Source organism: Ruditapes philippinarum, unplaced genomic scaffold, assembly GCF_026571515.1.
Source record: "Ruditapes philippinarum isolate M1 unplaced genomic scaffold, ASM2657151v2 ctg772_1_1_1_1, whole genome shotgun sequence".
Taxonomy (NCBI): domain Eukaryota; kingdom Metazoa; phylum Mollusca; class Bivalvia; order Venerida; family Veneridae; genus Ruditapes; species Ruditapes philippinarum.
The window spans coordinates 125,018-269,196 of record NW_026855572.1 but is presented as its reverse complement, the minus strand read 5'-3'; the positions used below and the strand labels follow the sequence as shown (position 1 = coordinate 269,196).

At 32.9% G+C, this 144,179-nt stretch overlaps 4 protein-coding genes and 1 long non-coding RNA gene across 6 annotated transcripts; 3 read left to right on the top strand and 2 right to left on the bottom strand.

The window, feature by feature from the left end:
- Nucleotides 1-7,418: 7,418 nt before the first annotated feature.
- LOC132743744 (cytochrome P450 2C3-like) lies at nucleotides 7,419-9,596 on the top strand. Its single transcript, XM_060732307.1, has one exon. It carries the CDS (start codon nucleotides 7,555-7,557, stop codon nucleotides 9,076-9,078), a length of 1,524 nt encoding a protein of 507 aa, XP_060588290.1. The 5' UTR covers nucleotides 7,419-7,554; the 3' UTR covers nucleotides 9,079-9,596.
- Nucleotides 9,597-28,109: 18,513 nt separating this feature from the next.
- Nucleotides 28,110-42,970, bottom strand: LOC132743742 (uncharacterized). Its single transcript, XM_060732306.1, has 11 exons — nucleotides 42,926-42,970; nucleotides 40,129-40,243; nucleotides 38,722-38,911; nucleotides 36,531-36,614; nucleotides 36,155-36,243; nucleotides 34,693-34,875; nucleotides 33,208-33,345; nucleotides 31,475-31,530; nucleotides 29,701-29,837; nucleotides 29,231-29,355; nucleotides 28,110-28,387 (listed from the first exon to the last, which is right to left on the bottom strand). Exons 2-11 carry the CDS (start codon nucleotides 40,231-40,233, stop codon nucleotides 28,226-28,228), a joined length of 1,269 nt encoding a protein of 422 aa, XP_060588289.1. The 5' UTR covers nucleotides 40,234-40,243; nucleotides 42,926-42,970; the 3' UTR covers nucleotides 28,110-28,225.
- Nucleotides 42,971-43,055: 85 nt separating this feature from the next.
- Nucleotides 43,056-117,867, top strand: LOC132743741 (protein CLEC16A-like). 2 transcript variants are annotated; one of them, XM_060732305.1, is made up of 22 exons: nucleotides 43,056-43,235; nucleotides 44,301-44,429; nucleotides 45,889-46,022; nucleotides 46,680-46,747; nucleotides 47,971-48,051; nucleotides 48,429-48,534; nucleotides 49,555-49,678; nucleotides 51,085-51,274; nucleotides 52,094-52,144; nucleotides 52,741-52,854; nucleotides 53,514-53,613; nucleotides 58,168-58,324; nucleotides 60,309-60,409; nucleotides 65,122-65,174; nucleotides 66,087-66,311; nucleotides 66,894-66,944; nucleotides 67,702-67,830; nucleotides 77,889-78,009; nucleotides 98,589-98,631; nucleotides 108,114-108,219; nucleotides 113,717-113,987; nucleotides 114,355-117,867. In XM_060732305.1, exons 1-22 carry the CDS (start codon nucleotides 43,159-43,161, stop codon nucleotides 115,554-115,556), a joined length of 3,633 nt encoding a protein of 1,210 aa, XP_060588288.1. In that variant the 5' UTR covers nucleotides 43,056-43,158; the 3' UTR covers nucleotides 115,557-117,867. The 2 variants fall into 2 exon arrangements, with proteins under 2 accessions (XP_060588288.1, XP_060588287.1); XM_060732304.1 differs by having other exon boundaries at nucleotides 53,514-53,664.
- Nucleotides 61,514-63,096, top strand: LOC132743743 (uncharacterized). The gene is made up of 2 exons (XR_009627612.1): nucleotides 61,514-62,119; nucleotides 62,949-63,096. It is a non-coding gene; the product is annotated as an uncharacterized LOC132743743 (long non-coding RNA).
- A 21,185-nt stretch (nucleotides 117,868-139,052) lies between the features above and the next one.
- LOC132743740 (suppressor of cytokine signaling 2-like) lies at nucleotides 139,053-140,919 on the bottom strand. The gene has a single exon (XM_060732303.1). It carries the CDS (start codon nucleotides 140,429-140,431, stop codon nucleotides 139,724-139,726), a length of 708 nt encoding a protein of 235 aa, XP_060588286.1. The 5' UTR covers nucleotides 140,432-140,919; the 3' UTR covers nucleotides 139,053-139,723.
- Between the last annotated feature and the right edge of the window lie 3,260 nt (nucleotides 140,920-144,179).

Genomic DNA, 144,179 nt, shown 5'->3' with positions numbered 1-144,179 from the left:
ACCTACCCAGCATTATTTTGCAGTTATTGCCCTTTGTTATTTTCAGCCATCAGTATTCACATTGGTTTCAAATCTGTAATCACTTCAGCCATCAGTTTTCATTACCAAAAGACCTCTTTCACTTGAACTATTCTGCTCTACTACAAATACATTCTTCCAATCAGCAAACACATTCGGCGGGGGATGGCACTGCTAACATGGCTCTTGTTATATACCAATAACCTAAACAGCTTACATAGTGCAAACGATATAATCATTTATGTTATAACTTAAATTTGAATACATGTAATACATAAGTTTTGATGGTGATTAATAGGAAACAGTTTAAAAGATACCATATTTTGCAGAAGCAGTTGTAAAGTCAAAAAGCCTACCTAAACAAAACTATAACTGTTGTTTGAACTTGTACCAAAGCATAACTTTTATTTTAACAGTTAGACAGGTAAATTAGTGAAAATATATGCTTTAAAAGTTGCTGTTTTGCATGTTTTATGCAAATCCAAATTTTTCATATGTTGTTTTTATTTTCAGGTTATCTTAGTGATACAACAGGGAGTTATGACGTCAGTTTTTTATGTGGCCGAGCTTGCATTTAAGCGCAGGTGTTCGTAGTTTTAATTTATCAAAGGTTGACTATTGACAAAAAAATAAAGAAACAAATGAAGATGTTGAAAATTTAGTTGTTTAAAATATTGTATTTGACTTTTGTTTTTTTTGATTGCTTGTAGTAATAACAAATTGTAGTCTAATATTTTTGGTGTCAGGTGAACTCAGGTTAGTCTACTCAATTTTTGGTATTCTGACACTGACTTCCCAGGACAACTACATAGCTTTTTAAGACAACTGGATAAATGTGAATGTTCAAAGCATTGAATAAGTGTTAAGACATGTATATTAAATCAGTAAGGTGAAAAATGTAAGTCAGTCTGTAGAATAGATCCTAAATACTGATAAGATAAGTTGATGTAATAAATACATAATAAATAGCATGTTCGAGTTAAAATCGTATCAAAATATATTTTATAATTCATAATGTATGCAATGAAATAGGTGCACATGTGTTAACTAATCCTGTGTTACTTCAAATGATTGTGCTTAGAGTATTTCTTTTATTTTTACCATGTTATGCAGCTTCTCAAATTCAAAGCTGCAAATTCAGCAGGGAAAAACTTCGACAAATACTTGTTAAGAACTGTCACTCAAGTTTATTTATTTTTATACATTATATATGTTTTATATACAAGATAATAAATTGACAAATATTAATTTTGTGTTGTTGTATCAAATCATTTCTTAACAGCTGTATAAATAATGTATGTAATAGTTCTAAAGTAGTATTGGCCGAGCACGAATGGTATTTGATTCAGATGAACTCTGAAGTTGCATTGCTTAAATTTAGATGACATTTGATTCAGCTCAAAAGTTATAATGTCCGAACTCGGTTGGCATTTTGTCTATCTATATTAAAGTTGTAATGCCCCAACTTGGCATAAACGTTTGGTCATGATATACCGGTATTACACTTGCTTTGAGCGAACTTGGCAGGCATCTGATCTAGCTATATTACTCTGGTATTGACCAAATTTGTTTGGCATCTTGTTAACTGTATTACACTTGTAATGCCTGTAATGTTATTTGGTCTAGTACGTTTACACTTGGATTGATCGAACTTGATTGGTATTCGGTCTAGTTTTATTATATTTGTATTGACCTTACTTGGTTGATATCTGGTTAAGCTATAATACAGTTGTAATGTCCGAACTTGGTTGGCATTTGATCTAGCTATATTACGCTTGTATTGACAAAACTTGGTTTGGCATCTGGTTTAACTATATGAGCCATGTATTAGTCAAACTTGGTTGGCATCTGGTTAAGCTATATAACACATGTATTGACCAAATTTGGTTGGCATCTGGTTAAGCTATATTACACTTGTATTGACCAAATTTGGTTGGCATCTGGTTAAACTATATTACACATGTATTGACCAAATTTGGTTGGCATCTGGTAAAGCTATATTACACTTGTATTGACCAAATTTGGTTTGCATCCGGTTAAGCTATATTACACTTGTATTGACCAAATTTGGTTTGCATCTGGTTAAGCTATATTACACTTGTATTGACCAAATTTGGTTGGCATCTGGTTAAGCTATATTACACTTGTATTGACAAAATTTGGTTGGCATCTGGTTAAGCTATATTACACTTGTATTGACAAAATTTGGTTGGCATCTGGTTAAGCTATATTACACTTGTATTGACAAAATTTGGTTGACATCTGGTTAAGCTATATTACACTTGTATTGACAAAATTTGGTTGGCATCTGGTTAAGCTATATTACACTTGTATTGACCAAATTTGGTTGGCATCCGGTTAAGCTATATTACACATGTATTGACCAAAATTTGGTTGGCATCCGCGGTTAAGCCTATATTACACTTGTATTGACCAAATTTGTTTGGCATCTGGTTTAAGCTATATTACACGGTCTATTGACCAAATTTTGGTTAGTATATGGTCAAGCTATATTACAACGTCTATTGACCAAATTTGGTTGGCATATGGTCAAGCTATATTACACGTCTATTGACCAAATTTGGTTGGTCATCTGGTTAAGCTATATTACACATGTATTGACCAAATTTGGTTGGCATCTGGCTAAGCTATATTACAACTTGTATTGGACCAAATTGGGTTGGCATCTGGTTTAAACTATATTACACTTGTATTGACAAATTTTGGTTGGCATCTGGTCAAGCTATATTACACACGTTCTATTGAACCAAATTTGGTTAGCATATGGTCAAGCTAATATTAACGTCTATTGACCAAATTTGGTTAGCATATGGTCAAGCTATATTACACGTCTATTGACCAAATTTGGTTGGCATATGGTCAAGCTATATTACACGTCTATTGACCAAATTTGGTTGGCATATGGTCAAGCTATATTACACGTCTATTGACCAAATTTGGTTGGCATATGGTCAAGCTATATTACACGTCTATTCACCAAATTTGGTTGGCATATGGTCAAGCTATATTACACGTCTATTGACCAAATTTGGTTGGCATATGGTCAAGCTATATTACACGTCTATTGACCAAATCTGGTTGGCATCCGGTTAAGCTATATTACACTTGTAATGCCTGTAATGCTATTTGTTCTAGTTATATTCAATTTGTATTGACCTTACTTGGTTGATATCTGGTTAAGCTATAATACAGTTGTAATGTCCGAACTTGGTTGGCATTTGATTTAGCTATATTACACTTGTATTGAATGAACTTGGTTGACATCTGGTTAAGTAATGCCCGAATTTGGTGTACATTTGGTCTAGCTATATTACCGTTGTAAGTCCCGAATTTGGTTTGCAATAGAAGCCATACTTTGCAAAGTGCATAAATATGATATCTAAAAATGAATGCTGGAAACCCACAGTCTCTGCATCAAGATGTTTTAATTATGATTTTCTTTAATTATGCAAAAGTTTCAGAAAGTTATCGATCTGTACTAGTTACAAATATGTCATTTCTTTGCCTATATAAAACGGTAGTACAGTAGGCTTTGTGTATTTTTTAAATTAGCGTGTGATTCTCTTTAGAATGATATCAATACCCAGGGTTAATTTAACCAACGTTTATACACTTTGATACTGTTGGGTTTCTGCACGGGCTTTGTCAATTCCGTGGTTTCTGTAACCAACTTATAAACTTATCATACTATCTATATAGCTACAAAATTAATTGACTTAGGTAATCTGTTAGGTAATCTGTTATTTTTATATATATATATATATATATTCGATGCTTTACTGAGAAAAAAAAATAAATAAATGAACGAATGAGAAATTTTACACAATGCACATACAAATAAAAGGGAGCTAATTGTGTGTCGGAGATTTATAAGTCAGGACGTAATAATTCCCCTTACTTCGACTTGATGTGAAGTTATTTGTAATATATATATATATGTGTGTGTTTGAAGGACTGGTTGTAAAAAAGGAGCTGCGTTAACTATCAAAATGAAATAGTCAGAAGGTACATAATATCAATAGGCATGAAACGAAAATATACAGGGGTTATTGACATAATGACGTATCTGTTGCAATTAAGAAAATGATTGATTCACTACACAGGATTTACAAGTGAGCAGTGGTTGTACATGCGATGCATGATCGCGATTCTCCCCAGGAAACCTCTAACAATTAAACAATTTCTCTGTATTACTTCTCTTCACCCATCTGCATCTGTTTGACACGTATCGCTGATGTATATAAACGCATAATGTATGTTAGGAATGTTGAAATCATTTTGAAAACATTTAAGCACATATGATAGATTTGAATGGGATATTTTATTTGTACCTCTAGAAAATTCATCTCCAATAGATATATGCAACACTTCAGCCTTTTGATGTTTTCTTTGAAAACATTTTCATTTTTTACTTAAGGAGCTATGTTAAAAAGATACGAGGTGTTTTGTTCTGAACAAAATTTCGTCTTGAAGGTTTATTTCTATAGCCTTGGGAACAAGATAAAGTCAAATGGTACAATATTAGGGGAATATGGAGCGTGGTTGGGTACAATATCCTGTTCCTGTATGTAACAGAGACTTTGTGTGACAAAGCATTGTCAAACAACAGCCAGACATTGTGCTATTTGTCAGAGTTTTAATCATACTTTTCCAAACAAAACACAGTCAAACAAATATAAACAATGTATTCAATAATTAATATAGGAAAGGTTTTCACAAATGTACTAATTAATGAATGAATGACTCGTTGTAAACAGACTTGAAATGGTTCAATGGATACTCGAATGATTGATTCGCCATAGTGACACGTCAACTTGATCTACATCTACTCATTTTGCTACATCACCTTTCATACTAATTATTTTTTTATGATTTATGGTTATAGACGATCAAACTAGGACGAACATTTAACATTGACAGAAAACAAAGCGTTTATTAAATTCAAATTTTTTTACGAGCGGTTGAGTAAAGTTCAATAGTCTGTTCATTCGTTCCGGTTCGTTGTTTTTTGGGTTTTTTTATAATTTTATTTTAAGTCCTTACGATACTGTATTAGTATTACTTCGTGGATATATTCTATTCGTCGCGAGGCCTGGATGGTCTGTCTAAAACATGCAATGCGCATAATGTGCGTCTAAATCAATACAAAGCAAAAACAATTTAAATAATTATTATGCCCCCATTTCGAAGAAAAGGGGGTATATTGCTTTGCACTTGTCGGTCCGTCGGTCCGTCGGTCCGTTGGTCCGTCGGTCCGTCGGTCCGTAGACCAAATGGTTTCCGAGTGATAACTAAAGAACCCTTAGGCCTAGGAACTTCAAACTTGGTATGGTGATTGGTCATGACCAGTAGATGACCCCTATTGATTTTGGGGTCAAGGGGTCAAAGGTCAAGGTCACATTGACCTTGTAAGCAAAAACGGTTTCCGATCAATAACTAAAGAACCTTAAGGCCTAGGAACTTCAAACTTGGTATGGTGATTGGTCATGATCAGTAGATGACCCCTATTGATTTTGGGGTCAATGGGTCAAAGGTCAAGGTCACATTGACCTTGTAAGCAAAAAACGGTTTTCCGATCAATAAACTAAAGAACCTAATAGCCTAGGAACTTCAAACTTGGTATGGTGATTGGTCATGATCAGTAGATGATCCCTATTGATTTTGGGGTCAAGGGGTCAAAGGTCAAGGCTACATTGACCTTGTAAGCAATAAAGGTTTCCAATCAATAACTAAAGAAGTTTAAGGCCTAGGAACTTCAAACTTGGTATGGTGATTGGTCATGATCAGTAGATGACCCCTATTGATTTTGGGGTCAAAGGTCAAGGTCACATTGACTTCTTGGGTAAAAACGGTTTCTGATCAATAACAAAAGAACCCTTAGGCCTAGGAACTTCAAACTTGGTATGGTGATTGGTCATGACCAGCAGATGACCCCTATTGATTTTGGGGTTAAGGGGTCAAAGGTCAAGGTCACATTGACCTTGTAGGTAAAAACGATTTCCGATCAATAACGAAAGAACCCTTAGGCGTAGGAACTTCAAACTTTGTATGGTGATTGGTCATGACCAGCAGATGACCCCTATTGATTTTGGGGTCAAGGGGTCAAAGGTCAAGGTCACATTGACTTTGTAGGTTAAAACGGTTTCTAATCAATAACAAAAGAACCCTTGATCTAAGGACTTCTAACTTGGTATGGTGATTGGTCATGGTCAGTAGATGACCCCTATTGATTTTGGGGTCAAGGGGTCAAAGGTCAAGGTCACATTGACCTCTTAGGTAAAAACGGTTTCCGATCAATAACTAAAGAACCCTTAGGCCTAGGAACTTCAAACTTGGTATGGTGATTTGTCATGACCAGTAGATGACCCCTATTGATATTGGGGTTAAGGGGTCAAAGGTCAAGGTCACATTGATCTTTTTAGGTAAAAACTCTTTCAAATCAATAACTAAAGAACCCTTGGGCCTAGGAACTTCAAACATGGTATGGTGATTTGGTCATGACCAGCAGATAACCTATTGATTTTGGGGTCAAGGGGTCAAGGTCACATTGACCTTGTATGTTAAAACGGTTTCCGATCAATTAACTAAAAACACTTAGGCCTAGGAACTTCAAACTTTGTATGATGATTGGTCGTGACCAGCAGATGACCCCTATTGAGTTTTGGGTCAAGGGGTCAAAGGTTAAGGTCATGACCAGTAGATACTTGATAACCCTTATTAATTGTATGATCACCTGGTCAGAAGTCATGCATAATAACCTTATCACATGACTAATTGGCTGCTGATAGGGGGCATACATGTTTTACAAACATATCTTGTTTAATTAAAACAGTCTGATGCATTATATCAGATATTACTATGATTAGTTTGTAATTATTTGATGATTACAGTTCAATAACCGGATTTTATAAATTTTATTTATGCAGTTTGTGTCTGTACGAGTTAGACAAAAGCAATCAGTTTTCTATATATTTGCGAAAAGAGTGTTTGTTTTTCGATTATGTCAATTTCTTGTAAGACTGATAGTTTATCTTGATGTTCATATCACTATTGAGACATGACAAAATATTCACAAATCAACATATTTGACCTACAAATTAACATATTTGACCTACATGTTAGCATAATTATTTGAACTTCAATAATTAATAGTTTTGTATTTTGGTTTGTTTGTTATATCAAGGTTAATAAAAAGAAACAGACCAACAAATATCAGTATCTGTCAAACGTCGGAGCTGACAATGTCACATGATATATATTGTAAAAAGATTTGACTTCGGCCTGTGTCGGCATTTTACGTATGTTTACATTCAATACTTACGCGAAAATAAAATTAGCATTTTTGGTAATGAACACTTCATAATACCGTTTGGGCAACCTTACAATGTCATTGGAGCGTGAGTAATGTATGTGACTCTCTATATATATTTAACGTGTAGTGATTTATTAAATAGTGTTTGGTAACTTTTGACGCGCTTTATTATGCAGTTACTCAATAATTGAAATAAAAAGAAAATGTTTCAGTATTTACTATACGAAGTTTTAAACATTGCATCTGGATTTTCTTTTACGCCTCTCTTGGTTTGTTTGTGCTTAGTTTTGTTAATAGTGATTAATTGTCGGAGACAGCCTGGGGTCCCGCCGGGTCCACCTTTACTTCCGGTTATCGGAAACATTCTGACATTTTCAGCTAAAGATTTACAAGGAACTTTGAACACTTTACGAGTGAAGTATGGGGACGTCTTTAGTTTGTATATAGGCAAAGAACTTGTGATTATTTTGAACGGATACGAGACTATCCATGACGCTTTAGTGAAGAGAGGTCGAATATTTTCTCACCGACCTGAATCAGCGTTCCAAAAGGTTGTTATGCCCTTTACAGGAATTTTGTTTAGTAACGGAAAGACATGGAAAGAACAGAGAACATTTGCTCAGAAAACAGTAAAAGAAATTTGTTTTGAGGACGGGAGTAAAAATATTGAAACAGTGCTTCGTGAAGAAGTTGAAAAAGTTTTACAAAAAATGGACGAATTTGGAACAGATCCATCAGAAATTCAGCGCCTGGTCCAAACTTACTCTCTGAACGTTATTATCAGGATAGTCTATGGAGACGGGTTCAAAGGTGAAAATGAAAACGCTTCGTATCTCATAGATGCGTATCACAACATAGGGATGGAAGTGGCAACAATGCAAGTAATGGTAAATTGTTTCCCATTCCTGCACAGTTTACCCGGTGATATTTTAGGTCTAAAGAAATTCGAGTTGAAACGGCAAAAACTGGAATCAGTCACTAAACAATTTATCCAGAATTCTTTAAACAATAACGAATCGTGCAACAAATCTTTTGTAGAAATGTATAATGAAGAACTGGAGAGGTGTAAGAGTGGAGATAAAGATACTGGTGACTCGTTCTCGGAACGGCGAATGATACATAGCTGTTCTGATCTTATAGGAGCAGGCAGTGATACAACGGCAAACGCTATTGTTTGGATTTTGCTACACTTGGTAAGGGAACCAGAAGTGCAGGAAAAAATGTTCCAGGAAATGACGCAACAACTTGGAGAAAAGACGGAACCTATGCTTTCTGACAGAAAAAGTCTACCGTATGCGCAAGCTGTGATTCTAGAGGGACTTAGAATATCTAATTCTACCCCACTGGCACTTCCACATTCAGTGTCGGAAAATCTATATTTCAAAAAGTATTTTTTTCCAAAGGATTGTACAGTGCTTGTAAATTTGGCATCTGTTCTGAAAGACCCTGAGTTTTTCAAAGATCCAAACATTTTTAAACCAGAGCGATTTCTTAGCAAGGACGGGAGTACGGTTATCGACGTTGATGGATTTGTTCCGTTTTCTGTAGGCCCAAGATCATGCCTTGGTGAGTCTTTAGCTAGAATGCAACTCTTCTTGGTAGTTTCTTCAATTGTGCGTAGATTTAAGCTACTACCAGAAATAGACGGACAACTTCCGGTTGCGCAAGGTCAGCTCAGCACGGTTTACAAGCCACTGCCATTTTTAATCAGATTGCTTAAACGTTAACTCTCTAAATTAAAAACTTATTCCACAAACCCGGTTATCGTAGTCGTAAATGTGTCCCAAATAATATACATTATATTTTCTTTTTACTCATTTTTTCAGTTATAATACCAATCTTATTTTATCGCCAGTCATTTATGACTGCGTCAGTTTTAATTATCTTTTAAAAGAGATGGAAAAAGCATAACTTTAGTGATTTTACGGTGTAAACGAGGCTTTTTAAAGTACCATAATAGAAAAACATTTACGATAATCGTTTGTTATATTTTTATTTTGCTGTGACAATCTTATTTGAATGATTGATGTTTCCCTCAAGGTTAACCTATTTTGTAACTTGAGAGGTGAGCCGAGTTTCGGCTTTATATACACATGTATAACAGAAATCCATTTCATAATTAATAACATTTTGTCATTTAATTTCACATTTTTCACATTTTACTGTTTTGTTAAAGTAGTTAAAGACTATTTATTTTATCTGTTTTTTTTTTTTTGTTTTTTTTTTTTTTTTTTTTTTTTTTTTTTTTTTTACACCAATTTTTTTTTCTTTTGTTCAGTTTACATTATCGTTATTAACGCATACGGTTTTTTTACTTTTTATTTTATTATCCTACAAAAAAGTTCACATGCACATGCATGTACTGGTAAAAAAGATGAATTGGCTGACGTTTATTTTATTTCATTAATTCATTTCATCTGTTGCATCATTTTCATTCTCGTGAAAATATGAAGCACAACTGTAAATTACATTATATTTTAATACATTATTACAATCAACATACATATCTCGTGGTTGAAACTTAACCACGCTTAATATCTTAAATAGACTTCGCCATCTTTCAATGTGAACAAAACCATTGTCTTCGGGATTTTTTTCAAAATATGTACTAATAAAATAGCGAACAGTGCAGACCATGATCAGATGGCAAGTATGTAATGGGTAAAAATTTATCATAGGAGGCATGATTACTTCATATTTTCACACGACGTAAAAAAGATATTTGTAATGATAAACTGCACGTATTTAATAGTTCTCATGTTTGTTATGTAATGAATGGTATATTTAAATTACTAACAATTAATATTTTATTTATATGGGTTGAAAAACATTTACGTTAAATAAATTGATTTAACGTTTAAAATCATTGTTGACTTATTTTTACATGATTTAAAATGCCTTGTTCTTCATTTCTGCGATCTTTAAATTTATCGAGTTACGTCGGTTTACAAAAAAAGTAGATCAGTATTGAATTTCGTGCAAAATAAATTACGCTGTCATTAAGTCAAATGTGAATAAACTTTGTGCTTGAATGCTTCAGATAACCCGATGTTATCGCAGCGATATACGATATCTTTTGGCTGGCTGTCACCCATTTTAAACGGCTATCATTGTAAGATACAATATACAGTTACTGAAGGAACAATAGATTAAAACCGTCGCATTTGTCATGAAATCTATTTGAGAAAAAATAAATGCAAATCTAGGAATAATTTATAAGAAAGACGATGACACATCGAGATGTCAATGCAGCACATATATATATATAGAGTATATTAATAAGTTCTTTAACCCAGTAAATCAGCCAATTAAGGCAATAAACTTATCGTGATTTCGTAAGTTTCTGGTTTGTTACGTTATTTTCCGTAATTAAAAAATTATAATAAAAAAATACCCATTATAAATAATATTCACACAGTCAAATCTGATCAAATCGTTTCTATGAAGAAAGAATTCTTTTTACGGCATTGAATGCTAGCAACGTACATTTTAATAAAAATGTTTAATTTATACGTTTGGTAGTAGTGTTCAATTTCTTGCAGAGCAAGTAATTGGGGGTAAAATACAAACATCAAGAACCATCATTCTGTGCAGGAAGCCCCCGAACATAATTTTGGTTGACGTAAACATGACTTCTGCATCATACATCAGTCGCGTACTTCATAGTCGAAATGTCTTCAATCTTTGCTAAACGTTGTTCAAAAGTTGGTTAATTGCGTTAGAAATGTTTATGTTTAACGTATGATAGTCATTAGACAAGTTTATATATTGTAAGCAGACGACAATTAACCTGCCACAAACAAATAAAGCACGCAAATGACCTACATCTGTTGCAGCACGTTAAACGTTCTGCATTTCCAGCTGCGCGAGCCGTCAAAACGTATAAGGCACTTGATACACGCGGGAACGCATACCAAACAAATCATGATTAAATCATTAACTTATTCTTTTATTTTGGTAACTTGCCTGTTCATGCACTGTAAGGTATCATTAACTTATATATCCTGACAGAGATTCAATTTTTTTAACGGCTTTAGGACCCCCCGCCTCCCCATATCAGATGCTCTCTGCTAATGTATTCCCTCACAACCCCATAAAGCACAACGGTCCTGGTACACACCGTACAATCAAATGGGCAGACAGCTGTTCCAGCGTCCACAGCTGTACCAGTATATACATGTCAGCGCGGGGAATACAATTGACGTACGATAAGTATTCATCTATTTTAACATATCCAAACTGTGTTCGAGTAAATCAGTGTTATAGATTCATAGTCCACATCCAAAGAAGCATCCTAACAAATTTCTGGCTTTGTGCAGGCTTTACTTCACATGAATTTTGACTGAAAATAATCACACTATCCGATGAGATGCGGTATTTTTCGTTTGAAATCACAAAAACATATATTTTCATAGATAATTAATCCTTTTTTTCATACGATTCGTAAACGTCAACATTTTGTCATTAAATATTCCAAACCATACCTTCAAAAAAGCTTTTCTGTTAAAGTTATAAGGTATTAAAGTTTGTGTGTCATCAAAATTTTAGTAACGTCATCAGCTGTTCGCCTCTTTTTAATGATAACATCGACAGCAATTCATCGGCAAGGATGAATAACGCTGAACGCTGTTCAAAGAAACAATTTTCAGCGCTTTTGTGCTACAGTAACTAGGAAAAAGTAAAACTTTTTTGTTCATTTAAAATATTACTCTATTCATGATACTTTCTAATTATATTATTTTTATTATTACTTTCTATCATTTGTTGCATCTTAGCTGAGAGGCCTATATCTCCATTTACCGCACTGTATTTCAATATTAATATTGTTCATATGAATGAATGAGTGAGTGAGTGAATGAATGAATGAATGAATGAATGAATGAATGAATGAATGAATGAATGAATTAATTAATTAATGAACGAACGAACGAACGAATGATGCAATATACATATTTGTTAAAACAAATTGTCGGTAGAAAGTATATGAGTTGTAATATTCTAAAAATTACATATTATACATTCATTTTTCTTCCTGTGCATGTCCTGTTGTTGTTGTTGTTGTTGTTTTCTATCTCAGAAGGCCACATTGGAAATAAGATATAGATGATTGTTATTGTATGTTATTAATGTATAACCTTCTTTAAATAAAGATATTATTATTTATTATTATTATTATTATTATATAAAAAGGTAGCAAGATCTATTAATATGTTTCTGAAATGTTAAATTCAAAGAATGTAAAGGCAAATTTAACGCTTAATACGAATACTCTGTATTATAACTAAATCAATCAAGTGTTATCATAAATAATGGCATATAGTAGACATGTCCTATGCAGTAAATGGATGTGTAACCCGAGATGTCTGCCATATAAAATGATTTATTTAAAAAATGAAAATTTAAATAAATTTTAAGAATGGTTATTATTTCTATTGCACTATACATTAAAGCAGATTTCTAGGATAAATAACAACATGTTTTTCCATGCACTTTCATATCTCGGGTTACACAGCCATTCACTGCATAGGACTTGTCCATTATATGCCTTTATTTATAATAACACTTGATGGTTGCCTTCATTTACAAGACTGAATATTCATATTAAGCGTTAAATTTGCCTTTGCCTTTTGACTTAAACATTTCATAAACCTATTACAGGAACTCCACTGAGGTTTATAAGCCTAAAAACATGAAATTTTATTTTTTCACATAAAAAAAACATGAGCACTAAAACATAAATATTAATAAAATATAACCAAGAAATATAGGAGAAATACATTGAAAATCATATGTTTTGTGCTATTCTCAGTCCGATTTGAGTGAAAAGCGTTTAAACTCTTTTCAATTTTGGGTCATTTTTTCACTATTATAATATTCTGGAAAAACGGAAAAAGCTAATGATCGGAAATTTTGCATATAAGTTATTAGTATAGATCTACATCAAATGGAGAAATAATCTCAAAAAATTATTTCCAGTCCCGTCATGTCAAAAAACCTTGGAGTCCCTTTAATAGGTTTTGCTACCTTTTTATATTGAAATACAGTGCGGTAAATAGAGATCAAGGTCTCTAACCTAAGATATAACAAAAAATAGAAAGTAATTATAAAAATAATATAATTAGAAAGTATCATGAATAAAGTTATATTCTAAATTAACAAAAAAGTTTTACTCTTTCCTAGTTACTGTAGGACAAAAGCGCTGTTGTTAATATATGTAATTGTTTCTTTGAACAGCTTTCAGCGTTATTCGTTCTTGCCGATGAATTGCTTTCGATGTTATCATTAAAAAGAGGCGAACAGCTGATGACGTTACTAAAATTTTGATGACACACAAACTTAAATACCTTATAACTTTAACAGAAAAGCTTTTTTGAAGGAATGGTTTGGAATGTTTAATGACGAAATGTTGACGTTTACGAATCGTATGAAAAAAGAATTAATTATCATGAGAAAATATAAGTTTTTGTGACTTCAAACTAAAAAATACCGCATCTCATAGGATAGTGTGATTATTTTCGGTCAGAATTCATGTGAAGTAAAGCTTGCACAGGGCCAGAAATTTGTTAGCATGCTCCTTTGGATGTTGACCATGAATCCATAACATTGATTTACTCGAATACAGTTGGGATATGTTAAAAATAGATGAATACTTACCGTACGTCAATTGTATTCCCCGCGCCGACATGTATATACTGGTACAGCTGTGGACGCTGGAACAGCTGTCTGCCCATTTGATTGTACGGTGTGTGGTAGGTTGTGAGCCTACAGTCTCATTCGGTAGCCTGTTGACACACTATTATTATTAAAACAAATCGTCACCGTGTCTTCTGAGGAAACTCAGAAAGCTTCTTTTCTGCATGTAAAACTAACACCCTCATGGGTGAATCTTAGTATTTAATGCTGTATAATATAAGATTTTATAAAAACTAGTTTTATTACATTTTTTTCAAGATTTTACTTCAGAATAAACCAAAAAATGATAAGGAATTTTTCCCCTTTATCTTTTAAAGATAAGTGTATTTTGTAATTAAGGATGTAACAATTTGTGTGTATTTGGATTTGTTTACCCTCACCACCGGAAATAGACCATGTGGGGAAACTTAAGTGAAATTTTATATATGCATATATAATTATTCTTCCAAAACAATTTCAAAACATCCAAGGGTATGTTTAAATATTACTGCAAATGTTTATACGCATTGTAAGTAATCTTTAAAATATATGCATTTATTTCTTTTTGAAAATTTGACTAGACTTTATCGAAAATAAATTTCTAATTACCTCTGTTTATTAACATGAAATGGAAATTCGGTAATATCTTAACAAATTATGCTTTTTTTTAACTTACAATATTGATAAATCTTCATTTGAGCATCAGATTTATGATATAAAATCATAAAAAATGAGTTGCAGCATTTTTAACAAGAAGTTATATTACGTAGTCAAAGTATTAAAGCATTAAGTAACTAACAGGGAAAGGATACTCTAAACCATTTGGAACTCTCGCCGATTATCAATAACCATTAATCAATACTTAAGGCATGTTTTTTCCATCTCTTTTAAAAAGGTGGTTAAGGTGTCTCAACTCAGGGATCATGGGTTCGAGCCCTACTTGGGTCAGGGTCATGTTTCCTGATACATGGCACCAGTACTGGTTAGTTCCGTGAAGCGGACTCGAAAGTAATTTATATAAGTTGCAAGAACCTGTTTCGACATCGGGCTAAAATAGATATGTTTAAACCAACCCGAAGTTTGACGGAAATGGGCGAAGCGACATAATTGGGGTTCTTTTTTGTCGGCATACTTACATAACTTGCGTTTTATTTCAATATTTCAGACAGTGTTAATAACCGCCATGGATTATTTCACAGGAATTTTCACAAAGTTGTATGTCAAGGTAGTAAGTACATCAAACATAACAGTTTCAAGTATGTTCACGTAACATGTCATTAAGAAAATGACAAAGTCACGATTGCACAATGAAATATGATACCTGTTCCAGATTTGGCGCAATGATAGTAGGCCTTTTGTGCGATTAAAGTTATACATTTCGTATCTCAAACGTTAAATATGTAACCCACTTTGAAAATACGGTCACAGGTCTGTCATAATTTGGAACAAGAGCGTATTTTGTCCGGATAAAGATATCTATGAATGCGACTTTATTACAGCAAGGGGTTTAAATAAATAATGGTTTTTATTATTTAACCTTGACGAAAATATTTTGCCAAAGTATGAGAATTTCACGTGCACATCTTTAGTAGCCGAGGACAACTGAGCGTTTCATGTGAACATCGAGTGCACAGAATACTTTATTTTGTACTCTTCATAAGTGCGTCTAATTTAAATCATTTTGTTTTATTTTCTCTTTTAATTGATATTTATTTGGCAGTTTTACAATGTTATTTCCTATAACAAAAAAGGTTTTACTTGATCACAGCGCTTTCACTGTTTGCTGGTGCTTGTTTAATTTAATTTCTTTTCTCAGTTCTCCGAAAATATTGCTAATATATACCACTTACGGTCTACGTTGATATGATGTGTGTAGATTTTGCTGAAATTAATTTATTTTGATAAAGATATTGTTTAAAATACATGAGTTATGCAAATGACACAATCACAAAAGTATATATGCAATGATATACAATAACAAATGTAAATTTTTGTGACAGGATGTTTCGTATTGTATTTTAGACCAAATTATTTATTCATAAACTTTTTTAGCTTTAAATGAAGACTTTAAAAGAAATTGGTCACTGTATTTCCGCTATTTTCTGTTTCTGTATGATGAACATGTCCGCCAAAAAATCGTTGGCAGCGTGAAAAATGCCGCCAAAAGTAAAGTTAGCACTTTAAGTTACAAGTACTTCTACATGGTACAATTAAGTTTAACTACAATAATCTAAAAGCAGACGACATTTGAAAATTTTCAAACGCAACAAAATATATTAAAAACACTTGCAAAACAAAACATTTAATCATCAGAAATGTAAAAGTCGTGACGATTTTAGAGCGTTTAGTGTCACGTTCACCGCATGTCACACAGCAGATAATGAGAACAATTACCCCACTTTACTGAACTAAAAGTACATTAGTCATATATTTAACTCACTGAACACGTCTTGTCTAAAAATACGTTAATCATTTATTTAACTCCCTCCCTGAACACTCACAGGTATCACGCTTGATTGCACAAATCAATTCGATTTTGTTGTCCCACCCTTGTGCACTTCTAATGCACTAGAGCTGAACTAGAAGTGCACACCGTGTAGTAGGGCGTCTCACCTACTTGTTGGGATTCTTAGGTCACATGTACTGACACCCTCACAATCGTATCTTCTCGGCCCTTTCCGTCAAATTTGGGATAAGATATTATGAATAACAGCCGAGATGTTCCGATTGAATTCGTGCCTTTGTACAGTCTGTAGCGGGCACCACCGAGTAGAACCCCCGACCTCAGTATGCTAGCCGGATTTTTCAGATGAAGGATTCCAACCAAATTCCCTTTCGGCATTCGAACACACGGAGGTGAGGGGCAAGTGATTTGCAGTCGGCGACCTTACCTATTAAGGCTACTGAAGCCGATATATTACTAGGAAACATAATCCACAAATTCAAGAAACTTTTATAAGTAGCTACAATATTTAAAATTGTTTTTATTATCATTATTTTTTTTCTTTTATTTTCATTTACTTATTTATTTATTTATTTATTTATTCATTTTTGGTGCTGCTTTTGAAGGGGGTTGAAAGGATTGTCTTCGCTAAAGATGGTAACAATCATTTATTCAGTAGAACGCTAAATACAGAAGCCATTTACGCAAAAGAAAACAACAAACAGACAATAAATAAACAATAAAATGAAAATAATTCATCAATTATATGTTGCCTTATATTTAAATCTTTCAATTCCTTTAATGAACGATCGACAGAGTCGAAGATGAACATATCGAGTCCATATACCTATAGCTAACCAATGATTAAAGTACAAGCCAATTATTATTTTACATCAACAAGACCTTTTAAAACGTGCATTTCGTAGATGTAAAGGGATTTTTTGTCAATATTTAGATGCTTACGGTAAAGTTCTTTCAAGTTTAAAACTAAAATAAAACAGACTATAATATTCAATGACTGCATGGACACTAAAGAAGTCATCAACTCGGCAACACATTACCGGCTGTGTCTGTTTGTGCATGTAGTTACACACTTGAACACATTGCATTTGTGAAATCAAAGCACAGAAGGCGCTGAATTTGTTTGGGTCTCAGAATGTCAGAAAGGTGAAGGTTGTGAGATTATAAACCAATTTGTACAGTGCCACCACTGATTTCCAGTGATTTAACTGTAGTAAATTTGCTTTAAGACTAATTACAATTTAAATGACTTAAACAATTTAAAAAAAAATGAGTTGCCTTAACTGGGATTTGAACTCCACACCTATCGATTCCTAAGCGAGCGTGCAAACCCATCGGGCACGGTGAAGTTATATGTTAACAGCCTGAAGAAAACCATATTATTCTAAATTAGGGTTTGTAACTCTTATTATTTTTACACTAAACCTGTTGTTTAAATCATGGAGCTTACTATAATCATGTATATTTATAAATAATAAAACTATATAAGAAATATTCGACCATTCGGGAACTATTTTGCTTGAAAATTAATGCGCCTGTCATTTGACAATCTTTACTCAGTGATCTCCCCTGAATCTTTCGGCGTAAGTGTACATATAAAGGGAAGTAACCCCTAAAAAGCGGATTACTTCGGCATTTGCAATTAACAGCATCAGGGTCTGAAATTTCGCTACCATTATTTGTTTGGTCTGACGACCCAAACAAATAAAAATGCTATGTCACCACATTATACAACATTAAATGGTAAAAGTACATTGTAGTTCATTTTTTGTTTGTAAACAATGAAACTTTGTGATAATGCAATAGAGTTTAGTGAATTTGGAGGTCAAGGTCATATTTCAAGATGTAATATCAATTAATGAGAATTAGCAATTGTAACTTACGTTTAAAATTACAGGCCATAGCAAAATAATTAAAGGAGTTAAAAAATAATTCAGGTAAAACCAGGTTTAAGGTTAAATTATCGGTGATCTATTTTTTATCTTAAACTATTCACATGGTCCAAATTTCATATCTGTATCGTTAAAAACAACAACAACAACAGAAAAATAGGTTACAAGGTCAAAATAAAAATCAGCTGATATATCAGAATTCAATTGTGTATCTGAAATCATGATTATGGTTCAAATTTTATAGCTCTATATGTCAAATACCAAAACCAAGTGCTATCTCATTACTAAAATTTGAACAACTTTTGAAGAAATCCGCTAAACAATGTCGCTAAATAAGCTCTAGTCCATGTGGTTTTAAACCACAAAAACTAGTTTAAGCATTTTCTTTATGTACATGTATATTAGGAAAATCCATCCAACCGCCATTTCACTGAGGCGGGGTAAATTTATAAACGAAAAAGAAATTGGTGATTGTCATTCAGACCAAATATCTAGACCCTAACCCATGCAGTATTGGGGGAAATTTAGGTTTTAAAATTATTTGCTATAAATGTCAGGAAAATCCATAATCCCCTAGACCAGGGCCAAATTTGATCCCAAAGCCTCTTTAAAATAACAGCCAGTATTCAAATACCGTATTGCTACTAACTTATTTTGATAAATTTAGCAATGAAACATGTAATTCTTCATGTTTGCCTGTATCTTGATGTTTTCACGCATGCATGATGGCCGGCATCATGCTTGGTAACGTCATTAATTACGTAAATTGGCTTCTTTGATCTCATGCAAATAGAAGAATGTCATTTCAGGTTCTGTCGAGCACTGGCGTAACATCTTTAAAAGAATACCATGTACTCGTACTAGTTATACAATATAAATATAGGAGATTTGACGACTGTAAAAAGAAGAATACTGGTTGCTGAAATAAATGCACAAAGGCAATAAATTGTTAAGCATATAATGGAATTATTTTTGTACAGAATAATATTTTAACGTAAGTTCATGGATAAATTGGATATATATACAGTTGCTGCCAAGATAGAAAGTACGTATCGGTAACAAAAAAGTACAATTTTTAAGGGAGGTATTGAGTAAAGTTTATGTGAAGCAATTTGAATTATCTATACTCTTTTTAAGGACAGGATGTCTCAATAATCCGTTTAATCCCGTGGCCGAGTGGTTAAGGTCGTTGACTTCAAACCACTTGCCCCTCACCGCTGCGGGTTCAAATCCCGACAGGGACTTTGGATTCTTTCACGTGAGGAAGCTATCCAGCTAGCTTACGTAACGTCGATGGTTCTACTCAGACTGAAATAATGTATGGAAGGGCACCTGAGGTATTCCTCCACCAGTAAAGCTGGAGCATCGCCATACGACCTGTGTCGGTGTGACGTAAAAACCCAATTAAACAAACAAATAATCGTTAAGCATATTTCTCCATTATAGGGTTTTATTTTATATTTCTTGGTTTTTATGATAGGTTTAAAAGAATCGCATATAAACGTGTAAGTCTTGTTTTGTTTCCGTTCAAGTTGAGAGTGTCGCTTATATTTGCTGTATTTTTCGGGTTATAATACAAGAGGTAGCTTCTAAGTCACCTCGAGTTAAGGTAGTTATGCTGCAGCACTTAATTAACATGTTTGAAGACAATCATGCACTCATAAAAAATTTCTTGCATCATAAATTAAAAGTATGCCATATATAAATTAGGATAAAGTCACAGATTTTTTCAACCTGAACATTTTCGTAATCAGACACAATTCAGACACATAACTTCCGTATACAAATGCAGTGCACGCTTTTGTCCGCTTATTGATTACAACCCGTCTCTTTTTTGTATTTCGTGCAATGAAAATCTTATTCAAACAGTCGAGGGTTTCTATTTTAAGACATTTACAGCTGATAAAGCATTTACTTGACAAAAGAATTAATCTTGTTCTTTAACCCTTTACCACATATATACGCGAAACAACGCACTTTCGACCCCCCCCCCCCTTTTTTTGGGCCTCAAATAGTGAAAAAATGTCCTATTTTGGCCCCAAACATAAGTTTTCGTTTGAGAAATGTTGCTAAAAAAATTGAGCACTTTCTCGGCGCCGCCCCCCATCCAAAAGATACATCAGGGGGTTGCCAGAAGGGGGATGGGCCCCCTTCTGTTAGGGGGGTTTGAAGGGGGGCGGAGTCCCCCTCATCGCCAGGAAAATTTTGGACTTGTGAGAGGCTAGAAATGACCCCAGGTCGATCATAATGTAACGTTTAACCAACGCTGAAAAGCCTTTGACTCTATCTCAATCCCTTGAGAAGTTGCAGCCCTTTGAAATAAATTTTGATGGAAAAAATCGAGGCAAAATAGTGATTTTTGGCAATTTTGAGATGTCCCCTCGTTGCCATGGTAACAGGAAATTTGAGACTGGGCATGTCGTTACAAAGGCAATGGTCCAGTCAACATTTGTGCCAAGTTTGATTAGTATTGAAGCATTTTTCATAGTTTCATAGCAGTTTGAACTTGTAACAGGAGGCTTTTCAGTGAAAACGGCCATTTTTCACAATATGCTCATGGGGGAAAGGGTTAAAGTGTGATGATGATGTGTTCACTTTGACAGATATACTTGAACATGTACTGTTACAATGGCCCTGCAAACACATCTTTTACTCTTCCAATGGTAAAAGATAACTTAAATTAACAAATTAAAGAAAACCTTTTTTTATGCTTTGATGAAATTCAATTTGCCGATCGTCTGGCCTTAACGTTACAATTGACTTGAGCATCAATAGACTATATAGACAAAATATTATAGCCCATCTTTTCCGGGGACATACCAAAGTAAACAAGGCTACACCCTGCCACACCAACATGAACCTCTGACCAACATTGAATTTGGGGCTAAAACCATGCAAAGTTATGAACCTCAATGCATAAAGACCTGCCCCATGTGTGTAACACTGTCTGATACAGGTGAATATTTGTTTTAAGTATTACGAAAATGCTCCATTGACATTAACCTTGCATAAATTATCCAGGAGCATGATTGTAAAAAACATTTTTGTATAATCCCTCAATTGAAGAAAACTAAATTATCCAAATAAACATTTTTCTGACTTTTGACCTCTATGCGTGACCTTGACCTTAATAAACAAGAGCTGTCGGTAGGACAGCAACGCTAGACTATTCTTAGTGCTTGATAGTAAAAAAAAATGCTTGATACAGTTACCATCTCCTGTTTACAGGTTGGGGTCATGATGGTGAACAAGTGTGCAAAGTTTCAAAGCCATATGTCAATGGACTTTGAAAATATTTGAATTATTACAAAAACTTTAACGTAAATTCTAAGTTGAAAAAGGGGCATAATTCTGTCAAAATGCTTGATAGAGTTACCTCCTCCTGTCTACAGGTTAGGGTCATGATGGTGAACAAGTGTGCAAAGTTTCAAAGCCATATGTCAATGGACTTTGAAAATATTTGAACTATTACAAAAACTTTAACGTAAATTCTAAGTCGAACAAGAGCTGTCAGTAGGACAGCAACGCTCGACTATTCTTAGTGCTTGATAGTAAAAAAAATGCTTGATACAGTTACCTCCTCCTGTTTACAGGTTGGGGTCATGATGGTGAACAAGTGTGCAAAGTTTCAAAGCCATATGTCAATGGACTTTGAAAATATTTGAACTATTACAAAAACTTTAACGTAAATTCTAAGTCGAAAAAGGGGCATAATTCTGTCAAAATGCTTGATAGAGTTACCTCCTCCTGTTTACAGGTTGGGGTCATGATGTTGAACAAGTGTGCAAAGTTTCAAAGCCATATGTCAATGGACTTTGAAAATATTTGAACTATTACAAAAACTTTAACGTAAATTCTAAGTCGAAAAAGGGGCATAATTCTGTCAAAATGCTTGATAGAGTTACCTCCTCCTGTTTACAGGTTGGGGTCATGATGGTGAACAAGTGTGCAAAGTTTCAAAGCCATATGTCTATGCACTTTGAAAATATTTGAACTATTACAAAAACTTAAACGTAAATTCTAAGTCGAAAAAGGGGCATAATTCTGTCAAAATGCTTGATAGAGTTACCTTCTCCTGTCTACAGGTTGGGGTCATGATGGTGAACAAGTGTGCAAAGTTTCAAAGCCATATGTCAATGGACTTTGAAAATATTTGAACTATTACAAAAACTTTAACATAAGTGGTTACGCCGACGCCAACGCTCGGGTGACTGCAATAGCTCTACTTATTCTTATCGAATAGTCGAGCTAAAAAGGAGCATAATTCTGTCAAAATGCTTGATAGAGTTACCTCCTCCTGTCTACAGGTTGGGGTCATGATGGTGAACAAGTGTGCAAAGTTTCAAAGCCATATGTCAATGGACTTTGAAAATATTTGAACTATTACAAAAACTTTAACATAAGTGGTTACGCCGACGCCGACGCTCGGGTGACTGCAATAGCTCTACTTATTCTTATCGAATAGTCGAGCTAAAAAGTACCTGAATTTCACGCATGAAACTCAATATCACAATGGTGAGCATTTGAAACTGCAAATTTTTCACTCTATAAAAGTCCCTTAATGCATCTAGATTGTTTGCTTTACGACAAGCGTTTAGACCCATAAAAGGCGATCTTAAATTATGACCCGTTTTTAAGTTATGCATAACAACATTTTCCCCCCTATTGGGACCTTGACCTTTGGGAAGTAACTTGATGTATAACTGGGCACATCGTGTAATGGTAATAATTTGTGCCAGGTAATTTTAAAACACCCCTATAGCCAATAAGTTTTGGAGCAGACAATAAATGTAATCTATTTGATTGACCTTGACAATTGGAGATAGAAATCTGGTTGTTTCTTTATGCCTACTTTATGCACATCCTGTTATTAGGATAATCATTTGTACTAAAACATATGAAAACAATTCTGCACTATGTTATTAAAGTGATCATTTGTGAAACGTTATTTTTAAAAAAAACAACATTTTTTAAAGTTTGAAAGTCATGGAGTGAATACAAAAAAATTACAGACAAAATGACAAAGCCATTCCAAAAATCCCCTCCGACTTTGTAGCAGTTAATTAATAAGCTGTATGAGACCTACATGACACATCATGAACTTACAGAAACGTTGGAAACCTATAAGAAACAAAAGGAATTTTATGCTTTAGTCATAGTCGAAGTGGAATATCCATGTATCTGCCTACACACCAATCTAAAATATAAGGACAATAAGGTGCTATGGGAAATGGTAAGTAAAAAGACAGGTAAAATATTGATCCAACGGATTTTTTTGTGTTTGTTTCTTGTGTCTGGGACAGAAAGATGCACTTACATTTTAGTCCCAGATTGGGTTTCAAAAATTGTGGCCCAGTTTTCTTAAATTCATACTGATGCAAGAGCATCTGTAACATTAACATTGTATTAAATGTCATAAGACATCCTTAAGTTTGTTTTGGTTTTTTTTCTCAACAAATTAATATACAAATAAAACAGTAGTACTGGTATATGCCTTTATCATTAATCAATCAATTACATTCATAAAAATAGACACATTTTGATAACAAATGGAAAATTTAAATCTGGAATTAAACTGTTTTTTTCAATAATCAATAGGTAAAATAAATGAAACTGTAAATTATGCATCCCTTTTACATCAAAGTTCATTGCCGTTTGCCTTATTTCAAACATAATGCATACTTTCAACCCATGTAATATTACATGTACTACATGGTATAATCTCACCAGAGTTGGTGTGCCCCTGACATGAAAACAAAACCTACTTTCACACATGTCTATTAATTCAGTAATCAATAAAATTAACATAATTAAAAGAATACTATTGAATCTCTTACAATGAGAAACAGATTTATCTTTATAGTTTTATCTGCAGGACAAAAGGGGTCCGAGATTTTGGACAATTTAATACACATCATTAACTGACTTACAAAATAATGATTTGTTTTAGAAAATGCTAAAAAAAATATATAATAATAGCAGACGAAGGACTACAAAAAATAAGGATGATTGTCAAATATTTAAATTAATTTTATTTATAATTTAGATAATAGTTATAAGATGTATTGTTATATTATATAAGATAATATAGTAAAATGACTATAATTAAGGAAATATTTCTTGTTATTCAGAAAACAAGTAATTTATGAAATGACTAAAAAATAGCTGTGCACACATTTAAAATTTAAAATAAAAGTAAAAATGAACAAAATTCTATCATTAAATGACCCTACACCCGTGTAAAATAGCATTTGCAGCATCACAAAGTTTTCAAAGTTTAAATTTTTCTTAAAGGAGCTCCACTAAGGTTGAAAAACATAAAATTTGATTTTTTACATAGATCAAGTGACGCAATTACCATTGAAATATCTGCAAAAGATAATAAAAAAAATATACTCAGGATTAAAAATTGCAAGTCCATAGTAAGTTCCATTCTTAGCACAATTGAGTGAAATGCATTGGAAATCTTTATTTTTAGATCATTTTGCACACAAAAATAATAATTCTAGGGAATGATCTGAAAATTTGTACAAAAGTTAATGATTCAGACCTTCTTCAAATGGTATAAAAAAAATCCCTGAATTAAAATATCCCGTCCCATCATGTCTAAAAATCTCAGTGGAGTGCCTTTAAAATAACAAGCTCAGTTTCTCAATATCTATTTTTAGCACAGTTATAAATATATCAAACGAGACACAATTTTTTAATACTTAAATTAATACTGATAATTTCAAAACATTTATTTTGTGTAAATCTTTGGTATGGAGTACATTAAAACACTTAAATATCTTACTACAGCAATGGTCAACAATGTAAAAAGTCAATAATACTTTAAGTAATACATTATTCATATTTAACAAACAAATAAATTAATCAAGACACACATTAATTTTATTAAGTGGATGCAGTATCAACAGTTTTATAACCATCAAGTTATATAGATATATGGATATAAATTGTCATCATTATTTAATGCTAAATTTATACTGAAACAAACCTTGTCACTGGAAACAGATAAATGTTTCCTAAGCTGGACCCCGTAAAAGAATCATGACCTTTGACATGCAACAAAAGCATGGCTACTATAAACAAGAGGGCCATGATGGCCCTTATATCGCACACCTGAATAGGAAGGTTCAATCCATTTTATTTGGGCTGTGTGACCTTGTTTTTGACCAGAGGTGACCCATATTCAAACTTGACCTAAAAATCACCAAACAACCTTTCTTATCAACTTCCTGGATATTGGGATCAAAACAAAAGACGCTAGAGTGTTAACAAGATTTTCTTATTTTTATTCATAAAGTAAGAGTGACCTTGACATTTAAACTGGAGGCCTAGTCCTTGCATTGCATATGACATGTCTCCTCATTTTGCATTACATTATTGCAAAATCTTTTTCAAATTTATCCATGACAAGACAGTTGACCGGACACAATCCTCATTGCACTTTAATGAAAAAATAGATTATCAATTCATGTGTGACCTTGACCTTTGAGCTACAAGTCTTGGTTTTATGAAAGATGCCACCGCTCATTGAGAGTAACATTTTTGTTTCATTATTATTTCAAAATCCAACAATAAATGATATAGTTATGGACTGGAAAAAAAGCAAAATATTAGACAGGCAAATTAAAAAATATATGCTCCCATTATACACACGTGTTATATGTACAAAATAATTTCGAAATTGATCCATGTTATGGACTAGACAAAAAGAAAACAGACAGATGGACTATTAAAAACTATATACTCTTAAAATATACAAAATTATTTAAAAATCCATCCATAAATAACAAAGTTATGGAAGGACTGATAGACCCTCGAAACCCTTCTAGGCATAAAAATGACAAAGAAACAATCAATCAAACTAATAATTGTTAAACTTCATAAAAGAAATTTCATAGAAAAATCTGAAAATCTTACCCTTTACTGAGACAATGTAACAAACAAAATTACAAGTGAGACAATAAAGCAAATATAATTTTTGTGAGGAAATTCAGCTAGAACAAGTTCAGTGAAAAAAAAAAAACAACTTAAAAATACATTTTGTAAAAATACATTTTGTAAAAATACATTTTGTAAAAGACAATCTAAAACACAATTCACTTGTAGTTACAAGTGGCCCCTTAACCCTTGAGGAATACCTGAGATTTTGTCTTGGTTTTCCAAAAACCAAGTTAAGGCACCACCCTGTAGTGACAGTCAAATAGTAAAATTCCTGCTTTAAAAAGCTTTTGCACTACGATTTAACAAAACCACTGCAATGACGTGGCCGAGTGGAAAACATAACTGGCTAAAGATTGGATTTGACATGACATGACAAATCATGCACAAAAACAAATGAGCCGCGTCACAACAAACCAACATAATGGGTTTGCGACCAGCATGGATCCAGACCAGACTGCGCATCTGCGCAGTCTGATCAGGATCCATGCTGTTCGCTATCAGTTTCTCTACTTGTTATAGGGTTTGTAAGCGAACAGCATGGATCCTGATCAGACTGCGCAGATGCGCAGGCTGGTCTGGATCCATGCTGGTCGCAAACCCATAATGTTGGTTTTGTCGTGACACGGCTCAAATTATTTACACGAAACAACAAAAAATAAATATGCTGTTTATTTTAATGCTTTTATGATTATAAAATCCCTGAATACAAAAAAAAAAATATACAAAGATCTTCAACTTAAATTTCTATAATATCATTTCAAAGTAAATGCCCTCATTTCGAACAACATTGGCCAAATAATTCATATTTACCCAGACAAATGGTAATACAGATATTTTTTAATACACATATATGGTGTGTTGTCTAATTGATTCATTACTTTACTCTCTCAAATGTACAAAACAACAACACCCGACCTCACACCTCCCCCCTCCCCACAAAAAAAAAAAAACAACAACCAAACAACAACAAAATACCAACAACAACTAACAGTACATGTACATTATTCTTGTTAATTACAGCATTCAGATCTAAATACATGAGATTAATTATAACACCAAATACAAATACTTACAATAGTAACATTATCATATAACATCACTTTCATATCAATTTGACATATACTTTGTATGAACTACCACCAAATATCATTAAATCAATCATTTACAAAAACATGATGAACAAAAGACATCATAGTAATTAATACCTGTTACCAAGTTTGTATTTTACCCTTTAACCTGCTAAATTTGTGTAATGGATGGGCCCTGCTGCACGTTTTCAACATTCAAAGCTTAAGGGACTACAATATCAAATACTAACAGTATAGAGCCTGGTCAGGTTGGCCCGATCTAGAACTTGGTCAGGATGGCCTTGCTCTAGAATCTGATCAGGCTGACCTGGCTCTAGAACCTGGTCAGGCTGACCTGGCTCTAGAACTTGGTCAGGTTGGCCTCACTCTAGAAACTGATCAGGTTGGCCTTGGTCTAGAGCCTGGTCAGGCCGGAATGGCTGTAGAACCTGGTCAGGCTGGCCTTGCTCTAGAACCTGGTCAGGCTGGCCTGGCTCTAGAATCTGATCAGGCTGACCTGGCTCTAGAATCTGATCAGGCTGGCCTGGCTCTAGAACCTGGTCAGGCTGGCCTTGCTCTAGAATCTGATCAGGCTGACCTGGCTCTAGAACCTGGTCAGGCTGGCCTGGCTCTAGAACTTGGTCAGGTTGGCCTCACTCTAGAAACTGATCAGGTTGGCCTTGGTCTAGAGCCTGGTCAGGCCGGAATGGCTGTAGAACCTGGTCAGGCTGGCCTTGCTCTAGAACCTGGTCAGGCTGGCCTGGCTCTAGAATGGTGACAAAGGCTTATCATTATCTGTTTCAGCAGGTACAAGGTTTAAGAAGCATATTTATTCTAATTCCTGGACAACATATCGCAGCTTTTTTATAGCCAGCACTATCATCTCTGAGTCAAGGTCGTTGTGGGTGACAATTCGGGTTATATGTGGGTATATTGGGACACTTCGTACAGTGATACTCTCCCCAAGTTCCTCTCTTTCTTTGTCTGTTACCTAAAATAGTAATATTATTATGAATAGAAACATTATTTTTTACTCCAATAATTTTTTATTTACATGACAAGCATGACCTTTAAAATTTTATCATTTTTCAAATGTTTCAATATTATATTTCAAAAAACGTTTGTGTTGGGATATAAAATTTTCTTTTAAAAATAAAGATATTTTTACCTACTTAAATAAACTTCTATGAAGTTTTTATTCTTTAGGGTTTTTTTTAAAAGACTTTTCCCTCATTTCATTAGCCAGAAATGATTAAATCACCAGTCCTATAAATGGTGTAAAATGCTGTTTTGTCTATAAAAATAGCAAATGAAAGTGAAACCAAATACATGTATATAAACTAATCTGGTGTTCATTTTCAAGCTATATTGGGGGACAGTCACTTGTTGTTTAAGGTGTCTGCTTTCCTGGCAAAGATATATTATCACCGCAAATAGGGCTGAGACTTTGTATGTAAAAAAATGATCAATCATAAATTTTAACAGATGATGATATAAGATTTATGTTATAATAAGTTAGCAGTAATCTAACAAGAGCTACTGGATTCTGTACATCAATTTCAAAGTAAATTCCATCTTTACATATACACAGTCTCTTCATTCAAAAGAAGATCATATGTTGATTACACAAATAGTGACATATAAAAATAAATATTCTACAACTAGAACACCTACTACAAAAATAGGGTCCTACAAATAAGATCCTAATTATCTGCCAATTAAGCTGTCAAATTTCTGTATGGACAAACATCCAATCTGCATGGACCAAAATGCAAGACTCTGAGTCAATATAATCAACATTTTAAATCTATAATTAAAACATTACAGTACAAACCTCCATTAATCGTTGAGAGAACTGAGCAGATTTTAGTCCTGGTTTTAACATCTCAAACATAACCATGTTTGTATCTAATCCAACATCCGTTATACCTATAGCTGTACTATTGACTTCCTTAATAGCTACATAAATATACATAATTATAAATTATCATACATAGTACAATCATACTAAAGAAAAACATTTTCTTCTTCGAAAAGCTAAGGATGAAAAAGAATTTTTTATAAATTGCCAAGTAAGTAATGTTTTCTTATACCTTATATACCTTTATGCAATATAAATAGACAAATTTTTCAAACTCTTTAAATGTACCACATTGATATTAAAAAAAACAACAATTGGTTGTTGGTTAAAAAGAGGAAAATTAGGATTCTTAAACCCGTGATAAAACCTCTGTTACTTTCTCTATTTATTCACATTAAAAGTAAATTTTTAAAATTTACAATTAAACAACTACAATCATGTACCTTTAGCTACTTGTGAAGCATTATTGTTATCAACATACAGTTTAGGAACAATGTTATCTAGGGAGTACAATGCTGCGGCTGCTACAACTCCAGCCTGTCTCATACCACCTCCCAAACCTTTACGCATCCTCTTGGCCCTATATATGTAAAATAATATAATTGAGCCGTGCTATGACAAAAGCAACATAGTGGGTTTGCCACCAGCATGAATCTAGACCAGCCTGCGCATCCGCGCAGTCTGATCAGGATCTATGCTGTTCGCTATCAGTTTCTCTACTTGTTATAAGGTTCGTAAGTGAACAGCATGGATCCTGATCACACTGTGCGGATGCGCAGGCTGGTCTGGATCCATGCTGGTCGCACACACATTATGTTGGTTTTGTCATAGCGCGGCTCATATGTACTTCTGTTACTATAAATACATTCTTAACCAGAAACATACTAAATTTCTCCAACTTTTTGGAGCTTTCCATGATTTTTGGGGATATCAAGACGAAAATCATTAAGTCAGCCAACAGTATAGAGACTGGTCAGATTACAACGATGTAGCAGGCTGGCCTGGTACTAGGCTGGTGCGGCGTGGTGCCAAAGACTAAGCACTTTAATGCCAGTTCAAGCAAGGTAAGAGTTAACAATGCATTAACAGAATGAGCGCAGAAAATGATAAAATATTTGATTAATTAATAAAATTTCCTTGATACTAGTAAGTACAAACATAAAAGTTAGTACAAACATATGATTACTGTAATTAATTCAGAAAATGCAAGTTAATAGATAGAATATACAGATTGAGACTTCTTGTCTATGAATTTGATCTATAGACTTATTTACTGGTTGAAAATCTTATTGAGGCTTTTATGGTAGCTCAATGCATATCTCTTCCCCCAGTTGCTATTTGAATTCACTGTTGGGAACCAGACTTCTGTTATGCAATGGGGCTTATGATGTACCTTATAGAAATAATGGACATAGTATCTTACCACATTAAATGGACTTGTCAATCTTTCAGTCTGGACAAAGCCCTTCATCATTTTAAGGGAAAACTTCAAAATTTATACTGAATGGATAACAGTGAATACCATGATCAGACTACTCTAAGTAAGGAAAATAAGTAAGAAAACAGGAATTGAGGTCACAATTATCTCCTAAAGATTATTCTGTTTATAAATGTTAAAAACAATGACACAAAGAAAGAGTTTAAATCCTCCAGAAGACTTCAGACCTTTAAACCATATTTATGAACACTCAAAACATCATAACTCCAAAACATTTTCATCCAATGAAACATGCAAACCATATGTAAAACTATGCTTGTTGAGAATCACTTCAGTGAACGTTTTATTAAAATGATTTTAAAATCAGGCTAGCGGTTTTAGAGATAAAGTTAGGACAAAATTGTACAAAATGGAGGTCAGACCGACGAATGATTGGACAGTGAAGTCAGTACATGCATCTCTTAGGGGGTATAAAAATAATCTCATTTAAGAACTGATTGCAGAAATGTCTTTTCTTAGTTACTTGTTGACTGAGTTATGTTGGTTAAGTTTGGCTTTCAAAACGCACTTGGTGCAAGGGGACATTATACAAAGTACACTTAGATATGATGCAGCTCAAGAGTTGTCCCCCTTATTTCATTTATTTTTTTATTGGCAGGATTCCAACTTAAGGCTGTGATTCAAGATGAAAGCCACTGTCAGGTGTTCATTTTTTTCTGATTTGAAAGACTATTTTGAGGTTAACACTGACTACATGTAGTAATAATAAGTGCACTTACATGTGTATAAAATCTTTGCTACCAGCTATTATAGAACCTATAGGTGCAGCCAGCCCCTGTGTGACAGTAATGTTATGAATGTTAGTGTTATAATATAAGAACAAAATTAAAATTAAATCAATAATAATAAAATTAAAATTCTAACATGACTTGCTATCAGTCGCAACAAACACACACTTTCAAGCAGCAAATATCTATATTTGAGCCGCGTCACGACAAAACCAACATAATGGGTTTGCGACCAGCATGGATCCAGACCAGCATCAGGATCCATGCTGTTCGCTTACCAACCCTTTTACAAATAGAGAAACTGATAATGAACAGCATGGATCCTGATCAGATTGCGTGGAGGCGCAGGCTGGTCTGGATCAATGCTGGTCGCAAACCCACTATGTTGGTTTTGTCGTGACGCGGCTCATTTGTGTTTAAAAACTTTATTGTAATTCTCAGTAGGGGTTAACAACACAACTATATGATAAATAATGTCATTCTACAGAAGTAAAATGTATAAAGCTATATATTTGTTGTCTGTTTATTGTAATTTACAATTGTAAAATTATTGTTTATTTTGTGATTAAAATTATCACAGAATATATAGAATGACAGAAATATGTCAGTATATTTAATCGAAAGTGAGTGGAGCATGCATCAAAAACTGCCAAACCTACTAATCTGCCTATAGATTATAAATTTATTGTTTAAATTTTGGAAAAAAAGAACCCTTCCAAAAGACCTGTATAAAAGAAATAATAAATTTGAGCCAAACCATGACAAAAATCAACATTGTGTGTTTGCGACCAGCATGGATCCAGGCCAGCCTGCGCATCCGCACACTATGATGGTTTTGTCATGGCGCAGCTCAATTATGTTTGTTAATTTTGTTTACAGCAAATGGCACATTCAGAAATTATTTGCTAAATTGTTAATTCCATATATAACTCCTGTAAAATTTATTGTTTGAATTTTAAAAAAGAATACTTCCAAAAAGCTTGTATGACATAAACATGGTAGATAATTGCCTTAAAAGCAAAGGACGCATGCACAAAATCATTGCTAGATGGATAAAACCCTAATAAAAATAGTAAATAATATTTTGTTCTGGAACATTTTATTTTGTTTACATAGTATGTAATTACAATATTCATGTGTGTTAATTAACAGAGACACATTCTATGTTAAAACATATTTGGGAATCTACCATATAATAATGGAACCAATATATTTTCACTGTTGATAAATTTTATAAAAAATATTTCATAAGATATAGATTTATACCCTTTAAAATAACAGCAAAACACTTTTTATTTCACAACATTTCATTCTTTTTATGCGAAACATTCATGTGTGTTACATATCAGAGAAATTCTATGTTGCAACTCTTTCAATACTCAACCAATTAAATTATAATAAAAACATAGTTTTACAATTTGCAAATTTTATTCAATAAAAAATCACTAGATACAACTTGATATCTTTTAAAACCAGATGTGCAAAACTTTCTAACGCTTCACCCAATGAAATTGTCATAGGTTAAAAATACCTATGAGATGAGTTAAGTCTTTTATATGAAAAACAAAATTAATATGGTCATGGAAATAAATCAATTTTAATGATATAGTTCATCTATTATACATGCAGTTAATTATTGTTAATATGATACAATGGTGAAAATTTCAATATTATCATTCATAAACAAGCATGCTGGGATTACTAAAATCTAAGCTGTTGTTTACCTTTGAAAAGCACATGTTTACACTGTCACTGTATTTCATGATCTCAGATACTGGTACCCCTTGTGCTGCAGCAGAGTTTAGAATCCGGGCACCATCTGTGTGCACCTTTATGTTGTTGTCTTTTGCTATTTGCCACACCTTAAAATTTCAACCTTAGATAATAGTAAAAATATCAAGATCCCCTTTCAGCAAAGATCATTCAGTTAGATTAACGTTCCTTCTTTTTTGTCACATTTTTCAGTCATGTCAATACTCTTAAGATCATAAGCAGGGTTTTCATCATTAACAGATTGGCAATCAATATCATCAGTTGAAATGCTGTTAAAATTGGTTGTATTTTTAGCTTGTAGATTAAAAAAATCCCCTTTACCCTTGGACAAATTGGTTGTTTTCGTGGGAAAACAACTGTTGCCTCAGATAAAAATAAAAACCCTGCATAAGACAACATTCTTGCTTTACTGGTACAGGAATAACTCAGATGACCTCTTGAAATTTTTGTCTAACATGAGCAGGCACCTTGTTAAATGATTCCCTATAAATGATTGTTATCTTATATAACCTAGCTCTCCCTTTGGGGAGCATAAAAATCATCTAACAAAATTGCAGTCTTTTCATAACCTACAAAGTAACGCTGCCTTTTCTGAATAACTAACTGTTCAAAAAGATTTTCAGCTAAAAATTGAGATTTTAAAACTTAAAGCTGCATGCCTCCAGATCAGCCAACATATTTCATTAAAATCAAACTTGAGAAAAATGTACTAAAATTTTAAAGAAAATACAACAACTTAAGTAATTAGTAACATGTGATGTGTGATTAATGACTGATTTGCAGTATTAATCACTATTTTTCCACGGCAATTTATGTCTAAGTTCCGTTTGCAATGTTTGAATTACTTTCTTTGTTCACTTCACAATATTTTTCTTTTTAATACATTTCCAAAACTGTCATGAAAATTGCCATGAATCTGGAGGCATGCTGCTTTAAGATAAAATCATTTTCTGCCTAAAATGTTTCAATCTAATCAACACATCTCTACAGTCTAATGCGAATTCACTTATATTCGTGGGCATTAAATTTCGTGGTTTTATCAAAACGGGCATATTTGTGGGTTTTCTTAAATTCGTGTATTTTCAATTTCTTGTAAAAAATAAAATAAATAACCTAATGCAAAGTAATCTTACACTTAATCGCCGCGCGTTTTACTTACCGCGCGTTTTACTTTAAGTTATTCACACAGCGCTTGCCAATTTTAATCCTTGCCTCTGGGCATTCATTACACAAAAATCGGCGGAAAAGCGCCGATGCATGTATGTAATGTATAGAATAGAGACATGGCAAGAAGTATTTGTTGGGATAAAATTTTGTCGGATCTTAAATTCGTGGATTTACCTACCCACGAAAATTCGTGCCCCACAAATAATGATGATTTTTCAGTATTAATTTACAATGATGTAATGCTGTAATGCATCATGGTATACTAGTACCTGTTTTAAGAAAGACAATGGTAAAGCTTTCCCACCACAGAAATTTTGAGAATTTTCCAGACATATAAGTTTGGTAATAGGTTGATGGACATCATTCACAGGTCGTATAACTCGACAAAGTTCATCAAGGTCAAAGGTTCCATCGTCATTGTTTTGTATTGTCCTTGCCATCACACCTGCAAACTGTAGACAAATATATGTCATATGCACCATATGGACCAGTACAACTATATTGTACTTATATAAAAGTGATATATTCTTAACTTTTTAGAATGACAAATAATATATATTCTTAAGATTTTAACACTAAAAATAATTACACAAGTTCTGTACAGTTGCCTTGCCAATAATTGTCAAATCATCATAAAATAATCTCCCATTGATCATCAAGAACAAAATAACTATCCAGCTACCGTAAACTTTTTTTTGTATATATAAAATATTGTATACAGGTGCTAGACAGTAATTTTGTTCTTGATGATCAAGGGGAGATTATTTTATGATAATTTGACAATTATTGGCAAGACAAGTGTGCCGAATGCCTGTGATAATAATTGATAAGAAATTTAAATAAATCTTTTATTATGAATAAAATTAATGTATGTAAAAAAATCTTGTGACAAAAAGTCACACTGGAGATCCATTGACTAAAAAAATAGCAAGATATATTTTATACAGAGAATAATTCAAATAAGGGCAAATAACTCAAAAACAATATTACTGACCAGCAGGCCTCCATCAATTCTTTTTTGCTTTAAAAGTTTTTGTTATCATATTCTAAAACAAAAAGTTTCTGTTCTGTTTTCATATTCTAAAACCAAAAGTTTTTATCAATTATTCTAAAACCAAATGTTTCTGTTAATTCATATTCTAAAACCAAAAGTTTCTGTTATCACATTCTAAAACATTTTCTGTAATCATATTCAAAAACCAAAAGTTTTTATTATTATATTGTAACACAAAAAGTTTCTGTTATCATGTTCCAAAACCAGCAAAGTTTAAACAAATCCAATGAAACATTTTTTTCCCTAGACAATTATGTACATTTTAAGCACTGTAAACAGCTAATGAGGAAGTCAATAATAATTAAAACAAATAAACTTATTGTCATTTATGACAACCAAATAAAGCAGAAAATTGGAGAAAAAAAAATACATAAAAGATTTAAAGATATAATAAAATTTCCAATCATCCTATACTAAACTATTATCTTACAATATACTTACACTTTAAGTGATGCTGACATTCCTTTTTTCAGATACAGGTATTTACTTTAAATTTACTTTATAGCATATAAGTATCAAAACTAGAATATCTCTGAGGGTCAGTGAAACAAAGTTTGGTTTTAAACAGGTTATTACTGTAAATGTGTGACACCCTGGCAAAGTTTACTTATCTAAGAATATTTACATAAAACCCATTATAACCACAATTTTACATTATGTTGTATCAAGTGATGTACCTGTGAAATACCGGCCTGCTCGTTTAGCAGTATATGAGATTTATGTCCTACTATAGCTTCCTGTCCACGTTCACGACAGTGTACCAAAACTGAAATACATGGTATCTGTATGAACAAGAGTTGTCTGTAAGACAGCGCAATCAACTATCTTTAGTGCTTGACAGAAAGAAAAGGGGCAAAACTCTGTAAAATGGTAACTCAAAGTTATATGACCTGTGCCCATCATGTCAGGTCATCACAGTGAAAAAGTGTGTGAAGTTTTAACCCCATTTCTTCAGTAGTTTTTGGAAATACCAACAATTAAATTTTGATCTAAACAAAAATTAAAACTACTAACGGTGTCTTTACTTTTTGATATATAAGCTTTCATACATACTTGAAATAAGATTTCCCATTGTACCAGTGGGTACTAGAAGGGAATCTTCAGTCCCAAACAACTCTGCACATCTTCTCTGTAACTCTGAAAATATTCATCCATACAAAATATCTTAAGTAATATTTTCACTACAAATACTACATTATATAAATATAACACAATATAACCCCAAAGAATGTTATAGAAACTAGAGGATGCTTTTGTAAAAAAGCGCATGTCTCCCCCACTGCTGAGAATAACTGTGAATGGAAACAGGAATGGAAATGGAGATAAAAGAACAGAGTATATAAAACCAGACAACTGATATATCACTGATATATCAATAATAGTTAAATGTCCTCACTGATAAGAACTCTAGTTATCATCCGGAAATGAGAAAATGACCAATGGTCACTGTGACCTTAACCTTTGACCTACTGACCCCATAAACAAGAGGGATCATCTGCTCAATAAGACCAATCATCCTATGAAGTTTGAGGGTTGTAGGTCTAAAGGAACTCTAGTTATCATCCGGAAAGGAGAAATTAACCAACGGTCGCTGTGACCTTGACCTTTGACCTACTGACCATTAAAACAATAGGGATCATTGATTAATAAGAATCCTATGAAGTTTGAGGGTTGTAGGTCAAAAGGAACTCTAGTTATCATCCGGAAATGAGAAATTGACCAACGGTCACTGTGACCTTGACCTTTGACCTACTGACCCCAAAAACAATAGGGATCATCTGCTCTATAAGACCAATCATCCTATGAAGTTTGAAGGCTGTAGGTCAAAAGGAACTCTAGTTATCATCCGGAAACGAGAAATTGACCAACGGTCACTGTGACCTTGACCTTTGAACTACTGACCCCAAAAACAATAGGGATCATCTGCTCAATAAGACCAATCATCCTATGAAGTTTGAGGTCTGTAGGTCTAAAGGAACTCTAGTTATCATCCGGAAACGAGAAATTGACCAACGGTCAGTGTGACCTTGACCTTTGACCTACTGACCCCAAAAACAATAGGGATCATCAGCTCTATAAGACCAATCATCCTATGAAGTTTGAGGGCTGTAGGTCAAAAGGAACTCTAGTTATCATCCGGAAACGAGAAATTGACCAACGGTCACTGTGACCTTGACCTTTGAACTACTGACCCCAAAAACAATAGGGATCATCTGCTCAATAAGACCATTCATCCTATGAAGTTTGAGAGCTGTAGGTCAAAAGGAACTCTAGTTATCGTCCGGAAACGAAGAATGGACGGACGGACTGACGGACGGACGGACTGACGGACGGACGGACAGGGCAAAGACAATATGTCTCCCCCCGAGGTGGGGGAGACATAAATATACATAATTGTATCATTCAGTAAAGTTTTAGTGAAATATATCAAGAAACAGAAAATGGACAATGTGCTTGTCTTTTTTTCAGTGCTTGATAGTTAGACAAGAGCCTGGATAATGTAGAAATTCAAAGTTCCAAAAGGGCCATAATTCCGTCACAATCTACATTAGAGTTATAGACTTTGAACAGTGAGCTTATATTATGCTCTAAATGTGTTTAGTTTCAACCCATTCCTTTCAGTAGTTTTGTAAATGCAAACTTGCATTTGAAAACTTAATCAAAGTGTGACGAGTATGGAGACGCCAACGCCTGGGTGAGTACAATAGCTCTCCCTATTCTTAAAATAGTCAAACTAAAAATGTAATCTTCTTTGCATTTTTTCAGGGAAATATGGGCAACTGGATAGAAGTACTGATCTTCAGTAATAAAACTTGCTTTGACACAATCATGTAAGAAATAAAATTCTCTAACTGACTTATGCTTACATATGCAGGGGACAAAATTTTAATGCTGTACAGCAAAAAATCATAGCCATGTACATTGTAAATAACCTCTTTTTGTGTTATACATCATAATTACATCCTAATTATCTAAGATGACAAAAATGAGCCAATTGTTATGACAAAACCAACATACACATGTAATGGGTTTGCGACCAGCATGGATCCAGACCAGCCTGCGGATCCGCGCAGTCTGATCAGGATTCATGCTGTTCGCTTACAAACACTATTACAAGTAGAGAAACTGATAGCGAACAGCATGGATCCTGATCAGACTGCGCTAATGCGCAGGCTGGTCTGGATACATGCTGGTCGCAAACGCACTATGTTGGTTTTGTCGTGACGCGGCTCAAATTTTTTACCATTAACAGTTGGATCCTCTCCATACACGTCATCTCCCACCTCAGCCTCGGCCATTGCCTGTCTCATAGCTGGACTTGGTTTGGTTATAGTGTCACTGCGTAAGTCCACATGTTTTATCTCCCCTGCCTGCTCTTGTGACATGGTTACAGTTGTACTTGGTTTCACACCTGAATGATACCTTGAAAATGCCTGTAAAAATAAACAATACTTTAATAATATAACATTTTTTATAAATGATCTATCATAAATTACATTTAAAGCAGCATTTCTGTACTTAGAAATGCAAGCCCCAACCTTCCTTACACTAATTATAATACATTCATCAGATTGATTTTTACCCATTATTTGAAAGTAACAAAACCAATTAAATTTTGATGATTACACCTAACATAATGTAGATGATTTTCATAATTCTTTAACAGAAGCAATATATGAAAATAATCTTTACAGAAAAATGCTTGAATTCTACTTTTCATATTATTCTTGTTTGATAAGTTTGAAAAGCATGATTATAAAATAGGTCAATAAAAACAGAAACAATCATGTATTGTACATAAAACTTCAGTCAATATTTATTTTGAAATTTCCCCTAAAAATGATGAATGGTTTAGTCTAGATTGTGAGATGGACAAGTCCATTTAAGATATTAAGCGCGGCTAATGAAATCAATCCTCAGATTCAATGTTTCAAGATTATAAGAAATATATGGCATAAATTAAACCTCTTGTTATAGCTTATAACTTCAAATAGTACTTTTGGTTTAAACATATTTATTTAAGCTTTATTGTGAAATAAGTTCTTGCAATTATATTAATCACTTTCGAGTCTGCTTCCTCGAACCAACCAGTACTGGTGTCATATGATGAAACAGGGTGGTGCCCCGATTTGGGCCTGAACCCATGATCCCTGGGTTGAGAGGCAGACACCTTAACCACTAGGCCACCGCTTCCTTTAAAAAAATACTTTTAATCTTTCATTTTTCAACCCTTTAATCATTATAAGACGTGAGTCAAAACATCTGAAAATATTTTACCTATACCTTTTACACAAGCTATTTTATTCAAAGTAATTCAGTGAGACAATAGTTAAGGACTATTGAAGAAACAAAGAATTCGCAAGAAAAAATCATGCAAACTTGCCAAATATTGAAATGTCAATAAGCAGTATGCAGTTAGACTGGATCAGATCAGAGCCTCTAAATATAGAACTATATACATGTACACAAATGTGGATAAACAAGCGTAACTTTGCTTGCAGTAATCCAAATTCCTCCAAAACTTTACCATAGAATTCAATGACACATTAAACTTGACCTGTTTTATCACTAAATTGCCATATAATGTACATCAATGACCTAGTTTACCTTCACTTTAATCTTTCACTTTTAATTTGACATTCATACTCACTGTGTGCTGACAACCACTGGATTTAAAATGCTGGGTACCAGTGACTACCAAAACTTTCCTTAATATATGCAGGGATCCAGGCAATCTTATACCAGCAAGGCTCATTTTGAAATATCTGTGTGGAAATAAAAAACAACAACATATACATGTAGTTAACTAACTAAGTTTTTACAAATTTGCTTTCTTATTATCACAGGTTTAATGTTTAACAGACAGTAACAGACAGAGACCATTTTAATACTGGCTACTTATTTCTTGACATACTTGGTTGACTGTAAACGTAGAAAAATATAAAAGTTGAATACAGTATATACATGTACATGTACTTTGACCAAACAGAATACAAAAAATAAAGATTAGGGTCTGAATATAATATTCATGACATACTAGCCTTTTTCCTATATTTTGGAAGGCCACCCATACTGTTTAAATCCAGAAAAAAAGTGTATGAAAAAAGTCAAAGATTTGTCATTTTGGTGTATTATGAAACACATACATTATAAAAGAACAGCTTCTATTTATAGTAGATTTTATTTTATATATCGTCTGAGCTGTTATATTATTGAAGGCCTGACTGCCTTGGAAAAAAACTATTGCGGCGGTGAAATGATCTGAGTGGAAACTTTGTGTAAATACATCCAACAGACATTGATTTGCATCATTCTTCATCAGTGCATAATCTACACAAATTTGGAAAAAATTAAATAGGTCCCTTCTGCAACTTATATTTATTTCTGTATTCACTTTTTGTTAGATTTCTGCAGAAAATTAAGTCTATTTTAAAATCTATTTTGCCATAATTCAGAGCCATAAAATTAATTCACACTTGTTTATGTCGAATTTTAGAAGCGATTTAATAACAATAAAATCAACAATATTTTTTGTATAAGTTGCAGACACCATTTTATTGCTGATTTCTATTATAATTAATATTATTACATGTAGGCCTATTCCTCATTGGCAATAAATAAATGTGCAGTCTTGCATACATGCATGTCTTTTTACACCCACAGCCAAAAAAATTACAACATTGTATTGTGCAACATTGTATCACAACATTGTATTACAACATTGTATTACAACATTGTATTACAACATTGTATTGTGCATGACTGAGAATATACTTACAAGGATCTAATAATGCATCTTTTCATCACGATAACAAACATATTGACCGTACTGACCCTACCACGTTAATATGAATAATAATATATATATGGTCGAGATGACTCGGATGCCAATTTGTTTCGAATGACAGACTATGCTCTCCCTTACCAGTTCCTCCACCCGATGGTTCTCCCCAAAACTGTTTCCTCCCCTGACGGTTCTCTCCCAAATTTGAAATATGCAAACAGTTCTCCCCATTTTTTTTAGTTATCATTTAGTTTTGTCTTAATCTAATAATGTTTCTTAATGAAGATTATTAAAAGAATGTTTTTATATTAAGTGCATTTTATGTTTATGTTTATCTGAAAAGTATTTGTAAATTTAACACCTTTTTTCGGCTATTTCAATCCTATCAACACCTTCATTGTGAGGGATCAAGATTATTGAACAGTGTAGTTATGTAATGGTCTAGTGATGTTCATTCATTTGTTAAATAGTGAATAAGGTGGTAACAAATATGTTCTAGAAAATAAATAAGCAACAATTAGTATACATGCAATCACATTTCACATTTACTATTTATTTAAAATTTATTAAAGATCTGGAGCATTTTATGTATGAATAAAATCTTTCAATTATGGAATATAACAGGCCTTTTGATTGGTTGTTTTGTTAGGTTATAGGTTAAACAATATTTTGACAGGTTAAAGGTCAAATTGTATTACTACGCTAGTGCTTATAAATACATGTAGATAGTTTTGGCGGCATTCTTATTACAGTTTTGTCAGACACGTTTGCGAATTGAGGCTTTTTTCAAATTTGCCACTCCCACTCACCCTAGTTTGGTTTTTAATTTTTGCTGTTTTGTAATTTTTTATTTGCGCTGTATGATGTTTTTGTGGTGGTGCGATAGCTTAGTTGAGTTGGTTAGACCACTGATTATCACTCCTGAGGTCCCGGGTTCGATCCTGGGTTATAACCTTGGGATTTTTCAGAGACACTTTCAGTGTTTCCCAGTTCCCACCTACCTAGAGGTGCACTGGTAAGAAATCAGGTAATCCTGGCATGTATCAGTGCTATACACTGAGCATGCAAAAGAACCAAGGGTTCTATTCAATAAGCTGATAAGAGCTAGGAACTGGTTCCCGGATTCCCTTGTATCTCATAGCTGTCTCTTAAAAATGTATACAATTTATACCTGCTTAGAGTGATGGTAAACAATTTTAAGCAGTATGTTAAACAGTAAACTTAATGCACATGTGTATTGAACTCCTTTCTTTATTATACAAAAGTATGAAATTCAGAAATTAAAATTCATAAATCATTTTTCTTATAGATTCTCTCTATATTTTATTTAAAAAACAAAAACAAAAAAAAAAAACGACACAATAATTAAGGGTTTTTTTATTATATGGAGGAGAAACCTCTTAACAGTGACATCTATGTAATATCAGACTGTAGAATCGGTCGGTCTTGCAGTCGAAAATTACATATTGAGACTTAATAAATAACAGCCAAGCTGACCAGCAGACCCCCGATTCGTCTGTGGAACTCCACCGTTAGTCACTTAATTTTTTAAATTGTTTATGCAAGTACAGAGATTTATCTGTATTATATTTAATGTTTAATTTTATTAACAATATAGATAATCGGATTAATCCACTAGCATCAGATACAATTTAAGACCTACCTGCACTACAAATGTCGAACAGTAACAAAAGGGGAATAACTGTAGATCTTAAGTAACCGATTTTTGTTAAAAGAATTTTGATTGGTGCAGAAGATGTATCTTAATCCAATGAAATTGTACCTTTTATTTCCACACCTTACAAATTATACAAGATGGCGACCAGACCGAAAAACAATAACAGTGTCTATATATAAAGTGAAATTTATATTGTTTATCTATTTAATATAGGTAAAATGTTCAACAGAGGGAAAGGGTGGCTGCCAAGCTTATTAGCAAAGCCGAAAAATCCGCATTCCTTAGAACATTTAAAGTAAGAAACAGAAAATTTAATTGACATTTTCATTGACAGGTGTCACCTGACAGCTTCTTTCTGAGTGACTAACATATTCGCAGTATCTATTCTAGGAGGGGGGATTGGTGATTCACTCATATTTTTGAGAAGTTCCCCCTATATTTTTCAGAGGCAGGGCCGCAGGGGGAAACTCTTACATAGAGAAAGAAAGTAAAAGATCAAGAAATGTATAATAAATTCTCACTTTTCGATAATTAACACTAAACCCCTGGCACCCACGTTCGGAATCCTAATATGAAACAAGGCAAAGCCTATGAACTAGGAAGTCTATCAAAAAATCGTTCATTTTTCCGGTTAAAGGTGTCATTCGGTATATTATACCCGTATATTATGCACCGCTTCCATTTTCATCCGGAATACCTGACGATTATTATTTATCCTTAAAGTTGAGATTGTTCGTTATCAGAATACCCACGTCTATTATCATTGAGTTACATTTAAAATGGTGGCGCCTGACTAGAACTGACACTGAAAATTTCATTGTTAGGTATAGAATTCTATATATTATTTAATTGTTTTTTATTTGATTTTATTTTAAATATACATGTGTAGTCTATAGTCGGGCAACGTAAATAACCAAGGTATATCGAGTGAAAAAATACATGTTGTTTCCCTTATCTTCGAGTAAAATCGATATCTCTTATGCTAAAACAATACAAATTAAGCCGTTTTTAAACTGCTATTTTGTTATGATTACATGTAAATGTCTGATTTTAAAATTCATTACACCAATGGAAAGCTATGGATCTTAGCTTCATCATTGTTTCACAGTATATACTTCAACACATCTTTTGACACAAAAGAATTTATATTAATCAACTGTTAAACCTACCATATATCAGATCATTTTAGATACGACGACCTTAACCACCCGGCCATGGACACCCCTACTCTTTCAGAACTATATAGTATATCGACTAGTCTTATAAACAAACGATGATTAAAACATCTGCATGATGCAATCTTTATTGTTATTCATTATATGTTTATATATACTAATTTTCAAAGTTTGTTATATTTCAGATATTTATACAACGTGTTATGTAAGAACCAGACTGTAACGGAGCAGAATCGTGTCCTGTTAGTGGAGACATTGCGATCTATATCGGAGATTCTGATTTGGGGAGACCAAAATGACAGCAGTGTGTTTGAGTATGTATAATTGTGTACTTTAAAAAGATAAGATGGTACAAATGAACATGAATTGTCTTTAAATTTTCAACGGAAAACTCCTGAATTTGTGAATGTTGGCAGGCAGCTGAGCATGAACAATTTATCCCTTGAGAAGTCTTCCGTAAATTTAAACTAAACTTTAAAAAAAAAAGATTGATATGATATGCCAATTCTCATATTATTGGGAATTTGTCATTTTTGGCAAGCAACTGCTTTTTGATGCTGTTTTTTCCCCCAAGCATATGTGTACAGTGATTTTTTTACCTTTGCATCCTGAGTCCAGAACTCAATGAATTTGCTATGGATGCAAAGTTTCAAATAATGTGCATCTTTTGGATGCATACTTTTTCTAAGTAGGGAGTCCTGTCTGACAGAAATTTGGTATTAAAATTAATACCAAATAGTGTTCAACTTATGTCAATCATATTCTAGGTCCAGCTAAGATATAATAATGTGCTATACTATAGGTAAGCTTAAAAATATTAAGGAAAATGAAGTTTTGATTAATATCAAACTAAATTAATGGAAATAAACATATTAAATTTATTTGACAGTTTTGAATAATTTCAGTATCAGAAGCATTGTAATTAATATAGAAATCAAATTCATTTTTTTCTCCATTCCATTGTTAATATACCTGTCATATCACTTAAGCAGTATTAAGATTTGTAACTTGGATTTGTCGGCTAAATTATGGGACTCATAGATTTATAGCCCAGCGAGTACTAAGGACCCACACTGATGAGTTTGTAAAAAAATCACTGGTGTATAATATGGCTGAAAATTTGGTTTTGTAATTATTTCCTATCACTTGTTGAAATTTGTTGCAATTAGAATAATGTGAGTCCATTTAGTATTTAGCATAATTTACTGTATGAAAATAATTTAATACTAAAATGTCCAAAAGATTAACTTGTATCCAAATCTTATAATAACACAGAAATAACCTAGATAGAACAACATTTGTTTAGTTATCCTAAACAGATTTCAATCATTATTTATTTGTTTTAAATGGTTGTAACTCTGTTACTCAAGCTATATAAGCTAGTTCCTTTGAAATTTTTTTCCAGGAGAATGAATGATGTCCCCTATGACATTTACCCTTATTATCTATAAAGATTTCATTCATTTATTCATTCATTCATTAATTCACTCATTTGTCATTCATTATGATGATTCATTTATCATTCATTCACTCATTTATCATTCATTCTCTCATTTATCATTCATTCTCATTTATCATTCATTCACTCATTTATCATTCATTCACTCATTTATCATTCATTAATTCATTTATTTATCATTCATCCATCCATTCATTCATTTATCATTCATTCATTCACTCATTTATTCATGGTCATTGCTGACGGGTTTTTTTGCTCACATCTCATGACAATGTATTGAAAGTTCAAAATATATTCTTCTTTTTTTTTGACAGCTTTTTCCTGGAGAAGAACATGTTGACATTCTTCTTGCGGTACATGAGACAGAAGTATGGACGTTTTATCTGTGTACAGTTACTACAGACATTGAATATACTATTTGAGAACATCAGTAATGAGACATCTCTGTGTAAGTTATCTCAAGGTTTCTGTAATATAAATCGCCACCAGTGCTGTTAGAGATAGAATATTATTACATAGTATAGACAAGAGGCAAAGTTGCTGTTGACTGCTTTGTTTCAGTAGTCTGATATTAAAATCTTTTAATTTTATAAAAGTTGTTGCAAAATCAAAGCAAGACAAGAAGTTTCCACAAGTTGATCTACCCGGTAGTCAGTGGATAAAGTTCTTGTGCAGTAAAGCTTTTCTGCTGTTACTTCTTTATTTTATCTACTTCAGTCTCAAAATATAAGTATGTTCTTTATCACCATTTTCATCTTATGTGATAAGTCTGAAAGCTCTTGCTCCAATATTTTCAGAATTGTCTCCCTGTAGTATGTGTACTTTGAATTTTCTTTAAAGACTGATATTTTCACTCATACTTAGAAATACTATGAAATACATGTTTCTTCTCATCAGAATATGTGAAAAAAGTTCATTAACTCTAGCTCCATTATTTTATACTATTCTCCACTTTGAACTTAGAATTTTCATTGAGAAGTGTTATTTTTCTCTAAGTTCTATATTCCATGAGGGATTGACTTTAATAAATAAAGAGTTATGAACAATCAAAAACATTTTTATTCCTTAAAAATGATTGTGTTATCTATGTTATTATATTTTACAGATTATCTTTTGTCCAATAACCACATCAACTCTATCATTGTACACAAGTTTGACTTCTCTGATGAAGAGGTAAGAACCAAACTTTATTATTTTCATTAATTTAGACAAAGTCTTATCAATTTTGGCTTTCTTTTATGAGATAATGAGATGTTTGGACCATAAAGAAAATTTATCTCTGTGCAATAATCATTATCCAGAGTGTTAGCCAAAGACAATATGAAAATGAAGATAAGGGCTTTTTTGCCACCATTTAAGTTCTCTAGCTACTGAGGCCTTACAGCAAAGGGTACCCACCTTGTTGCTTGTCAACCACAGTAGAGCCACTCCCCTTAGCTTCAGATTAGATACCAGCAATAAACCATCAACAATCAGGGTGAATTTTTTCTCTACTTTTGTGGTGAATTTGAAAATGTGCCTGTGCCTTGTATCTTCTCATTGACATACAAGTTTTGAAGGGAAGAGAGGAGTGTTGAAGGTTTAGTTTATGATAAGTGTATATATGTATATAGTTTACTAAGGTATTGGTTAATTGGTAAAGTGTCATTTTGCTTGTAGGAGACCACATGTTCAATTCTCACCTGGTCATACAACAGACCATGTTCAAAATCATACTAACAGTATCCTTGTTTTGACACATGGTAGTTTTTGTCTTCCATATAATTATGACTGTGTTGAAAGGTGTTTTAATTCTCAGAAACATGGTCACTTTTAGAAACAGTTGTAAAGATACATGTAATGTGATTTGTAGATGTTGACTGAATAAGTGTCACATGTTTAGCTCTCAGCCTCCTTGTGTCAGCTGATTCTATCATGCAATCAGTGCAGACCAAGATCAGCTGGCACATCTGTGTCGTGTCATCTGATCATGTCTACATTGTTACCTATTCTGTTATTATTTTGAAAATTTTCCTTAAAACTATGAATGGTTTAGTCCAGATTGTAAGTTGGTCAAGTCTGTTAAAGATATTTACCAGAATATTGGTTAATGTTAGATTACATATGAGCCGCGTCATGACAAAACCAACATAGTGGGTTTGCGACCAGCATGGATCCAGACCAGCCTGTGCATCCGTGCAGTCTGATCAGGATCCATGCTGTTCGCTATCAGTTTCTCTACTTGTAATAGGGTTTGTAAGCGAACAGCATGGATCCTGATCAGACTGCGTGGATGTGCAGGCTGGTCTGGATCCATGCTGGTCGCAAACGCACTATGTTGGTTTTGTCATGACGCGGCTCATATATTTATACAGGTAATATGAGAATGATAAACATGTATATTATAATTATTACAGGTGATGGCGTATTACATATCCTTCTTGAAGACTTTGTCTCTGAAGCTGAATAAACACACCATACATTTCTTTTACAACGAAGTAAGTATAAACATATATAAAACAAGAAATTTGATAATCTATCACTGTCATAATATTAGTAAAAATTAAAATTAACTGATGATTCTCATATTTTTTCCCCTTTCCTGCATTTTTTTTTCAGAAAGAATGAATAGTTATAGAACTTATTTAATAATTTCCTACAGAAAGCATTTGGTGTGCTTAAGTATTTATTTCTTATTGAATAATACTTTGTGTATTACATTTAAAAAGACCTTTTCTCTTAATTTTTTCTGAAGTTAGCATAAGAAGCTTTACTATAAAAAGTCTTGATTTGTAAATATATTATCAGTAGTGAATAAACACATAGTAAAACATTATTGTGTTAATGTTTATGTATGATAATTACCATGTTTCAGCACACCAATGATTTTGCCTTGTACACAGAGGCAATAAAATTCTTCAACCACTCGGAGGGTATGGTCAGAATTGCTGTAAGAACTATCACACTTAATGTTTATAAAGGTAACTTATTTATTTATGTTTTGTTCTCATGTATTTGTATGTCTTTGTCAATATTAAATGAGGTGCATATTGGATCTGTATTTAATGTTGACCTCAGTTGAAGAGTTGCTAGATTTCTTTGTTAACCACTTACCTCTTACTGATTCAGAAATAAAAGCAAACTCAACATTGTGAATTAGGCATCCAGTTAGCTGATAGGACTGTGGCTCAACCTATATGCTAAGGTTGTTGACTTCAAACCACTTGCCCTTCATCACTGTGGGTTCTTATCCTGACAGGGACTTTGGGCTAGCTTATGGAATATTGGTGGCTCTACTCAGGTGCCCTGTTATGCCTGAAATAATTCATGGAATGGCAAAACCCAAATTAAAGAGAACTTAATTTTAGCTTAGTCAAGTTTCAAATTATTGCTGCTTTACTTGAGATGCTATTGAGTTAAGATAATTGAAGAGTAAGGACAATATTGCTTAACAGTAATGCTAGTATTGTTTCATATGATACTGGCATTTGTATTTTTTGGACCCTAATAGATACAAGAATGCCCAGGTTCATTAAACAACTGGGTATACTATTTGCTGCAGATGACAGGGGAAAAATCATTAGTAGTAAATATCTACATTTGTTTGTTCTATGTTTTACTATACATGTATATTTTCTCAATTGCTTAATAAGTTATTAACACATCAGATAAGTAAACTAAGCATCGCTAAGCAAGCCATTGTTTCATTAAGTAAAAACCTTCACAATCAATGCTCAGTACTGGTTGGTTCCAGAAACGGATTCAAGAGTGTGTCTAAAAACTTGAACTTCCAGGACAATTGAAGTTTGAACTGAAATAAATTCAGAAAAAGCGGGATATAGGAGATGCAAAACGACCAACACCAGGGTAGGTTTAACTGCTTTTAATAATGGTCTACCGGTTTCGGTCTCACTATAGACCTTCTTCAGTATAATAAATTCAGTATAAACCAATATGTGTTGTGTTTTTTTCTCACTAATTTTCGTATATTAATTTTTCAGTACAAGATGGAGCTATGTTAGGGTATATTAGAGACAGGACAGCTGCTCCGTATTTCTCTAACCTTGTATGGTTTATTGGTAACCATATACTTGATCTAGATATCTGTGTTAGAAATGATACTGAGTAAGTAACATGAAATATATGTCATACATTTTGACTACTGATGTTTTTATTCTGATTTTGTTGATATAGTACTGCTTTATCTAGAATGTCTTTTCCAAATTTTTATAACCTTGATTTATTTGAAGAGATTTGGATTAAATTTTAACAAGTTATTGTAACAAATTAAATTATTGTTTCATGTTTATGCCCCCACAAAGTGGGGGACATATAGCGTTGCACTTGTCCGTCCGTCTGTCTGTACGTCTGTCCGACCGTACGTCCCGAAATCTTGTGAACACAACTCCTCTTAAACTGGATGGCAGATTTTGCTTAAACTTCCAGGGATGAACAACCTTAATGTGTAGATGGTAGGAAAGGAAGGAATTTTTGCTGCGACCAAATTTAACAGAATTATGGCCCTTTGTTGATTTTTTCACTATATAGAAATTTTGTGAACGCAACTCCTCTTAAACCGGATAGCAGATTTTGCTTAAACTTCCAGGGATAAACAACCTTAATGTGTAGATGGTAGTAAAGGAAGGAATTTTTGCTGCGACCAAATTTATTAGAATTATGGCCCTTTGTTTATTTTTCACTATATACTATATAGAATTTTTGTGAACGCAACTCCTCTTAAACCGGATGGCAGATTTTGCTTAAACTTCCAGGGATGAACAACCTTAATGTGTAGATAGTAGTAAAGGAAGGAATTTTTGCTGCGACCAAATTTAACAGAATTATGGCCCTTTGTTGATTTTTTCACTATATACTATATAGAATTTTTGTGAACGCAACTCCTCTTAAACCGGATGGCAGATATTGCTTAAACTTCAAGGGATGAACAACCTTAATGTGTAGATGGAAGTAAAGGAAGGAATTTTTGCTGCGACCAAATTTAACAGAATTATGGCCCTTTGTTGATACTAGATGTATAAGTTGTCAGTGGCCCTTTGTTGATTTTTTCACTATATACCATATATAAGTTGTCAGTGGGGGCATCCATGTCCTTTAGACACAGTTCTAGTTTTCTTCAGTCTCATTTATATGAGTGTTACATAATAAACATCTTTTCATCTTTTGTCAATGATAAATAATGAAGGATCTGCTTTCAGCTAGATATTGATTATCAATTATTTTGATTATAATGAAAAAGTCTTTCATATTAAGAATTCCTCCCAATTGTAGAAAAATTTAAGTCTGGATTGTTATAGACCAATGAGCTCATGATAGGCTGTGATTGTAATGAACTGAGTCCTGAAGAGTGTATAGAATCCTGTAGATAACAGTAAATATCAACATACTCCTGCAAAAGACATGTTGTCTGTTCATTTCATTGGATTCGTTAAAAGTTTGCCAAGTTTTGATGCATGCTTATATATATGTTATAATTATATTCTTCTATATTTTTACATTACATTACATTTTAGTCACAGAAGTAGAGGAAGATTGGGGACGTTGGTAGCGGAACATTTAGATCATCTACATTATATCAATGATATATTGTTAATCAACATCGATACACTGAACGATGTAATGTCAGACCAGCTTCTCAATCGGTTACTTATACCACTGTATGTCTACTCTCTAACCAAGAGAAAACGTCATGATCTTAGAAAGGTATTGTTAAATAATTTTCTCGTCACACGGCCGATTTGTTACAGTGACATAATATAGAGTGAGACTAAAAAAGGATTGGAGCACAGCACTAAATACCGTATTCTGGTACAAGCTTGAATGATTAAATGCTAAAATCTCGCCTTTACACCTTCTGGAATGAACTTTAAAAGCTCTAATTCATCTTTTCACACGATTTATATACAATAATGAATGAAAAATGTAAAAATCGACGGGAAAATTTGATATTTGTCTATTTTGTGATCATAATTTCTGCAAGCGTCTAGAGGTACTGCTCCAATCCAGTATTGAGTGAAATCCCATTAAGGTATTGTAAAATAATTTTCTTGCCCCATGGTCTTTGTCCCATATTTGTTATAGTGACATAATATAATGGGAAACTTTATTTAAAACTCTTGCATGAAGCATTGGCTAGTGGACCATAACTAACTTATCATCTCCAAAGGTTGAATAATGGTAATTTGACACTCTAGTATAATCTAGGGGTTACAGGTATGATTCTATCTCCACAACTTACAATGCTAATGCTCTTGTTTATCAGACCTTCAAAACAAAGACCCCATGCATGGGTGCTCAACACCCAGCATAAAAAATAAACCAGGGTCATCTGTTAAATAGGGCAACTTTTGTATTTATTTATTATTTTTAAAAAAATAGAGCAAATAACTGTCTCCAGAAGGCAACACAGGTATGGGCAGCAAACAAAGTGTTGCTGTAAATAAAACTAAAGAAAAAACCTGTTTTACATATAACTGTTGAATGTTTATCATACTGATTGTAAGAATTTCTGTTTATTTTCAGAGTAACAGGAAGTATGTTAGTTCAGTAGTCTCCCTTTTCTTGCTATCACAGGTAAAATATACTGTCTTTATGAATAATATTACTGTAATGCTAAATGCTTACTGTATATTTATTGTAAATATTTTAGCTTTATTATTGATGACTGTCTATTAAACAGGATTATGACTTTTTGACTGATGATAATCTCTGACATTTTGTTAAAGAAGCTTCACTTAGGTCCAATGTCTAAAAACAAACCAATCTGAATGCTTGCATAGGTTAGCTGTGTCATCTTAAGGGTCATTTTAAAAGGAAAAATATACACAAGATGATAAGAAATACACTATGAAAAAAATTGATTTTTTATGACTTTCTTAGCCTAATTTAAGTCATAACCAGAAACAAAAAAAAAACAAACAAAAAAACAACTTTAATTTTTTGGGTTATTTTGTGCAATAAAAAATGGTTATTCTGAAATAAGAGAGTATGCAAATGATTGGTCCAAGCTTACACCAAATGGTACATAAATCTGAGGAACATCTCCAGTCTTTTTTATTTCAAAAAAAAAAACCTTAGAAGTAAAATATACATGTAATAAGATATGTGTGGGAAAAGTTAAATTTTATTCGTTTTTTGTAAAATTATTTTATTAATGACATCATTTACAGGTGTTTTTGATAATACAACATGGTCGCCTGGTGCGACAGTTGGCGGAGATTATATTTCAAGGTGAAGTCGAACCGATACGACAAGATGAACAGACTTCTGATTCTCCTAGAATGGTATGGGTAATGTTTCTCTTTTCTTTAGTTGATTAATTGCCTATATATAGTTTTTACTTTTAAGCCATTTGTTTATACCTGGAGTAGAATTTGATCAGTTTAGCTGATATAAAATTAAATAGAATATTAGTTAACTAAAGGAAAAACAATTATTTTATTGACCTTAAATATTAGAACTGACACAGGGCAAGGAGAATAGTAAATTTCCCTTTTATTATATCAAAAGTTTTAGAATGCATCTCTTCTTTTCTCCAAAGACCCTCTTTGACTGTCTGAGCATTTATTTAACATTAGGTATTACTTTGTTTGCACTTCTTGTGAATTACAGATGTATGTAGTGTTTGAGAGACAAAAACAAATCATCACTGAAATGTGGTGAAAGAAAAGCAAAAAAATTAGAAAAAATAATGTTGAAATCCATCAAAATTATTGAGTGCAGCTTTTGAAAATATTAATTCAATAAGATTTGAAAATAAAGTTCTGAGAAGATAAAACACCTGAACTAGAGGAGCTACTTTTTCTGGTTACATTTTTGTCTTGGCAAAACCACTTAAAATCCAAACATATTTATACAAACAATTTTTTTCAAGTTTCTCTTTAATATTTTGTTCAAGTGCAAGTTCATTAATGAATTAACAATAAATCAATTGTAATTTCAGCTTATACGTGAATTTGCTGCCCCTGATGAGACTTTAGAAGAAACTCTTGGAACTAGTCGAGGATTGCGGCCTCGTAATGAATCCATTCGAGTTAGAGAAGGTAACTCCACATTCTACAGGAGAAGTGATGTCCAAGGTGAAAATGTCACCGGTATGTGACATAAGCCTTCACTTTCTGCCTGCAACTCCATCACTGTTCCTTTATTTCCCTTTTTCACACAGCTTTTTTGTGTAATCATTTATATCAGCGACAACTTTTAAAAATTTTCTACTCCCAATTTATCTATGTTTTTTGTTGTTTTTTTGTAAATTTACAAACTATGTTTTTGAATAATATTGAGTTCCGGTTGATAGTCTGTCTGTGGCCAAGTGGTTAAGGTTGTTTACTTCAAACAGCTTGCCCCTCACCACTGTAGGTTTAAATCCCGCTGGGGACTTTGGGTTCTTTCATGTGAAGAAGCTATTCAGTTAGGTTATGAAACATTGATGGCCAAACTCAGGTGCCTGAAACAATGCATAGAGGGGCACCTGAAGTCTTCTTCCACCTGTTACCATATGACTTCTGCTGTGTTGGTGCCACATAAAAAAGCAAACTTAAAAAAAATATATATATATACAGTCAAACTTGTATTCAGCGACTGCGCAAGGGAAACACCCAAAACGGTTGCTTAATGAAACGGTCTCTTAAGACAAAGCATTATAAAAAGTCAAAATTTATACATGACATCTTTCTTTTGCGGTGGGAATGTTTTTCAACTTCCTTTATATAAATGTTTAATAATTAGAACGCTCCGATAATCTAAATGGATGCTAATGTAAAAAAATAGCTTTCTGATATTTATTGACAAATCAGTTTTGATCCATTACGTACATGTTTGACATTTTTTCAGAATTTTTAAACTTCTCCTTATATTTCCTTGTCTCAAACATAAAAACCCTGATAATTGAAGCTTTTTCTGTTGTGCATTTTTCATTTGAAATAAACAAACTACATCTGATTGTAACAATTAATTTAATTGCTGATCAGTTCAAGGTCAATTCAATGCAGTCTAAATATCAACAGCTAAGCGTATACACCATCTGAGTAGGGGCGGAGCGTTGCATTGTTTTATCATTATTGGATAATACACGTCACACGTACACTTACCTTTACTTGCATACACTAAAACGGTTTGGGAAATAGAGTTTTTCACACATTTATATATTGTGTTTTGATTGTTGACACTTGTGACATTACGAGGCGACGTTCTCTAAAAACACAATTACTTGACAGGTAAAAGTGGTCGTTTAATGAAAAGATTGATCTCAATTAGCTGACTAATTAGCAGTTGTTGGTCGCGTTGAGCAAAAGTTGCTTAATGCATTAAAGATATAGGGAGAAAATGAACGGGGGGAATTGAAAGTGGCCGCATAAGACAAAAGTCGCTAAATACACGTGGTCACATGTGCAAGTTAGACTGTATATATATCAAATGGATCTCAGGAAATTAGAATATTGAAATACCATTTCATCCCTAATCCCACCTCGCGACCCCTTTTAAATTCATGCAGAGGTTACTTTTATACTTAATATACTTAATTTACTTATGGCTGCCAGATCTTACATGGAAGTAAGAACATTACATAAGTAGTTGATAAAGCCGCATGTCAAAAATTGAGAAGCTGTATAAAGTGATTTTTTGCTTGACCATTCAAAGAATAGGGATAGCTGAGCCTATTGTACTCATCTTAGCTTAAGCAGTCACACTTTCATTAAGTTTTTGTGCTCAAGTTAGTATCTCCAAAACTAGGAAATGAGTTGAAACTTCACATACATGTATTTGTTCTCTGTGATTATCTTTGTCCCTATGACTCCTGAGCTATGTTTTATGTAGCAGAGTTATGTCCCTTTTATTACTGTTGAACACTGAGAATAGTTGAACACACTGTCATAGGACAGCCATTGTTCTTTCACACACAGAAATGGTTGTACCCCTCAAAATAAAGGAATATGATTTCAAATTTCTTGCCCCTCACCACAGTGAATTGTTACCCTAATAGATGTGATAAATGTTTTACATGAATAAGCTATCAGCAAGCTTGACGAAATCAAGATACCAAAGTGCCCTGCAGTTTCTGGAATACAGGGAAGATGACACGTTATTTTCTCCTCATCAGTGGTGGATGAAAAGTTGTCATTTGACATTTTTAGTATAGGTTTGACATAAAAAAGCTTTAAATTTGTACTATGACCATATATCTTAGGTTTGACAGAAACTTTACCGAAAAAAAAAAATAATTAAAACAATGAAATATTTGTTATAAAATTTTATATTCTCTCTCATCTGCGCAAATTATATGTATACAAAAAGCTTTTGATGTTATTTTAACTGTTTTGCTTTTTTTATAAGATGTTTTACATTTATGTTCCACTTCTTGTTTCTACAGTAATTGGATTATTTCCCTTTGTCTAGAGTGATTTCTATTTCTTTGTATATACATGTATTTGTTTTGCATGAACTGTCCAATTCCCACAAATTTTTAAAATGTATGTTTTTCAGTTTTTTCTTTGTTTTAATATATATATTTCAACATAATGGTTCAATGTCATTTAATAAGCTTTTTGGAAGTTGAAATTCGATCTGCTGATCAATTTTTGAATGATTCAAACTTTAAATTGATTATATAAGGATTTTAAATAAAATGCATAACACTTTGTCAAAATCTTTAATATGCTTAAAAAAGTTTGCAACTAACCCTCTTTGCAGTTATTTGTGTGCATTGGTGAAAATACCAAGAAAAATAATTCTGAGGGAATAATTTGATCTATGAAATCTCTAGAAGGTTCGTAATAACTTATCAAGTATAGGTTCTGTGCTACATCTATTTTGCTATACATGTACTTGTATTAGAAATGCTAAGTGTTTCAGCATTTGAAGATTTTATTTCAGTGTGTATTGTACATAAACATGAGGTAAAATGGCAAAAATATAAATAAAATACATGACTACAAAGGACATCATTCATTTAAAGAAATTTAGCCATTTTGCAATGTTCAATTTAATGTATAACAAACATTTCAGAATATAAATTATGGTGAAGATTTAGGAATATAAATAAGATTTCAGATAAAATATAAAAAGTATCAACCTTTTTTTAAGTTTACAATTTTTTAAAACTATTTAGTGCCCATTAACCTGTTCCTTAGTGTGTTCTTGCATCATACAGTGAAACTTGTGTTAAACACCACCTCTAAATAAAGATAACCCTGCAGATAAAGACCACTTTTTCATACATGTATTTCTTCGATAAAATTGAATAAATTAACTTCCAACCAAAGACCACTTGTCAGTTAAGACCATTATTTATCTCTCTCTTTGGTGGCCTGTATTCACAGGTTTTACTGTATATATAAAATTTCAGGTACCATGTTACATAAATGATTATTCACAAGCTAGGAAATGTCATTCTACATTGTGTAAAATGTTAAAAAAATAAACATTTATGTAAATCATCACAGTTTGACATTTCAAATCTCAGATGATGCACAAACAAAATATTTGGTAGCTTGTCATTTGTAAAGAAATATTATCCTCTTTACTGCATGCATCAAGTTGTATGCTCATTTATTTCAGTCAGGTTACAATTACATAACAACATGAGGTAAATGTACATTTAATACCTCAATTGTAAATGTTAGTGATGTCTCCATGTTTAGTATTTTGACACTATCATATTAGCAAAAACTTATATATGAAAACAAATATGGGTTATGTGATAACATATGTTTAAAATGATTTACTAGTAAATAGGGTGTCTGTACTGTAATATTTATGATAATTATAGGTGATTTATTTATATAGAGTAACTCTTATTAAATGCCCTAGATTTGATCATCATGATATTATAAAATGTATGTCAAAATCTATAGAAGTATTTCATTACAACAAAAAATAAGATTGGACTTAAAACAACGTTAAAAACATTCAGAGGTAACATTTCCTTGGTGGAAGTTAACTCTTAATTTTCTGTACATCCCTGCAGTATGATCAGGCTCTATACTATTGGCAGCCCAATTTATGTGTTTTGCTATAGAAATCCCTTAAACTTGGAATGAACTGGTCTAAATTCAAAGCTGGGCAAATCCATTTCACAAATTCATCAGGTTAAGGGTTAATACTGTACCATTTATAATCTAGTTTTGAGGTTTTAACCCTAACTATGCTGAAAATTATATAATGGAATTCGAATTTGAAACTTTTGTTTGTTTACATGACTAACTTTTACTTCAAAAATGCTAAAATAAAAGGTCAACGGTACTTTGAGTTACATTACTTAATGGGCATGAAATTTAGAGGTTTTGTCAATAAAGATATTTTGTGGCGGCATGGCCGAGTGGTTAATGCGTCAGACTAGTAATCTAATGATCGCTAGCTGCATGGGTTCAAACCCAGTCTGAGGGGCAAGTCTTTGTTTCCAAACTTTACACTCATTGCTCAGTATTGGTTGGTTCCAGGAAAGGATTCGAAATAGTGTCTATAAGCTTCTAGCTTCCTACACAATCAAACTAAAATAAAGTGACAACTGAGAAAGGTAATAGTAGCATGATCTGTAAAATAGATTTTTTACTTAGACCCTGCTACATTTATCATTGGTTTAACTATATACATTACAGAAACTGGTGCTTCAGGGGACCAGGATGAAGTCTTTGACGATTCTGTGCCATCACAAAATTCCACAGACGAGGAAAAAATATTGTCAACACGTAGCCAATCATTGAGAATGGGAGGCGGGACCTCACCTACACTTGGATCATTTTCATTGGATAATAGGTAAAGTGTTATAAAATTATATCACAAAACATTGACCTAAGTGCAATGGTATGCATGTTTGAGAGATTTAAATTTTAGAAATTTTACTTTTTAGCTCACCTGTCACAAAGTGACAGGGTGAGCTTTTGTGATCGCTTTTCGTCCGGCGTCCGTCCGTCCGTAAACTTTTACTTTAAATGACATCTCCTCATAAACCACTAAGCCAATTTCATCCAAACTTCACAGGAATGTTCCTTTGGTGGTCACCTTTAAAAATTGTTCAAAGAATTTAATTCCATGCAGAACTCTGGTTGCCATGGCAACCGAAAGAAAAAACTTTAAATATCTTCTTTTAAAAAACCATAAGAGCTAGAGCTTAGATATTTGGCATGAAACATCTTCTAGTGAGTGTCTACCAAGTTTGTTCAAATAAAAGACCTGGGGTCAAAATTGGCCCCGCCCCGGGGGGTCATTGATTTTCCCTATATGCATATAGTAAAAACTTAAAAAATCTTCTTTTAAAGAACCCAAAGAGCTAGAGCTAAGATATTTAGCATGAAATATGTTCTAATGGGTGTCTACCAAGTTTGTTCAAATTAAAGCCCTGGGGTCAAAATTGGCCCCGCCCCGGGGGGTCATTGATTTTCCCTATATGCATATAGTAAAAACTTAAAAAATCTTCTTTTAAAGAACTCAAAGAGCTATGGCTAAGATATTGAGCATCAAACATGTTCTAATAGGTGTCTACCAAGTTTGTTCAAATAAAAGCCCTGGGGTCAAAATTGGCCCCGCCCCAGGGGGTCATTGATTTTCCCTATATGCATATAGTAAAAACTTAAAAAATCTTCTTTTAAAGAACCAAAAGAGTTAGAGCTAAGATATTTAGCATAAAACATGTTCTAATAAGTGTCTACCAAGTTTGTTCAAATAAAAGCCCTGGGGTCAAAATTGGCCCCGCCCCGGGGGGTCATTGATTTTCCCTATATGCATATAGTAAAAACTTAAAAAATCTTCTTTTAAAGAACTCAAAGAGCTATGGCTAAGATATTTAGCATCAAACATGTTCTAATAGGTGTCTACCAAGTTTGTTCAAATAAAAGCCCTGGGGTCAAAATTGGCACCGCCCCGGGGGTCATTGATTTTCCTTATATGTGTATAGCAAAAACTTAAAAAATCTTCTTTGAAAAAACCCAAATAGCTAGAGTTAAGATATTAAGCATGAAACATCTTTTAGTGAGTGTCTACAAAGTTTGTTCAAATAAAAGACCTGGGGTCAAAATTGGCCCCACCCCGGGGGTCATTGATTTTCTTTATATGTGTATAGCAAAAACTTAAAATCTTCTTTGAAAAAAACCCAAATAGCTAGAGTTTAGATATTAAGCATGAAACATCTTCTAGTAAGTGTCTACAAAGTTTGTTCAAATAAAAGCCCTGGCCCGGCCCCAGGGGTGTCATTGTTTTTAACTATATGTGTGTAGTAAAAACTTTAAAAAAAACTTCTTTTAAAAAGCCCAATGAGCTAGAGCTTAGATGTTTAGCATGAAACATCTTCTTATGGGTGTCTACCAAGTTTGTGCAAATAAAAGCCCTTGGGTTAAATTGGCCCTGCAACGTTGGGGGGGGGGGGGGGGGCCTATATACAGGTGAGCGACCTCAGGGCCATCATGGCCCTCTTGTTACTGTTCTCTCCAATTTGTTTTACCACAAAAGTTTTTTTAAGTGATTTTTTTCATTGCATTTATTTGATGCTCAACACTGGCTGATCAGAAATGTAAATTGCATTTTTAAGTAATGTTAGATTGGTTAAACACTAATGTTTGATGTTTTTAAGTTTTTGATAACTATTTAGTACAGAGATATCTGAAATATAGGAATGTACATTTTGATTTGTATGAGACTAGGTTACATGATAAATTGGTAAGATCACAATGATACAGTTTAGGTGAGCCACCATTATATTCATAGTTTGGGCTGTGACCACTACATTTATCTTTGACTATTGTAGGCCGTATCTAGAAGCTATCTTTCATGCTCTAGAATGTACAGAGAATGACTATGAAGCCTTGTTTGCTCTTTGCCTGCTCTATGCCATGGGACATAATGAAGGTATTGATTATTTTCTTTACACATATGTCAGGAGTCAACACAAATGTAATCCATATGTTGCATATACATTTAGAAGACATATGGATTTGTTTGTATAGTGACTCCTTGATTTCTGTTTTCTTAAGCCATAGCTTTTATTCTTACTCATTTCACTAATTTCTGTGTTGCTGCACACTTATTTATCATCTTAGTTTTGTTAATGCTTAGGCTAGAGAAGATGATGTTTGGGCTAAGGTTTATGGAAGCTTCTGAACATGCAAGGAAAATTATTGCTTTGGAAAGGAGAGATTGTGTTTAAACAAGAAATTTATATATCCCGCTTTTTCTGTGTTTTAAGAAATTTATTAGTTAGGAAAACTAAAACTTTGGCAAAGAAAGCTTTTAGTGTTGGAAATTCAACTCTTAGGCAAAGAAAACTATTTTTAGGCAAAGAAAACTAACTCTTATGCTAGGAAAGTTAACTATTAGACAAAGAAAACTAATACGTAGGCAAAGATAGAAAATTCTTATGCTAGGAAAAGTAACTCTTAGGCAAGAAAATATATTTAAGTCTGTGAAAATTTATACTTATGCAAAGAAAGCTATATTTTAGGCTAGAAAAGCTTTCTCCTTGGTAAAGAAAGGAAAATCGTTCTGTTTGGCAAATTAATTTAAAGATTCAGAAAGAAATTGGTTAGGCATGGAAAGCCTATGTTTAACCCTAACCATGCTAAATATTTTAAATCAACTTTTCCATCATTCAATTTGGACCTTACCATTCATTATCAACTACTGACTGAATAGCAAACAATGCAGACCATGATCAGACAGCATGGATGTGCCAGCTGATCTTGGTCTGCTTTGGTCAAAAAATAAAAACCTGTTGCTGCCGGTAAGCAAGAAAATGTTAATATTTATATTTTGAGAGAAGCTCAGATTTAGGCTAGGGGAGCTCTTTAATTTGTTATATATGATAAGTCAGTAAGGCTTCACTTGTATATCAGGACTATTTTAACTGTGAGCTTTGTGAGGTATAGACTGAAAAGAATTGCAATTAAACATAAATAATGATGAACTATAAGACAAGTATTTCTTATTTTCATTTTACACTTAGATTGTAGTACGAGGGTTGTTCGGAAAGTTTTGAGACAATATGATTTTCTCTGTTTCTAATTACAGCTGCGAATATTATTTAATACAAATTATAGCTTAATATGTTATTTATCCGAGTTATGTCTTAAAAACGTTGTAACGTTACTATACGGCATATAATCGTTTCCATAGCAACACCTGTCTACGCATCCTGGCGCACGGACTATTTTCTTGTTATAAGTTTTCTTACTGAATAAAAAGAGCCCCTAAAATTGCGCCAAACGTCACGAAAATTTTATGACGTCACTTCCAACTTAAGGACGTCATTTCCGCTAGTTGTTTAAGCCGTTACCGCAGATCATTATAGCAATACGTGCGCGACAAGACAACGACTATGGAAACACTGTCAAAAGAGGAACAGCCTGTTTTTATTAAGTTTTGCGTTAATCTTGGGAAAACGCCAACAGAAACTAAGCAACTTCTAGAACAGGCAAACAACGGACGTACTGTTAGTCGACCATTGGTATTTAGATGGCATAAAGAGTTTCGGGATGGCAGAAAGTCAACAAAAGACAAGGAAAGGAGCGGTCGCCCATCCGTCATCGACGATAAACTGACACTTGCAAGAAACGCGCTTCAGTGCGACCGTCGCATAACAGTAAGAGAAGTTGCAGAAGTTTGTGATGTAGGTACGGCAACTGCTCACAAAAATGTTAACTGAGACACTTGCAATGTCTCGGGTTTCGGCCCGTTGGGTACCGAGATTATTGACGGCTGATCAGGAAGAAAACCGAGTAAAAGCATCTCGACAGTTTCTACGTTCATACCAGAGAGAAGGCGACGCGTTCTTAGACAGAATTATTACCACCGACGAGTCCTGGTTTTACTACTACGACCCAGAAACAAAGTCGCAGTCTTCAGTTTGGAAGCACACGTCGTCTCCACCCCCGAAGAAAGCACGTGTAACCAAATCCGTTGGGAAACATATGTTTATTCTATTCATGGACCGGAAGGGGATGCTGTTAACACATGCTGTACCAAAGGGAGAAACGGTGAACGCTGACTATTACTGCAGGGTGAGTAATTATGTTAACTTTATTTAACATGAAAATAATTAAAAATAAATATATAAATAATATAGATAATTAAATTGATTACTTACTTAATTATTAAAATAATTATTTGAAATTAATTCACCTGTATCTGTATTAAGTACGAGCTCCGATATTTCTGTTTAAGGTAATCAGACGGGAACTGATCAACGCTATCCGTAAGAAGCGGCTTGAAATGCTTGCGAATCTGGAGAACATCTACCTACATCAAAACAATGCGCCTGCGCATACAGCATCTGCCACTTCTCTGGAACTTGATGTTCTCGGGTTTAACCGCATCGCTCACCCACCCTACTCACCCGACCTGGCCCCAATGGACTTTTCCGTTTTTCCGGCCATCAAATCCGAACTACGAGGAATCCGGTTTGAGGACCTAGTTGAACTGCGCTCTAGAGTTATGAGCATTATTGCAACATTTAAATCTGACTGGTATAGAAATGTATTCGCCAAGTGGGTTACGAGGCATGAGAAATGTGTACGTTGTGAAGGAAGATACTTTGAAAAGGAGTAGCAGTTGACTTTTCTACTGTGACGTTAAACTCTGGAAATAATGGCAACGTTGGATACTCGTTGCGTGCGCCGGGTCACCGGTAGTGTCTGTGCCTAACGCTTTGTAGCTTTTGTATACATGAAGCTATTGTTATGAAATTTTACACTATAATAGATGAGGTATTAAAGTAATACATAGTAAACTCTTGTTTGATTTTATCTTTTCCAACGCTAAATATTGACCCAGTCTCAAAACTTTCCGAACAACCCTCGTATATCTGATAAATGGTTAAAGATCAAAAAAATTAGTAATGAAATAGCATTACATTTACATTTGTAGAAATTTGATAATACCTAAAGTAGATGTGAATTTGTTTGTAATTTATCATTTACAGTCTTTATTTTGTTGTTTTTTTTTATATATTTTTTTCTCAAAATAAGCTGTCAGTTTATATAGAAATTGGGCAAATCACATATGGAAAGAGAATGAAATATACTTTATCAGTTGAGAGCTTGAAGTCTTTTACTGAATTCTTGAAACTCTTGCAATTTTGTTTCTAAATGTTTTTTTTATTAAATTTAGATAGATTTAAAAACGAAAGCTTAACCTATCTTTTACAAGCAGATATCTTTCTTTTTTCTACCTTTAACAATGGATTGTAATAGCCTGTATACTTATTTTCCAGACAGAAAAGGGTTTAGACATTGAAATAATTCTTCAAACATTGATAATAAAATTAATCTAGCTTTTAAAACAAACATGTTGTTTATTTCTTGCCCTGCTTACAGAAGGTGGGTAGTGTATATTGGTATTGTTGTTTGTATCTGTTGTAACTTGTTGTTTATATACATATATGTTGTTTTATGTTAATGATTTTTACAATGTAATTGAAACTTTGGGTTATTTTTAGATGCTTTTTTTACAAGTATATTTTTGTCTTATTATCTTTTTGTTTTATCATTAATTATTATAAGATATATATTATTATAAGATATTCGAATAAAATGTCATGAAAATCACCCAAAGTTGTCCTAAGTTAACTGCAAGGTATTTTGTAGTAAATATTTTGTTATTATGAAATTTAGTTTCACTGTCTATGTGTGTTTTGTGTTTATTTTCTTTTTTTGTATAATTTCATGTGAATATGAACATTTCAGATAGTTAAGTATTTGTGCCAGTTGACATGTCCTATAAACATACCTGCTGATTCTGTATAATAGATTTGCCCTCATTTGAATTTTGAACAGTCCGTTCTAAATTTTAGAGGTTTTGATAACAAAATACAAAAAATTAGTTACCAAAAGTATGAAGCATATGGTCAGACTGAATGGATGTGCAAGTTTGTATGGCTCTATACTGGTGGCAATTGCACAAATGAAATGTTGTTGTTGTTGTTTTTTAGGGGTTGTTTTGCAATACATATATTTGATTTTGTTTCACCATTTGATCATTCCTTTGTAAAATTGAGGAGATTATAAAAAAAATGATTTTTAGTTTGATTTTTTTTTTTGCATCCTCGGTTTTCACCAAAATAGTGTTATATAAACTAAGTCCCTGTGTGTTGTTATTATAAGAATATTTATATTTTATACCCAATTTATTTGATATTTAATTTGAAGCCTCTAGTTTTAATTATGCTTGAGAGTATCAATATTTAATTTAAGTTCACAAAAATATTACTAAATATAATTGGTACTCTTCTAGCTATTTTCTGTTTATTTAATTTTTTGAAAGAGGATAATTATATTTTCATAATGAAGTTTTAAATTGAATTTAGGTCCATTTCTTAAACATTTCAAAGATGTTCACTTCCAGCTTGGTAAAGCTATTTACCATTTACAAATTTTACAAATTTGTGGAATGTAATTTTTTTTAACTGCCTTATTAGAGGGTATTTGTATTATAAATAAGATTATCAAGAATAAGTTGTCTTCTATTGAAAATATAATTCCAACATTTTCAATATTTCATACTGATCTGATAGTGTTTTCATTTCACCTATCAAACTATGTTTTAATATGTTTATTGTTATATTTCAGGTATCCATACAGGGTTGATGGATTCAGTATTTATGCCAACTGACAGATCCGAGGTATGTAGAAGAAAAACTTGATAATGTTTCTACATCTGTATTTATCACATAAAGTATGGCGCAGGGGTGTAATAAAGCCATTTAATAAAAAACAATATTGCACTAGTGTAATAACACTTTGACATGACATTATTTGCGTTATATATAAACATAGCGTTAAAGTGCGCTAATGTAAGCGTTACACCATGGGTGCGTCAATGAAAATGACTCTTGTTAACAGTTTACCATTCTTATTTTATATATGTGATAAATAGAATATTATATTCGTGTAGATTCAATACTGAATTTATTGAACTCGTTGAATAAAACAATATAATGCTTGCCATAGGCTCTGGTAATATGATTTTATTCAACACGTTCAATAAATTTAGTATTAAACTTACACTCATTCAATATCCTCCTGTATATAACATATCCGAAAATACAAACTTTAATACTTTAGCTGCTCACCTGATTAGGTTTGAAACTTATTTGTACATAAAAAAAACAAACAAAGTTTACTTGATGTGCCCAGTGTTAATTAGACTAACATGTCAAGAAAGTATGAAAGTACGGAATTTGCTTTAACTATTCAATAAATGATTAAAATATGCTAAAATATTGTCACAATTGGATTTAAGTAGACACATTTATTTTGTTCCATACCTTTTGATATAAAATATATGTATTCTTTGGATCAGTCTGTTTTTGTTTAACAAGTGTCAGCTTCAAAACAGGTCATTGATTTTCAAGCTGTTATAGCAATATCTTTAACATCTTCATAATATAATAGTCGTTTTCAACATAGAATTTTTAAAAGTCCATTCAGAATCTGACCAAAATACAAGGGGAAAAACTGAAATTTATTATAAATGATAACATTATATATTTCCAGTTAAAGATAACTACAACATTTTACATAATCTATTTCAGGTTAAAGATAACTACAATGTTTTACTTGTAGAAAGGTTGATACGTATAATGACCTTGGCGTCGCAGCCTAACAGTAAGGTCAGATTGTCAACACTGGAGCTGAGTATACGACTGTTAAAGCTATTGGTATATACCCCCGGTAAATCCTACCTACAAGACAGACATCTAGCATGTATTGAAAATGCCCGGGAATGTAGTAATCAGCTGTTGAGAAATTTTTACAAGGTTTGCTAACTTCTGTTCACAAAAATTATTTCAATGAAATATGTTAAGTATATAAATTTAAAAGTTACAGACAAAATTGCATCTGTATTGTGAGTCACCAGTTAATTCTTACCCTGGCCTTACCACCCACAGCATGGTACAGGGATAGTCTAGATAAAACATTTTTACATAAGGCCGAATTAACATGGCAGTAGTCTGTGCAATAAATGATGATGGCTGCCGCTGCAGTGTGGAGGCTTAGCCATAAATTGATAATCTAAGTCAAATTTCTTGTCATCCCTTCTTCTGTAATTGGTAGGATTAGGTTACAACTGACATGTGCATCACATTTTCTGTATTTCTCATGTAAAGTCCTGTCAGTATTGTACAAAAATGCTCAAATTGATCATTTACTGATTTTGTTCTTTGAATATATTAAATGGTGGTTTATTGATAATTTTAAGGAGTTTTTGTGCCATTTTCTTGATATTTTTAAAGTTAAGTGTGATTAAATTATGCACTTATACTGTTTAAAATCATGTCTATTACTAAATTTTATAATCACAGAAAATAATAAATGTAAACCTTAATTGTGTACTTCAGAGTGAAGAAATATTTTTGGATATGTTTGAAGATGAATACAACGAAATGAAGGTAAGGCTGACCTCGATGTTTTTGACAAGCCAGTGTTTTAGAAACTAATATATAAGTAACTCGTTTGTTAAAGATCAGTGCCAGTTTGTAATCTGGTAATTAATGCGCCAGTCATGCTCCTTGTGTACTCTAATGGTGTGCAGAGAAGAGCAGTGGTAATGGGGTTTTAAATCATGAAAAAAAAAAATCTGTGCTATTACCATCAAATTCCAAAAGCCTAAAGATTTTGTATGTATACCTAAGGATCTTAGCAATTTTGATCTTTGCAAAATTGAAAACTTGGGATAGTGTAGGTTTTGACAGATTGTTTTCTACTGATAAGCCACTTACTCCACAAACATTAAAACAGACTGAAGCCAAATGTTGTTACTAAACTGTTTTGTCAAACCACTGACTTTATGTTGAAAAATTATATTATTTCAAGACCATGCTGACACTTAATTTAAATATGTAAAGGAATTGCAAATTTGTGTTTAGTTACATTTAAAATGCCCATTATATGAGCCGTGTCATGACAAAACCAATATAAAGGGTTTGCGGCCAGCATGGATCCAGATCAGCCTGCGCATCCGCGCAGTCTGATCAGGATCCATGCTGTTGGCTATAAGTTTCCCTACATGTAATAGGGTTTGAAAGCGAACAGCATGGATCCTGATCAGACTGCGCAGGCTGATCTGGTCTGGATCCATGCTGGTCGCAAACGCACTATGTTGGTTTTGTCGTGACGCGGCTCATATTATATTGAATTGTTTTTCAGTCTCGACCACTGAATGTAGAATATCTCACAATGGATGCCTCCATTTTATTGCCACCTACTGGCACACCACTAACTGGTATTGATTTTAACAAGAGACTACCTTGTGGAGAAGTTGAGAGAGCCAGGAGGGTAAGTGTCTAATTTGTGTAACTTAAAAATAAATGTTAACATGAAGGTTCATGTGTGTGAAAAAGATATAATCTAAAATAAAGTTGCCCTTTTTTTATATTGTAAACATTTATCTGATGAAATTCTTACTGCTGTTTAACTTGAAGTAAACCATTTGTGATGAAAGCTTTCGAGTCCATCTAGTTCTGGGTTCAAGGTTGTTATTAAGCATTTTTCTAAGCTCAAACTCAGATATCAGGTATTTGATTGGTCAGAAGCCAACACAGAATGTATATTGACCAATGAAATGTTGAGATTTGAAGCAGAACACAGAGAAATGTTGAAGACCAGGTTTCATAAGGGGAAACATGGTTGTGACCCTTAGTAAGGTTCAAACCTACGACCCCTGGGTTTAGAGGCAGATGCCTTGAACACCAGGGCACCACTCTCTCTGTGCTGTTTTGTAAAGATAAAGTAGGGGGAGTTTTAAATTTGTTGGTATGGAGCATAAACAGTTTGTCTTTTGCAATTTCTTTATGTTTTAAAAAAAATTTTTTCTGAGTCAGTGATTTGATTTTTAACAAAGTTTTTGTCTTCTAAAAATTTTTAGGTTTTTTTATTTGTGTTTTTATATGTGTTGTAAACCAATTTTAATTCAAAAAACAAATGTTGTGGTCTTTCATTTTTAATGTTGTAAAATCTGTTCTTAAAAATTTAAAAAAATATCTTTAGTAAATTTTTCTTAAAAAAGCATAAAATTAAACATAGATCGGGTTTTGGGAAGTGTTTTCATCTTTTTCACCCATGCATTTTTTCCCCCATTAAGTAGCCAACAATATTCAATTACTTTTTAACAATGATATAGCTTGAATAAAAAACCCGGTGTATATTCAGTGAAAACTTATTTTTTTGGTGCGAAATCACCAAAATTGTCGCACCCTATTTAATTTTGAATCTTTTTTATGTGACTTTAATCATAGTTAATGGTATCTGAGGTCTTTGTTCACCAGTAAAGTTGAAAGTTGCCATATTCCCTATACTGTGTCATATGTGGCCAAAGAAGTATTATAATGATATTTCAGAGATCTTGTGAATAAAGGGCATTCATTACCATACTGTTTTATATTGTTCTCTTTGTCCAAGAAGATACAGCGGTGTTAAATTGTACCCCTAGATATGTGCTTTATGCCGCACATTCTAAAGAACAAATGAAGCCTTGTGAGAAAAGAATGGAGATCAGTTTTATCTTGTACTCTTCTGCGAAGAATTAAGTGTTGTGCTTCTGCAGATGTCGGGTACCTTTGTGGCCAAGTGGTTACAATTGTTGGCCTTGAATACTTGCTGGTCAACACTGGGTTTGAATCCCTGGAAGGTTTTTGATTTTTATCTTGTCAATAAGTTGTTCAGCTAGCTTTTGTAAGATCTTAGTTCTAGTCTGGTTTGCTTAAGCCTGAAATAATGCACTTAGCGTGACATGAGATTGTCCTTTAACTTTAACAGTATGAACTTCCTCCAGAAGTCAGACACCAATGTTGGTGATAATGATAATGACTTGTCAGGTATTCACATACACAAATATACACACCCATAAACGTTGTTCACTAGCCACTCACCACTGTAGGTTCAAGCCACGCAAGCCTCTTCATATTCTTTCATGTGAATAAGCTATCCAGCTAGCTTACAGAACAAAAGTGGTTCTACTCAGGTGCCTGTTTGTTCCAGAAATGTTACATACAGAGAAGTACCTGATGTCTTCCAGTAAAGCTGGAAAGTCGTCATATGACCTATATTGTATAACCCAATAAAAAAAACAAAAACAAAAAAGCACCCCTTACGTGCATAATACATTGTTTTATATAAGGATATGTTTCCTATCAATTTATAATGTTCCCAGTGCCTCTAGTATATGATATGTCAAGCATGCTATCTCCTCGGACAGCCTCAAATGTCTTCATTGCTTTACAGATAGAATCAGATATTTGAAGAAAAAGTATATGTAATCAATATTACAGATTTCTGCCTGTATATGATATCAAATCTTGACTTTTGTCCTACACTCTTTTTATATAAACCAAAATCCTTTACATTAAGAATATATGAGCTGAGTCACGACAAAACCAACATAATGGGTTTGCGACCAGCATGGATCCAGACCAGCCTGCGCATCTGCGCAGTCTGATCAAGATCCATGCTGTTCGCTTACTAACCCTATTACAAGTTGAGAAACTGATAGCGAACAGCATGGATCCTGATCAGACTCCTCGGATGCGCAGGCTGGTCTAGATCAATGCTGGTCGCAAACGCACGTAACTATGTTGGTTTTGTCGTGACCTGGCTCATATGTTTTTATCATACTCTTAAAGAAAGCATCAGTTTTAAAAATAAATCATGAAAAGATGTGTTTTGATAATTATTAAATTGAAGTCTGGGTGACTGTTCTGTTGTTGTTGTTATTTTTGTTTTTCTTAATCGCAATCAATTGTACAGTAGGTTAAGGAGTTTTGATGTAATATTTTGATCCAAGCGTATACCAAAGGTACTTATAGCAATGGCATCTGTATTAGAGATACTAAGGGGTTTTTTCGGTAAAATCATTTTGGGAAAAGCTCCTAAAATTTATGATAAATTAAAATAAAAGAAAAGCCCTTAATGTTAAAATAGGCCAATCACCAAACAAGTAGACTCCCTCAAAAATAAAATTGGCTACCTTTTTTCCACCCCCCTAAATTGCTTAAACATTTCAAAAAATTCGAAATACCAAAATTCCTAAAAAATTTCCCCCTAAATTTTTTTAATGGGGGAGTGGGGATTTATTTAAAAACAGTTTTCTTTAAAACCTTTTTCCAAAAAATTTTTATTGAAAATAAAAAAAGTGAAGTTTAAGAACTTTTTGTGTTTCTATAAAAAATGGTCCCGAAGAAAATTTTGTAAAATTATTTATTTACTGTTTTAGTTCAAAAGTTTGGGGAGTAGATTTTTTCATAAGAAGGTAGGGGAGGGGCATTGTTAAATAGGAATTTTAAAGTAGTTATTGAATAGCTTTTTATCTTGTCTATTGACTTTCCGGTGGCACCATCAAATTTGATCAATTTGGTATATATCAATTTTGTACACATTTTAAGATTGGCATGATAAACTCCAGTTAATATGGCAGGGAACTGTATAACGATATCAGGTGTCATTTCCCTATCTACTGTTTACTCTATCTGAACTTAATGACTACTTTTTGATACCTGCTATATAGATTTATCACACATATGAAGAATTTAAGCACCATAAATCACTGTTTATTGATTATCAAGATATTAAATTAGTTTGTTCTCAACTGTTTCAAGTACATTAAGGTCAATTTATATTGAAAATGCAATCACGTTACGTCAAGCCACTGTTCGTTCAAGTGTGATATATACTCTATAACAGCTAAATGTACAAACTGGTAGCTTTTAAGTACACAGGTTTTTATGATATATGTCTTATTAAAAGCTCTCTTGGGTTCATTTAAATGTTGCCACACTGATTTTAATATAAGGTGCATTAAAAATATATGATAACTTGTATAAGACAACTCTATATTTAAAATTTCTATAAATTGATAATTTGAGTTGCCTCCCTTACATTGTAGGACCTTGCATGTCATTTCAGTATGTTACAAAGATTTTTTTAAAAAGATTATTCTTTTTTTGTTTTTCTTTTTTAAAAAACATAGTGAAAGATAAGAGTCATTTTAAATCATTTTCAAAAAATCTTTTTTTTGTTCATATAAAGGAGTTGTCAATCAATATTGTGATGAATAATCTTATGATTTCATGTGTAATTTTCTGAAAATTTGTTTTCGAAAATCTTCAAGCTGTTTAACTATTGATATGAGCTATTCAGATTTCTGTAAAGATTTTGATCCAGATAATTTGATGAGTAACTCACTTCATTTAATCAGAACATGAAATTATTTTTGAGAAACAGAAATTTTCAGTAAATTCGCAGTTTTATAATAATTTGATTTTTTTTAGAAATGCGTTATTTGCAGTATTACTGAAGTTTTATTGGCTCGTTAATCTACAATAAGTAACAATTCTATATTACGTAGTTGATAAATATGAAATCATCTTCTGTAATTGTGCAATGAACTTCACCTGCTTCGCATGTAAAACATTGTTTAACCCATTACTTCATGAGCATTTTGTGAAAAATGGCTGTTTTCATTGAAAAGTCTCCCGTTACAAGTTCAAATTGCTATAAAACTATAAAAACTGCTTTAATACTAATCAAACTTGGCACAAATGTTGACTGGACCATTGCCTTTGCAACAACATGCTCAGTCTTAAAATTCCTGTTACCATGGCAACGAGGGAACATCTCAAAATTGCCAAAAATCACTATTTTGCGTTGATTTTTTCCATCAAAATGGATTTCAAAGTGCTGCAACTTCTCAATGGATTGAGATAGAGTCAAATGCTTTTCAGCGTTGGTTACATGTTACCTTATGATCGATCTTGGGTCATTTTTAGCCTCTCACAAGTCGAAAATTTTCTTGGTGATGTGGGGGACTAGGGGCCTAAATAAGGCATTTTGTCACCATTTGAGACAACAAAAAGGGGGGTTGAAAGGCGTTACAAGGCGTGTATATCGCGTAATGGGTTAAGAAATCAATTTTGAAATAAAATAACAATAACAACAAAAACATAAGTTTTAAATTACTTATATATAGCCATATCTGACTTGCTCAGATGTGCAGAGGTCAGCTGACACTATGCCAGCCTGCTACCTTATTGGCAGAATTACTGTACTGGCCTGACACATACTATACCAGCCTGACACATACTATACCAGTCTGACACATACTATACCAGTCTGACACATACTATACCAGCCTGACACATACTATACCAGTCTGACACATACTATACCAGCCTGACACATACTATACCAGTCTGACACATACTATACCAGTCTGACACATACTATACCAGCCTGACACATACTATACCAGCCTGACACATACTATACCAGCCTGACACATACTTTACCAGCCTGACACATACTATACCAGCCTGACACATACTATACCAGCCTGACACATACTATACCAGTCTGACACATACTATACCAGCCAGAAACATACTACACCAGTCTGACATATACTATACCAGTCTGACACATAATATACCAGTCTGACATATACTATACCAGTCTGACATATACTATACCAGCCTGACACATACTATACCAGCCTGACACATACTATACCAGCCTGACACATACTATACCAGCCTGACACATACTATAACAGCCTGACACATACTATACCAGTCTGACACATACTTTACCAGCCTGACACATACTATACCAGTCTCTCACATACTATACCAGTCTGACACATACTATAACAGCCTGACACATACTATACCAGCCTGACACATACTATACCAGTCTGACACATACTATACCAGTCTGACACATACTATACCAGCCTGACACATACTATAACAGCCTGACACATACTTTACCAGCCTGACACATACTATACCATTCTGACACATACTATACCAGTCTGACACATACTATAACAGCCTGACACATACTATAACACAGCCTGACACATACTACACCAGCCTGACACATACTATACCAGTCTGACACATACTACACCAGCCTGACACATACTATACCAGCCTGACACAGAATATACCAGTCTGTCACATACTTTACCAGCCAGAAACATACTATACCAGTCTGACACATACTATACCAGTCTGACACATACTATACCAGCCTGACACATACTATACCAGCCTGACACAGAATATACCAGTCTGTCACATACTATACCAGTCTGACACAGAATATACCAACCTGACACATACTATACCAGCCTGACACATACTATAACAGCCTGACACATACTATACCAGCCTGACACATACTATACCAGCCTGACACAGAATATACCAGTCTGTCACATACTATACCAGTCTGACACAGAATATACCAACCTGACACATACTATACCAGTCTGACACATACTATACCAGTCTGACACATACTATACCAACCTGACACATACTATACCAGTCTGACACAAAGTATACCAGTCTGACACATACTATACCAGCCTGACACTTGGCTCCAAGATTCATGAAATTAGGGCCCTGCATAGGTCTACTCTACCAGCTTGACACATACCACAGTGACAAATATTGTTGCAACACAAGCAATCAAAAGATTTTGACGTCGTTTATTTCTATTTATTGTTACTTTTATGTAACATATTGTACTTGAACAGTTTTTGAGACAGATTTGACACATTCTTTCACCAAACAAGTTTACTCAGAACAATTAAATCACTACTTAAACCTATTGTTATACATAATTTATTGCATTGCATTTTCAATACATTGTAGTGGTTGAGAAAAAAAAGTTTGTCTTTATCCTTTTCAGCTTTGCATTAAATATAGAATATACATGAAATCTTTGTAAGGCGATAATTGAACAGGCCAACTATTTGTTTCAAATTACATGTTATATTTTTTCTATAATTTTACATTATTCCCAGAAAGAATTAAGTTTTTCTTTTCATGTTGAGTATATTACAATCAATAATGATACAAAATTAGGCCAAACAGGTGTTTTAGTCACACAACTTGTGTTGTTTGCAGAATAACTTCTTTTTTACAAAAACTGACACTGAAATTAAAGGTTGTTTTTTTAAAGCACCATTTAACCAAGGCATATTCAACATTAAGATTTTTTTCCTGAGCATGATTTGTTAAATTTGTTTCTTATTTTTTCCTTTTACATTTAAAAAAAAAATTAATCAAGCATTTTAATTGCTATAAAATTTTAGTTTTCACCAATTATTCCCATTTTTTTAACTAAAAAAAAACAACATTTTATTTACAACTGATATTTTAAAAGCATGCATATATAGTTAGTATTAAAGTTTTAAAAATTATGTACAACCATTTGAAGCATTTTAATTAATTCAGAATTTTTATCTTAAGACTTTAATTACAATCCATTTGGTGAAATCGCTTTTAACAAAGCCTTGTTTTAATTGATGCATGGCACTTGTAAAATTTTAAACTGAAGGATTAACTTAATGTATTAACTTGTCCTATCAATTATAAGCCATTTATATAATGGAAATGCTTACATAAATGGTCAATAAATAGAATTCCTCTTTCAGAAATTCATGGAACTGAAAATGAAATAAAAATCTGGGGATTTCTAGGAATGAAATTTGTGTCAGCAGGTTACTGGGTTATCGTGTAGTTAGGTTGCTTTGTCATCGCTATGTGCACGATAATTTCACCCCTTAATCTGCTATATTTGTGTAATGAATTTTCTCAGCTTTGAATTTGGAACAGTCCAATAAATCTTTTAAATTAAGGGAAAATTAAGCTACCAGCAGTATAGAGCCTGTTCAATCTGCAAATATGTGTTTGCACATATGTGTTTGCACATATGTGTCTGCACATATGTGCATCTGGCTTGAGACTACACTGGTGGCAAAGGCTGAACACTTTCTGTTCCAGCACCTAGCTTAATATAGATACATTAATTTTATTTTAATACCACTATTCTAAAATATTTAGTTGATCTTTTGCTTGATTTCTAGCTATGCTAGATTACATAGGTGAAAGTTTTCAGGATTATTTCTGAAGTTAAGAATTTTCAGTTTCCTGAAAGCCTTCTATTTCCTATGTAAAACTATAGAAAAACTGCTAAATATTCATGATTTTTAAAACCTCCAACTTTTACCCATGTAGATCAGCTTGTATTGCGCATTCACTTTTTTTTAATGTGATTAATTCTATTAAGTGCTTAAAGACTTGGATACCAGGATATTCATTGAAGTGCTCAATTGTTGCTGTCAGTTTTTCCTGTTGTTATTTTACCCTAAAGATTAAAAATAAATTTAAAGCCTCTCTGATTTTATGTGTTCACCATTTTCTAGCAGATTTAATTATTTTTTTGAAAAAAATGTCAAAAGAGAGATGAAGGAAGCATAGTTAGTGAATTGCTGTAGAAATTGTTAAAAGTCTGTAAGGTTTGATAACAATTACTAGTATGTTTCAAGCATCTATAATATTGTCTAATATATCATATGATAATATTATGTAATGTAATATAATATGGTAAAGAAGTTATTTTGCAAAAATGAAATAAAGAATTTTTTATAGTTTTAATATGGTATCTGTAGTTCATCTTCTTATGTAGATTGAAATTTTGCATAAGGTTTACCCTCTTGTGTAGATTAAAGTTTCTGTAAGGTTTACCCGCTTGTGCAGATTAAATTCAGTAAGGTTTACCCCATTGTGCAGATTAAAGTTTCTGTAAGGTTTACCCCATTGTGCAGATTAAAGTTTCTGTAAGGTTTACCCCATTGTGTAGATTAAAGTTTCTGTAAGGTTTACCCCATTGTGCAGATTAAAGTTTCTGTAAGGTTTACCCCATTGTGCAGATTAAATTCAGTAAGGTTTACCCCCTTGTGCAGATTAAAGTTTCAGTAAGGTTTACGCCCTTGTGCAGATTAAAGTTTCAGTAAGGTTTACCCCCTTGTGCAGATTAAAGTTTCAGTAAGGTTTACGCCCTTGTGCAGATTAAAGTTTCAGTAAGGTTTACCCCCTTGTGCAGATTAAAGTTTCTGTAAGGTTTACCCCCTTGTGCAGATTAAATTCAGTAAGGTTTACCCCCTTGTGCAGATTAAAGTTTCAGTAAGGTTTACCCCCTTGTGCAGATTAAAGTTTCAGTAAGGTTTACCCCCTTGTGCAGATTAAAGTTTCAGTAAGGTTTACCCCCATTTACAAAAATGTTGTTATTCTTTACTTTCATTTCTACTTTCACTTTCATATCTACTTTCACTTTCATTTCTACTTTCTCTTTTACATTGAAAAAATACTTTATCATTACTTTCTTTTTTATTTTGTTTGAGAAGGATACTGGTATACAAGAATGTAATTACATAGAAGAAAAATGACATGTTTATAATATCCCATAAAATTAAAAGCATTCTATTCTGAACAATTACTGTTTATCGTTCTTGCATCACATAATATATATAATACACTATAGAAGTACTGTGTCATCTGGAAAAAGGCTACATTATCCAGCAGTTGGCAAAGGTTCAGCAGGTATAAACCAGCAAGCTTTGCCTAAGGTACAGTGGCTACATTATCAAGCAGTTGCCTGGTCCAGTGGCTGTATTATCCAGCATTTGCCTAAGGTTCAGTTGTTACATTATGAAGCAGTTGCCTCGTTCAGTGACTACATTATCCAGGATTTGCCTTGTCCAGTGGCTACATTATCTAGTATTTTCCTTGTCCAGTGGCTACATTATCCAGCATTTGCCTTGTTCAGTGGCTACACTATTTAGCAGGTGTCTGGTCCTGTGGCTACATTATCCAGATTTGCCTAAAGTCCATTTGCAACATTATCCGGGAAATGCCAGGTCCAGTGACTGTATTGTCCAGCATTTGCCTAAGGCCAAGTAGTTGCATTATCAACAAGTTGCCTGATCCTGTAGCTACATTTTCAATGCCTGGTATAGTGGCTACATTATTCAGCAGTTGCCTGGTCAAGCAGCTTAATTATTCAAATGGCTACATTATCCAGCATTTGCCTTGTCCAGTGGCTACATTTTCCAGCACATGCCTTGTCCAATGGCTACATTATCCTGTATTTGACTTTGCCAGTGGCTACATTATCCAGCATTTGCCTTGCCCAGTGGCTTTATCTACCAGCACATGCCTTGTCCAGTGGCTGCATTGTCCAGCATTTGCCTGGTCAAGTAGCTTCATTATCCAGCAGTTGTCTGGTCCTCCAGCTATATTATTCAAGCATTTACCTTGTCCAGTGGCTCATTATCTTGTAATTGCAATTGTCAGGGTAATAAAAATCTGATTTGCAGATTTAAATCTTCTTGTAAAATAATAAGGTGAGTTACAGACATATATGTGCCTTTTGATCGGCTCTTTTATATAGATGTTAAAAAAACTCTTACAAATGAGTTAATTAATGATGCATCTTTCCTTTAACATTTCTTACTTCACAAGTATATGTTACGTACCTATATTTTTCAGGCAATCCGTGTTTTCTTTCTGGTACGGGATTTATCCCTGTCACTGTTACAGGAAGAGGAAAGGCAATTACCACTCACAAAAGACAAAGACTGTGTAAAGATTGACAACATCCTTGACCTTAGTAAGTGAACTTTAACCTCTTTATATGACCTTAGTTAGCGAACTTTCACCTATTTATATGAAATATTTTACTATTTCTTTATATAACATCATTGATCTATCCTTTATATGAAATATTAGAACATTTTTTAATTGGATTTTCTTTTACGTTTTTGCCAGGCCAAAAATAACAATATATTTGTTTCCCTTTCTGTAAGTCAAGCAAAATAGGTGATTTTGATAACCTTTCATTTGATTGGTATACTTAATAAGAATTAGTCACTTTTTTATTGTAAGCACTTTTGACTATCTGTGAACATGTGACCTTTCCTATCAACATTTCACTTGAACTTTGACATCTGTATCAGATATGAACACTCAGGTTAGGTAAACAATGTAGAAATTTAAAAATTACATTACAGTGTATAAAAGTTAACCTACTTCCTGTTTTACAAGGAAAAAAACACACAAAATTACATTGAACATTTGAACTATAAACATACTCCATGTTTCAGGTAAATATTTGCTGATTCTAATGGTGTATAACTTTTCCTTGTAGTTCATTGACTTCCTGTTATGCTATTTTTCTATGTGGTAATATTTTGCCAAATATCTCCATTCTCCAAGCATATCAGAAAAAAACAACAGCTACATTAGTAATGGAAAAATATGTATCATTAGGATCTGAAAATATTTTTCGGTAACATGGTTTATGTTTATTATTTAAATATTGAAAGATATAATGCAAAATTAGTAAAAACCCTAGTGGTCACCCAGTTATACTGTAACAAATGTCACATGACACCCACCAAGTATTTCAGAAGGTCAGTGCAGGATCTGTCTTGGTGAATTGGCATTTAATATCTGTAACAGTTTGGTTTATACAGAATTTATTTTAGTTTGATTGTGTAAGAAGCTATAAGCTTATAGACACACTTTCCTGGAACCAGCCAGTACTGAACGATAAGTGTAAAGTTTCTTGCTCAAGGAAACAACGGCTTGCTCATGACAAGGGGTTTCGAATTCGCATGGCTAGCGGTCCATGGGTTACTAGTCTGATGTGTTAACCACTCGGCCATGCCACCACTGTATGGTTTGGTGGGGCATGTTGGGGTTCTTCTTCTTCCTGTAAAAACTGAAAGTTGTAATATTTAACTAAGCTTATCTAATAAGAAAATAAAAATTATTGTCAACCGTAAAGTTGAAATGGTAAGTTTTATAACTGTGGTCCTAATATGCTGTGGTCAATGTGGTTTTATATTAGCATTATTCATTATGATTAATATTTCAATTTCACAGAATTAATGTGGTCATGTTTTGAAAGCATTCAACAATGTTTATTGTCATGTAATATAACCAACAGGATTTAACAAATCTGCTTGAGGACACTTCAGTTATTCTCTATTATGAGCATTTAAATAAGGAAATCAATTTTTGTAAAATATATTACGTGTACATGTACATGTGGTAACAGTTAAGTTTGCGCTTAAGAGTTTTTAAGCTCAACTATTCGGAAAGAAAAGGAAAGCTATTTTACTCACTCTGGTGTTGGTGTGGCTGTCAAACTTTGATGCATTTTGGTATCTCCAATACTACTTAAGGGAATGGAGCATAATAGTTAACTTTCAAGTGCCCATAATTCTAGCCCTCATTATGACAGAATTTATGGCCCTTTTTTACTGAGAAAACATTATCCAAGTTCTAAATGTTAACTATCAAGCACTGAGACAAGCATGCTGTCCTTAACTGATAGCTCTTGTTCTGATAATATTAATGATTATTTAGATAAATTATTATGAAACTATTGAAAATTAATTGAGTTTTATGTCATATTAGTGCCAGTATTTAGCATGACTTACAGACATTATGCAGGTGGGTCACTGGGTTCATGTTATGAGTTAATGTTACTAATACTTTCCCTTAAAATATATTACACAGAGTGTACTTATATTCATTTAAAATATATAATAATAAGAATGTTGTGGTTTAACATAATACACTTAATGTAATGCCTTAATTAGAAAAAAGAATTACTGGTCAGGAAATGTGACTGGCCTGTAATAGTGAACTTGTGAGATCAATATGTAGAATTTATTATATATGCTGAATGATGTAAATGAAGGGTGTAAGTTATATATATTAAACCAGGGAGGAATGAGTGAGTTTTTTTTAAATGATTGATCCGTAACAGCTTTCAAATCCTGTCACAGACTTCAATATGCTGAAATCTGTCTTGTGTAGAAAAGAAAATATATACTGATTGAGCAAGCTAAGTTAAAAAATGCTTAAAGGTTTCATGATTCAATCTACACTTAGGACAGCCATCTGGCACATTTTAATTGTCTCTTTAATCAATTTAAAACTGGAAGATCTCTGAAATTAACAATACCGTAAAATTTCTATTAAACGCCCCCGGGGGGCTAAACATTTTCCAAAGGGGGGGGGGGTTATTATTACAACACAAATTTTCCTAAATCCAAAAATCACTGTAAATACATTTAGTGTTAGCAAGTGTTGGTAATAACATTAAAAAGTGTTAAGGTTTTAAAGTTCATATAATACGTATTTGTGTTTACTATAAAAAACTATGGATTCTGAATGATTTGAATAAAATTATGGTTTTAATTATGAGTTCAGCACTGATGAGTAGATTGTTTTCCTTGAGGGGCGTTTATTAGGGGAGGGGCGTTTATTAGGAATTTTACGGTAATTGAGTCAACCGAAGATAAACAAACAGAAATTCAAAATTCATAGTTATTCTTTGAAAAAAAAATTTTTTCGTAAAAATATGCCATTATAATGTAATGCCCCTTTCAAAACGTGCTGAATTGCAGGGTCTTTTCACAGAAATCAATGTGATTGTAAAAATACAGTGATTTTTGTAGGTAAAGTACAGATATAACAGGATATAGCAAGAGGTGAATAAGTTCACTAAAACCATTTTCTTATGTAGGAAGTTCATTAATGTGTCACTTCAACGTGGCCAAAAAAAATAAAAACGTTTACCTACAAGTGATATACACAAATTTACATACGATATATAAACATATATATAAACTGTTTAGAGTAGATAACTGACAAATTGATAACCATTTCTTGTTACTGACATTTTAGGAAATGTTTCATAATATATCTTTAACCAACACAATTAATATGGTTAAAAGACAGATGTGAGTCGCAACCATAATTTCTCTTTATTTCATCAAATTTAAGAGGAATAACTCACTGTTATAAACCACCTCATTTGAATTTTTCTTTTTATGAATAAATAAATCATATAGGAAACAAAAAAAAATGTGACATTAGATTTCATGAACCTGAAGTTTATACATATGCATTTTTTGTACAGCTTGGTTTTATTTGAGAATGAGATAATATTATTATTTCTCATATTCAAAGTTTTCTGACAATACTACAGACTTAGGGCTCTTTGATTTATAATAGCCACTATTATACAATGTACCTTGAGAGCCCTCTAGATACATGTATATTTTAAAAAAAACTTGTCCATCTTTTCAATCTCAAATAAGAAAAAAAAAATTTAAGGGAAAATTCCCAAAATTTTCAAATTATGTAGTGAGTGAATAGCAAACAGTGCAGATCATGATCCAGACAGCACAGATGTACCAGCATTAGTGATGTTCCGATTGTCGCAAGTCGCCGATAATCACTTACTGTTATGTAAAGCGACAATAATCGATTCACAAAAATTTGTTCCGCGACACCGTCGAAAATGTTGAAAGTATCAAAGGGAATTAATTCTGACGGTAATTTTCTTTTAGGAACACCTCGCCGATCGCAAAAAATTATCTCAGAGACAATTTGGAGTTGAACAGGATTAAAAAGTGATGTAAACAATAGTAATATAATGTGATGTTAATGTTATTATTTGACATCCATTGAAAAATAAAATCTATTTCGTAAAATTATGACTCTATATGGTTAAAACTGTGTTAAAAAGTGCTAAATGAAGTTCATGTTACTCAGAATATAATCAAGTGCCTTGGGAAGAATTGTTACTTCCCTATTTCTTTTTTACGCGACTTAATTCGAAAAGTAATCGATTATGTCCCATCCGGCTGAACCGATGATCGATTGGGACAAATTTCATCCGATTTCCATCACTATAACCAGCATATCTTGGTCTGCACTAGTCACTTAAATTGGTAGAATCAAACAGGCTAATAATTACCTGGAAAATATAATGCATTATGCATCAATTTGGAACACTGCATTTTATGATGATGATTATAAATCACAACAGTGCATGAGTGGGAGTGACCTGAAACCTGAATCACACAGCCAGTGTCACATTGAAGGATTACCCCCACCCACCCACACACCCCCAATTTTAATATTCCCTATATGTCTATATGAAAACTCCGGAAAACATCTTTCTATACTGTGGACTGACCTCTAGCAATTAAATAAATTCAAATTGTTTTATCAATTAACATCATGAAATTTAAAACAGCTAGAGCAATTCTGTTAATACTATATAATGAATGATCGAAACAATTGATATTTAGGCAGATATTAGAGTAGAAAACTCATAAAACTATACCTGTATACCTATAAATGTTGTTGTTTTATAAAGAGCTGGCAAAAATTGTGAAATTTGAATAGGTATAAAATTTGGGTTGTTAAATTATAAAAAAATATGACAAACAAATAAAATAGTTGTATAATTTAGGCTTGTCTGTTGATAGTTATTTTCAAATAGATTAAAGAGGGGTGGTTTTTTTTTTTTGTGAATTTCAATTTTTTTCTGAAATCATTTAATGAGCTCTTAAAAGAAAAAAAAATTATTTTTTTTATTCTCAACTGAATCATCATTATTCCATACAGGGTTGTTTACCGTTAAACTGGTTGAATATAATTATCCTCCTCTTTAGAAAATTCTATATATGATCTATACTTGAACAAATAATTCATTTTAATTCAACCACAATACTGTATTTATAAATAGGGACCGATAATCTTATTTTGATTTGTTGTTATTATGAAGTAATTGATTTCCAAGTGTGTTAATTTAGTTTGGTAATAAAAGTGCAAAAATTTTATTATAATTATAATGCTATTAAATTTTTGGGGGTTTTTTGGTTGGATTTTAGGTCATATCAATATAGCTGTAAACATGTTCTATGTTTAACTTGCTGCACTGTATAACCAAACAAAAATAAACAAATCCATTTGCGACTTATATAATTTCCTCACATGTAACAGCTCAATGTCATTGGGATCTGATGCCATAAGAACTTGCCCAGTCACTATTTGGTCAGGTCCTCAGATGAAGATCAAATCTTGTTATTACCAGGGTGTCCTGATCACATTTGCTTCACTGTATACATCGACTGTCCACTAGAAGTTAATCTATATGAAGCCCTTAAGTAACTGGATTAAAGCTCTGCAGCAACTACAACCTATAACAGCCAGGGTGGAGCAGGGCTTTAAACATAGGTAGCAGCATGAGTGGCACTAATACTATTCAAACTCTGCCAGTAGTATTATTTTGATACTCACAACTTAACACAGCAGAGTACTGTAGAGATAGATAGCACACTTCTAAACAAAAATTATAAGAATGCCACAGTATCAGAAAAAGAAAATATCCCCATTTAAAACATTAAGTTTTAAAACACTGCAGACCACCTCCTGGCTTGCAACCTACAATATGTTGCATACCTTCAGTATGTTGTATATTACTTGTTGAAAGTCAACAGTAAGGAAACAAAGACCCATTGTTGTAATGTAATAATTACCTTTTGATTAAATACCTTACAAACAAAGACACAACTGTATAGAACAGTCCAGCTGAAAGTTCTACCCACAGTATCTCTTTACCACTTCACCCACCTTGAAATTAAATATTTGAAAAGAATCATTTTCATCTTGAAAATAGGTAAATAGGAATCAATTTCATCTATAAATGACAGTATTATTTTGAATATTCAGGGAATAAAGTTTTTGATAATGTTCATATCACAACCCAAAATTGTTTGTTACCGTAAGATGAAGATTTCAAAACTGATTAAATAGATTAAAGATCAGCTGTGTGTAGGTGTTTGCTATAACTTGAATAAATAATGAAATGAAAATTGTTATAAAGATTTTTATTGTTGTTGTTAAGATTTCTGTCACATTATATAGATAATTCATGAATATATAAGTAAAATACCATTATGTTGCATAAACTATTATATTCTGTTAACAAGCACTGTAAAAGTTTTCAAATTGGCTGAAGAGCCAAGTACGTGTCAAGCTTAGTTTGCAAAAGATTTGTGGTTCTACCCTGGTGCATGCTTATGCCAGCATAAATACTGGAGTGTTCCTGAAGCCTGCCTATAATATATGATGGCTGAAAGTATGGAGTATTTGCCTTAACTCAAAGTGCAAGAAAAACAATAAAAGTGGAACAAACAATCAACACAGGATAAGTTTTAAGATTTATTTAATGATGATAACCGGACATTTCGACTCTCACGAGTCTTCATCAGGGTTACAAAATAAAAAAGTGGTTAAGGTGTCTGTCTCTCAAACTTAAGGCATCATTGGTTTGAGTCCTATAGGGTTTCCTTATATATTGAACACCAGAGCTGACTAGTTCAAGGAATTGAACTCAAAAATGATTAATTTAAGTTGTATAGGGGTGTCATAAAGGAAAGGAAAAGGGCTCAAAAGTGATTTATATAAGTTGCAAGAATTTTTTTTTTCCAATCCAGCTTAAATAAGCAGACCTAAACTTAACTGAATAATAAAGTGTTATTTTTCCTCCTCCAGTAACACATTCAGTATTAAGTGCCTCACAGTGACCGCAAACTTATGATTAATAGAAAAAAAGTTGTTGATTCAGCACATATTAAACTGATCATGAGAGGGGTTAATCTCATAATAGTAACCCATTCAATTGCTGGAACTAAAACCGCAATTTAGCTTTACCAGTGGTGTTGAGCTGATCCTGACCTATCGGTAGATCTATCTGCAGTCAATCTAAATGATTGAATTGTCATACTGAAATACTATACACTTCTTAATAGACTTCAAAGACATTAAAGTGTAAGTCCATAATATAAATTCAACATGATAATAATATAAAAGTGATGTATTTAATGACATGATTGCATGTCAAGGATGCATTTGTCAATGTGGGATTTATCCTATCATATAATAAAACACATTTTGAGCTCCTTTTGTGCTCCCCGGAGAATTTGATATCTTTTTAAATCTCATGGGTCACAGTTACTAACCTAGCACAGATTATCTGATTGGATCAGATTCTGTCAGATCAATTGGCCTGCCTTTGTATAACTGTGTTATAATATACCTTTTGTTTAACATTAACAGTTACATTATTGTAAATAAAGGTATGGTTTCTCATTAAAAAGAAAAGTATACAAAAATTGAGCTACTATATCAGATGTGCAGGCTAACTTGCTCTTGACTCTTTAAATTACTAGTGGATATTGAGGGGAGCTGTGGCCTAGTGGTTATTAGGTATCTGCATCTCAACACAGGGATCATGGGTTCAAGCACCACTCGGGTCACAATCATGTTTCCTCTTTTGTCAACAGTACTCAGTTAAGTTCCAGGAAGCAGACTCGAAAGTGATTAATATTAGTTGAAAGATTACTTGTTTAACAATCCAGCTTAATTAGTGGCAATTTATTATGTTAATATCTTTGTTTCAGCTGTGGTTATAAATGCTTATAATCTAATTAGGTTAATAAGATTTACGTGCCCATGCGCTCATCACTAATGCTAATAATCTAATTAAGTTAATAAGATTTACGTGCCCATGCGCTCACAATTAAAGGGTGAATTTAAGTCCAGATAGAAGTGATTTAGTATTATTACAGTTCGCCAAAGTTTGTCTGCCAATGAAATCGCTCTATTTTGTTTAAATTTTGCCGAAGTATTTTCCATACAGTGCTGTAACTCAACTGTATGTATGTAGATAATATACGTTAAGTGAGCTGATATTAATGGACTCCGCCTATTTACATAATACGCATGCGTGCTCATTATTTTGTAACGCTTCTCATATTTTTAAGCTTAAAGTAGCTGTTTTATGGCTATGATGATGGAAAAGGTGTTTTGTTTAAAACTTTGGGATTCTAACGTTCTTTTATGGAGAATGGCAGGGGATTTGGCCAGCAGGATTAAAAAACATTACCTTTCATCTTTTAATATACATATTCAATGAATCCACAGTCAAGAACTTAAAAAAAATCCATACAAAAACTGATTGATATATCAGTAATACAGAACACCCGATTTTCTAATATGCCCACAATAAATGGCAGTGTTTCTGACATTAGTATTGTCAACGTGATAAAAATACATGTATTATTATAATCACCTGCAGCAAGAAAGGGAGTTAACATTATCAATATTGCACATGCAGCCGTATCATATTTGAATAAATATTATATTAATAATAAAATCTGAAATCAATTCAGAAAAAATAGTCGAATTTGTTCCTATATCACTTTTATTTAACAGTTGTTTATTTTGCATAGTTACACTTTCCATAGCGACATAGCAATTATATAACTGCTTTACAAATACCTACTTGAGGTTGCAAGACAATTTTTGTTTTTATCTTAACTTTATTCAACTTTCTCCATAAAAGTATACAGTAATTTCCTTGCTTTTATGATAAAACTTCTGGCATTAAAAGGTTCAAATGTTATGCGCTACTTAAATGTTATGTGTAGTTATGTGGCAGAGTGGCACAGTCATTTTTAGATCACAAGGGAGTTAGCACTACAACATACCCTCTTGAATAGTTCGCCAAAGTTTGTCTGCTAATGAAATCGCTCTATTTTGTTTAAATGCCGAAATATTTACCATACAGTGCTATAACTCAACTGTATAGTTAAATGAGCTGATTTAATTGACTCCGCCAATTACATAATGCACTCAATTTGAATAGGCGGGGCTAACTGTAAGTCGGTTATAGGTTATAATCATAGGCACTTGGTTTCGGGATAAAAAGCCTTTTGAAGAGTTTGTAGAACCCAAATTTGATTGAATGTAACGATTTTTTAACGTAGATGTCTCGATTCTAAATTCGTCATAGGCACTTGGTTTCGGGATAAAAAGCCTTTTGAAGGGTTTGTAGAACCCAAATTTGATTGAATGTTACGATTTTTTTAACGTAGATGTCTCGATTCTAAATTCGTCATTTTTCCGATATTACTAAAAAAACAGTGTTTTTTTTAGTAATATCGGAAAAATGTCGAATTTAGAATCGAGACATCTACGTTAAAAAATCGTTACATTCAATCAAATTTAAGTTATACAAACCCTTCAAAAGGCTTTTTATCCCGAAACCAAGTGCCTATGGTTATAATTTTTTATACAGAGTTTTAAGAAACTAATTTTCTCGCTTCACTTCGTTCGCTCGTAAATTATTTCCTTAAAACTCTGTATATAACTTTTAACCTATACTAAATAAATTTTACATTTACTGTCTCAGTCAATATTTGGGTCAACTAGATTGAATTTGTTGTATAAACAAATCAGGTTAAACCGTTTGTACATGTCTAAAAATAGAAACACGTACTTACAAGGAAGTCATTTGAGTTGCAATATGCAGTTATTATTTGCAAAGATTGTTTTGGTTACTTGTTCAACAAACCAAATTATTATCTTAGAGGTATAAATCTTGTGAAAGTAAAGGAAAACACCTATAATTTCAATGCGTAAAAGTTTAATGGAAATCTTTTCAATTTTATGTATTGTGTGGCCTTGAAATTGGTATTGGGAATAAAATGGGGAAATAAAGTAGAAAGTAAAATATAGTTCAGTATAATTTGAAATTTGAATTTAAAATTTTGTAAGTTGAAGTTTTAGGAACACTTCAAATTTTAACTAGCCATTGCCATTCTGAAAACAGCTTTAAATTAGCTGTTGAATTTTACGAATTTTACTATGACTCATTCAAAATAATAAAACGGTTCAAAGTAGGTCAAGCCAGTTTAAATCCGTTGTAAATATCAGGGTATTATATTTCGTAAACATATTGTTGATTATAAGATAAACAAGGTACAATAAAAATGTTTGTTAAAGACCAATTATGCATTAAGAAATGATATCATTTTTATTTCTCAAAAAAAATATTTTATTGTTGGTATCTTGTTACAGTTTCCCAAAAAATGGTATATATATTTAGTGTCTTTTTATTCTGTTGGCAATTGTTATTATACTGGTAAATGACAGTGAATGTAGATGAAAATACAATGTACTCCTCAACATATGTTTTGTTACTTTTGCAACATACATAATATATTAGTGCAGGCATGCTCAGGACTAAAATCTTTCATCTTACATGCTCTAAATCCTGGCATAATTAAAACATTATTAAACACAATTGTTTGACATTTCTAAAGAATTAAAAATAATAATTATGGTTTTCTAGGGGACTTAAATGTACATGTGCCTTTAAAAGTGATGGGATTGGTTGTTGATCATTCTGTGGTCATTATATAGGAACTTAATATTCCATCAATAATTGACATCCTTAAGTCTAATATTGATATAATTATGCTAAATATCCATTTATACTCCATTCATGTTCAGTAATACTCCATATCTATTACACTCCATAATTATAGGTATGACATATCCAATCTTTGAGGTTAATTGTTGAACAAATGAGAAAAATTCCCAAAAAATTGCAGGTATTTTTTTTTCTGAAGCAGGAGCAGTGGACTGGTGGTTAAGGTGTCAAATTGTCAATACCTCTCAACCCAGGGGTTATGAGTTTGAGTCTTACTTGGGTCATGACCGCCTGTTTTTTAACCCCGTATAAATGTTGGATTTTCTTTTAAGCTACAAAATGTATTACCGGGGTACTAATAATAGATCAAGTTTTGTCATTGTTAAAAATGTTATTGTTCTTGCCTCTGAAAATGTAAAAATACAAACCAATTGTTATTTAGAATTGTTAAAATGATGCAATGCTTTGCAATAATGAGGAAGTTTTAAAATTAGAAATATTTCTAGAACATTCTTAATGGAATATGTTATGTAAACAATTAATCCATGTGAACTATGAGCACTGGTTTGTAGTTTGTATTGAGGAAGTTGTCTCACTGTTGATCAATATATCAAGTAGCAAAAAACATTTAGTTGTTTAATCCCACACATGCAGTTTTATTGATGTTTAAGCTGTAAGATATTATATATTATTATTATATATATTATATAAGATATTATATGATTATGGTTAATTTGACAAAACCAACATAGTGCATTTGCGACTAGCATAGATGCAGATCAGCCTGTGCAGATCAGGATCCATGATGTTCACTTACAAACCCTATTACAAGTAGAGAAACTGATACCGAACAGCATGGATCCTGATCAGTCTGCGCGGATGCGCAAATGCACTTTGTTGGTTTTGTCATGACGCGGCTCATATATGGTTAACCTGAGGCAGTTCTTAGTAACCTTGATTCTGCTGTGGATAGAATACATATACATGGACATTTAAAACAACATGTACTGTACAAACATTTAAAACATAAATGAGAATTAATAAGCCATGACATGCACACCAGCACCAAGGATAGCACAAAAATGAGATACTCTTACTATACTACTATACCCCCGCACAACGAAGTTGTAAGGGGGGTATACTGGAATCAGCTTGTCCGTCCGGCCGTCCGTGGGTTTTTCCTTGTCCCCCCAATAACTTGAGATTCCTTTGGCCCACAGTCTTCATATTTGGCAAGAAGGTTAGTCATGATTAGTAAATGACCCCTATTGATTTTGAGGTCACTGGGTCAAAGGTCAAATCACAGGGGCCTTGACATTAAAAAGCTAGTCCGCCCAATAACTTAAGATTCCTTTGACCCACAGTCTTCATATTTGGCATGGAGGTAAGTCATGATTAGTAGATGACCCCTTTTGCTTTTGAGGTCACTGGTCAAAGGTCAAGGTCACAGGGACCTTGACTAAAAAAAGCTTGCCCGCCCAATAACTTGAGATTCCTTTGACCCACAGTCTTCATATTTGGCATGGAGGTTAGTCATGATTAGTAGATGACCCTTATTGATTTTGTGGTCACTGGGTCAAAAGTCAAGGTCACAGGGGCCTTGACTAAAAACAGCTTGTCTGCCCAATAACTTGAGATTTCTTTGACCCAAAGTCTTCATATTTGGCATGGAGGTTAGTCATGATTAGTAGATGACCCCTATTGTTTTTGAGGTCACTTGGTCAAAGGTCAAGGTCACAGGGATTTTTACTATAATAAGCTTGTCTGCTCAAATGCTTAAAAATACCTGTCTGTATTGATTTTGACATTTTCACATTTGAAGCATGAAGAATACATAACTTAGCAATGCACTGGCTTAGTAACCTCAGATTTGGTTGGGAGGTTGTCCTTGAGCTCTAAATAGCCACTGTTGATTCTGACAAATTGGTATGCGGGGTTCATATTCACGCCATGACAATGGCAGTTCTAGTTTCCATTGTGGTCCCCTGTGTTGGTGGCATGACATAGAGAGCCTTTATGCAATGCAAATAAATATTATCACATTATCCAAGTTATTGAGATAGAATAAATATACTATATATGAAGCAAAGGATAAAATTATTATATACTAAGCATTAATTAGATATTTTTGACAAACAAATTATCATTATATGATCACAGTCTCAAACTTAAACCTATTATTAAAACATTTGGCAAGATAACAAAATGCAACTTAAAAAAAGGAGGAATAAGAACTAAAATAAGAGTATCAATTAGACCTTATTATTTAGTCTGAAAGAAATGCATAAAGGATAAGTTAGATGAGTTAAAACCCTTCCTATGCTAAATTTAAATTTATACTTGAGACCACTGTGCAGACCTAAAAAAGAGCAGCCAGCACATCCATGCCATCAGATCATGGTCTGCACAGTGGTATGCTTTCCAGTAAGTACATAATTATTATGATGAAAAATTCCCCTAAAAATGATGAATGGTTATATCCAGATTTAAAGATGGACTGGTCTATTTAAGATATTAAGGGTGAACTGGGTTTAACAAACACCTGAATTGTGTTAGTTATGTAATGAATTATCATTTTTAATTTCCTTAAAATTTTCCTGGAAAAATGATTGTATGATTTTAAAAAAGGAATGTTGTCATGTCATAATTATGTCATTATGACCCAAAATGTTTTCAAATAATATTATGCAAATTACTTGCCAGCGGTAGTTTATATTCTGGAAAGGATGAAAGAGAGAGCATTATTTTTTTTACTGCACAAGTTTTTTATGAAGATGTATTTTGTTAAGTTAGTCACATTAGCATTGTGATCAGCACCCTAAATGCCAAACTGTGCTGTATTGAAGGATATCAAATTGAAAATGAAAATTTATTTCCTAAATTATTTAGAAGATGGTAGATAATTAAAATTTCTTTGATCCTAAGTCTACCTGGGACCAAAACAAAAAGCTTTTGAGTTCTTCAGATTAGCCTGCCCCTGACCTTTTTAACCTGTAGTCTTTTTGCAGAAACCTGAATGCAGACTAAGATCAGACAGTAATGATAATCATGCTCTGCACTGTTTGCTGTTAAGAAAGTACATTTTCCTTTGATGTACATATCTTGGAATTTTCCTTTAAAGTATTCATATCTTTTGATTTTCCTTAAAGTACATATCTTTCGATTTTCCTTAAAGTACATATCTTTGGATTTTCCTTAAAGTACATATCCTTGGATTTTCCTTTAAAGTATTTATCTTGGAATTTTCTTTTAAAGTATTCATATCTTTTGATTTTCCTTAAAGTACATATCTTTCGATTTTCCTTAAAGTACTTATCTTTCGATTTTCCTTAAAGTACATATCCTTGGATTTTCCTTTAAAGTATTTATCTTGGAATTTTCTTTTAAAGTATTCATATCTTCGGATTTTTCTTTAAAGTATTCATTTCTTGGAATTTTCCTTAAAGTACATATCTTTGGATTTTCCTTAAAGTACATATCCTTGGATTTTCCTTTAAAGTATTTATCTTGGAATTTTCTTTTAAAGTATTCATATCTTCGGATTTTTCTTTAAAGTATTCATTTCTTGGAATTTTCCTTTAAAGTACATATCTTCGGATTTTCCTTTAAAGTACATATCTTCAGATTTTCCTTTAGAGTACATACCGTAAAATTCCTATTAAACGCCCCCGGGGGCTAAACATTTTTCAAAAGGGGGGCTATTATTACAACACAGTTTTTCCTAAATCCAAAAATCACTGTAAATACATCTAGTGTTAGCAAGTGTTGGAAATAACTTTAAAAAGTGTTAAGATTTTAAAGTTCATATTATACATATTTGTGTTTACTATAAAATAAAATGGATTCTGAATGATTTGAATAAAATCATGGCTTTAGTTATGAGTTCAGCACTGATGAGTAGATTGTTTTCCTTATCAAAAGGCCTGTGGGGGGCCTTTATTAGGGGAGGGGCGTTTATTAGGAAATTTACGGTATCTTCCAATTTTCCTTTAAAGTGCATATTTCCACTATTAAATATATTATTTATAGATATACTAGTAAAGATTGACAATTTAAGTTCATTTATGAATTATTAACATGGTAAAGGTTAAAATCCTAAGGTGACAGCTTTGAACATAACATTTAATGTATAAGGAAAAACATCAATAAACTCTACATTTGCATAATGTATGTATAATTTGTCAGTTACTGACTAAGTGGTATTGAACTGTAGTCAATTAGAGCAGTAAGGTAAATGACATTAAAGTACATTGTCACATCAGTCTAAATTTGTATTAATGACCTGATTGTCTGCATTGATTGATTCAGTCTGCTATTCAATTCTCTTCAGCAAACATCTTAATAAGTGATGTTTCTTCAGGGAAAACATTATAAGGTTGCAAGTTCTGCAGGGTATCTGACTTAAAAATCAATGCACAGATTCAAACTTTACAAGTCTAGCCTGCATGACTTTGGCATGCATTGTACCAGTAGTCAGAATTAATTCCTTTGAATGTGGCATCTCTTAATTAACAAGTAGACAGTCTGCTATCACATTTACATCATATCCATTAATGTTTTATCAATATTATCAACTGAAGAAGCTTAAAAAAAGTGAAATAATTATGTATTTATAAACTTTGCTGGTTTATGTATCTTTTCATCATTTGAATTAATTAGAAATTTTAAGCAATTTAGATTTGCAGGGTAGTTTAATTTCTGCAGACCCACTTCTCACATGATTTTGAGGCTTTAAATGTGTGTCAATTTTGACCAAGGGCAATATAACCCTGTGACTTGGATTTTACTAAATTATTGCCCTTCATGAGTTAATAATGTTACAGTTACTCAGGTTTAAATTTATTTATTTTATTTTATTCTTTGAGCCCTTTTTCCTTTCCTATTAATGTTTTCCCTTGATACCTTACACAATTATTTTTAGTGTTACACTTGTCACATGACCAAGATCCATAACCCTATCATGAATGTTTCCAATATTTTTTTCTCTGAGCTTCTATTACTGATTAGGGGTTTACATGTATTATCACAACCATAGAAGAATTTCATTTGAAACTTCATATATGTTCATATAGGCATAATGGTGGGTCACTGACCAAGGCCTATAACTTTTTGATTATTGATAATTACAGAGTTATTCCTCTTAGTTAATTGGGTAAATTCTTCATTAATTTTTAGCTCACCTGAGCTTGCTCAGGGTGAGCTTTTAGGATCGATGAATGTCCGTCGTCCGTCGTCCGTCCGGCCGTCCACAATTGCTTGTGAACACTCTAGCGGTCGCATTTTTGCCTCAATCATCATCAAACTTGGTCAGGATGCTTATCTAGTTGAAAGCTCGGATGAGTTCGAACATGGGTCATCTCAGATGAAAAACTAGGTCACAAGAGCTAAAAATAGAAAAACCTTGTGAACACTCTAGAGGTCACATTTTTGACCCAATCTTCATCAAACTTGGTCAGGATGTTTGTCTAGGTGATAGCTCGGATGAGTTCGAACATGGGTCATCTCGGATGAAAAAGTAAGGTCACAGGAGCTATAAAATAGAAAAACCTTGTGAACACTCTAGTGGTCACATTTTTGAACCAATCATCATCAAACTTGGTCAGAATGCTTGTCTAGTCAATTGCTTGGATGAGTTCGAACATGGGTCATCTCTGATGAAAAAACTAGGTCACAGGAGCTAAAAATAGAAAAAAAACCTTGTGACCACTCTAGTGGTCACATTTTTGACCCAATCATCATCAAACTTTGTCAGGATGCTTGTTTAGATAATAGCTCGGATGAGTTCGAATATGAGTCATCTCTGATAAAAAACTAGGTCACCGGAGCTATAAATAGAAAAACCTTGTTAACACTCTAGCAGTCACATTTTTGCATCAATCATCATCAAACTTGGTCAGGATGCTTATCTAGTTGATAGCTTGGATGAGTTCGAACATGGGTCATCTCGGATGAAAAAAGTAGGTCACCGGAGCTAAAAATAGAAAAACCTTGTTAACACTTTAGCGGTCACATTTTTGCATCAAATCATCATCAAACTTTGATCAAGATGCTTGTCTAGGTTAATAACTCGGATGAGTTTCGAACATGGGTCATCTCGGATGAAAAAACTAGGTCACAGGAGCTAAAAATAGAAAAACCTTGTTAACACTCTAGTGGTCACAATTTTGACTCAATTGTCATCAAACTTGGTCAGGAAACTTGTCTAGGTCATTGCTGGGAATAAATCGAACATGGGACATCTCGGATGAAAAACTAGGTCACAGGAGCTAAAAATAGAAAAATATTGTTAACACTCTAGTGGCTACTGTTGTGATCCAAATATTTCTGTTAATTGGTCTGAAAGTTTGTTTTGATGATTTCTAAGTCAAGATCGAACATGGGTCATCTTGGATGAAAAACTAGGTCACACCGCCCAAATATGGAAAAACCTTGTTAACATTCTAGTGGTCACATTTTCGACTCCATTATCATCAAACTTGGTCAGAATGCTTGTCTAGGTAATTGCTTGGATGAGTTCGAAATCGCATGTGAAACTAGTTCACCGGAGCTAAAAATAGAAAAATCTTGTTAACACTGTAGTTGCTACTGTTTTGATCCAAGTATCCTGGAAATTGGTCTGAAAGTTTGTTTTGATGATTTCTAGGTCAAGTTTGAATATGTGTCACCTGGGTAAAAAACTAGGTCGCACTGCTCAAATATGGATAATCCTTGTTAACACTGTAGTGGTCACATTTTTGACTCACCTGTCATGAGACTTGGTCAGAATGCTTGTCTAGGTAATTGTTTGGATGAGTTTGATAATTCAGGTGAGCGATCTAGGGCCATCATGGCCCTCTTGTTTATCTCTTAAGTTCATTCTCTAGTGACACTAAAAAGGATGTTTACTCAAACAAGGACTTACTAGTTACTAGTTTAATTTAGTTTTAAATAACTTGATTGGAAAATAAAATAAGCACAGTTCATCATCAAAGCAGTTTGAACTGGTTCAGAATGTGTTTACTTCAGAAATTATATATGTAAATGACATGACAGGTTTTGATTGATGATCAAGTGGTTAATTGAATGGGAGCATGCTACGTTTTGAATTTAAAGCTGCAATTGCCTCCAGATATAAGCCAAAATATTTAAAAAAAAAAAAAATAATAATAATAATAAGAAAAGTGAAAAGATTCAAGTAATAATTTACATGTTATGTATGGTTAATGATTGATTAAGCAGACTTTATCACCATATTTCTACTGTGTGCTAATTATGCAGTGAGGTCTATTTTAGCATATTTTGACATCTTTTTGCTAATTTACATAGATTGTAAGTGCCATTTGCAATGTGACAGTAAATTGTAACCTTCCTATGTTTACATCACAATATTTTACTTTCAAACATATTTTCAAAATTTTCATGAAAATTATCATGAAACTTAAGAGCCATGCTACTTAAAACTCAATGTGATTTTGTAATCTAATTTCAGAAAGGATATCATTTTGTTTAACAGTTTCTTCACATATTTCAGCTATATTGCTGTTGGCCTTAGTACAATAAACTTGTTAAACTTAAAATTGAGTTATCAGTGATTTCCCAGGTGAAATGTGTACCATGGTCAACATAGTATTTCATGGTTTTTCATATCTGAACATGTTATTTCTTGGTCGTCAGTGAAAAACCATCAAATGCCATGGTCACATCATGGTCTAAGTGCTGAGTATGACCATGTAATAACATGGTCATTCTGCATATCAGTAAACAATCATGAAAAACCATGGTCTACCATGTAACAAAATTACAGACCATGGTAAAAAGCATTACTCACAGTAAATGACCATGAAGTTCCATGGTGTACTATAAACATAATTTTTATGTCAGTAAATACCTATATTAATTAAATAAAAAATATGAAACACTTTTTTTCCTTCCCAAAAGGGATATGAGAGAAACATAAATAATGTTAAAAGAAAAAAAATGTTGACCCTTCTAGGGTTTGAACCCATGGCCCTAAATTTCATTGTATTTAACAGTAATCCTAGCCTTATAATTTGAATACTCTTCAAAGCGGAGGTAAACCCTACCACAATGCAACAGTCCAACATGGCGTCCAAATCCATGTGTGATTGTCAACAGCATAATATATATGTTTTAAAGTGTTTAAACAATGGAATTAATCAATCAGACTTTGCTAACATGTTTCCCAACACCCAGTTTTAATATTTCACAAATGGATTTAACAAACATTATGGAATAAACACTGATAAAGATGCAAACACAAGGAAAATAAAATTATACATGTGGGAAAAGGCGGGAACATAATTTTTTAAAAAGATGAATGGCAAGCACTGTTTGTTTTATATGCAGGCTGGCTGGTTAATATTTATCAGACCAGAACGGATATTTAATGTATGGTACACTGCCAAATGCTTCAAATGACCATGGAATTAGGATCAAGTGACAAAAATCTGGAAACAAAGTGATCCCTCGGAAGCATTTATCACAACAAAATTACATAAGAATTGCAGACTCGGTTTGAAGTCTGGCAAAGTCTACAAATAAAAGTGATCACAAAAGAAACAACATATTAAACATTACACAAAGAATATGCAGGTTAATTAACTTTAAAAGAACATTAGATCAGTGTTTGCCCATGTAAAAACTGCACACTCTCAAATTCAGTCAAGATATTCATAGTTTTATGTATACTATTATTATGTTAGTCTACATCATAAGTAATTGACGTTAGTCATGTTACACAGGGGCAGTGTACATAACATAACATGGTCAACCATGGCTAACCATGATCTGCATGTGAGCCATGTTAGTTCATGTTATTTCATGACAAAACATGATACATTTCACCTGGGAATAAATTAACATGGTAGAACATGGTGTCAGTAGACATGATCTACCATGTTATTTGATGGTAGACCATGGTGTTAGCAACCATGGTTAGTGACCATGAAAAGCTGTGGTGCCATTTAAGAAAACATGGTCTACTATGGTAGTTTATGGTTATAGAACCATGAAATACCATTGTAGTTCATGGTAGTTCATTGTTAAATGACCATGAATTTCGCAGGGGTTGTTCCCTGTATTTTACAGACGAATAAAGGCTGTTTCCCCTAGCTCAAAATAGGTATATTTTCCCCTAAACATGCTAATATCTTCCCCTGTAATGCCCTGTGCACTTCTTCACCAGAACCATGATTTAACAGCATCTGACTTACTATATCAACTTGACGACAGAAAACTGTCCCTATAAACTCTGCTATGTACCATGTAATGCATGTTAAATTGAATTGAAATTGAAAATTTTATAAATTGTGTGGGTAAATTCCATTCTCATTGGTTGGAATTTGATTTTCCTCTTTTCTGATTTGGTCCTATATATCAGACTTTATTTTCCCCTTCAGAAAGCCCAAGGTTGTTTTGAAAATTGGAAAAAAATCACTGGTTATATTAGATAGAACAAAGTATTTGTTCTCCTCAAAAGTAGATGATGAAGTGAGAAATATTTCCGCTATTGTACTCATTGTGGCATCAGTGTTTTGGTCTCACTTTGGTTAATAAGTTTCCAGAATTACTTGGGATGTTGGTATCTCAAAACCTATTGAAGGGATTGGATTGAAACTTCACACTGTGTGATCTGTGATTATATCTAACATGATCATGTCACCAGTGTCTATTCTAGGAGGGGGAATGGGGGGATTCACCCATATTTTTGAGATTTTTCAGAGGAAGGGGGAAAATTTTACATAGAGAAAGAAGGAAAAAGATCAACAAATGTAATAAATTCTCATTTTTCGATAAAAATCCCTACTGTTTTTCAAATCTTAGAATAGACACTGGGTCACAGGTCCCATAACTCTGGGTAACCTTTTTACAGAGTAATTTGCCCCTTTCCTTACTGTCAAACACTTAGAAAAATGGAGCACACCATCTAATGGAAAGCTCTTGTTCATTCTATTTCAGTCTTACTGTCTGAAACAAAGAGAATTCTCTGATATACTGTAACAATGTATTTCCTGGTAACATAATGGTATTGTTATAATATAACCAGTTTTTTGTCATCATGTGTCATATTCAATTATTCTCTCATTTTTTTGTTTCAGATAACAGTGACCTGATTGCTTGTACAGTTGTCACCAAAGACAAGTAAGTGGGAAAATAGTCTGCTTTAAAAACACAGAGTAGTATAATAGGCCGTAACCTATGATAAAATGATTCAAAATTTTCTTTATTGTGTAAATAATGCAACCATGAACCACTCATCCCTTGGAAGGATTATTATTGCAACAAATTGTATGACCTTAAATCAATATAATTGTTATGTCACAATTTATTTAATGCCACTGTGTACCAGACTTGTACATAGGGTTGGTTGTTTTTTAGCTCGACTTTTCTATGAAAAGGGGAGCTATCCTACTCGCCCCGGCGTCGGCGTCGGCGTTGGCGTCACACCTTGGTTAAGTTTTTCGTACCACCCCACTTTATTTCAGAAGTATTACAAGTATGGCTTTGAAACTTACCATACTTGTTCACCATCATAACCTCCATCTACAGACAAGAGTACATAACTCTGTAAAGGTTTTTGACAGAATTATGGCCCTTTTTTGACTTAGAAAGTGTATTGAGCTTGGTTAAGTTTTTTGTACCACCTCACTTTATTTCAAAACCATTGGAGGTATTGCTTTGAAACTAACCATACTTGTTTACCATCACGACCTTCATCAACAGACAAGAGGACATAACTCTGTCAAGGTTTTTGACAGAATTATGCCCCTTTTTGACTTAGAAAATACATTGAATATGGGTAAAAATCCACTTATTGCCTTAACCCTTTGAGATATTGCTTTGAAACTTTTAATGCTATTTCACATCATTACCCCCATCTGTACGCAAGAGAAGGTAACTCTGTCAAGGATTTGTTTTAAAAATTAAGGCCTTTTATCGACTTAGAATCTTGGTTAAGTTTTTAGTACCAGTCCACTTTTTGACTGAACTGTTTGAGATATTAATTTGAAAGTTGGAATACTTGTTTACAATCATGATTCCCAAACATGTCCAGGAGAAGGTAATTCTGTCAAAGATTTTATTTGAATTATGGCCCTTAACTGTCAATGTTTTGTATTATAGGCAAGCACTAAAAAACTTAAAAAATCTAAAAAAATTCATTCCTATCCACTTGTTCACTTTACCATAAATTATGTCATATAAACATTGCTGTAATATTCAAGGGTATCAAACAACTAGTTCACTTTAAAAATACAGAGATTCTTGTATTGCCTTTTACTGCAAAAACTTTTTTTATTGGCAAGCAATAAAAAAGTCGAGCGCGCTGTCTTACGGACAGCTCTTGTTTGCCTGTCACTTTCCCACTTTAAGCGGGTACTCCCACTTTCTGCAGCGGTATTTACAAAGATTTTTCTTAAAATAAGGGGTATTTTTACAAATCAAAGGAATCTCCCTCTTTTTAGCTCACCTGTCACAAAGTGACAGGGTGAGCTTTTGTGATCGCTTTTCGTCCGGCGTCCGTCCGTCCGTCCGTAAACTTTTACTTTAAATGACATCTCCTCATAAACCACTAAGCCAATTTCATCCAAATTTCACAGGAATGTTGCTTTGGTGGTCACCTTTAAAAATTGTTCAAAGAATTTAATTCCATGCAAAACTCTGGTTGCCATGGCAACCGAAAAAAAAAACTTTAAATATCTTTTTTTAAAAAACCATAAGAGCTAGAGCTTAGATATTTGGCATGAAAAACATCATTCTAGTGAGTGTGTCTACCAAGTTTGTTCAAATAAAAAGCCCTGGGGTCAAAATTGGCCCGCCCCGGGGGTCATTGATTTTCCCTATATGCATATAGTAAAAACTTAAAAAAATCTTCTTTTAAAGAACCCAAAGAGCTAGAGCTAAGATATTTAGCATGAAAATGTTCTAATTGGTGTCTACCAAGTTTGTTCAAAATAAAAGCCCTGGGGTCAAAATTGGCCCCGCCCCGGGGGTCATTGATTTTCCCTATATGCATATAGTAAAAACTTAAAAAACCTTCTTTTAAAGAACTCAAAGAGCTAGAGCTTAGATATTTGGCATGAAACATCTTTTAGTGAGTGTCTACCAAGTTTGTTCAAATAAAAGCCCTTTGGTCAAAATTGGCCCCGCCCCGGGGGTCATTGATTTTCCCTATATGCATATAGTAAAAACTTAAAAAATCTTCTTTTAAAGAACCCAAAGAGCTAGAGCTAAGATATTTAGCATGAAACATGTTCTGATGGGTGTCTACCAAGTTTTGTTCAAATAAAAAGCCTTGGGGTGAAAATTGGCCCCGCCCCGGGGGTCATTGATTTTCCCTATATGCATATAGTAAAAACTTAAAAAATCTTCTTTTAAAGGACTCAAACAGCTAGAGCTTAGATATTTGGCATGAAAACATCTTCTAGTGTGTGTCTACCAAGTTTGTTCAAATAAAAGCCCTGGGGTCAAAATTGGCCCGCCCCGGGGGGTCATTGATTTTCCCTATATGCATATAGTAAAAAACTTTGAAAAAATCTTCTTTTAAAGAACCCAAAGAGCTAGAGCTAAGATATTTAGCATGAAACATCTTCTAATGGGTGTCTACCAAGTATGTTCAAATAAAAGCCCTGGGGTGAAAATTGGCCCCGCCCCGGGGGTCATTGATTTTCCCTATATGCATATAGTAAAAACTTAAAAAATCTTCTTTTAAAGAACTCGAAGAGCTATGGCTAAGATATTGAGCATCAAACATGTTCTAATAGGTGTCTACCAAGTTTGTTCAAATACAAGCCCAGGGGTGAAAATTGGCCCCGCCCCGGGGGTCATTGATTTTCTTTATATGTGTTTAGCAAAAACTTTAAATCTTCTTTGAAAAAACCCAAATAGCTAGAGTTTAGATATTAAGCATGAAACATCTTCTAGTAAGTGTCTACAAAGTTTGTTCAAATAAAAGCCCTGGGGTCAAAACTGGCCCGGCCCCAGGGACGTCATTGTTTTTAACTATATGTGTATAGTAAAAACTAAAAAAAATCTTCTTTTAAAAAGCCCAATGAGCTAGAACTTAAATGTTTAGCATGAAACATCTTCTTATGGGTGTCTACCAAGTTTGTGCAAATAAAAGCCCTTGGGTTAAATTGGCTCTGCAACGTTGGGGGAGTGGGGGTTGGGGGGGCCTATATACAGGTGAGCGACCTCAGGGCCATCATGGCCCTCTTGTTGATGTAAAATCTCCCACTTGATCATCTAAAAAAAAGTTCACATGACTATACCTGTTTGGAATTACAGAATAATTGTACTATTTAAGAATTTAGCATTTTTTTAAGTAAATTCTTTCTTCAAAAACTGTAATCACACACACTAAAGGTATATCAGGTGTCACAGCTCTTAGGTGTCATAATGTACACTAGTTACGTATTGTGTGAGATAATAATGGCTCTGTTCTCCTACAAGCAAACAGTTATTGATATTTGCATGTATAACATAGCATTTCCTGGTACTTGAATTCTCTAACTAATCAAGATTTTCTAGGAAATTCCAGCAGATAAAATATCTATAGCCAAATAAGGAAAATAGGCATGATTCATAAAAATAGATTCTAGGAAATATCTGCCATGTGTTACATAGAATTGCTAAAAAAAATGCTAATCACTTGAAAGTGCAGACAGATTCATTATTATAGCTGAAATGGTATAGTGAGCTTAACCCTTTAATGTTTTACATTACAACTATTGTTAATCAAAGGGAATTTTTGTAAAAAACTAAAATGTATATAACTTGAAGGCCAGACCACATTATGATATTTGAAAACCAGTAAATAGTTGTCAACTTGTAGTATGGTCCCATCATTTGCACCACCAGCATTTAGAGCCTGCTTATAAACTGTCTTTATAACATAAGTTTATATGAATAGATTAAGCTCTAAAATTAGTAATCACTCCAAAAAGACTTTGTGATATTAAAGCTATCATTTAGATATCTGACTAATTTTATAACTTACCATTAGTTATAATGTACATTAGTATGACAAATTTTAAAAACTAAACCTCAGAACTCAGACTGTTGTGTATACAACCAGAACAAACTTTGATGAATGTTTTTGACTTAATTTACTTAAATGTAGTTTGACTTAAAGCAGTTTGACTTAATGTAGTTTGACTTAATAATGCAGTTTGACTTAAAGCAGTTTGACTTAAAGCAGTTTGACTTAATGCAGTTTGACATGTTGCAGTTTGACTTAATTCAGTTTGACTTAATATAGTGTCTTAATATTATATAGTTTGACTTAATGCAGTTCAACTTCATTCAGTTTGACTAAATGCAGTTTTAACTTAATATAGTTTGACTAAATGCAGTTTTAACTTAGTGTAGTTTGACTCAGCTTGATTTAATATAGTTTAACCTAATACAGTTCAACTTAATGTAGTTTGACTTAATAATGCAGTTTGACATATTGTTGTTTGACTTAATAATGCAGTTTGACATATTGTAGTTTGACTTAATAATGCAGTTTGAAATATTGTAGTTTGACTAAATGCAGTTTGACTTAATATAGTTTGACTCAATATAGCAGTATTTATTTTTATTTTTCTCTGTCTTCTTTATGGATTCTTAATGTGACTGTGTCTTGATGGTTTAAGCTCTCGTTACTCGAAAATTTATCTGTAGATACTGTAAGAAAAATATCAAAATTTGAAAATTACAAAAAACGTGCATCCTAATGCAATGTTATACAAGATAGTTGAAAGTGACACATCTTTGATCACTGTAATACAAGAATATATATAAAGATAGTTTGATGTCTCAAATTATTTACTTGTATCTGATGTTACAAAAATTAGGATGACAAATTTCACAACTTTTATCTGGAAAAAAAAAACAAAAAACAATGTAGGTTTGACAATTTTTGTACAACAATCAGAATTTGTAATAGTTTGAGAATAAAAACTGAGCAGCTCACATTGAATTTAATGTTGTATAAAAATATTTTAATTTATTTATAATTATCAGAGTTACAGCCACTGATTTTATTATGATTATGAAATGAAATCAGTTTAGATATAGGCATTTTTATTTTCGGATATCCTGGACCACTGTATGTAGTTTTAAACGCTTAAACTAGAAAGAATGCAGACTTTGTCAAACATTAAAAGGGACTCCACTGAGGTTTAAAAGCCTAAAAACATAACATTTGAATTTCTTACATAAATTAGCAGGGGTACTTTAAACAGAAATTATATTTGCAAAGATAGTTAAGAAAGATATTTTGAAATAAATTGAAAATCGTATTTTTTTTGCTTTTTTAGCCATATTTGAGTGAAAGCGTTTAAACGCTTTTCATTTTGGGTCATTTTTGGCCGGGTTGCACTGGTGCCAACCCGGGTTATAGTATGGTGAATGTTTGGCGGCGGGCGGGGAAAAAACTTTCTTAACAGTTTTCTCAGCAACTACTTATCACAGCCTTTTGATATTTGGTATACAGCATCTACACATGGTCCCATACTGTGGGATTCGATTTCAGGTCTATCACTCATCCACTTCCTGTTTGCCGACTTAGTTAAATTTTCAACATTAATGTAGTAAGAAATTTTCGTAACAGTTTTCTCAGCAACTACTTATCACAGCCTTTTTATATTTGGTATACAGCCTTATCACGTGGTCGCATACTGTGGGATTTGATTTCAGGTCTGTAGCTCATCCACTTTGCCGACTTAGTTAAATTTTGACATAATTAATGATCAATAGATAGTAGGAAATTTTCGTAACAGTTTTCTTAGCAACTACTTACCACAGCCTCTTGATATGTGGTTCACAGCATTGACATGACTGTGGTCCCATATTGTGGGATTCCATTTCAGGTCTGATGCTCATTCTTTTCTGGTTTAACAACTAAGTTAAATTTTCAACATCAATGGTCAGACAGTGGTAGAAAATTCAAGTAACATCACAGCCTCATGATATTTTGTATACATATGCAACCCGGCCTTTTCTGTCTTTGACCCATTTTTTACAATTTGAATAATTATTCTGGAAAAACCAAGTGCGCGAATGATCTGAAATCTTGCACATAGATTAGTGGTCTAAACCTACATCAAATGGTACATTTATCAGGAAAAAATATTTTCAGTCCCATCATGTCAAAAAACCTCAGTGGAGGTGATGAAACATAAATGAAAGCAGTTTTACATTGAAAAGCTGTTGAGTTGTTTGACTTCATTCAAACTGTATGAACAGATATTAATTGATATTAAGTATGATAGATAAAATATTTTGATACAGTTCTTCTTAGAAAGTTGCAAACTCTTCAGAGAATTGATAAATTGTTTAACATTGATAAACCAAAGGGAGTTAACCTAGCTGCGTAAGAATGTTAATGCACAAAGTAGATTAAAAGTAGATATACAAATGTATTAGCTTTGTTTTGGTATATATATCTAGGTTATTCAAATATAGCAGGATTAAAACGCCCTAATACGGAAGTGAAAAATAACCCAGCTCAGATAAGAAGATTAAAATAGTAATGATGTTTGTGCTAATGACCAAATTAAATGCAGATTATGACGTCATGTCCCGGCTAAATTTTTGCCATGCTTTTAGTATCTGGAATTGGCTATCACAAATTTCAGTGATTTAATTCATTATTGTTAGGTGATGTTTGAGATGTTTGAATATATGCAAAAGTCGTACATGCTTCTAAATATAAAGGATATCGAGTAATGTACAATATGCATGGCTCAAAATTTTCCTAACAATATAATCATTAAACTTGAGGGATACAAATTAATGAAATTTTATGACTTTTGACTCAGGTTTTGACACAAATATTATTAAATATCAACTTTACAAGTGGCCTTTAGACAATCATTGATTCTGTATTTATTTTCTTCCCCTCCGTCAGGAGCTTTATGTAATGTTGAAATAACTTATGTGATCCATAAAATTATGTTAATTATGACTGTCATAATATATTACCATGTCTTTGTTAACGGCTATATATTACAGATCAATATTCACGTTAATGGGGTTTAAAGGCATTCTGTAGGTTTTAAGTCAAGCTTTTTTTCTTCAGTATTTAAAGTTTTGAATTGCAAAAAAAGAGAAAAGGTTTAAGTGACTTATAATAGACTTGTAATGTTTTATAAATGAGGCTTTTTAGTTATATCAGTAAGGAAAGAAAATTATGTCAGGGCCAACAGTTACTTTATTATAGACCATTAAAATACCGGCTCTTCAAATCTAACAATAAAAGCTTGTTACTCAATTGTATTGTTGTAACATGCAATTAGCTAGGGGAAAAAAAAGGAACAAAACATATTTGATGAGTTTTGATCACTTTCAAATGGAAAGGGATATTGAAAATTAAGTTGTAAAATTTCCAATTTAAGTCTGGGAAGGAATAATGATATCTGTCATAATGTTGCGGTTTGGATCGGAATATCTGTCCCAAGGGGGGTCGACCCGCCCATAAGCGGGTTCCAGAGGGATATTTTTTCTTGCATATTCTACCATATTCCATTATATTTTAAATTCTTAACCTTAATAAAACAATTTTCCGTGGAAATTTGTTATTACACCCGTAAACAGGGTATGAAATTACAACTTCATTCATAAAGGTAAAATTAAGTCATCCTAAGCAAGTCATTGCTAATAGCAGGCAACTCATCTGGCAACACCAATTAATGCCAGATGAAATTTCCGGCATAGGTAAAACTAACAGAAACACCAGTCTGATATGCAAAAAAAATATGTATTGTTTTGTAGAGATGGTATTTAAGAGGCTAGCTGTCACAGTTGTAGAGCGGAACCTTGAATGTTATGAATACAGTTAGTAATACTGATATGATGGACGTGGCCTGCTTTTTCACTATACTTATTGTGTTTTTGCCTGTTGATAAGGATGATGAACAGTTTCTTAAATTTTTTTCTATTATTCGCCTTTATTGTGAATCTCAAAATGAGGAGATTCTACAATGTGAGGAAGTCCAAAGCCATCTTAAATTTTCCCATCAAACATCAGTCAGTTCTACCAGCCAAACAGACATTCCTGAAGCTTGACAGAACTTGCGGGTTGTTCTTATCACTTGTAAAGATTCCAATTTTACAATGTATCCCTTTAAAAGTCAGTCAATTTCAGGAAGCCTAGAACAAATTTTAGCGACATTGATGAGTTATCAACTTGTCTACTAAAAGCGCCATATGACCTTAACTGACTGTTGCTGTGCAGCCTTAAACAAAACAAAAAAAGGGAAAAAAGTATGCATACATTCAAGACTAGTTTGGCAGGCTTAGCAGAAGTATTACTTTACATGCAGTGACAGACTTTTTTCCATACCAATTTCATAAATAGTGAAACTAAAAGTCCAGGAATATACTTGAAATAAACGTGCTATGCTTGAAGCCTTTAAATGGCTGAGGAAAAACTTTAAATCTTATCTTGATTAATAATTGAAATTAATATCCATATGTTACCACAGCTTTATTGTATATATTTATATAATTTCCTCAATTCGAAAATAACAAAATCAAATAACCTGTTAATTACATTGACACTAGGAAGTGTTTCGTACAATGTACAGTCAAATCAAATAAATCTAAAACTTTACATCATAAGTTAATTAAGGAACTTGCAGGATTTGTTGTGACCTAGTGGATTAGATGTCTGCCTCTCGACCCAGGGATCATGGGTATGAGCAGGTCGCAACTGTGGTCCAACTTCCTTCATTATAAATGACACCAGTACTGGTTGGTTCCAGGAAGTGGACTCCAAAATGATTAATATAAGTTTCAAGAACTTGTTTTGCAATCGCGCTTAAATAAATATGTATAAACTAACTTAGGAATTGTGACTTAAATGTATTTATTATATTATTTTGAAGATTAATTGTGAACAGTTGCTGTAATAATGACACATGCCTACATTTTCACCAGTTCAGATAAGCCTGACCAGTGTTCACAATCATAAAGCAGGCTCACTATATACTATATATTAGAATTTTAACATCCTTCATATAAGCAATAGATGGTCCGGAAGTCACAGCACAGCCAGTCCATTATGATAAAACACAGTGCTAACTAGTGTCATTTTGTTCTTTAATCTTGATGAGCCTTACATAGTTTATTTTCTCACTTATGGTCAGCATTTTAACCCAATTGACCAGTAATATCACATAGAGTATCCAGGGGGTCTTCCTCCAGCAGTTTAATTCTTTAAGTTGCCCTTTCATTCTTACCCTTATCAAGCTAATTGATCTAAACAGAACATGTCCATCTGAACAAAACCATTCATCATTTTTAGGGAATATTTTAGAAAAATGTATATGAACGAATAATGTACAGTGCAGACATTGACCAGTGCCATTTGATCTTGGTCTGCACTGGTTGCATGGGTAGAATCTGTTACAATCAGCAGAAAAGGGGTTAATTATATACTTCTGTAGCATATAAAAACTCTACATAATAAATAAAAGCTATCCAAATATAGAACAAGACTTTTGATGACTGTGAGGTAAGTTAAGGTCTTCTAATACATCCCTGATATCATAAACTTCCTTCTATTAATGTATTTTACAAACTTAATTGGAAGAGTTTTGCTTTGTATTGAAATATAAATTATTTTCATTTTCCAGGAAACAAAAACGTTTTCTTGTCATCGATGCCTTACAGATGATTCTGGTTGAACCGGATATCAGACGACTAGGCTGGGGCATTGTAACATTTGTCGGATTCCTGCAGGTATATCTATAATATACATGTATTCATTAATAGTCTATGTATTTCTTAGACCTGGTTCCCCTTACCAGGTTGGGCCCAATACTTTGAAATTACCCATAGATATATGTCTTGTATTCTGCAAAGATATTCAAAGCTTGGATATCTTTGCAGAATACAATTAGATATACAGTCAAACGTGTATTAAGCGACCACGCAAGGGAAACACCCAAAACGGTCGCTTAATGAAACGGTCTCTTAAGACAGTCAGCATTATATTAAAGTCAAAATTTATAAATGACATCTTTCTTATGCGGTGAGAATGTTTTTCAACTTCGTTTTTATAAACATGTTGAATAATAAGTACGCTTCGATAATCTAAATGAATGCAAATGTAAAAAATAATTTTCTGATACAATTAAACTTCGTTTGCTCGAACTCGGTTCGCTCGAATACCTCCTTTTGCTCGAACTCATCGTCCAGTCCCGGCAAAATTCCTATATAATATATATTGTTCTACCTCGGATCGCTCGAACACCTATCGCTCGAACTTTCGAACATGATCTCTGGTCCCTTCGGCAGAAATATAGTGTAAATCACACCTTTTCGGTCGAACACAAACAGACAACAAAAGTTGCAGGTCGACATGTTCTAAATAATTGACAGTCGGTGAAACACATGTTTTTAACACCTCATGATCGTGACAAAGGCAATTAAGGTTAATTGATACAAAATAAAAGGTGTTGTAACCGATTTGTTTGTTATGATAAAATTGTATATTTGCCGTCTTTAGTAACGATAAAAAGAAAACAACTCCTGAAATTCGCAAAAGTCAATAAATAAATGACGTTTACCCGGACGGCTTTAATAACAACAGTGGTTCATGTATCGTGAATTGTCAGTGTAATCTATTTATAGAATGATACTTGTACGTGTTTATTTTAGTAAATGACTATAAATATATGCTGCTGTAAAATGTTATTTTTTATATTTAATTAATTCATTGTTTAAAATAAAATAAATTCCATAATAGACATATAAATATATTTTGAACATTGTTCACAGTTTGGATAATGATCGCCCAATCGAACTCAACCAATTACAATATGCATAAATATAGATTAACACAGTGTACCGTTAATATTGTTTTCAATAGGATCATAATTCTTTATATGACGTATTCGACAAACAGATGTTCTAACAACAATTATATTGACATATTTATCATTTGACCTATGTAAGCTGGAAAACCTTTAGATATGTTTTCTATGTAATAATAGTTCAACCTCGCTTGGCTCGAACTACCGATCTCTCGAACAAATTTTCACAGACCCTCCGAGTTCGAGCGAACGAAGTTCGACTGTATTTATTGACAAAACAGTTTTGATCCATTACGTACATGTTTGACATTTTTTCCAGAATATTTTAACTTCGCTGTTGTTTGTCCTTGATTTCAACACAAAAACCCTAGTGAAGATATTTTCTGTTGTGCATTTTTTCATTTGAAATAAACAAACTACATCGAATTGTTACGATTAATTTAATTCCTGATCAAGTTCAAGGTCAATTCATTGCAGTCTAAATGTCAACAAGCGTAGCGTATACACCATCTCATTATTGGATAATACACGTCACTTCATTTGCATACGCTAAAACGGTTTGGGAAATAGAGTTTTTAGCACGTTTATTTGTTGTATTTTGATTGTTGACACTTGAGACATTACGAGGTGGCGTTCTCTAAAAACACAGTTACTTGACAGGTAAAAGTGGTTGTCTAATGAAAAGATTTATCTCAATTAGGTGACTAATTAGCGGTCACTGGTCGCGTTGAGCAAAAGTCGCTTAATACATGAAATATATAGAGAGAAAATGATCGGGGGGAATTTAAAGTGGCCGTTTAAGACAAAAGTCGCTTAATACACGTGGTCGCATGGGCAAGTTGGACTGTATCTATGGGTTGTAATATAGGTATGGAGATAAAGTGTGCTAAGTAGCTTACTGTAATAGAATGAAACCTGATTTCCTTGTGTGCTTAAATTATTGCCCAACAGAATCTGCGGTGAAGCTCCATTTACAAAAGTTGAAGAGTCATTATGACTCTCTACCAAGATTGTTGGCCGGGTTACACAGGTGCAAACCCCGGTTATAGTATGGTGACTGTCGGGTGGTTGGGCAGGTGGCAGATGGCGGATGGGGAAAAACTTTTCGTAACAGTTTTCTCAGCAACTACTTATCACAGCCTCTTGATATTTGGCATACAGCATTGACACATGGTCCCATACTTTGGGATTTGATTTCAGGTCTGTTGCTTATCCACTTCCTGTTTACCAACTTAGTTAAATTTTCGACATTAATGGTCAATGGTAGGAAATGTTGGTAACAGTTTTCTCAGCAACTACCTATCACAGTCTCTTAAAATTTGGTATACAGCATTGACACATAGTCCCATACTGTGGGATTTGATTTCAGGTCTGTCGCTCATCCTTTTCATGTTTACCAACTTGGTTAACTAACCCTAACCCTAACAGGAGTTATGGGTTTAACTTAATGTATATAGAAAGACCTTAAAAAAATGTTTGTCTGTGGAAGTAGAAAAGCTAGAACTTAGAAATTTTGCATGAAACATCATCTTGTGGACCTCTACCAAAGTTGCTGAAATTATGACTCTGTGGTCAAAATAGCCTTGCCCAGGAATATTAGTTTTCCTTATAATGTATACTTTAAATTTTCAAAAGTATAGGTAAGTCATGACTAGTAGATGAGCTGTATTGATTTTGAAGTCAAAGGTCAAGATCACAGTTGCCTTACCACTTAACCTGTGCCCAGCTCATTACTATAGAGAATGTTTTATTACCCTTCCAGATTTTTTCCGCCTTTTTGATTGGATATTGATCACCCGAAAGAAATTGATATAACCGAGCCAGATGGGTAATATACACACTAAATTTCCCCGTTGGGTACCCAACGTTGTAAACAACATGCGCTGAGGTGATGCGCGTACGGTTCGATTTTACGCGGTGTAAATTCCGATTTACAAGCACTTTTTAACTGTCAAATAAAAAATATTTACAAAAATAGAGTAATGATATATATTCACATCAGTATTGAAAACAAATATGACCTTGTGAAAGCTTGATATTAATAACAAAAAAGTGCGTTCAAACGACTACTCCTTTTATCTTGTTTACATTCGTTAGGTACGGGAAAAATACGTCATGTATTTATGTGACGTCATGTTGTGACGAAGAGGTACCCTAAAGGGAATCTTATTTCGACGTTTCATTTGAAACAGCAATGATTTTTTAAAAAATCGTCTAAACTCTGCAGGGGAAGGGTAATAAGATAATTATTTTGGTTTTGGAGTGATATATGTGGATATATTACCTGCCAAGATAAAATATCACCCTCGCCTAACGGCTCGGGTGAAATAAAATCTTAACAGGTAATATATCCACATATATCACTCCAAAACCAAAATAACATTATAATACAATTTAGTACCCAGGTGAGCACTTTTGGCCTATATGCCCTCCTGTGTGATACACATGTAAATCTTCCTAACCCAAAAGAACTAACTTCCTTGTTTCACTTCTGAGAAAACATACAGATAATATAACACAAATGTAAACATGTAAGTTTTGAGTAAGTTAATATAGTATTATTGTACAGCAATTATATTTAGTCATGAGATGAATAAAGCAATTGAGTCAGCAGCTGTTTTTACGTCTTTTTATACGAATATATAAACCATTGAATCTGTTTAAATTACAATTAGATAAACAATAATTGTCTTTGGAACCAGTAGGTCAATAATTACCTAAATCACTACTTATAATTATTGCAGACTAATCAAATTCTGCATTATCTAGGGGGTCAATAGTCTACTGTGCAAAGATATAAGATAAAATAAATTTGTAATTCCTTGAAGAGACACATTTCCATGTACTAAATTAGGTCATTATAAATGTAAGTTAAACATGTATATTATATTAAGATATTTTTCAATTAGTGTCAAGTGCTATAGACCGATATAGAGGTTTTTCCTAGAAAGAGGGAATCACCAATTTATAGTATATAAGTGTGTCACCGGGCTTCCTGCTACCTTTTACGATAAATTATTTTTTTAAAAACATTCTTCAAATGGTAAGATAGATAAGTCTTCAAATGGAGTTATTGGATAACAACAATCATAATTGGTAATGGGATAAATTGGTCAAGGATTGCATGTAAATGAGTATTCTGTGCATTTTGTAAAATACAGTCATGTTTTGTTCATGTAATTTGTCAAAGAATAAAAATAGTGGTTATGTACAGTATGAAGTTAGACCAAATTTTTGGGGTCTTAAGCTATATATCTCGGCCCACTTTTATTTTTGTTTACTTCAAGCTGCTAACTGGTTTTAAATGTTAAAACGTGATTACTATATATTTAAAGACTTGAACTTAATTTCTTTTATGAAGCTATGTAGCTTAGCTTTTGACTTAGGTGGGTTATTCTACCCAGGTATTCAAGGAACAGATTAAACCTAACAATTTGCCAAATTTACCTAATTTGTGTTGGTTCAGCTTTAAAGTTCAATTCCAAAATAAAGATTGTTTAAATACATCTTAACATGAAAATACACATACAACCTCTATCTCAACATATAACCTCTATCTTTGCATGAAAATACACATATAACCTCTATCTTTACATGAAAATACACATATAACTTCTATCTTTACATGAAAATACACATACAGCCTCTATCTTTGCATGAAAATACACATATAACCTCTATCTTTGTATGAAAATACACATATAACCTCTATCTTTACATGAAAATACACATATAACTTCTATCTTTACATGAAAATACACATACAACCTCTATCTTTACATGAAAATACACATACAACCTCTATCTTTACATGAAAATACACATGTAACCTCTATCTTTACATAAAAATACACATTCAACCGCTATCTTTACATGAAATTACACATACAACCTTTATCTTTACATGCAAATACACATACAACCTCTATCTTTACATGAAAATACACAGATAACCTCTATCTCAACATATAACCTCTATCTTTGTATGAAAATACACATATAACTTCTATCTTTACATGAAAATACACATACAACCTCTATCTTTACATGAAAATACACAGATAACCTCTATCTCAACATATAACCTCTATCTTTGCATGAAAATACACATACAACCTCTATCTTTACATGCAAATACACATACAACCTTTATCTTTACATGCAAATACACATATAAATTCTATCTTCACATGAAAATACACATACAACCTCTATCTTTACATGCAAATACACATATAAATTCTATCTTTACATGAAAATACACATACAACCTCTATCTTTACATGAAAATACACATTCAACCTCTATCTTTACATGTAAATACACATACAGCCTCTATCTTTACATGAAAATACACATATAAATTCTATCTTTACATGAAAATACACATATAACCTCATTATTCTGCTTCATCTTTTTAGAACATAGAAGTGACTGGAGATAAAGAAGACAGTCGTTCACTACACATCACTGTACATAAACCGGCATCATCACATCATGCAAGACCTGTTCCACTGCTTGCCGCAAGATTCATATTTGACGATCATATACGTTGTATGGCTGCGAAACAAAGGTTAACGAAAGGTCGTATGAAAGCGAGGCAACAAAAGATGCAGATGATAGAGAAATTGTTAGACATTCCAGCTGAGACAGCTAGCCATGGAACATTCAGTAGATCAGGTCCAATCCCAGGTAAATTCTTTACACATAGAATTAAATAATTTAATCAAATATTCTATGATATGTAAGGGAAGAAAGCAAAAAATAATATGATGGCTTGTTCTATATAAAGTTTACATCTAGTTTGACTAATATGTTTATAGAGTGATTGTTTTAAACACTATTCTTTGGTCTGATGTCAGTTGTTTATTTGTCAGGAAAATGAAATTTGTCAACGTTAAAATAAAAAAAAACAATAAGGAAACCCCTCGAGACCTCTAATTTACAGGTCCGCTCTCTATATTTTAATTAGTAAAGCTAAATTATTAGCCTCCCAGGGCTTTATTGGAAGGTTTCTGAAACTTCCCCTCGAGAATGTTTGTATTGGTGTTCATTTCAGGTCGTGTTCACCCAGTAAGAGCATCTGCTAGTGTCACAGAAAGGAGATCACAGTCTTCTACTTCATTACATTCAGAAAGCAGGTCAAATGATCATACTTCTAGCCAATCAGGAGCAAGTACTGGTGTACTCAAATCTTCATCTGGTGATCAACAACATCATCGCACTGAGAGAGCCGAGTCTATTTTTGTAGAACAAGGAACTGAGTCGAGTACAGGCATTCAGACTTCAAAATTGGAAGTTAATACAACAGATACTGTAGATGATGTAGAAGTAGCAGAAGAAGCAACGTCTGAAATGGCTTTTCAAAGTTTACATCAAGCACCAAGTGAGATTGCCAACAGACACGACTCAAGTTCCCATGAGGGAAGTCCTGCCCCACAGGAGATTCCACTGGAAGACATGTCACGGAAAATGAAATCAAAACGTAAGGAACAATTAACTCGGGCGAAGTTAACTAAATCAAGACTAGCAGCAGAGTTACGTATGCAACAAGAGCAGTCGAGAAGCAATTCACAGAGTCCCAAGAGGAAACCAAGCTCAGAGAGTGTGACAAAGGTCAAACTGAGAGGTCGGTCAACTTCGTTAACAGATACACATGATAGTAGTGGACGAAGTAGAAGCGGAACACCAGAGAGACGTTTCCATAGTGAAAGTAGTCCTTTACCCTACTCCTCTAATTCTCATCATTCCTATAGATTGAAGAAAAAATCCAAAGAATGTCAAACACAAACTAGTATGCATGCTGAAGCACGTTCGTCCCGTAAAGACATTAAAGAAAGTTTGTTAAAATCCGATACTCCGAAAACATTAACACCCGCACCTTCGCCACCTGTGTCACTTGTGCCAAAGACAGATTTCGAAACTCCAATTAAAGATTCGCCAAAATTAATGCCACCAGTTGATGAAGATAGGGCTCGAAGTTTTAGCGATATATCCCAGGTGAGTAGTGAAAATGATATGTCATCACTTAGTAGTAGTAACAGGAGTTCGGACAGTTTGAATCCTCCAAATCTAGGGCTAGATGTCCCTGTGGGGGCCGGTGCAGAAATGACAACAGCCACTGTTAAAGTTGAGACTCTAAAACCTCCTCAAGTTACAGGAGGTAAAACAGCATCAGATAAACTTACCCAGTTGGCTCAAATCGTTCAACATTATAACTTTGACGGAGAAGAAGAGGCCACCACTGATATAGATAAATAAAATTAACAAGAAATCACTTACAAGCTTTGATTGCTTTTAAAAACTTTACATGTAGTGACAAAAGCTTAGTTGGATGGATGCTTGACTTTGTGTTGTCAAACATTGTAGCCATGTGACACAAAATATATGAGGGTGCAGGAAGAACCTTTTGTTTAATTAGGCTTTAGAAAAGTCAAAATTCATAATTCATTATCAATTAAGTGTATCAATTATTTTCAAGTGTTTCTATGAGATTTTGAGATTAAGTACAATGAATTCATAATATATTGCATGTGTCATAGTTTGTGAGATTTTATTTTATAATGCAAGAATTTGCATAATGACATTGTTAACTATTTATTGTTGATTAATTGTGTCATCATTGCATATGTTATGATTTTTCAGCTCATTGTTTCTTGAAAAATTTAAAAAGAAAATTTAATGATGGAGTTGATTACTTTTATTTGTGTACATGTAATAAAATTAAGGGACATAATTAGGTATGCATTTTCACAATAATGAAATCTTTCTGCTTTCTAAAGCTGCAGTACGTAAAAAAATATGCTCAGGCCAGTGTTCTGAGAAGTTGAATGATTATCATAAAATCAAATAAAACAATTTGCACATCTGTTTGTGTTGGTGAAATAAGGAGAAAATATTGGTCCACATGGCCAAACTGTACTGAAACTGATTTGTAATTTTTGCACTTAGGTTTGCATTTTTGTTTTAGAATTGTAAGGTGAACGCATTCAGATTACTTCTTCTAGGAAAATCTATTTTTGTTGGTTATTGAATAGCTGGAAAAAAGATTAATTTAACACCTGTATGTTTAAATGTATGACTTGGAATATACAATACAAGTTATCTATCACAGTAAAATAGGCTGAAATAAATGAAAAAATGGGCAAGATTTAAAAAAAAAAATAAAAAAATTAGGAAATATATCACGAGTACAAATGAACTATTTATAGCATCAACATCATCGAGGTACATCAAAACTGCATTGTACAAAATGATATGATGTATGTTATATGTTTTTTCATTGTCAGATGTTTTATAAATGTATATCAGGTTTTAAATTGCAAAGGTCATTGTATTATATGTAAAATTTCATGGAAAAAATATGTTTGCTTTTTTAAAGAGGTGATTTACTTTTCTAGGAAATAACAAAGTGTCTGAGTCATGAGGAATTAACATTATTTGGTTTCTATTATTGTCGGTCAGTGGCGTGTATTTTGATAACATAAGTGACATAAAATTAAAAGAATTTGTTGTTGATGATTGTTGACCTTTTAAGTTTTGTTTCCTTAAAACCACTGACTGAAACAAATTGCTTAAAATTACTATAAAAGTTAGGTACAAGGTCATGATCGCAGCTCTTGCAATATTGTTAGAATGGAAAACGCCCAGTCTACAGATGTAATGTTTGTGCAAATACAAGTCTTAGAAAGGAATACATTTGTCCGAGACCAAAGTCTCAAATGATAAGAGCCACGCCATGACAAAACCAACATAGTGTGTTTGCGACCAGCATGGATCCAGACCAGCCTGCGCATCCGCGCAGCCTGATCAGGATCCATGCTGTTCGCTATCAGTTTCTCTACTTGTAATAGGGTTTGTAAGGGAACTGCATGGATCCTGATCAGACTGCGCGGATGCACAGGCTGGTTTGGATCCATGTTGTATGCAAACGCACTATGTTGGTTTTGTCGTGACGCAGCTCAAATTTTTTAATATGACATATACGGAGAAATCTTCACCCTGAGTGCAGTAACATGTTAAATCATATTAAATAACAAAGGAGTTAACCTGTTATTGTACTTGGGTGACAAAATATGCATTAACTTACTACTTCCAACTGCAGCCGGCATGGCCTCTTACCTTAGCTGTAACACATGGATAAAACTTTGTGTCAGCTTGCATATTTCCCATTATGAATGAAATCTCTTTTTTCAGCTTTTTCAAGTTTTGAAATCCCTAAAATCAACAAAAAAGAATATTGCTCATCATTCAAGATAGGGGAGAAATTTATTACATGATATAGTAGACAGACTGGTTAAGATATTTAACGAAATTGACGGCTTGCATACAATTTGTATGATGTAATTTGTCTTTTAAATTTGTTCACAGCATTGTATAATGATGAATTGGTGGGTGTAGTTTTATACTGAAATTTAATGTTTTCTGTATATGTGGATTTCTTTAGAACTCTGCTCTTCACCATAATAAATCAAACTTTCGTTTTAATGAATTTTCTTTTTATTTGTTAAGATTAAACAGGATAAAATATAAGGATATTTTTGTGTTATTTCTTGGAATTTTAAGGTCATATTTTTTTTATGACACAGTTCTTATTTCTGATATAAAATTTCATCCTCGAAACCTAGTTTATTTTAATGTTACATTAATCTAAATGTAAATTCATCGAAATGTATCTTCCGATGATTTTTAGGTTATAAAAAAGATAATAGTAAAATTGAACTATAACAGATGGTTTTACATGATAAATAACAATAATGTGTCGGCCGGGACAAGTCGTTAAAATGTCAGACTAGTATTTTAAGGATCACTCGCCGCGTGGGTTCAAACCATGTCAGGGACAAGCTGTTGGTTTCTTTAATAGCAAGAAACTCCACACTTCTGCTTAGGACCGTTTGGTTCAAGGAACAGATTCAAGAGTGTGTGCTTATAGTTTCCTACACTATCTTTATTAACTAAATAGCTATGATAATAATAATAAAAAATTTCCAACATTGTGCACCTTAATATATATTACATCAGTTGTAAGCCTTTCACATCAGGCCCTTGTGACATTTTATTTCATATTGACACATTTAGTTTATATAGACGTGATTTTGAGATAAAAATAGATGAATTCCTGGTAGAAAGATTTTTTATTCATACTTAGAAATAACATTTTAAATGTCATGTGGCCAAGCTAAACTATTTTAGCGTGATGTTCCAGATTCTAGACTTGTACTGTAGACTGTAGGTAAAACTTTATTTTTTAGGCAATGTACGCGGTTGCACTGTATACTTACAAAGGTCATCGATTGTTAATGCTTAATCTTGAATTTACCCATGTGACCAGTGCAGACCAAGATTAGAACTGGCACATTCATGCCATCTTATATCATGGTCTGCACTGTTAGAATTCATTTAGTACTTATTTTTGATATATTATATTTCCCTAAAACTGATAAATGGTTTTGTCCAGATTAAAAGATAGACAAGTCCATTTAAGATATTTAGGTGTCGAGCATTAAGCTACATGTGTGTTACTACATGGTAAAAATAAAATGTCTGCTTTACTGTCATTCAGACCGACTTTATGCTCACGAAAACAAGGACACTGCATTCCTCCCACGTTAGCTGATAATGTTTTGTCCCCTAAATCTAAATGTTTATCTGCTAACTCAGGCTAAAAAATCTTACCCATTTTACAAACCTGTTTGTGCTAATTTTGTCCATAAAGGCCTGACTTGCATGGTGTAATTTTGATTTTTAATGTGACACACACTTTCCTTGTATTTTGTTTTTTATCTGATCTTTCTGCAAAATGTCAAAGTTTTAAATAGAAAAATGTTGAAAATATCACATGCAGTTGTTATTCTGTGACTTATTTGATGTGTACAAATAGAGAAATGTATCAAATTTCTTGTTATAAAATGTAACATTTTTTAATTTCAAATGCTATTTTATTAATAATTATGAATTGTTTACTAATGTACTCGTCTGTAATGTTAGACATTTTATTTTTTGCTCAATAATTGAAAATTAATGATTTCACGGAAATTCAAATGATTTTACGGAAATTCAATTTCCTGGAAAATGTCTGCGACTAATTCATTCCAAACACGTGATAATAATAATAATAGCATTGTTTATTACACATACAGCCTCTATCTTTGCATGAAAATACACATATAACCTCTATCTTGAAATGAAAATACACATATAACGTCTATCTTGAAATGAAAATACACATACAGCCTAATTATGCAGTAATGCAGTAATGGATGAAAGAGCATCTTGGAGTGAAGCAAATCGAGGGTTGACCACAAAACTGCAGTAACTTACATGAAATTAAAAAGGACTTACTACATTTTTGCTATCAACCCTCGACATATTACCCATATGCAATTAACCATCCACAATGCTTGGCATTTTCTTTATTCCTTCAAACTCTGCACTATAATAATGGAGACTCTAAAAACAAAGAAGTAACTTGCATGTTCTTAGCAAGTGTATGTCAGATTTTAATTTATTTAGAAATGCATGGAAACAGACATATTTTCATCAACTATAAGTGTTATAGGAAATAATGACATTTACAGGAAATGTGAAGACAAAATGGAAGCTGTTCTTTTGAGACATGGTGTATTTGATTGGATGTGCTTAGCTTCGTATATTTTAATTTGAAAGTTTAATTCCATGTCATATATCTTAAAACTTGTGATTTTAAGAATGGGGCTCAGGCTTTAATCTTTTCCATAATTTAATCATAATACTATTTCAATGTGAGCTTGATAAAAAAGATTTCCTACACAGCATAACTGTTAACCGCTAATCTAAGCTTAGCACAAGTACATGCACATTAAAATACCAATATATATATATATATATATATATATATATATATATATATATATATATATATATATATATATATATATATATATATATGGGTGGGGGGACAGGATGTACATACTCATGCACATACTCAACCTATCTCATACCAAGGTGAGTTAGCACTACAGTTTATTGTATTTAAGCTAAGTACCACAATTTGTCCCCTTTTATTAACTCTACCTAACCCACATCCCCATGTCAAGCTGACTTAATAGCAGTACATGGTTTATATTTTGGTTCACAATACCTTTAAGATGCATAAATCTGACTGTTTCCAGAACAGACCAGAAAATTGAGGATGGATCTGAATCTACCATTGTGATCAATGTATGATATTTTCAGATGTATTCTGATGATTACATTCACATAATATTCACATAATATATATTACAGATTATCAGTATTGTTAATCAATATTCATGTCCATTTACTAGAACAAGGTTTCTCATTGGTTATCAAGGGAAATGATGAATTTGTCCTCTAACTTGAGGATTAAATACTCTGTGTATTGCTGATACTATCATTATGTAAAATTGTCCTACTTATTTAAGGAGAATAAATCTATTATCTAATTTCATGGCCATGTTGAACCTTTGTAAGCTTGACTATTTAAAGAATAGGGAGAGCTATTATACGTACCCCTGTCACACTTTGATTAAGTTTTTGCTTGCTAGTTGGTATCTCCAAAACTACTTGAAGGGATTTTGTTGAAACTTCACAATGTGTGTGTGGCCGGTGATAATCTCACATGATGGGCACAGGTCACATAACTCTGAGTTACCTTTTTTTACAAAGTTAAGCCCCTTTATTTACTGTCTAACACTGAGAATTGTCTTAACATGCTGTCTTACTGACAACTCTTGTTATCGGATATTTCATACAGCCCTAAGCACTATTAACTAAAATTAATACACCAGTCAACAGTTAAATCCCCTTGCAAGCCCCTAACTGCTGGTATAGGGGAAGGGGCGGGGGAATCTGTGATGATCTGATCTATAATCACACACTGTGAAAAGGTCCAGCCCTTTTAGTAAAATCTCTTAGATTTTGGTGAATGTTAACTGTGATTAACCCAGCATTGTATACAGATCAAACTACTATCCTTGTTAGTCAAATAGTTCAGTTACTTTGAATATAAATGTACCATTATACACATGTATATTCTATATGTACACAAATATAGGATTAGGGAGTCTTAACTTTCTTTACTTTATGAAGTCAAATGAAAAATGTGCACCTACTTGTCCTCCAATGTGATTATGTTAAATGTAAAAGCTCCACATCCAGAGATACCATGTATAATTATGTTACATAGTTAATATCTGGTTGTTTTTGTCGTTTTTATTAGAAAAAAATGGCATTTCATTGATGAAAATTGAAAGAAAAGTATGTCCTTAAACTTTAATTCTGTAACCTGGTCAGGGATTGTGCAATATGATTTAATAACAATGTAGTAATATTTATATTAAAGGGACTCCACTGAAGGTTTTTTTCTTGAAATTATTTTTTCCAAGATTTTTTATACCATTTGATATAGGTGTCTACCAGTAACTGAATTGTGTTTAAATTTTCAGGTCATTTGCTCACTTTGTTTTTCTGGAATAATCATTTTTATTGTACAAAATGACCTAAATGAAAAGTTTTCAGTTTTTAAGATTTTTTACCTCAGTGAAGCTCCTTTAAATTATTGATGTTTTTGCTTTATCATTTGTATTTCTTGTATTTATTATTTTGTATTTGTCATTTATTATGAAATGCATTTTCTTATTTTACAGAATGTTCACATCATCTACTCCTTTTTTTTCCTTTTTTTTTTTCTTTTTTTAACTTTTATAGCAGCATGCCTCCAGATTCATGCTTATTTTCATGAAAACTTTGAAAATGTATTTAAAAGTTAAATATTGTGAAGTGAACAAAGAAAATTATTTGCACATTACAGTCGGCACTTACAATCCACATAAATTACCAGAAAGAGATCAGAATATTCAAAAATATCTGGCCCTTACTATGTTAGTCACACAGTAGAAACATGGTGATAAATACTGCAAAATCAGCCAATAATATCTTATTATCACACATGGCATGTATATCATTACTTGAATCTTTATTTTTCTTAAAATCTTGGATGTTCAACACTTTTCTGATGTTTGATTTTCTTGAAATAGTTTTGCTCATCTGAAGGCATGCAGCTTTATTGTTTTAATTTTATAAGTTTAAAGCTGCACGTCTCCAGATGAGCTAAAATATTTCAAGAAATATAATCTTTAGAAAAATGTATTAAGACCTTAAGAAAAGTAAAATGAATCAATATTTGATTAATTATTTACTTATTTACATATACTATGTGCTATTTATGACTGATTTTACAGTAATATTCACTATAATTCTACTGTGTTACTAATGCAGTAAGAGGTATTTTTGCATATTTTGACCTCTTTTTGGTAATTAACATGGATTGTAAGTGTCGTTTGCTATGTGTAAATTACTGTCTTTGTTCACTTCACATTACTTTAATTTACATTTAAATACATTTTTAAAAGTGTCATGAAAATTAGCATGAATCTGGAGGCATGCTGCTTTAAGTAAAGAAATGGTAATAAATATATGAGCCGCGTCACGACAAAACCAACATAATGGGTTTGCGACCAGCATGGATCCAGACCAGCCTGCGCATCCGCGCAGTCTGATCAGAATCCATGCTGTTCGCTTACAAACACTATAACAAGTAAAGAAACTGATAGCGAACAGCATGGATCCTGATCAGACTGCGCGGATGCGCAGGCTGGTCTGGATCCATGCTGGTCGCAAACCCATTATGTTGGTTTTGTCATGACACGGCTCATATAATTTTGACTATTTATGCCAGTGTTAAGGTCAGAGGTTTTTGTTATAATGGGCACAGCTAGGGTACAATGGAATAAAGTTTCTTCTTTTTTTTTTTTGCTATATTTTCTTATTTGGCAAATTTCCAATACTGGTAATATAAATTTAAATTATGTACATAATTTATGCATAAAATTTGAATTTTTCAAAGATTAAAAACTTATTTGTTTATTGAATAGTTAAATCTTAACATCATCTATTATGTTTTTGGCTTCATTTGCAATAAAATTCATATAAAAATTTATTTGACCTCTAGTTAATTAAATTTAAAAAATAATACAAACAGATGACATAGTTTTTTCCGAAAAAAGAAAAATTCTTTTTATAGTAAGTTAGTGCAAAATACTTAATTTTCAATATACTTGTCCTTGTTTCTTGTAATATTACAAAAGGAAATGTACTTTAAATGTGACTATTATTTGTTTTCTGAAAATAAAAAAACAACTTTCCAATTGACATATATTATCTGAATATTGTAAGTTTTTAGTATTAATATCATTAACTTTTAATTTCCTTAATTGTTTTCAGGTGGTTTTTTTTTCAATTGATTGGGCAAAAAAAAAAGATTTTCAGAAAAATATATTGTTTTTAAAAAAAGATCTTGTAACTGATATATCTTCCTTTATATAATGGCTTTATTTGATGACTGTGTTTTAAAAAAAACTTAATGGGTTCATGTTTGTATAAAATTGTCCTGTTAAAGCAGCATGCCTCCAGATTAGCCAAAATATTACAATAAAGTCAGACTTGAGAAAAATGTATGTACATTTTAGGAAAAGATTCAAGATTCAAGTAACAATTTACATATTACGAGAGATTAATAGTTAATTTTTCATTGTGTATAACTATATTTCTACTGCATTACTAACACAGTAAGGACACAATTTTTGCATATTTTGACCACTTATGTAATAATCGTGGGTTGTGAGTGTCATTCATAATATGTAAATTGCTTTTTTTGTTTCTATGCCACATTATACTTTTAATTACATTTTCAAAATTTTCATGAAAATAATATAAATCTGGAGGCATGCTGCTTTAAAGTACATGAAAATGTAAATAAATATGACCTACATACATCTATTGGGTGTTTTTCAGAAAATGAAAAATAAAGGTTATTGTATGATAACCTTTGGTCAGTTGAGATTAAATTTTGACCGCTTGAAGTACAATTCTTATATAATATCGTTTTATAATGGTGTATAATAAATTCAATATTGACATGTCCTGGCTGAAAACCAGATGTTGTTGTTGTTGTTAAGTAGTTGAGAAACTAGTTCTGAATTGTTGATAAATCTGTTGCTTCATTTAATCTACAATTATAAACTATTATAGATTGATTATAAAATAATGTATAACAAAATGATATTGTGGTATTCTGAATTAACTGAAATAAAATAAAGTCTAAATTTTAAGCTGAATATCATTATTTACACCCCATCCAGGATGCCTCCCACACCTTGGCTACGCCAGTGTATGAACTTTTATTGACGTCTCCATTATAATACATTTAAATGAAGGAGGTCTTGGGTCAGCGGGTGAACCGGTGAATTGTGTTTATTTCTTAACCATCCTTTTAGGTTAATGAATAAACCCATCGATTAACAATGAAATGACTAAATTTAAATGATAAAAAGAATTATCGTGTACAGAGATTCATGATTATAGGATAGTGCCTTTTAATAAGTTGTTTACCATAAAATTGTCTCTTACATTGACATATATGGGATAGTACCTTTTAAAAAGCTGTTTATTATAAAATTGTCTGGTTTGCACCTTATTATTCAGTGTTTTTGTTTTGAAATAATTTAAAAGATAATCCTGCATAAAATATTTATAATGACTGTCTGTTCAGCCAAACATGTGGTAAAATACCACATGTATGAGTTTATGCCCCCTTTATAGTGTACGAAAATTTTTAATGTTTTCATTGAGAAATAGAAACAAAACGGGAGCAGGGAAAGTCGGGACTGTTTCACCAGGTCTTAAAATTGTTGTTTTAAAAAAAAGTCCTAAGGACGAAAAACAGCTAGGACCACGACATTGTTATCAAAGTTTAGAAATACATTTACCCAATGTGTCAATGTTCATCTGCATTGGAGTCCTGATATAGAAGTCATACATTAGGACTTTTTATTGAAACACGATATTATCTTTTTCTCTCTCTTTTTAAGGGGCTTTATATTCTTCCTCCAGTGGAGCTGGAAATTCGCTGTATCGAAATGAACATTAAAAATTTGAGCCGCGCCATGACAAAACCAACATAATGGGTTTGCGACCAGCATGGATCCAGACCAGCCTCCGCGCAGTCTGATCAGGATCCATGCTGTTCGCTTACCAACTCTATTACAAGAGAAACTGATAGCGAACAGCATGGATCCTGATCAGACTGCGCGGATGCGCAGACGGGTCTGGATCCATGCTGGTCGCGAACCCATTATGTTGGTTTTGTCATGGCGCGGCTCATTAATTATTTTTGCAGCAAAATACATGTATATATGCAGCAAGCTACATGTTTATCATTTATGGTTGCATTCTTACGTACATGTGTAATTACTTCCTATAACATTATAAAAATGGATGTATTTTTCTGCAGGGCTATCATTCCAAATTGATAAATTAGTAAATAATTACAATTATAGTCCGAGGTATACAGTAGGGGTTGTTTAAGTTAAACAAACCTGAAACTAATGAAGTACATGTATTTTACATGTAAATAGAAGAATAACAGGAAACACTAGCTCGAGTGTTTTGTTTTTCAATCTTTCCTGTTTTCGTTACCTCCTCCTGCCTGTTGTTTACATTTTCGATTTTCATAAATTGCTGATGACGTCTTAGATAGATTATTGATAGTCCCGGATGAGTAAAAAAAATAATGTACTTAAAAATAGGTCAATTGATATCAAATTTTGATACGTTTAAAGGCTGCTATATGAAACTTATCCGGCAATATTGACCAAGGATTTCCAAATATTTTACAAAAATGTAGGGTTTTGTTTTTTTAAAAGTTGAAAAAGTTGCACTTTATAATATGCTTTACTTGCAACAAAAACATGTGTATTGACTCTAAAAGTATTGAAATTAATGGCCCTTTCAGAAACAGTTCTTGCTCAAGTGTAAACTTGATAGAGAAATACTATAGCTTTACAATTGAATAAACCAAAATCTTGTTTGTTTGGTTACATTTATTCATTGTTTAATATATGTTGATTAATGCGTGAATGAATTTATCTGTAAGTTTCCACCCCGTGGACAAAATATTTATGGCAATGTTAAAACACATGCAGAAATCATATATGAAATATGTGAACCCTTGGTCATGTTCTATAAACATTTCATCTCTTTTTTGCACGCCCAAGGATAGGCACCGGGAAAATAAACTGAAAAAGTGCAACGGAACTTCAATTAAGTGCCGTAAGGTCGTATACTTTCATTTAAGTTTAACATTTGCATTTATTAATAACAATTTGAATATGTCTTCATTCATAAATGTCTTAAAATCGCTGTCATTTCATCTGGAACGATTACTGAATTATGAATAGAGAAAAAAATACTGGGCTTCGTTCAAAATTTATTTGTATAGTCACGTGCAAAGCATAAAAATTAATTCTGCAGATGAATGTTGTCGAGATGCATTTCATTAAAGCAGCCCACGCATATACATTTGTGTCATACAACGCGAAATAATCCCATGGGGCGATACACGTTTTTTTTTTGTTTTGTTTTTTTATTAAAACTTGTCCGCGACTTTGTTTGCCAGCAAATTCTTTGAAAATTTATAGATTTTTTCAATATATTGAATATGTTTATTCTTGAATATGTTTATTCTGCCACAATTTGTTTTAGGGCGTAGATAAAATTCAGCTTTAGAAAGTATTGCGTATGCATGTCATATTAATAATGTCCGTCTGTCTGTCCGTCCGTCCGTCCGTCCGTCCACCCGCACCTTCTCAGATGACATTATTCGATGACTGTCCGAGTTCGTTTACAATCTGTCCTTGTGGTGAAAAGAGGATTAGAGATCAAAGAAGATCAAAGAAAAAAGCACGTAACATCAACTCAAAAGGAAAATTAGTTAATATATTTTTTTATCTCATTCTTTATTTAAAATGTTTCTTTTTTGATATAAATAATAAATCCGTCAGAACTAATTCTATATTTATTTCAGAATTTCCACATATATACCATGGAGCTAAATATAGATATATCTGTGTATATACGCAGACTTCCCTGAAGAACAAAATTACGCAGAAGCCATGATTTTCAACCTTTAGCGGTTACCTGTATGACTTATAAAAGGATTATTTTAATATCAAATCACGGAAGTTATTTAAAATGTCAATAGCACAGCTAGAGGACACGTAATTATCGTTATCTCGACAATCTTTGTCTGCTTAAAAGGCTATCAGATTTAATTCTTATTTACATGCGCTGATTTGCTAAACGGATCGTGCGAGTATTGTATTGCATTATGAACTTGCAAAAACGTAAAGTTTAACAAAGATTCGTTCAACATTTTTTTTTTCAAATGACAATTTATTTATTAAGCATGGTTAGTTAATCTTTTTGATATTTTTTTTTTTTTTTTTTTTTTTTTTTTTTTTTTTTTTTTTGGTAGTTAACTACGCCCCAGTACGGTGTAGTATGAAACGTGCAGATTGTATCAAAGTATATTCTGCCGATCTTAGTCCTGATTTTATAATGAGTGTCCGCGTAAAAGAAATACATGATCTAGCGATAAAATATACATTAAATATACATGTGATACGTGTAATGTACATGCACTCAAAAGTAAAACTTCTACAAGACTGCGCGTGTAAAGAAAGCGCTTAAAAATAACAAGGATTGGAAGTAGAAATATATTGGGTTTAAAATTGTCACGAAAGCTTTTCATCTATTTGCATATCTTGCGAAAGTCCAGCTTAAATCAGTATTTTGTTATTTCGTTTTAAAAACAAACCATTTTATCTTTACGACAAATAGAACCCTTATTATTTTTCACAGAAAAGGCGATTTTTCACAGAAAATGCAATCATCTAAAATTCATTTAGAATTATTTGTATAATCTAATGACAAAGCAGGTCAAATTTGAACTTTTCATGGAAAAACACCAGCTGTGAATGAAGTTATTGTCAACCCTTTTTTTCTGTCATCGAAGATGCTACACAATTCACTCTAACTTTAAAAAGTATCGCATTTTTTCGCATAATGGAAGTTCGCCGCTTATAACGATTTTAAACATAGGGGGAAATAGGGAATCTCACCAACAGCGTGACTCCTAGTTATTAAAGTGTCACAAACTTGAGCCATTCTTTTATTCTTAAATGAATAAAGTATATATTAGGTTCTGTACATGGGTGTTTTATGTGATATTTATTCTGCAACATTTGGATATTACATTTATTCAATTTAATATTTAAAGGCACCAATGGAACTCATCTGTCGAACATGATATTTTGTCTAAGCCGAAAACCGATTTACACCGACAGTTACCAGCAGTAAGGTCTTCCAACAATAAAACACAAACAAAACAAAAACAAAATAAAACAAGACGTAAATTAAGCGTTTCGGAGAATAAAAAAAAGCTTTTAAACGTTTTGAAACAGACGATAAGAATTTCAGAGAATTTCCTTAAAAAACTGCTACCAGAAATTTGAAACCAATTTCAATTTCAGTCCTAACTAATTGTTAAGGTTTCTACTATTATTTCAAACGTTTTAATAGTTCATGACGAAAGCGTATCGGTTACAGTTAAGTACCCCGAAAATAGAACTTTATAATAATTATAATGCCGTATTTAAGTCAAAAATAGAACCAAGTAGTGTCTTATTCCTTTCCATATATGACACATACTTATATTTAGTTATTTGGCGAATGCCGATATTTTACTTGACATGCGACCAAAAGGAAACAAATAGAAACGTTTCATAATTTTGTTGGGTCAATTTTTCAGAACATCTTATTACTTTGAAAGTCTATTTGTGTCTCTGAACGCTCCACGTTTCATAGTATATCTCTCTTGCAGAACTCTTTTAAAATCTTCCAAAAGCTAACATATAGCTTAACCAATCAAAAATCTCCCCGAACGCTTACCATAAACACAACTTCATCGACGAATCCGTAACGCTTTCTAAAACCTCAATCTCCCCGAACGCTTTACGTCTCCAAAACCTCACTCTCCCCGAACGCTGACCTCTCCAAAACCTCACTCTCCCCGAACATTTTACGCCTCCACTCTCCAAAACCTCACTCTCCCCGAACATTTTACGTCTCCAAAACCTCACTCTCCCATTTTACGAACGCTGAACATTTCTCTCCAAAACCTCACTCTCCTCGAACATTTTACCTCTCCAAAACCTCACTCTCCCCGAACGCTGAACCTCTCCAAAACCTCACTCTCCCCGAACATTTTACGTCTCCAAAACCTCACTCTCCCCGAACATTTTACCTCTCCAAAACCTCACTCCCCCGAACATTTTACGTCTCCAAAACCTCACTCTCCCCGAACATTTTACGTCTCCAAAACCTCACTCTCCCCGAACATTTTACGTCTCCAAAACCTCACTCCTCCGAACATTTTACGTCTCCAAAACCTCACTCTCCCCGAACATTTTACGTCTCCAAAACCTCACTCTCCGAACGCTTTACCTCTCAAAAACCTCACTCCTCCGAACACTCTCCAAAACCTTACTCATCCGAACGCTTTACCTCTCCAAAACCTCACTCTCCCCGAACATTTTACGTCTCCAAAACCTCACTCTCCCCGAACATTTTACGTCTCCAAAACCTCACTCTCCCGAACGCTTTACCTCTCAAAAACCTCACTCCTCCGAACACTTTACCTCTCCAAAACCTTACTCATCCGAACGCTTTACCTCTCCAAAACCTCACTCTCCCGAACCTTTTACCTCTCAAAAACCTCAATCCCCCAAACGCTTTACCTCTCAAAAACCTCACCCTCCCAGAACGCTTAACCTTTTGGAAAAAAGCATAACCTTTCCGGACGCTTTAATAAGTAGTTTCAACTTAAATGTCAAACTTACTGCTAATCAAGCTGCATTTTTCTTTGTCTTATTATGCCATATATCGTGATTTTGATAGGCGTCAACCTACCTGTTCTATTGGCTATTGGATGTTCATATGACAATACAATAAGGTTCAATGAAGTTCAAGGTGTTTAAATTTAACTCTTTTCCGCGAAAAGGGCTTTTTATAAGAGCCAAACAATTTTAGTAACACACATTGATTGCCAAAGATAGCGGGATGTAAATTGTGTGTAAATTGGCATATCAGTGGTCCTGGGTTGTCAAAAAGAAAGATAACGTTGTTTATAAAGGACAAAATTTGTATTAAGGCGTGGATTCGCTCAGACAACTCAAATAGAAATATCTTCCGTGTTCGTACCTGGAGCAACGGCATGATCAATATACATGTATCTATTCTAGTATTTATCAGTTTTCGCAGAAAAAGATGTATGGAATACTAACCAAAAGTATGGTGTTCCGTAAAGGCCATCACCGATAAATTACCTTTAAATGAAATAATTATATAGACTTTGAGAAAAAGACGCGAAATTTTTAAGATCGAAAGTATACAAAACAATTATGAGATTTATTTTTATTTTTATTATTTTTATTTTTTTTTTGATAATTCGTGTTTTTGTCATTGTGTTTTTGCATTTTCATCATGATATTTTCGCACTTTCGTCATCGAACGTTCGTGTTTTCGCGTTTTGGTCTTCATAATTTATCGTTGTCGTCGACGTTTGTACTTTTCGTGATTTATGACATTCCCAACGTTCAAAATTCATCAATTGGAACTTCTCGGCTATTATTTCATAATAAGTTCTTATCCGAAGTTTGACAGACGGTGAAGAAAAGGCGACTGAAAATTTATAAAAATATGTTTACACCTAAGACGAAATGAAACTGGTCACAAGCGATTTTTACGGACGTTTTTCAAACCGCTTTTTTGCCCTTTTTTATGTTGTCTTTTGAAATACGACAAGAAGACTCGAACTTCAACCGCAAACATTCCTTATTTCTTTCTTTCACTATTTGTTTATATTTTTATTTATTTATTCTATTTTATTTTTTGGTCTCAACATGATACCACAAGGTATGTAGAGAAGGGAAAATACGGGTCGAAACACAGAGCAGTTAGTGTATACAGTGATAAAGTACGGTTTATCGAAACTTGATTGCTGGTGAAGATTACACTGTGACTGAAGTTCAAACTACTTAAAATGCTATGATATCCGCAATTGTAACTTTTCAGTCTGTCTTCGGTGTAGCATTTATTTATAACAAAATATCCCTCAATATTTCTTGCATTTTTTTCTAGCGTTTGTGTTTTCAAATTCTCCGCTTACATATTTGTAAAATTTCTTCAGATATTCCCTCAATTTACCAGCATAATCAGTCAAAGTCCCTACTAAAGAAACCAGAATGTTTACCTCAGCCGATGTCCCATGGAAATTCAAAGCCATACTCGTACTGTGGCATAATTCAAAAACTGAGCGAAAGTGTGAACAAAGTATTTAAAGTTAAACAACTCAATAAATGGAAAGGACCCCTAGCTATGTTCATTTCTACATCTTACTATTTTCTCAAATAATTTTTTTGCGGTCGCGCAGGCATTGGTATTATATGTACAGTTTAAAACAGCTAAAATCGATCTCTTAGAAATTATCCAATTTACAGTTTCACAACCGGAAGTTGGTATCCGTGAAAACCAATTCGTAGCTTATTTAGAACATGGCGCACATGACGCACATCCAGAAACACATTCTCAAAAGGTGGATATTAACTTCCCTCGTGCCGACGAACTTATGAAAACTAATTGTACCGTTTTCGCTCCAAGGCTAGGAACATTAACTATATAAGGACAAGATGACAAGGCCCGGGATGTAACGATATTCTCCGAGTAATGTTCGTGCGGAAACACGCATTGCCAATGTTCGTGCGGAAACACGCATTGCCAATGTTCGTGCGGAAACACGCATTGCCGTCATTAAATAACTTAAGGTATGGAAGTAAATTTGAAAACAAAACATAACCGTACAAAGTTATGATGTAGAACTGATTCGACCAAGTCTCTCGAGCACCTGAACGATGTAAGATACACTGCAGACTGAAGGTATTTTCTTCTTGCCGAATGCCAAAAATAGTATGTATGTAGTTTGCAATAAATACAAAATATGGTACCATCCGCAACTCAATTTCCTTAATTCGTCACACGTCATTTGCTTATATTAAATGAAAGATTAAAAGAAAAAATGAAAAAGCAGAAAGGAAAGAATGATAATGAAACATGTCTAAGATTGTTGAAATTGTCACAGGTTTAACTTACCCCGCTACACAGTCAAGATCAAACTCCTCGCAGCGGTAACTTCCCCTGATCTGTACAGTTAAAGTAGCAAAGCGTGACGTAACCGCTGTGAGGAGTTTGAGTCAAGATATTGCTTTACGGGATTTAGTGCCTTCTGTATCACGGTAAATTGTGTCACGTATTTTAGCCGTGCCACAGACATCACATCATGTGCCCCCACACCTTCCCAACCCCCTCAACTTCTTCAATATTGCTAAACTAAAAACTTAAGCATTAATTATTCTTGTCATAACAATTTGCCTTATCCCAGATTGTTTTCTACTGTCTTATTAACATATATATATGTACTGTTCGTTATCTTGTAAACTTGCTGTTGTTATGTCATCATGGGCTTATAAGCCTTATTTGATTAGAATAAAATGTCTGGCTGTCATTTCGATTGCCCGAAGAGTTAGTTTGTTCGTATTTTAGAAGTAGTGCATGTATACAGCAGTTCCAAACCTTAGGTCTTTTACACCGGTGCATGAATAGTGATACATGCACCGATATATGTGATTTAGGTCTTGATGGCCTTGTCCGAAAGACCATTAATATTGTAAGTGATGGAGCCGAGGTAAAACCTGCAATCTTTGGATTACAAGACCAGCGCGTTACCACTGGGCCATTGGTTCTACATCTATGGTACTATCTGTTGGATGTTTTGTGAACCTGGGTTCAATCGTTGGAAACTAAAGAACGAACAGATCTTCCTCTCTACTCTTGGATAGTTGAGTTCGAAGCCCCCTACAGACACAATAATTTTAGAACGTGAAACAAGTTCTCTTTAAACGAATTATAACAAGCAAAATAAGTCGAAAACAATTACTACCAAGCTTGTTAAACCGAGTTTCAAAGGTTTATTTGATGTAATTGATACTTCTGTAATTTTATAATAAGTTCGAAAAAGCGTGACTGATAACCGACTTCTAAAGAAAATGAATATCTCATTACCACGTAATCAAACAATTGACTTAAATAGAAGTTAACTTAAATGGAATTTTGAATGACATTATCGTAATTTGGGTGCCATTTAAATCAAGACCCCACCGATATAATATTTTTGTGTGATTTTTAACACTTTCGAAGCTTTAAATCAATACATAAATTAGTAAGTGTTTGGTATAGATAATGTATTTGTGTATAATAAAGTAACAGGACATTTGTTGGGTGGCTGTGGGGACGGGGTGCGGTTTTGGGGTTGATTTATTTGTGGTATTTTTTTAGTTTTAACTTTTTAGCGTGTTTCCAAGATTCCTACTTGAATAATGTTGAATCACCCTTAGGATATGTTGTCTGCTTTTTAACTTTGTCTTTTGACGTCTTACCTGTAATATGCATGTGATCGTTTTTCAAAATTCAATTTTGTTTAGTTCCGCCCATTTTTTTCTTGTTTAGGGCACACGCTTTCTATTACTTGGGGACCATACGTCGATTTTCATGGAATGGCACGGAAGTGTCACATTGAAGGTTCCATGATAAACGACGTATGAATACATCTGTGGATGTTTCTAAATTCAAAATTGTGCCATTTCATGTTTAAATGTTGAATTCTGATTAAGCCGGTGCTAAGGGGTGTGGTCGGTAGTTTGCACTTGACAGTACCGTCCATGAACAGGCTCAATCAAACCGAGCCTGCAACATTTTCAATTTTGGACTTTCTTTAGGGATTCTTTTTTCTCTATTTTAAGATATTTATTTCATCTTAAGGCATCGAACAGCTAGCAAGCAGGTTCGAATCTTAGCAAAATGTCTGGTTTACGATTTTTATAGATTTGTCTGGGCCTCTCACATAGCTATGTGATGTTGGTAAGTATACTGTGTGGATAAATAGTGACGCTTTAGATTGGAACGCTGTTTTTGTTGGTTGTTTGTTTATTTGTTTGTTTTGTGTGTTTTGTTTTTTTCCTCAAGAAACTCATTGTTAAGAACATGCATTTAAACCTCAAGTTTCAAGTTTTATTTACATATCCTACACGTGGTTCATTGCATATTGCGGATAAATTTGTTAATTGAATTTTTTATCACGTTTTTTTTGTGTATTTATCCTTATAAGATTTGTAAAGTTCATTGACCGCAAAACCACACTTCTTTCTCTAAATGCCGCATCATACGAAACAATATTCTGCGAAAATCGGACATCATGTATTCGAATCTCCGGAAGGAAATTGTCCGCTTTTATCATAACAGAATGACACAAGAAAGTTCATAGATGAACTAACGCGCGTTTAAATTTGCAGTTACTTGGTGGTATTTTATGTATGTAGGTTAAGTATAATAAAATTATTACTCCGCGTCATAAAGTTAATATGATGTATGATGCAGCGACAAGATCAGATTTTATGTTGTTTTCTTCCCACTACATTTCATTAACCTATTACTAAATGCACATTACACATGATGATGATTGGCTACATATCAACATGGGAGACGACATTTTATGACTGAATTTTTAATGGTGAATCACGAGGGATTTCAAAATAAAAAAAATCTTTTTCAGAAAATATTTTTTAAAAACTTGTGTGTTTAACACTTTAAAGTAATGTTATATATTTGAATACGCGTCTTGTTTCGTTTTTGATCTGCTTACTCAAGAAAACATCCTTCTCCATTTTATGATAATACCTGGATCAGTTTAATAATAATAATAATAATAATAATAATAATAATAAAGACTTTATTTAACGAGAGAACTCATTTGAACAAACATATCAATCTTCCATGAGGCCCTCAACAAGGAACAATGTAAATTTAACATATTCAAACTATTAAAATACATAAATGTAAAAAAACATACAGGAGATTATCAATTTGCATACATGGATGTGTGATAATACCTCAAGTATAAGGTTTTAAAATGGTTAACAGATGTAGCAGACTTAATATAATCAGGAAGGCCATTCCAAATACAAGATCCAGAATAAACAAAAGACTTACGAAATTGTTCAGTATTTGGTCTAGGGGTATAAAGTTGAAAATCAGATGATGAACGCAAAATGCGAGTATGAACATCTGACGATAAAATGAAATTATTCAATAAATAGGTAGGCGCCTGATTATTCATTATTTTAAACATCATAGTAGCTTTTTGAAAAACAACCCTCTGTGAAAAGGTCATCCAGCGGAGTTCAAAACCTTGATTTGAACCTCTTGTGTAAATATTTTTAAAAATTGGTGAATCGCGTTCCGCTTATTTTTATTTACTTGCAATTTAACTTTTATGAAGAGGGCATATTTTCGTGACAAGATTATGACATTGTAATCAAAAACGACCCAAGCAATAAATAACCAAAAAACGTAGTACTTTTAGCGCTCATACAAATTCGTCGTAAGGCCCCCATCTTAACGCGAATACGTTGTACTCAACGAATAAAGGATATTAAATGTACGCATTTGAACTTGACTCTGTACACATCTATCTATAGATATATTTTGTTTTGTCATACATCTTATTACTGTGAGAATGGAAGACAATTCAACACATTAAGTTAACCGCCCAACAACCTACGATCATGTCTATGAATATTACTCAGAATGTTTCCCTACATGATTCATTACATTTTCCTTTATACATATTTCCGTGTTTAGAAAATAACTTATTTTAATGATTGTCGCCTCCTAGAATAGACACATCTGGTGTATATACGTGTTCATGATTTCTAACTACAAGTTGTAAACACTTTACGCAGAATTTTATTAATTGAGAGAAGACATATAGCGTATGAAAGAAACCGCAAACAACGCGCATATATTCACGTTAATTTAACGTAAAGTGGGCCGTAACGTAAAGCTGTTTTCAACACGCATATTTTACGCTATTACTGTTTCATTAATGAATTTAATGACAATTTAGATGAAAACATGTTGCTTTTTATGTAAATTTTATAAGGTTTTATTTTACCGTAACTAATACTTACTCCAAAAAAGATAATTCTGATATTCATATCCCATTTATATCTTAAATAATAAAGTATCTTCTGATATTTTCAAACGCATTTAATTAATTTTGGAAACATAAATTCAATGCGGATGCGTCTATAGAATTAGATTTATAATCATGTTCAATATCTGAAAATAACTGCAATTTCTCGTTTTGGATTTATTTCCGTTGAAAAAAAAATGTGAGATCTATTTCCTTGAGGAAAAAAACAACAAACAATTGTCTTAGTAATAATTGTAAAAAGGTTAAGATTTAAATGTCAAATAAAAAATGATTCAATAACTATAAATGAGCCTCCGTGGTAACATCTTTAAATTTTAATTGAAATAAAACATGTAGCGTTTCATTTATCTAGAGAGTTCGCCGAACTCAATATAATAACCCGGAAATGACAATTTATTCTTAGAAATATAATAGAGGTTATAAGATTCCTTACTGAAAATAATTGTACTTTAAACAACTGATTTTTTCCCATGTTTATAGGTAGATAGATATCTTCTTCCTCAATATTTATTTTGCTTATCTGATCCTTTTCTTGTCAATAAAATAATTTCTTTTATCAAGTACATTTCTTAAAACAAAACGGAACCATACTGAGTTCATTGGATTTCGCCATCATTTCGGAAGGTAACAATTTGCTCGTGAAAATTAGTATTTCCCCTGCATTCAATCTGAGCAGTAATTATAACAGCAGACGAAAATCCTAGAATAGACATCTCACAATTTTCCAAGTAAACTGGCAAAGCTGAAGCTATTTAAAGTAACGTCTGCTGACAAAAGAACGCGATTATTACATAAAAAAAGTTCAAAGAAAATTATAAACTGTCTCATGTAACGTTTAATTTTCAACCTTTCTATTCATTGTGACTACAGTAGAGATAAAAAATAGTTTGCTTTCCACCTTATTTGACCTTTTGAACTTTGATAAACGCTATTCTAGGAAATGTATCTAGAATCTATATACAAGTTTATATAACGTAGAGCTGTGAGCGATTTCATGCAAGGAAAACGTATTTTATTATTGATTTTTCCATGAAAAGAAAATAATGATGTATTGCACACGCGAGTTTAAAAATATATTCTAAAAAACCAATTCACTTATGTTTAATTAAAAATATCCCGAAGGAGCGTTTATTATACGTACCAAGTTTTTGATCGACCGGAAGTAAAATTATATAATTTGGTTTAGAATAGAAAAAAAAATAATTTAAAAAAGTTCTTCCTTTTTATTATATTCAAACTCAATACAAAAATTTGCTCCTGTATAATTTAAAATGTTGAAAAACATAGAAATCATAAAAAAAAATATTTAAATGACGTGTAAAACTGGGACTAAAACCTATCCTTAGTGACAATTGTTTCATAAACAATCTTTACTATACAGTATACATGTGTATTTCGAAATCGTCCAGAAATATGAAATCGCACTCGACGTGAATCGCGCCCTTCCTTGTACCGTGTATGATTAAACCCCTTCAGAAATACGGTGTTTAGAAATACGGTGAATTATTTGTCAATGAGAAGCGTTAATCAATAATAAGGAACGGTGACCCAAAGCAGTGCACGTACAAAAAAAGAGACACTGTCATTATTAAAAGTATACATTTTTTGCTGTTTAAATAACTTCTATATCGGTTATACCCTATCAAGTTTGCGGTTCGCATTGATAACCAGTTAACCCTTTCAAGATAACAGTTTTCGGGAAATCTATCAATGAATGTTTTATTGTATCGTGTATAAATATATTTTTAAAAATATTAGAATCTACTGGTCGGAGAGATAACTCCGACGCATAGATAACCCCGACACTTGATAAATATAATTGTTTTAGCTTTGTTTTTCAGCAAATAAGCACATGATCACCTAACAGTATAGGAACAGGACAGAATGTGATGATTTGTTATAATTTGGTAGACTTTTTAATGTTTTTCAAATAACCTAAACTTTTTGTAGGCAAAAACTGCTCCAAAACGTTCTTTTTACTAAATTACAGTAAGGTAGTTAGAAATGTATTGACCACAGGCCACTGACTTGGAAAAGATTTTTGAAAAATTGTTTAAATATTTACAAAAAATAGATAAACCATATAAGATGTAAAAATAAATTATTGATGCTGATTTTCAAGTCATTTTTTACTTAAAAATTTAAGTGTCGATTTTATCTACTGTTATGGGGTAAACAGACCATGTTTTGTATACCTCATTCAAGACCTTAAAGAAGTACCAGATTCCATTTTCATACATAGTTTTTGTGGTGTAATGTTAAGTCTTTGAACTGAACTTTGTTTAGGTGGTTCAATATTTAAAATATACTGGAAGATAATTAAAATATTGCAAAAAAAATGTGATTTAGTGTCGGAGTTATCTCTCCAACCAGTATGTATCGGTAACAGGAAAAACCATGAAAGTAACTGCGTTATTTTACAAGATATTAAAATACAAAATCACCTAAACAGAGTTTCGTTCGTTATAAAGACTAATTAAAAGAATGACTTATAAATTTATACTGACCCTTCAACATTGCATTTTGCAAACTTAATCATTTGATTTGATATTCCAGCATTTTTTCTGTCGTTTTCCGAGTTTTAAACTGAAAAAATGATTACTTACTGTATGTATATATCATTCGCTTTTTTCAAATATGAAAAAAGACACAAATGAATTTAAATAAATATACTAGTATAGAAATAAACACAGTTTCGGATTTATTTTACCTATTTATTTATTTTTTCAACCGTTATTCGATAAAATTAATAAATCTACATTTTGATAGACAAACAACACAACAAAATTACTATTGTCTAGTTTATGCTATTCGTCTGAAAACATAAATAAATAATAACTGTTTGGCGAATAAATTATCAGGCTAATATAGGAAAAGAAAATAAAGAAAAAGAAATTCATTCGTTGAAAATATGTCCTCGAAAAAACTTCGGCTCCAAAGTTGAAAGATACATTCTTCTTTACACATATCTGTATACATAATATATAGAATTCTAACTAATTAAAATCCCTGAGAAACAGTTGTAAAAACGAACACAGTATCTTGTACAGATACATTAATTTATCATGTACAAATACATTAATAAATGTACATTAATAGTCGTCATGAGAAAAAAAAACAACAGAACAATCACTTTTGTTAATTGATGCATAACCTGTTCTCTGTTTTCTATCTCACTGTCCTGAATTTGGCACGTTTGATTCTGCAAACATCCGCAGTCGATCGCCGATTCGTCTGTTAGTAATCAGTAATTTTCTTCCGTTAGTCGGCGCCGGTAACTTCCCGGGAACTGTGTCGCGTGCATCTAGTCCATGTATTGCACGTGCGCGGAATTTTATTCCTTTTCAAACACCCGTAATGTTGTTCAGTACAAGTATGGATAATCCTTTAAGTAACTCCGTAAAGGTTTCGGAAGAGGTAGATCATCAACTAGTGAAGGTACTCCCGACGAACTCGCCGCCGGAAGGGATCGGTTTATTAGCGTCCTTGTTAAATGCTTTAAAGTCGGCACAGACGTAATCTTTGGTTTTGACATAACTATTGGTAGATCTTTTTTACCATTTTTATCAAGAAATCTGCATTGTTCTGACTTTTTGCCTTGGCTTTTTCTAATGTAATAATCAATTAGTTCTAAAAGTGAAGTAAACTTTGGCATCTGGCGTTTAGATTTTTCGTCGGCGTCTAAAGTGAATCTCCCACGTTCGTAAAATATTCGAATACTGGTAGGTCCTCGACTGGTTTTAACACTAATTGTATATAGATATTTGGAATCCGAACTATCACGTACTAAAAATGTTCCAACTGGACATGATTTTAAAATTAGTTTTGCCTCCGTACTGCCAATATTTTGATGGTAAAAACATCCAAAATATAATGTGTACCTTGTTCCTATATGTACATAAAGATCTTTTTCGCAGTAATATGTGTCGGAATGTTTGTGTAACGCCGACGTTCTGCCTGAGGATCGTACATGGCCGGTTTTGGTGTCGTCGGCATTCTCGTTACCGTCGGATTGTTGTACGTTGTGCCGACAGGCCATATGAAGACTCTCTACACACACGGGTCCGCCCATATGGTTATCTGGGTTTGAAGTTGAAATAATAACGTTATATAAACCTAACAATTTATCTCTCCAATCCGCTATTACTTATGTATCACAAATGTCAACAAAATTCCTATTAACTTATCCAGTAATTAGATAAAAATATTATCATTAATATTTCAGTTAAACGATCACTTCAGCTCTGCGTAGCAATTTAATAAATTCCAAGCACAAATCTCTTATTTATACAACGTTACTGATTTACCAAGAACAGAATTCATATATGTGTTTAGATACGGCCTCGATACCGAGAAACTGTTCTACGTACTTCTCGGAATTCTATAAATAACATTAGGTTACGGAATTTCATAAATCTATAAATAGAATTATAATATCAATTGTTCGTTTTTCACTTTAAAGGCTAAATAACACATTATTAGATTATCAATTTACATTTCAGTATATTTGTAACATATGTCCAACCTTAACTTTCATATTCCGAGTCTATTAACAATGCGAGAATGCACTATCGGTCGATAAATTCGTTTTTCAAAAAAAATGTAGGTCAGAGGACAAGGTGTAGGTCATTTTTCAGTAGCGGATCTTCAGCGGGTTACACCGTTGCACGCAGAGTTTTCTGAAAAATATACTCGCGCTGTATAAAGATACCAAATGCGTGTCAAATTTATGAGAAACATTTTATTCACCCCCTATACATTTTGTGTTGTTTTATTTCAAGCATTTTTTGTGAAAAGGGAAAGGTGGTTGGGGTTTATTTTTTTTTACGATAATTGATAGGTCCACCAGAAAGCATAAGATGATTTTAGAAAATTGTGAATCGAAAATCGAGCTTTTAATGTGAGAGCGGATGTTTTATTTCACAAGACTTATCATTTATTCAAATTTTTAAAAAATGAAATACTTAAGACGTTTTGAAAAAAAAAACAAAAAAAAACTGCATTGCTCTAAATTTAGCTATTACGGACATTAGGCCCTAATTTGTCGGTTTTCAGGAAAACAGAATTCTAAGAATAAATGTAAGGGGTGTTTTATAATAACTCGAACCGCAATCATTTTGGAGATCTGCGGTCATTATGCTTGTGGTACAATGTAATGAAAGGCGTGTAAGTCGCAGTGAAGGTAGGGTGGAAGATCACATAAAATTAATCCCAACGGTGCCCACCATTCCCACGCCCCCGTCCCATCTGCTCCCTCTTTGACGGCTTTAACAAGGGCCGTTTAGCAAGGAAAGTATAAACACTAAATTCACACTACTGAAGGGAGGGGGTGTTATCATACCGGACCGGCACACAAACTTAGTAATAAATGAATTTTGAACGACTTTTTATCATTACAAGATAGACTTAAAATTATGTAAAGTGGCAAGGTAAAGTTTAGACTTAAAGGTTTAGATAATAATTCCTTGTACTATTAATGTTTGCTCGCCAAAGTCATAAGATTTTCGAAAAAGGAAGCTTTTTTCCTCACTATTTTTTTGCCGTTATGGGCCTGAGTCTTAATCTGATCTTTTCAAGTACGATCTTTTATTTTTTGTTTCATTTCTCTTTTTCTTCTTTTTTTCATCTTTAATTAATGATATTTTGTCGTTCTCTATTCTTTGAGACATTATTTATTATTATTATTATAATCATGTCCCAACATTTTTCATTTTAAGAGGGACTGCAAAAATGTTCGGGAAACTTGATGAAGTTACCTGTTATTGTATTCAACATATCGATGTTTAGGTCTAACTTAACTATTATTTCTATAGTTCTGAAATATTGTATTAATGTATTTGATTCTATTTTAATCGCGTTTATTCTGTTTCAGTTTCATTTCTATGTTCACGACTTAGATATGAGAAACGAAAACTAAGCACGTGATCAACACATAAGGCAACTACATCCAGAAAGCTAGCAATTTGAACCCCAATCTTCCTTAATCTTTTTTCTAAAGAATCAATTTCTCAAAATTAGATGATGACGTCAGTTTTGAATTAAGTTCACCCCATAACCCGACATTGATTATTTAGTTTCGGTTTAACAAGAAAATAAAAGCTGAAACCAATTCATGTATTAATAATAATGTATGCATTTTACTTTTTATAAAACTGTTAAAGAAGCCTTCATATTTTTCATATTTTGAAACAAGTGATAATTGCTTTGTTAATTTGTAAATTGATATTTTTCTCTCTTAAGATCTGAGAAATTGCATAAAAATATGCATTACTCAATCGTTACCGCAAAATGCATTGATGTATTACTTTTAACAATCCCTTATCAGTGGTATAGGACATTTCAATGGGGATAACCCCACTATCATTTTTTTTTCAAAATTATTTGCCCTTGGACTCAACAAACATGTACTTCTTTAGCAAAATATTCATATATAATGATTTTTGATAATGATCAAGAAATAATGAAATAAAAAGATAATTCCCCCCCCCTTTTTTATGAAGTATGAAATGGTTGAATATGTTAAACATTTATACATATATTTATAAAGAAAAACAAACAAAGCCACCATTTGGTTTAGAAAAACGCAACCGGTTCTAAATAGAGATGTTAGTTTTAAAATGTTCAAAATTAATCACAGGAATTTACGTAAGATTATACAGAAGGAGTTGCGTTCTTCTGGATGGGATAGGTGTTCGGACCACAGGGAAGGTTTTAATGTACATGTCCATGACAATTAACCACAAGTATGATCGTGGTTATTGATATCGTGTAATTATTTGGTCAGTGGGTTTGGTTTTACGGCGAATCAACACAAATAAATTACACTGGTTTTTGTGTGGTTAAATTTCGGAAAGAAATAGTATGTCAAAAAAATGAATTTCTTACAGAGAAAGCATTTTATACCTGGAATTGAGAAATAAAAACTGGGGATCTAAATATTCTGACGTAACATCAAGCCAGTATTATTTCTATGGTAATTTTCCTTTGTTAAAAAAACTGACAAATTCTGTTTGGAAACTGGGTATATACTCGCACGATAACTGAAAGATAGTGAAAATTTCCTGAATGTTGAAAAACTGATGTTAGTCAAATTTAAGGAGTCGGCATTACATTATTTTTTCCAAGAGATCAGTTCCATTAAGTTTGAAAGATATTTTTTTTATCTAAAGTTATTTTTTTATTTATCTATACTTCTTTCTTAATTCATTTTCTTAATTTATTTTTTGCTTTACCTTTTATTAGGGAACTAATTTGGGGAATTTTCCCAGTATTGTACTTATATAAATGAAATATTGAGAAATATTGATGAAATGAAAAGCGTATTTACATTTTCCGTATTTTTACTGTACACATTTTATTTTTCACTTTTGAAACAGTGAAACATATTTTCGATATTTTCACTAGCGTTTTGTCAGACTACTCACTTCTTAATTCGGCCAATTCACAGAGTTAAAGGAGAAGTATTTCCAATTGTAAGGTCAAAAAAGGGAAAAAAGTATATAATAAAAAGAACATTCAACTTTTTACAGTAAATACGGAATTTATTTTCATCTTGTGATATGAAAATTACCATACTTCACTCGTGGCTATACCATCACTTAACTCGATGAAAACAAACCCTTTTTATATTTTTTCTGTACGAAATCTGTTGTGGTCATAGTATTATTTTTACAATAGGTTTATCTCTTAGATTTGGTTTGCTAAATTGCTAATCATGGTCATGCAACTACATAGTTAGTTGAAGAAGCAGGCGCTTGTTTTGGTTGAGTCTATTATGTTTTGTTTAGGGGGTTGAGTTGTCATACACAAATTTACAATTT

Coding starts and splice junctions, on each gene's coding strand:
- LOC132743740 (XM_060732303.1), bottom strand. CDS start 140,431: ATGGGCGGACCCGTGTGTGTAGAGAGTCTTCATATGGCCTGTCGGCAC.
- LOC132743742 (XM_060732306.1), bottom strand. CDS start 40,233: ATGAGCCTTGCTGGTATAAGATTGCCTGGATCCCTGCATATATTAAGG. Junction 36,244..36,530: donor AATGGGAAATCTTATTTCAA/GTATGTATGAAA, acceptor CATGTATTTCAG/TTTTGGTACACTGTCGTGAA. Junction 29,838..31,474: donor AGCAAAGATTTTATACACAT/GTAAGTGCACTT, acceptor TTACATATATAG/GGCCAAGAGGATGCGTAAAG.
- LOC132743741 (XM_060732304.1), top strand. CDS start 43,159: ATGTTCAACAGAGGGAAAGGGTGGCTGCCAAGCTTATTAGCAAAGCCG. Junction 44,430..45,888: donor AATGACAGCAGTGTGTTTGA/GTATGTATAATT, acceptor TTTTTTTGACAG/CTTTTTCCTGGAGAAGAACA. Junction 66,312..66,893: donor TGTTGAGAAATTTTTACAAG/GTTTGCTAACTT, acceptor TGTGTACTTCAG/AGTGAAGAAATATTTTTGGA.
- LOC132743744 (XM_060732307.1), top strand. CDS start 7,555: ATGTTTCAGTATTTACTATACGAAGTTTTAAACATTGCATCTGGATTT.